Source organism: Oryctolagus cuniculus, chromosome 8 (genome assembly GCF_051225735.1).
Source record: "Oryctolagus cuniculus isolate XC-2025 breed Fujian yellow rabbit chromosome 8, ASM5122573v1, whole genome shotgun sequence".
NCBI classification, from domain to species: domain Eukaryota; kingdom Metazoa; phylum Chordata; class Mammalia; order Lagomorpha; family Leporidae; genus Oryctolagus; species Oryctolagus cuniculus.
Window position 1 is genome coordinate 84602381 of NC_142874.1, and position 111266 is coordinate 84713646.

Consider the following 111266-nt stretch of genomic DNA (forward strand, 5'->3'; position numbering starts at 1 on the left):
TCTGGGAAGTGAAGGCACAGAGCTCCTTGTGCATGAGGCAGCTCCTCCCAGACTGGATAGACTTGAGCTGGGGTCAAGAACAGATGAATGTTACAAAACCCTTAGTCTCTTCGGAGGTTTCCCTGGTGCCACCGTCCCAAGGCAGTGACAGCTGTGCAAATCCGCTGGAGCATGCCTAAAACTCCCTTCCTTTCTCAGCTACACACCAGCCACTTCCAGCCCTTGTTGCCAGGCAGTTCAGGCAGGGTATGCTGTTCAGCAGGCCTTGAAGCTGAGCACAGCAGGCCCCTCTTACGCTTGGGGAGGGACTGCAAGACCTCCAGTGGATGCCTGCAACTGGACAGCACCAAAATCTATATACTATATACATTGTCTTTTTCCTATACATACATACCTGTGATAAAGTTTAATTTATAAATTAGTCAAATAAGAGACTAATAATAGAAATAGAACAATTATAACAATATAATAAAAGTTATATAAATGTGGTCCCTCCCTCTTTCTCTCTCTTTCTCTCTCCCTACCCCACAATATCTTATTGTACAATAGATCTTAACAACCTCAGCATACCATTTTTTTTCTTTTTTAATGTAAATTTTTAAAAAAATTTAATTAGTTTTTAACAGATTCAGTGTGATTTATAGATACAATTCTGAAAACATAGTATTTCCTTCTTCTCTCCTCCTCTCTTTTTTACTTTTTTCTCCCTTTCTCTCTTTTTGTTTAGTTTTTGAGATAACATATTTTAAATTTACATTACAGTAAAAAGGCTTATTATTTCACTGAATAAGAATTTTAACAAGTAAAAAGCAAAAAGACACTAGTTTAGTCTAAGGTCTAGTTTGGTGGAAATACATACAACAGCTATAAACAACAAGTAAATGGAAAAATGACCGTTTCACCCATATACAATAAATTTTAAAGTAATCACAGATCATTAAAATTATGGTAGTGTAATATTCTTAACCATTGATTTTGCAAGGTGTAAAATGAAGTTTTACAAAGCCATATTTGCAGCAATACTGATATACACAAACGTTTCTTTTTTCTTTTATGTTTCTTTTTAAAAATTTAACTCCCACATATAAGGGAGAACATGCAGTATTTGTCTTTCTGGGTCCAGCTCATTTCACTGAATACAATATCCTCCAGTGGTGTCCATTTTGCTGCAAATGGTAGAATTTTATTCTTTTTATAGATGAATAATATTCCATTTTGTATGTATATATACACCACATTTTCTTCATCCATTCATCTGATGGACACCTTGGTTGGTTCCAAATGTTGGCTATTGTGAACAGTACTGCTATAAACATGGTGGTGCACATATCTCTGATTCATTGTGTTCAAGTTTTTTTGCTATATACCAGTAGTGGGATTGCTAGATAATATGGCCATTCTATTTCTAGTTTTTTTTTTTTTAAGAAATCTCCCTAAAATAGTAATTACAAAACATATGAAGTTTATAACTGTAAAGCTGTATAATTCTGCATACATTCCTACAGACTTACTTCTAAGGGTACAGTTTAAAAATGTGACGTGGGATCCCAAATCCCCTTAAGCTGAGTGGTAAAAACAGCATTTTAAGTGTAAAAGTGATCATAAAGATATGATTAAGTGTTAAAGTGACCATATAAATAGGAATAAGTGTTTGATAATAATAATAGAATTAAAAAAGAGCAAATGTTCCACCATAGGAAGCAATCCATACAGCAGGCTTATAGAATGACAATCGCTTTAAGCAGCACTCTGAGCTCAAAATCAGCCATTAAGGCATTCTGGTCTGGCTGAAAGGCCCACAAGAGCATTTCAGGCATGGAAAGCCAACACACTGTAGCAAAAAGTGTCCTACATGAAGGATCTCTGTAGATGAGACCCCAATGGAAAGAATTGGTCATCAAAGAAGGATGTACTTTTCTCTGAAGAGAGGAGAGAACTTCCACTTTGCTTATGGCCTTGTCTAAATACTGAAGGAGCTTGTGGATTCAAAAGGCTTCCATAGCCTAGGCAGCTCATGTCAAGAGCCTCATGTGGTCATTGACATCACACATAAGAGTGTTAGTTGTTAAATTAACAACAGGAGTCACTGTGCACTAACTCCCCATGCAAGATCTCTGTCCTCAAAGAGTTGTATTATGAGAGTTAATATTAAAACTTGTTCTAATAACTTATGAAGCATTATCCTAAAAATTATTTCTGTGGACATTCCCCTCACACAACAAAGATCAAGATTCCGTTTGGAAGTCCTGTGGCACTTTTTAAAAACACATTTAAAAGCACCCCATTTGTGATTTTCATATAGAATCTGAAAGTCTGCCCAAAATCCATTGAGAGGATCAGCTATACCCTCAGATCCTTAATTTGGAAGGCCATGTCCTCCTTGAGATGCAAAAGCTTAGCAATAATATACTGGCTTAAAATCCTCACTTTTAAAAGTGAGTTGAGAGTCCACACTTGACTTAGAACAAAGCAGTAATTTTTCTGTATCGTCTCTGTGCCTTCGTGTCCAGAGCTCACCTACACTTTGAGACCTGGGGGACAGCGTCTCAAATTGGATATAAGTCTCTTTTGATAAATCATCTTCCCAGAAAGAGTCTGATTTACATTGCAGCTTGCAAACTTTGTACAACAAGAAACAAATCAATGGCACAGCAACCACACAGGCAGTACTTGTCACCACAATAAGGAAAGACCACTGAGAATCACCTTCTTCTACAACTCTGTCAGTAGAAAAGGTGATACATTGGTCTCTTTGGGGAGGCACCCCTTTTGGACAGACACATGCCATGTATTGTCTACCGGGCTCCAGACCATCTATGGTTACTTGGTTCTTGCTGGAGTCTGCATTTAACAGGAGCAGGTCCTTGTCCCCATACTTGGAATACAGCACAGTCATTGCAGAGTTATGCATGGTGTTGATGGTGTTCCACTTCAAAGTCACACTCTCTTCCGTCTCACTGACCACCCTGAGGTTTTCTACTGTGGCATTCGTCTCCGTAGGTGTTGCTTGGTCCAGAAATGCCAACTCTTCTTTCTTGCTTGCACTGGCTGGAGGAAGCTTACTTCCACTCATCTCTACCTTTAAATTTCTTCTGCCATCTGCATGGAGCTGAAGCGACTGCCTGCTGGCCATGGTGGGGCGTGCTGAAGCACCAGTGCTTAGAGTTGTGGTTGAAGAAATGATCGAAGAGAAGAAAGGAGACAAAGAGAAAGAAGTAGCAGGAGGTGACAAAGCCGAAGCAGAAACAGAAGTGGAAGAAGCAGGGAAGGACGAAGAGGAGGAAAGCGACTCAGGAGAAGATGATGACGTGGACATGGATGTTGGTCTTCCAAATCCTGGCTGGGCCTCTGGCTCCAGGTGATCTCCAGTTCTTCTTTCAGAAATATCTGATGAGATAGTTGTGGTGACAGTGCCAACCACTGTCACGGTAACCACAGCTTCTGACATCCCAGCCAGATTTTTGGCCTTGCATTTGTAGTCCCCAGCATCCTTGTGAGAAATGCCTGCCAAGCTGATTATGGACCACCTGACTCCTTCCCCTGGAGATTCCTGAATTACTAGAAGGAAACAAAGGTGCACTCTGTGAGCAAAAAAGGGAAAACTAGAGAAACCATGCCAAATGAGAAGGAAACTGCATCTGTTTTCATGTGTCCCCCTCACATAAGCCAAGAGGGAAATGGGCAGTGATGGGTCAGCGGATTGTTCAGGTAAGGCTGGAGGGTCTACCAGGTACCATGAAGTCTATATGAGGAATGATGATTTTCAAAACATAGGGATGGAAAACAAGGAGTTTGGGTTTAGTAAACTTTTGTTCACAAAGTACTATGTGATTTTTAGACAAGACAATTGGTGCCTTTAGTCCTCTGTCTCTGCATTTATAAAGTAAGGGTGTAGGACAAAGTGATCTCGAAGGTCCCTTCTAATTTTAACTGTGATGCTATAAAATGTTTATCATAAGATGCTCCTCTCAGGATAATTTTTGTTGCAATAAAATGCATCTGTCCATACAACCAAGAGGTACAGCAGATCATTTCTGGGCATGGAAGAGTCTTCATCTGTATTCATTTTATATCTAAGTTAGAAAAACTAGCAAATTATATTATTTTGCTTACAAAGCAACATATAGATTTTATAAAAATTGGAATTTTGCTTTCCTAAACACTAAAATTGCAACATATTTCCATCCTATCTTGTATTAGGAAACTGTCTAAAGAATAATTTTTGAGGAAGCATCCCAGGAGCCCAAAGCTTAACTCATTAAACTGTGGCCCATTTTCTACCTGTATGTAGGAATATTAGGATTTAAGGTGTATTAGTCCATCAGGTTTAATTCTTTTCCATCTCAATTTTAATTTAATTTTAAAGAATTTTAAAAAGTATATTCCTTGAAGAGTCAGAATGTCACTATGGAAACTGGAGCCCAAGCCCAGATTTGAAAGGGCTATATCATTGATATTTCTCAAAATTGTACTTTCTGTCTCATAATAAGGTTTCCATATACTTTATTATTTAAATAATCATTAAACATGAGAAATTTGCATAAAAGATCCTTTTTAAAAATTATAATGCTTGAACATTTTGAAGTGAGCTATATCCAAGATGATAGGGCATGCCAAATGCCTTGTCAGCAACCATCCATCCACCGGGTTATTTGATTTTCTACCTAAAGGAAAAAAAGACTAGATTGTCTAACTTTATCTAGGTACAAGTTGAGTATCCCTTATCCACAATGTTTGGGAAATGTTTCAGAATTTGGATATTTTTTAGATTTTGGCATATTGGCATATACATAATGAGACACCTGGGGAATAGAATAAAATCTAAACATGAAACTCATCAATGTTTTATACACACCTGAAGTTAACTTTATGCAATATGTTTAGTGCCCCTGCATTTTGACCGTGACCCATCACATGAGCTCAGCTCATCACATCATGCTCAGAATGTTTTGGATTTTGGAGTATTTCAGATTTCAGATTTTCTAGTTAGGGCTGCTTAACCTATAGTAGGATTACCTGAGGGAAATAACTAAGAAAATGTGCCTTTCAAATTCCTTGCATTCAACAACCTTGGTATACTTCATTAGAATTGATCAGCCAATTTCAAATCATACAAAGATGTGAAATTAGGTTCAGACTTTTGTAAACTCCTTGTTTCATAGGGCTGAATGAAGAAAATACCTGTATAATTCACTGGCAAGCTGTTGGACCTGGTCCACGTGAGCTGTGGGGTGGGGTAACCGGTGGCATCACACCGCAGCAGAACATTACTGCCAGGAGCAGATGTGATTTTGGTGGCTGAGGTCATCACCGATGGTTTCAGACACCGCTCCAACTCAGCTCGCTGAAACAAAACCCCTGTGAGGCGCTCAGGTTCACTGCAAATCATCAGTGGGTCAAGAAGCACAACAGCAGGGTCAGCGAACTTCGACAGCTCGATAATTTTGGAAATACGACAGTCACAGAACCAAGGGTTATCCTGCAGACCTAAAACAGAAGGGAGAAAAAGGTTGATACAGGCTATTCTGATGAATTCAGTTGACAGGTTCTCTTGGGAAAGGAGGTGTCTACACCATCTCCCTAAAAACAGAAGTGCTGTGGGAGATGAAATAGAGTCGCCTCTATTTTCCATTTGCCCTGCAAACCAGCAACCTGAATTAATATGTCATATCTAGATTCCAATGACGCTCCTGGCTTCTGGCTTCAGCCTGGTCCAGCCATTTGGGGGAGTGAACCAGCAAATGTAAGATCTGTGTCTGTGTGTGTGTCTCCCTCTCTCTCTCTAATTCTGACTTTCAAATAAATAAATCTTTTTCAAAAATATGTGCTTCTACTAGTTCAAATCACTAATATTCATAGTCAATATTTGTTGAACATTTACTTTGTGCTAGGTTTTGTTCTAAGCACTTACCTGTATTATGTCTTTTTTTTTTTTTTTTTTTTTTTTTTTGACAGGCAGAGTGGACAGTGAGAGAGAGAGACAGAGAGAAAGGTCTTCCTTTTGCCGTTGGTTCACCCTCCAATGGCCGGCGCGGCCGGCGCGCTGCGGCCGGCGCACCGCGCTGATCCGATGGCAGGAGCCAGGAGCCAGGTGCTTTTCCTGGTCTCCCATGGAGTGCAGGGCCCAAGCACCTGGGCCATCCTCCACTGCACTCCCTGGCCACAGCAGAGGGCTGGCTTGGAAGAGGGACAACCGGGACAGAATCCGGCGCCCCGACCGGGACTAGAACCCGGTGTGCCGGCGCCGCTAGGCGGAGGATTAGCCTAGTGAGCCGCGGCGCCGGCCCTATTATGTCTTTTAATCCCAACAATTCTATGAAAAAGATAGTGTTATTATCCACATTTTAAAGATGAAGAAGCTAAGATATAGAGAGGTCAAATAACTTCCCCAAAGTCACGTAGCAAATGTCAGAGCCAGGATTTGAATCCAAGTACCATAGAATGCCATAAATAAAGTGTCAAAGGTATTTCTAGGGTGTTGTGAAAATACTTGTGGTGATGTAAGTCTTTTTTAATGTGTATTTTTGATTTTTTTTAAGATTTATTTTATTTGAAAGTCAGAGTTACACAGAGGGAGAAGGAGAGGCAGAGAGAGAGGTCTTCCATCTGCTGGTTCACTCCCCAGTTGGCTGCAACTGCTGGAGCTGGGCTGATCTGAAACCAGGAGCCAGGAGCCTCTTCCAGGTCTCTCTTGTGAGTGGAGGGGACCAAAGACCTGGGCCATCTTCAACTGCTTTCCCAGGCCATAACAGAGTGCTGGATCATAAGTGCAGCAGCTGGGATTCGAACTAGTGCCCACATGGGATGCTGGCACTGCAGGTGGCAGTTTTACCTGCTAGACCCAGCGCCAGCCCTGTGATGTAAGTCTTATAAAGTGCTAAGAGGCATCTAACTCAATCAGGACTATGTCAAGGTTTTGGGCTGTTTGAAGACATATTGAGGTAATAAAAGTTTTGTGTAGCAAAAATATAGTGTGAGACACAGGCAATAGCAGGACATGAGACTGAAAAGATTGATATTAGCAGAAACACCACCCATCATGCTTGTCACATGTGGTAGCCATGGAGACACTTGGCTTACATCTGCCTTGAAGAGAGGCTCAGGTGCAAGAAATCCACTTCCTGTTGCAGGTGCCTTCAGAATCTGCCTCTGCTTTCAGAGTCATTAGAATTTGTTTGGGGGCCAGTGCTGTGGTGCAGTAGGTTAATCCTCCACCTGCCGCACCAGCATCCCATATGGGCACTGGTTCAAGTCCCAGATGCTCCTCTTCCCATCCAGCTCTCTGCTATGACCTCAGATGGCAGTAGAAGATGGCCCAACTCCATGGGCCCCTGCACCTGCATGAGAGACCCAGAAGAAGCTCCTGGTTCCTGGTTTCAGATCAGCTCAGCTCCGGCCGTTGAGGCCATCTGAGGAGTGAATCAGCAGATGGAAGACCTCTGTCTGTCTCTGCCTCTCACTGTCTGTAATTCTACCTCTCAAACAAATTAAGTAAAATCTTAAAATAAAAAAAAGAATTTGGCCCTTATAGAGACTTTCAGTGAAAGCTTAAAGTAGGAAAAATGTTACTGGAAACTGAAAGGGGATCCTTGCTGTGGAGTGGCAGAAAGATTAGCCACCCTGTGACCTATGGCAAACATAGAAAATTGAAAACACACTCAATGAGATGGGTGTTCTACCCAAGAATATTTCCACACAGAGTGTTGAAACCTGAACCTGGCATCTGCTTCATGTTTAAATGTAAAGGAGAGACAACAGGGGCTGGCACTGTGGTATCGTGGGCAAGCCATAGGTGCCAACATCCCTTATGGGAGCCCATGAGTCCTGGCTGCTCCACTTCCAATCCAACTCTCTGCTGTGAAAGCAGTGGAGCCTGTGAAAGCAGTGGAGGGTGGCCCTAATACTTGGTCCTCTGCACCCTTGTGGGAGACCCAAAAGAAGTTTTTGGCTTTGGATCAGCCCAGTTCCAGCCATTGCGGACCATTTGGGGAGTGAACCAAAGGATGGAAGATTCTTCTGTCTCTGCCTCTCTCTTTCTCTCTCTCTCTCTCTCTCTCTCTCTCTCTTTCTCTAACTCTGCCTTTCCAATAAGATAAATACATCTTAAAAGGGGGGGGGGCGGGGGAGGAGACAACAGCTAAAGAAGAACTGTAACACTCAAAAGAAGCAAAACTTTATGAGTTCAATTACAAAGTTTTCTCACTCCCAGCCTCAAAATTCTCAAAGAAGGGAGTTCAGGGTAAAAATTCAACCCAATTGGGACTATAAATGTCTGCCAAAATCTCAGAAGGATCTAAGATTGTACTGCCACACTTTATGGCTGAAAACAAGTCCCTCCTAGGGCTTAAGGAGCCCTAGGGCTTTAAGGGCAACATCCCACAACTACTTCAACTAAAGCCCCATGTAGAAAGGGTTTTCTTTCAGAAATGCATAGATACGGATTTTTACTAATGGAGTGAATTGTAAATTGAGAAGAAAAGGCAGAATAACACTTTAAAGAATTCTAACCACGTTGGAAATTTAACCATTCACTCATTCAACAATTCTGTTCATGCGCATTTAATCTTGTACTTTAGAAATTTGTGCAGCAGGTTAAAGCCCTGGCCTGAAGTACGGGCATCCCATATGGGTGCTGGTTCTAATCCCAGCTGCTCCTCTTCCAATCCAGCTCTCTGCTATGGCCTGGAAAGCAGTAGAAGATGGCCCAAGTCCTTGGGCCCCTGCACCTACATGGGAGACCCAGAAGAAGCTCCTGGCTCCTGGCTTCAGATAGGCTCAGCTCCGGCCATTGCAGCCAATTGGGGAGTGAACCAACAGATGGAAGACCTCTCTCTCTACCTCTCTCTGTAACTCTGTCTTTCAAATAAATAAAATCAATCTTTAAAAACAATTTTGCTTTTCATCCATGAGTGGCTAATCTGGAACATTTCCCTCTTACATTTGGTCCTGTGAACCTGTGGCTTGTTCTCTAATTGATATTTGAATTCTGTTCTCTTAAGCGTTGGCTCTTTCACCCAACTTCGTCCCACAAGCAGACTTTCTAGTCCATTTTGCAATGACTAAGTGTGGCCTTTGAACCTAAAATTGGGGCTAAAATCTTGATTCTACCAAGCTCCACCACAGTAGTTAGGTATCTCTCTAAACCTCATCTATAAAATGTATATAATGGCAGCAATTCTTTCATAGAGTTGCATGAAACTTTAATTAAAGAATTCATATAAATTACTGTGGACAATGGCTTAATCATGGTAAAAAGCACTATAAACTTTAAGAGCTAAACATAGCTCTTAAAACTTCTGGTTAATAAAGTCAAAGTTTTAATATATAATAATAACAACATAAGTTAAAAGTTAATGTTTTGTACATGGCAAATACTGTACTTGTCAAGAACAATAAAGGTGCTAAAGGTTTACCTTGACATTAGGGTGACCAAAACATCCCAGTTGGTCTGGAGCATTCCTTCTTGTAGCACCAAAGAAGTATCCTGGAGAAGCTAGTCTGGACTAACTAGCCTAGATGAACTAGCCTGACAAACCACCTGGATAAACAGCAGGAATCAGCCTGCCATAGCAAGTAAGTTGAGATGTTGGTAGAACACCCAAGACTCCTGCTTGGAGTTGAAGGATGGTGTATTACTCATAGCACTGGAAGAAGACATTATCTTTATTACACTGGCTAGTAAGTATGCCAGCACTTTGTCTGGAAGTAGCTATATCTCTTCCTTTCAAACCTGTTCTCTAACAAACATCAAATCTGCTCACAGGACATGCAGAAATTTAAGAAACCATGGACTGCCTGGCTCAATACTCACAAAAGCATAAAGTAGGTAGCACTATTACCATCTTCATTGTAAAGAGAAAACCTGAGGCCCAGGGAGATTAAAAAACCAGCTCAAGGGCACACAACTGGACAGACAGGTTTTGACCTTCAGTGTCCTGATTTTTAATATCTCATTCCTCACTAGGCTATGTTTTACATCATCTTCCAATTTCACACCAAATCAAAGGGCAAAGTGATTACTACCTTGACTTCTAAGTACTTTAGAGTCCTATGTATAAGATTAGTTTTGTCCTCCAAATCTAATACTCTTTCCACCATAACTCATCTCTTTGTGATCTAAAATCTGCAGGTAGAATGCAAGCTCTAAGAGCTGTTGTCTAGAAATAAAACATGTCAAAGCAGCAATATCTGGAACATACACGTCTATATGCAGAAAGACTTGATAGCTATAACATTAACAGTTTCATTCACACTTTGAAATTTTTATAAAAATTGGTGAATGGTGAAGCCATATTAGTTAAAAATTATATGTAAACTAGGAGTAAATATTTTTAAATTCCTCAAAAATAAAACGTCTATTTTTTCCAGGTTTGAAATCACTAAGGTCAAAACACAATTTTTAAAGCCTGAATAAAAACAGTGATCCAAGAACTGAACACCTCCATCAATGTATTTTTATGCCTGGGGACAAAGGTACAAGAACTCTTTCTAAAGTTAAACTGTTACTTGCACTACATTCCTTCAAGGCAACATACCAACTATAATCACAGTAGTCTGCATTCATTAATTTATTTTATGTAACTATTCTTGCATGGGACAAGTGAACTTTGCTTTTGTTTTTATCCCTTTTTTAAATGGTAAAAGTTTCCATATATCAGAGTAGTTAACTTAAATGTTCTTTTTTAATGAAAAATTAACAATAAGTTCTTGCACAAAAGTTATTCTTCAGATTAGAAGCTCTTGAAGGTAGACAAGCATGCTGATTGGGAGGAGGAGGGTTGGCTGGGAAGGAGCAAAAGGAACTCGCTAGGTGAAAGAAATATTCTGCCTCTTGATGAGGGGGAGGGTTTCATGGGAGTACATATTTATCAGAATTTAACAAACTCTACACTAAAGATCCTTTATGTTACTGTAGGTAAATCCTTCGATGTAAGCAAAAGTTTAAAAAAAATGAGAGTGAGGTCTCTGGAAGTGGACTGTGCATCTGAAGCCTGATGCTGCCTCCTTACCAGACGGGAAATGAGGGTGATGACCATCACATCGCCTTGTGGGAATACTGAGGACATACAAGTGAGATCCTCAGAAGAGCACCTGGCAAGGTGACATCGTAACCACGTGGAATGTTCTTCATGCCCAGCAAAAGACAGGCCATATTGACAGAGGACAGTTAGTGTCTGTTGAACTAAATTTAATGTCATCTTAGAAAATTCTGTGTAATTCTGCTACTGTCTTTCAGACAATTTTCTTTCTGAATAAGGAAAGAGCCATGTTTATAACTAAGCAAATTTGAGTATCGGTAAAAAAATAAAAATAAAAATAAACACCCAAAAAGCATTGTATGCTTTTAGAATACAGAAAATGAAAATAGTTCCTTAATCTTGAGACAGAGACCATGGAAATTTACCTGTAATGCAAACCAAAAATCTAATTTCAAAGTTCTTAAATGCTTGCTAGTTTGTATTTTTATGGATACATATAAGGACAGTTTTACTAAGCTGATATTTTTACTAAGGAGAAGAGAATAACCAAAAATCCTCTCCCTGACTTTTTCTCTTTGTTATTAAATAAATGCATGACTTAAAGAGATCATTAAGGTAAAGCAGATGTGAGAAAAATAATGCTGACATTATCATATACATTGTATTATAAAGGAAAGGTGAAGTACATGGGTCCTGGACCCCAGTGGCCGGTATATCCAACCCCCAGATCCTTTATTATGTAGTGAGTGAATCTTATGCTTTGTTTTTTCTTTTATAAAATAGGGAGGAAACGGTGTGGACTACAAGAGGTACTTCAGGTTAAGTCTTTGTCTTGTGCTGTCTCACAGGCTGCACCATGGCTCCCCTCAAAGCTGGAAATTTGCAACTCTCAAGTTCTCCTTGTCTGCTGTGGCAGCTTCAACCCCACCTAAAGCCAGACATTCCACTCTCCACCTTGATAATTACTTTTACACTGATAATGATAGTGAAATAACAGAGTGTGGAACATGCTGTGATGTGGATGACAGCTAACCTCAGCAAAGCCATGTTTGCTGTGTTACAAAGGGGAAAAAAGGGGCTGGCGCTATGGCGTAGCAGGTAAAGCCACTGCCTGCAAAGCTGGCAACCCATATGGGCGCCAGTTCTAGTCCCAGCCACTCTTCCAATCCAGCTCTCTGCTATGGCCTGGGAAAGCAGTAGAAGATGGCCCAAGGGCCCCCTGCACCCGTGTGGGAGACCTGGAAGAAGTCATTGCAGCCATCTGGGGAGTGAATCAGCAGAAGGAAGACTTTCTCTCTCTCTCTCTCTCTCTCTCTCTCTCTCTCTTTCTCTCTCTCTCTCTGCCCCTGCCTCTCTGTAACTCTCTCTCTGACTTTTAAATAAATAAATAAATCTTAATAAAAAAAAAAAAAAAAAAGAGGTGGGTGGGGGGGAGAAATGCTGCCCTCTGAGGTCAGGCCTAAAGGAGAACTTGCTTCATTTTGCTTGTAGACAAGGAGAACCATAGGAAACCAGTCAATTGCTTGCAGTTTGAGGACTGTAACAGCGATAATTTTGTCTTTACAACTGTACCTCTAAACTATAAACCCAGAACAACACCAGTGGAGTTCGAACAAGACAAACAAAAATCTAACTTGAAGTATTTCTAGAAAGAAGACGCCAAAGTCCAAGAGAAAACCCCAAAAGGATGGCTTTAGGGGACAAGCTCTACTAGAGAGATGCAGAAGTTGCACCTGCTGTATCAGTGAAGGAGCTTCAGCAGTCAGCACGGACATGCAGAAGTGTCAACAGAAAAGCACGGAAAACCACGGCAGTAGTGAAACAGAAATGAAGTATCTCCTCAGATCTCTAATCGCAGTGAGGTCAGGGATTATCTAGATGTGAATGGAATCACTGAGGAAGATAGGAAGACGGTTCTCATGGGGCTGATGGGAAACAAACACAGCATCTCCACCTGGACTGCAGCAGAGGAAGATTCTGCTGAAAGGAAGTGACGGCAACAACTCTAACGACACTGAGCCAGATTTTGCAACCAGTGAAGATTCTGCAGATGGTTCTCATCGTGGAGAGAGTGAAGATGATGATGAAGCCTTTTGCTATGAGAAAAAGTAAAGTTAAAAAAAATAAAAAAGAAAGAAGTGAAGGTAAAATCCTCAGTAGAAAGGAAGAAGAAATCAAAATGCAAATATAGTGCTTTGGTGAGTTCAGCGGACTCTGATCCATCTGCGGTCAGATCAGAACCACTGTCCACATCAAGAAAGATTGATCTTAATTTAGAGGCCACTAGGAAATCATTACAAATACACAGTCCTTCAACTCTGAGCAGGAAGCTTCAGTGGGTCCTCCCAGTCAGCTCCCTGGCAGGAGTAACTGTTTTGTCTCCCAATCAGAGTCCAAATCCACCTTGGCTAGTCCAGATTAGCATGAATTATAAACCCTTGCTTCCAAGTGTCATTAATAACTGCGGGTGGTAGCAAAGATCCACCTTGGCTAGTCCAGATTAGCATGAGTTATAAACCCTTGTTTCCAAGTGTCATTAATAACTGCGGGTGGTAGCAAAGAAATGTTTGGTTGCGAGGATCAGTTTTGCAAATATGTTTATGTTTATGTTTGGCTTCTGCTTGTATTTTGTATTTGAGGAGGGCAATGTAATATGCAACATGTCATGTCATCAAAATGGTCTCTACCCATTTCACTTGGTGAATCTGTTCACTCTTCTTGATGACTTCGGTAACTGATTTGTTTGTAAGAATTATCTTCTCACGCCATTTTCCTTTGAAAGGCATGCTCTGTCTTCCTTTGGCATCATAAGTCATTGTCATTGGGTGGTTGTCATTGTGACAGGAAGTCCCTGCCACATGCTATTCAAGCAATGTGGTGTTCTTTTCTGGCTTTGTCAAGTTTATGACACCTTAAGTTTAGAGTTTATCTGGCCACAGGAAACATTCCCGTTGCATTCAGGAGACATTTCTGAAATCATACAAGTTACTTAATATACATTGTCAGTTTTAGTGCAAAGATACTTCATATTTTAGATAAATCATTTTGTAGTAAGAATTCAGAATTATTTTACATGTCAAAATGGTTAGCATATTTTTCTTCTACTTGGAAATAGATGATTACTATATATCAGATAGAATTTAATAACATTTTCTGAAGTCTTCATTGTCAAAACCTTTAACAAAACTGAAAATTTTCTTTTCTTTGATAAAAACAAAAAAGAAACTATCATGATCACCACAGATCATCTCAAAACTATTCTAAAAGATGAAAAGATGCCCCACCACCCAAAAATAAGTTAGCCAGTTAATGTATTTTTCAGTCTCTTTCTTTGCACCTTTTAAATAGCTATGATAATGCTTTATACACAATTACACACCTGCTTTTTAAGTTTAGTATTTTGTCTAACATGTTTTCACATTATACTTTTTTTTTTTTTTTTTTGGACAGGCAGAGTGGATAGTGAGAGAGAGAGACAGAGAGAAAGGTCTTCCTTTGCCGTTGGTTCACCCTCCAATGACCGCCACGGCCGGCGCGCTGCGGCGCACCGCGCTGATCCGATGGCAGGAGCCAGGAGCCAGGTGCTTTTCCTGGTCTCCCATGGGGTGCAGGGCCCAAGCACTTGGGCCATCCTCCACTGCACTCCCTGGCCACAGCAGAGGGCTGGCCTGGAAGAGGGGCAACCGGGACTAGAACCCGGTGTGCCGGCTCCGCTAGGCGGAGGATTAGCCTAGTGAGCCGCGGCGCCGGCCTTCACATTATACTTTTAAAGAACCCAGGTCCTAAAATGCATATGAAGATGCTTGGATAACTCTTCATGGATACTGAAATATAATAGCCCTTTCCACTTGATCTCTAAATTCTCTTCAAGATTTAACTCCCAAAGGAAAATATTGTTATGCAAATTTTTTCTTCATAGTAATGTTAACAACTAATCATTAGACAGATAGTAATAGCAATTTAGTAACTGAGTTTTATATTCTACTTTATATCTTTTCTTTGGGTAATTCTATTAAAGCCAAGAATTACTTTCCAAGAAACTTAGAAATATAATTACTTTCCAAGAAGCAGAGAAATATAATCTCACTGCTTAAATTAAGACAATTTCTAGCTGTTTGCCTTACTTGTAAGGATCAAATAAAGTAAGGAGTGAGCATTTGGCCGAGCAGTTAAATTGCCCATATCCCATATTGGAGTACTGAGGTTCAGTTTCAGTCTCTGGCTTCTGACTCCAGCTTCCTGCCAACGTGGGCCCTGGGAGGCCAGCAGGGATGGCTCAAGTGAATCAGTTACTGTTACTCATATGGAAGACTTGGATTAGGTTCCCAGCTCCTGACTTCACCTGGCCCAGCCCCAGCTGATGTGGGTATTTGAGGCATGAACCAATTGACAGGAACTGTCTCTCTCTCTTCTTGCCTCTCAAGTAAATAAATATTTTCTTTAAAAAAAAAAAAAATACTGCAGTAGGAGTTGACATGGTGTTTACCAGTGTACAGCCTTCTCAAATATCTGTTAAATTATTGTGCTTTTTTTAACCCATCCTGCAATAATTATTTTATTCTCTAATCAAAAAAGTTTGACATTTGCAAGACTACATAAACAGTGGGTAAAACATGAAATGCAAAATAAGAAAAGCTTATGGGGGGGGGGGAGCTATTGTAATCCATAAGCTGTACTTTGGAAATTTATGTTCATTAAATAAAATTTAAAAAAAGAAAAATAAGAAAAGCTTACACGAGTATTCTTCCATCCATTTGGTTCTTTTCACCCTTATTCTCAGTCATAAGCACCAAACACAGTTACATTTCAGCAACAGCAATGCTAAAGTCATGTCAATGCCACCATAGCATTTTCATTTTTACCCCCCAAAACCTCAAATATATCTTTTGTTTAATTTATACTCGGCAACTATTTGAGGATGTGATATGGGTTAGACAGACACAAATGTAACATCTAAGTCACCTCTTGCTCCAAAAGGCTTAAAAGTTGTTTCACTGGCCAAAGACCCAGAAGTTCTTTCACTCTCCTGAAAAATGCAACATCTTCTGTAGCTGTGATGGACACAAGTGGGGAGTCAACAGTACAGCCTTATTAGGAGGAAAGGACGACAAAATTTTAGTACCAAACTGATCAACCAAAGCTTCAGGCTTCTGTGTCATACTGAAGTATAAAAGAAATTCACTGCCCAGAGATATTGGGGTCTCTGTTCATTGCTTTCAGTCAGACATTCATTCACCATGTGAAGAGCACATGCAGAGTACCACAGGTCTCTACAAAAATAAAAAAGAAGGGAGGGACTTACTGGGAAGAGCTGACATTTTAGGAACCTAACAAAAACACACCCGGAAGGGAAACAGAGTCAGGATCAAAATATGCAAAATCAGTTACAGCTAAACCAAGAGCTTGAATCTATGAGAAGACCCATACGGAGCCAGTAAAATAACTGGTGTCTCCTCCATTTTTTCTTAGATTAAGACAATCTGGAACATTTGTTTCCTAACGAATTAAACCACTGCCAGTTCCTAAAGATGCCAATGCCCCCTCCCATTCCTGAAGAACGAGATGACGACTTGAACACTGAACAGAGGAAGTGGACTGTGGCAGGATACAGAGCGATGGTGTACTCACAAGCATCAGGGCGTGCTGGAGGACTCTGTCACTCAGCTGGAGGCCCTCTGTGTGCCATGTGTCTCGTGTCTCAGTGTCTGAGGCTAGTTCTCCCAAGCCCCTCCCCACAAGCACACACACATGTGCACACACAAACATAACTGTTAGATCTTACACAGGGGAAACAGCTAACTTCACATAGGTTAACTGATAAGGTACTCTTCACAAATGTGGGGTTGGCATTTGTGCTACAGGTTAAACTGCTGCCTGCAGTGCCAGCATCCCACATGGGTGCCAGTTTGAGTCCCTACTGCTCCACTTTCAATCCAGCTCCCTGCTAATGTGCCTGGGAAAGCTGTGGAAAATAGCCCATGTGCTAGGGCCCCTGCACCCACATGGGAGACTGGGAAGAAGCTCCTAGCTCCTGTCTTTGGCCTGGCCCAGGCCTGGCTGTTGTAGCCATGTGGGGAGTGAACCAGCAGATGGAAGCTTGCTCTCTGTCTGTCTCTGTAACTCTGTCCTTCAATTAAATAAATCTTAAAAAGAGAAAAAAAAAAAAGATCTCCCCTCTCCCCTTCCCTCTCAAATAAAATGAAAATAAATAATTTTTTTAAATGTGCAAATGCAGAGTAAGAAAACAAATCCAATAGATCTTAAAAGACTGGACAACCGAAGGAAGACATAACAATGTATGACTACATGAAAATCCTAGAGGCTCATGAGTTTACCGAGAATAATTCTTCTTGGTGAAAGGTCTGGATTTTCAGAAGGTGTTGTTACCAAGTGGGACCAACTCTCCAGGAAATCTGGTGGCAACGTGGTTAGTCTGTTGCTTGATAAATCCAAGTAGGCGAGGCTCTTCAGATACTTGACTGCCTCGGTTGGCACACTGGTTATTCTATTGTTGTGCAAATCCAGGGTCCTCAGATGGGGCATATCCAGAAGAGATGTCCAAGGGAAAGAAGCTAAAGAATTTCCATCCAGGCGCAACTCATGCAGTTGCTTGAGGTTGTAAAAGCTCCTTGAGTCTACGCTGGCCACAGAATTGTAAGTCACCCAGAGGTACTGGAGGTCCACCAGGTAGTAGAAGGCCTCGGCAGGGATGCCACGGATGACTGTCTTCTCTATGCGCAGCTTCACAGTGTCCACAGGGAAGTTTGTAGGGACCTCATTCATGTCCAGGTCATTACATAGCACCAACCTGGTGTCACAAGAGCGATGCAAGGAGATGCATTAAAAAGCAAAAACAACAAACAACACCAACAAGAAAAGCCTTGTTTGAAATATATCAATTCTTCACTCACTATTGATTTTCACAAAAAGTGCTTTCAACCTTAGCTACCATGTTTATTAATGACACATCATCTTTGTCTCCATTGTCATCATCATGACAGCCTCTACAATTAGACTGACCCATTTGAAATGGCTATTTATTTTTAGTAAAACATAATCAAATATCAGCAATTTCGTATGGTGCAACCTAATACTTACGGAGTTCTTTACCTACAGGCAATGCAGGGTACAGCCGTTACCTTACTTAATCATCACAACAACTATATGGGGTAGAGATTGGGTCATAGGGAAAAGCACCTGCAGTAGACTATAGTCAGGCTGATCTGGTTTCAAACCTAAGTTGGCCACCTCCTCTCTGGTCATAGAAAACCACTTGACCAGTCCCTAAAGATTCATCCCACATGATATTGCTGTGATGATTAATTAAATATAAAATGTTTACACCTTCCTGACACATAAGCACTTAATAGGCATTTGCTGCTATTATCAACAACCTCGGGTTTACATCTAAAATAACTGAGACCCACCAACATTAGGTAACCTCCCAAGGTCATCCAGCCAGCTGGTTTCAGAGCAACCTTTCAAACCCACCTGTACCCAGTTCCAAAGTGTATCCGTTGAGGAACTGGCCTGTCTTAAAATAACCACCTGTTAACATCATAAATTGAACCTCTTTAATAAGATCATTTTGTTTTAAAAAAGAAAATATTTGCACTAGATATTTAAAGTTGAGCTCTGTTTTTAGCAACATAACTTGTGCATGATTTTCTGCCTCGAGAATAAACCAGAAACTGCAGGTTTATTCCCTTTAACACTCACTAACTTAAGTGACCTTAAGCAAGTCACCTTGTGATCCAGTTTGTTGGCATGTGGAAAACAGGCATAGAAAAACAAGCCTGTCCCATGCATGGGTTTAGAATATGAGGAATCTGGGACAGGCATTTGGCACTGTGGGTAAGATCCTGCTTGGGACATTCCATATCAGAGACCCTAAGTTTCCAGCTCTGTTTTTTATTCCAGCTTCCTCCTAATGCACACCCAGGAAGCAATAGGGATGGCTCACCCATGCGTGAGGCCCAGATTGAGTTTCCATTTCCTGGCTTCAGCCTGGCCAAACCCCAGGCATTTGGGAGTGAATCAATGGGTGGAAGATAGATCTCTCTGTTTCTCCCTCTCTCTCCCTTTCAAATAAATTAGATAGATTTTCATTTAAATTCAAAGATGGAGTGTTGAAAATAAAGTTTTAAAATATGAGAAACTGATAATTTAGATACATTTTAGGCTGAAACAAATATTTTATCTTCTATAATATACTCATCTGAATTGCTGAAAATGAAAAATAAAAAGTTTTGCAAAGTTTAGATAATATATTACACATTTAGTGAATAGTAACAGTAAGATGACTAGTCAATAAAACACATCACATTAATTTTCTAAGATTTATTTATTCATTTATTTGAAAGAGAAAAGTGAGAGAGACAGATAAAGAAATCTTCCATCCTCTGGTTCACTTCTGCAAAAGGCAGGTCTGGATCAGGCCAAACCCAGGAGCCAGGAACTCCATCTAGGTCTCCCACAGGGGTGGCAGGGGCCCAAGCACTTGGGCCATCTTCCAGCACTTTCCCAGGTGCAATAGCAGGGAGCTGGATGGAAAGTTGAGCAGCAGAGACTTGAACGAGAGCCCATATGAGATGTGAGTATCCCAGGCAGCACCTTAACCTGCTGTGTCACAATGCCAACCCTGTATCAGTGATTTTCTAAATTGATTTAATTATTTTGAAAGTCAAAGTGACAGAGAGAGAAAAAGAGAGGTCTTCCATCTGCTGGCTCACTCCTCAGATGACTGAGACAGCCATGACTGGGCTAGGTTGAAACACAGCTTCATCCGGGTCTCTCATGTGGGTCACAGGGGCCCAAGCATTTGCACCATCTTCTGCTGCTTTTCCCAGGCCATTAGCAGGGAGCTGGATCAAAGTGGAGCAGCTGGGACAGGATCTGGTACCCATATGGGATGGCTTTACTGGCTACACCACAATGCTGGCCCAAGGTATCAGTGAATTTTAAAAGCCAGCCCATAATGTAGACAAATGCAAATCACTCACAGCTATCTTGTCCTAATAGCAGCATCTTCTTGCTATAATTTTAGAGTTACCATGGAATCACTGGAATTCTTTAGGGCTGCATGTTATTCTCCATCTTTATTTTGTATCACAAACTCTAGAGCTACTGTGCGCCAGAACAATAGCAGTTACAACTCACCAGGTAAGCATCTCAGGGTGCTGTAACACAAAAGAGCCCAAGTTGGAAGCTGGAAGATCTGGCACGTTGACTACTCAGTCACTGCAGATCACAACTGTGTGACCTGGGCCAAACCATTTAGTCTCTGGAGTTTCTTCATTTGTAAACTGACAAGGGTTCAACCAGATTAATTCTGGAGTTCTTCCCAGGCCTAAAAATCCATCAATCATGGAGCCAATCATGAAGAAAACATTTCTGTGATGGTTTCCTCTAGAGCTCCCAGACCAGATATATCTATTTATTTTAAGATTTATTTTATTTATTTGAAAGACAGAGTCCCAGAGAGAGAGGGGGGGGGAGAGACAGGGATCTTATATCCACCAGTTCACTCCCCAAATGATGCCAGGAGCCAGGAGCTTCATCCAAATTTCCCAGGTGGGTGCAAGTCCCCACGCACTTGGGCCATCTTTCACTGTTTTCCCAGGCCATCAGCAGAGAGCTGGATCGGAAGTGGAGCAGCTAGGAGTCAAACCAGCGGCCACATGGGATGCCGGCACCACAGGCATCTTCTCAGCCTGCTAGGCCACAGCACTGGCCCCCAGGGCTGATCCTTAACTGCTGCACATCCCTGGCCAGTTGGCCTTTCATTTTATAGATGCTCTTGGTGTCTTAAAATTTAGATAACAATAAGATAAACTACTTAGAAATATACTTCAGTTATTATTTCTTGGTCAAAGTTGTAAGGCATGACTTGAGCTATTCTAACAAATCACTTTGTTTAGGAGACTCACTGCTTACTTCAACCAAATTACAAATAATCATATTTTATTATTAAATATGCTCTCCTGCTCTCCAAAAAAAATCAAGGTCTACCATGTATACCTAACTAGAACTCTGTCCTACTCTTCTTATGCCTAAAAGGACTCTTGCACATTATAAGATATAAGATATAAGATAAATGTTGAAGCAACCTGGAGATTAAATAACATCTGTGAGGCCCTACAGGGTCAGCAACAGAAAGTATTTTTCGAGCTTCTTCACTTAGGAAATAGGGTCAGTTTAAAATAAAAATTTCCCTTATGAATCTAATTTCACTCTTGCAATCTTGCGCTCCTCAATTCTGTTAGCAAAGATAAACCTCAAGTGAAATAAAAAATCCAGACAGCAGATGATCTGGACAAGCTCTGACCTTTTCTGCTGTTGTAACCATGAACTGAGCTGGCCAAAAACATTTAAATAGATTAACCTCCCGAAAGGCATATTTTGTGGATATGAGCCTAATGAATATTTATGAAACACAGGATGTCTTTGGGAGTTCCAAATAATTACTGATGCTTAAAAGTTAAGCTACTCAAATGAAAATAAGGCCATGGGCAAGTAGTATTAACCCAATTAAATTGAACCTTATTTAAATTAAACCTCTTCGCCGATTTCTGATAATTAATTTGCTCTCAAAATAAGGCTACCTTGTTTGTGCGCTTTATGCCAGAATAATTAGAACCTTTAGCAGTAGAGTGAGGTGCATACCTTGCTCCCGAGCCGTCATTTCTGCCATGATAATCGCAGGTGCACTGTGAGGGACACGAAGAACTCACACTTTCCAAAAAGCGAAGCACAATGCACAGGCATGCAAAGAAACTCATTGCTCCTTTTAGAGGTTATTTGAACAAAAGGTAAAAACCAAACCCTCGGCATTCAGAAACTGGTGTGCCAGGAATGCAAACAGCCATTTAGTAACAGCAGATTACGTGGGATTAACTGAGATCTGTAGTTACTTAACCTTCAAGTGTATCTTGCAGAGGATCAATCGACTCAGCCTTTGAATATGGGTTCAGCAAAGTAACACATTCTAAGGAAAATGAAAATCAAGCGCATGTCAGGATAATTTCAGTAGCTGCCCATATCTGGATGTGCAAAGAAATGCCTATGAAATTCCTTCTATGAATGTAATTATCACTACACCTTAAAAATATCCTTACTGTTAAAAATAACTCTGCCTTGGTAGATTATTTACATGGCATAGCATTGTAGATTCTACATTTGCATTTTCTTTTTTTCAGCATGTATAACATTCGGTTTTATAAATTTCAGTTTTAAATATAGAAGCACAGGACAAAATTGATTTAGAATAGATTTATCAATGTTACTGCAGACTTGTTATCTCTGAAAGAAAATTAAACCAAGTCCAGGTCATACATTTTGGGGGAAAAGACTCCAGCCCACCACTGTGTGGCAGGGAAGACTCCAGAGGGAGTACACTCTGAGACTCTACTAGATCCTCTCAGTGCATGTAAGGTTTAGCCTAGCATATTTATTTTTTTAAAGATTTATTTATTTATTTGAAAGGCAAAGTTAGAGAGAGGCAGAGGCAGAGAGAAAGAGGTCTTTCATCCGCTGGTTCACTCTCCAATTGGCTGCAACGGCCAGAGCTGTGCCAATCCAAAGCCGGGTCTCCCACATGGGTGCAGGGGCCCAAGGACTTGGGCCATTTTCTTCTGCTTTCCCAGGCCATAGCAGGCAGCTGGATGGGAAGAGGAGCAGCTGGGACTAGAACTGGCACCCATATGGGATTCTGGCTCTGCAAGCATCAGCTTTACCCAAATGTCATAACACTGGCCCCTAGCATATTTATTTTTAAATGCAGACAATTATCTCTATTCAAGAATACATTTTATTTCAAGCCAGCTTCACAAGTTACAGGCAGCAAAACTGTTTTTATATTTATATCTAATAATGCTAGTCTAAAAAAATACTCATACAGAATATCTCTCCCAGGATCAGCACTGTGGCAGAGCAAGCTAAACCAGCATCTGCAACACTGGTATCCTATATGATCACCAGTTTAAGTCCCAACTGCTACTCTTCCAATCCAGCTCCCTGATAACAAGCCTGGGATAGTAGTGGAAAATGATCTAAGTGTTTAGATCCCTACATCCCATGTGGGAGACCCAGATGGAGTTACAGGCTCCTGGCTTTGGCCTGGCCCAGCCCTGGCCATTGTGGCCATTTGGGGAGTGAACTAGTGGATGGAAGACTTCTCTTTCTCTGGCTCTCCCTCTCTCTCAAATAAATAATTTTTAAAAAGAAAAAAGGAAAAAAAGAATAACCCCAAAGAAAAAGGATATTTGTGCCTAACTATTACCGGTGTTTCCTCCATGAAACCAAACATTAGAAAGAACTTAAACGTCCACTATTCAAATAATCATATATAATTCTAAATGGTTATTTAAAATGACAAATACACAATGTTCAACAAATATTCATTGAGTGTCTACTATGTGTTGGAAAAAATGGGTCCATATGCCAAGGGTATATCAAAGAACAAAGATATAAAAATCCCTGCTCTGATTGAATTTAATTTTAGTAGTAAATATGAGAAATACACATACAGAAAAATAATAGTTAAGATTTCAGAAAACATAACAAATTGTACAGAGATTATATTGCTATGTAAAATATATATTGTAATGACTGATGTGATTTAGAAGTGGTAGTATTTAGTGTTATTCAATCATTTTTGTTAAATAAAACATAAGTTAATTGCTATAAAATATAAAAGTTTTGAAAGGCTAAAAATGTTTTCTAGCTGGGAGCATCTAACAACTCATTTAATTAATTATTTATTGAATATAATTAATTATTATTATTATTAATTTATTCCACCATTAAAATAGTGGCCATGTCTAGTCTAATGAAGGATCCCAGAAAATTATAGATCATCAACACAGTGTAATGTATGCCCTGATAGGGACAAAGAAAGAAGACTCGAATCTCACGTTTCTGAATTCATTAAAAGAGTCAAGCAATAAATTTACATACAAAGAAACAGAGAAACATGCACTACAGCAGTCAGTATGCTAGTAGAAGAACGATAAGCTACATCTGAAGAACTAGGAGTCCAGTAAGAAATAACGTATGTCTGCATTTGATCTAAATTAGCTCATATTTAAAACAAAATTAAAGTATTACAAAAAATGTTTTGATTCTGTTTTTCTCTCATTTCAGATTATTCCAGAAGGCAATGGGTTTTGAGACACATCCATTGGCAAAACACTTGTCACAGGCATTGCTTGGTGAGTCTGACATTTGAACATGGCAAACATTGCCCTCCGAAACCTGTGATTTAAAAAAAAAAAAAAAGGAAAAACCTGAAATTATCCTACAATGACTTGGGTTTTTTAGCATTTTTATATATAGCTAAGGTGCCTTTTTGCCAGTTGACATACCCAAATAAATTTCTGCCTCCAACTTTAACAACCCCTGTTGAGAGCCATTATAAATATATAGGGTATATGATACAGTTATTGACCAATTTTACACCATTGATTATAAACATTGAAAACAGTAATGTAATTCAGTCATTAATGCATGTTTTAAATGACACTTCCAGGGGCCAGCACTGTGGCATAGCAGGTAAAGCTGCTGCCTGCAGTGCCAGCATCCCATATGGGCGCCGGTTCAAGTCCCAGCTGCTCCAGTTCCGATCCAGCTCTTTGCTGTGGCCTGGGAAAGCAGTGGAGGATGGCCCAAGTCCTTGGACCCCTGCACCCATGTGGGAGACCTGGAAGAAGCTCATGGCTCCTGGCTTCGGATCGACCCAGCTCCGGCCGTTGTGGCCAATTGGAGAGTGAACTAGCGGATGAAAGACCTCTCTCTCTCTCTGCCTCTCCTTCTCTGTCTGTGTTGCTCTTTCAAATAAAAATAAATAAATAAATAGACACTTCCAATATCAACTGCAATGAGTTATTTGAGCTAAGGATAGGTGTTTCATGCATCTATTCTTCTGAGCAACCACCATTGAAATTAAGGGGCGGGGCTGGCGTTGTGTCCAGGTAAATGGCTACATGTGCTGCCAGCATTTCATATGAGCATCAGGGCATGTCCCAGCCACTCCGCTTCCGATCCAGCTCCCTGTTAATAGCCTAGGAGAAGCAGTGGAAGTGTTTGGGCCCCGCCACCCACATGGGAGACCCGCAGGAAGCTCCTGCTTTGGCCTGGCTGAGATCTGGCTGTAGTACCCGTCTGGGGAGTGAACCAGAGGATGGAAGATTTCTCTGTCTCTCCCTCTCTCTCTGTAACTCTGACTTTTAAAATAAATCAATCTTTAAAGAAAAAAAAAAGAAATTAAAGGGACTTAGAAGGATCTTTTAAAAAGCACTACCAGCAGTTGGAATTAAAACAGTTCTTGGGGTGGGCGTTGTGGAGCAGTGTGTTAAGCCACCATTTGAGACATCCACATCCCATATCAGGGCTGGTTCATGTCCTGGCACCTCTGCTTCCTATCCAGCTTCCTGTTCATGCACATCCTGGGAGGTGCAAGTTCTTGGGTCCCTGCCTCCCACATAAAAGATCCAGATGGAGTGCCCAACTCCTAGCACAGTCTGGCCCAGTCCCATCTGTTGCAGGCATTTGGAGGGTGAACCAGCAGGTGGAAGATTTCTGTATATGTGTTTACTTTGCCTTTCGAGTAGATGAAAATACACATTTTCTAATTTTTTAAAAGATGTGTTCTTTATTCTTCTTGGGTGGGCTTAAAATCTTTCCAGTGCTTCACACAGATATGGTTAAAGCTGTTATCTCAAAAATGGGCATAAATATATAAGCTTCATGGAAGTAGCATGTGCACTCCAGGATCAAATTACCTAACCTCTAGTAAGAGTTTCTAGCCAGAGATTTAAGTACAGTAGGTCTGTTCATTCCATCTCTCTGCAGTACCAGGAAATATAATCATCTAAATTTCACTGAGGAAACAGGAAAGGCATTCTCTGCTGAAAGTCCCAGAGCAGAAGGAATGACTACTTACCTCTTGCAGCTCCACGCTGGAGTGTTCTCCTTGCATGGGAATGACAATGTCATCTTTCTGGTAAGTATAAACTATGTTTTCCACTAAGGGAGCCCAACATTGACTTGGACATTTTCTGGTAGAAGAATCACCCTTTTCTTTGGAATCTACCACTCTCTGTATTTGGGTATTGTAAAATCTCTTCCAGGGGCTTTGCAATTTTTTTATTTGATAGGTAGAGTTATAGACAGTGAGAGAGAGAGACAGAGAGAAAGGTCCTCCTTTCCATTGGTTCACCCCAAAATGGCCGCTATGGCTGGCGCACTGCGCCAATCCGAAGCCAGGAGCCAGGTGCTTCCTCCTGGTCTCCCATGTGGGTGCAGGGCCCAAGCACTTGGGCCATCCTCCACTGCCCTCCCGGGCCACAGCAGAGAGCTGGCCTGGAAGAGGAGCAACTGGGACTAGAACCCAGCGTCCATATGGGATGCCAGTGCCACAGGTGGAGGATTAACCAAGTGAGCCACAGTGCCGGCCCCCGAGGCTTTGCATTTGAAGATGCTTAGTGGGTAGGACTGGGGTCTCGGGTTGCCTATGATTATCTCTAAGTGTTGAAAGTCACAGATGCTGCTCCAGTTACAGGAGCTAAATAATGTTATGCTACATTAAGTGAATTTCTATCAGTTACCCTCTGGAAAGTCTTAGAGCAGAATCCACTGGCTTTCTGTATCCATTTTTTTATTCACCAGTATTTTAGACATTACTTACCTTTTATTAGCAGCCACATAAATACAGGGATTGTAGAATGTAGAAGATTTTGCAAACAGTGGTGCTATGATGGCCATTGCGGGAGGAATCTTCTTTGGATCACCAAATGAAGCCCATAAGCACACGATGGAATAAGGAGACCATGCCACCAAAAACATGAAGATCATTATCACAGACATCTGTTTAAAAAAAAAAAAAAAAGTATCTGCCAAAGTCAAAATCCAAATCTAATCCACTAAAAAATACTGCCATATCTAAAATAGCACAAAAATCTATCAGTATTGGAATCTGAATAAGTCTAGCTGTTGATGACAAGAAGAAAACAGTTGAGCTTTTGTCTTCAATGTTCTTTGTTTAGGGACCTGAACTTATCTATGATAATAAGAGCTGGTGCAGTGGGTGTGTCAGTTAATAAATGACACTGCCTTTGAGAATGTTAACACTCATAAGGAATGCCTCTTTTTTTCTAAGAAACACCACAAAAACTAACTTTGATGAAAGACAGATGAGAACTCACCCCACCCATTCACAGTGATTATGCTATGAATTGCTGGCACTGCTTTTCTCCCCATTCACTGTGATTGTGTGCTAATTAAATATATATATATATTTAATTATTTATAACTTTTGAAACTCAACTTAGAAACCAGTAAATCTTATCTTGAGTTTGATGAATTCCAACACAAACCTTTTGACCTGAATTTATATTACATAGAGGCAGTCTGATCCTGTCTGTATTTAAAATTTTACATTTTTTTCTATGCAGTTCTTTAATGTTAATTTTGATTTTTTTGAAAAGACTTATTTATTTGAAAGGTAGTGTTATAGAGAGAGAGAGGAAAAGAGAGAGACAAAGAGAGACAGAGTTTCCCTTGCGGGTGCAGGGGCCCAATCACTTGGGTCATCTTCCACTGCTTTCGCAGGCACATTAGCAGAGAGCTGGAGCCTCAGAAGTGGAGCAGCTGGGACGTGACCTGGCACAAATATGGGATGCTGGCTTTGCAGACAGAGGCTTAACCTGCTATGCCACAATGCCAGCCTCTAATTTTGATTTTTAAAAATTTCTACACTGGGGCCAGAGCTGTGCTATAGTAGGTTAAGCATCCACCTGCAGTGCTAGCATCCCACATGGGCACAGGTTTGAGTCCTGCCTGCTCCTCTTCCCATCCAGCTCTCTGCTGATAGCCTGGTAAAGCAGTGGAAGATGGCCCAAGTGCTTGGGCCCCTGCACCCGCGTGGGAGACCCGGAAGAAGCTCCTGGCTCCTGGCTTCGGATCGGCTCAGCTCCAGCTGTTGTGACCATTTGAGGAGTGAACCAGAGGATGGAAGACCTTTCTCTCTCTCTCTCTCTCTCTGTAACTATGACTCTCAAATAAATAAACAAATCCCTAAATTTCTTCACTAAACTACTTTTTTTAGTTTAGCTTTGTTTTAATTACTGAGTTTTTAGTGCTTACTTAAATTTTTTGTGTCCAATGCTACGGCTCACTATGGCTCACTATCTATATCTCACTATCTAGTTCTCAGCCTGGATACGACTGGGGAAATCTCCCAGAAATTAGAAACAAAAAGAGACAAACAAATAACAACCACAAAACATGAGACAGGGTGTGGAGCTTTTGGCCTAGCATTAAAACAATGCTTGTACACCTGCAACCCACATTGGAGTGCCTGGGTTTGAGTCCTGGCTCTGCTCCCAATTCCAGCTTCCTGCTAATGCACACCTTGAGAGGCAGCAGGTGATGGCCCAAGTAGCTTGGTCTTCATCACCCACATGCAAGATCTGAATTGAGTTCCAGGCTGCTGGCTTCAGCCTGGCTCAGCCCTGGTTTTTGCAGGCATATGGGGAGTGAAGCAATGGATGAGCTCGCTCTCCCTCACCCTCTCTCCCCCTGCCTTTCAGATAAATTTAAAAATAAGTGTGAGACTTTATAGAAGAGAAAGAAGATAAAGCCAGACAATTAAATATCCACATAAAAGGAAGTTCAGGAAAAGGGAACAGAGAGGCAAGACTCACCAGAGAAACAGGGTAACACACTCTTCCAGAAGGGGAAAACCAGAGGCTCCATGTTCAAAGCGCTCACCAGGCACCTAGCCTGGTTGAATAAAGACCTATCCCAAGGCACATCCTTATGAAATTTCAGAAAACCGGAGACACAGAGAAGTTCCTCTAAGCCTCCAGAGAGAACATACGGGTCACTGCAAAGGCTCACTCACCAGGATGCTGTCAGCCTCTGCTGTGGCAGTGCTGGGAGCGAGGAGACCACAAAGAATCCCTTCACATTTCTTTCAGAATTGCTTTTGTACTCAGAATTCTAAACCAGGCAAATCATCAGTCTGAGATGACAGTAGAATTAAGATATTTTCAGTCATACATAGTCCTAAAAAGCACATCTCCTGGTGGCCTCAGGGATCTACTAAAGAGTGTACTCCGGCCGGCGCTGCGGCTCACTAGGCTAATCCTCCGCCTGTGGCACCGGCACACCAGGTTCTAGTCCTGGTCGGGGCGCCGGATTCTGTCCCAGTTGCCCCTCTTCCAGGCCAGCTCTCTGCTATGGCCCGGGAGGGGAGTGGAGGATGGACCAAGTGCTTGGGGCCTGCACCCATGGGAGACCAGGAGAAGCACCTGGCTCCTGGCTTCAGATCAGCGCGGTGCGCCCAGTCACAGAGTGCCAGCCGTAGCAGCCATTGGGGGGTGAACCAACAGAAAAAGGAAGACCTTTCTTTCTGTCTGTCTGTCTGTCTCTCTCTCTCTCTCACTGTCCAGTCTGCCTTTCAAAAACAAAACAAAAAAACAAACAAACAAAAAAACAACTAAGGACAGAATGTTAACATTACAATGACAGGATGTGCAGAAAGGAAGAAGTGAGGGAGCAGTGGGGCCAGTTGGTGGCATAAGAGAAATAAATTCTCATCAACCACAACAGGGACTCATTGAGAGGTGAGAGCAAACAGAAACATCTAAAAGGGCAGATAAGCACCCCATTCAGAACTGTAGAGGCAAACACCAGAAGACCCTGCTGGGGAGAGACAATCAGGGATTTGGGAGAAGAGACCTTGGTGAGCCAAGGACTCCTTCCAAAACATCTCCCAGGGGTTTTGGCTTCTTACCTTTGTTACATCTACCTGGTCTGACCAGTCTCTGTTGAGGTACTCAGTGCAGTCACTGGCCCTATGTTGTTTAATGGACTGAGTGACGTGGTAATAGCAGTAAAACATCACTGTCAAGGGCACGACAAAATTTATTGCAATAACTGCCATTGTGAAAGATACAAAAGATCTGCAAATAAGAAAAGGCAATCATGACTACTTATTTAAAGTTCTAAATGGGGGGAGGGAAGGGAAAAGATAATTATTAGAAACCACACTAGCAGTCATTATATTGTTAAATAGCTTACACAGCGTATTTGACTTTTAGTTCATGATTTTAATTTTAATGTTTATTTTTTCAGAAGCAGAGCAACAAAGAGACAGAGAGAGAAATATCTCCCATCTGCTGGTCCACTGGTTCACTCCCTAAAAGCCTATAGATAGCATCTGGGGCTGCACCAAGCTGAAGCCAGCAGTCCAGAATGCCATCGGGGTCTCCCACGTGGGTGGCAACAGCTCAACTACTTGAGCCTTTATCTGCTGCCTCCCAGGATGTGCATTAGCAGGAAGCTGGATCAGAGCCAAGTAGCTGAGATTCAAATTAGGCATTTGGATATGGGATGAAGCTTCTCAAGGTTGGGCAAATTCCAGTCTGCCACCTATCATTAAAAATAAAGTTTTAGGGGGGCAGCACTGTGGCACAGTGGGTTAACGCCCTGGCCTGAAGCATCAGCATCCCATGTGGGCGTCAGTTCGAGACCCGGCTGCTCCACTTCTGATCCAGCTCTCTGCTATGGCCTGGGAAAGCAGTAGAAGATGGCCCAAGTCCTTGGGCCCCTGCACCTGTGTGGGAGGCCCAGAAGAAGCTTTAGATCAACGCAGCTCCAGTCATTGCAGCCAATTGGGGAGTGAACCATCAGATGGGAGACCTCTGTCTCTCTCTGCCTCTCCTCTCTCTGTGTAACTCTGACTTTCAAATAAGTAAATAAATCTTTAAAAAAATAAAATTTTAGGGGCTGGTATTGTTGTGTAGTAGGTAAATCTGTAGTCTGTGTCACTGACATCCATATGAGCACCAAAGTCCCAGCTACTCCACTTCTGATCCAGCTCCCTGCTAATATGTCTGGGAAAACAGTGGAAAATGGCCCTAGTATGTGGGCCCCTACATTCACATGGGAGACCAGGAAGAAACTCCTGGATCCTGGCTTTGTTCTGGCCTGGCCCTGGCCATTGCAGCCATCTGGGGAGTGAGCCAGCAGATGAGAAGATTCTCTCTCTCTCTCTCTCTCTCTCTCTCTGTGTGTGTGTGTGTGTGTGTGTGTGTGTGTGTCTCCCTATCTCTCCCTTTTACTATGTAACTCTGACTTTCAGATAAATACATAAATCTTTAAGAAGCAAATGAAGTTTTATTGGAACACAGCCATGCACATTAATTTACCTGCTGTCTATGATGGCTTTCACAGTACAATGCCAAGTTGAAAACAGACTCTGGCTCATGAAGCCTACATTGATTATCCTTGGGCTCTTCACAGAATAAGTTTCAGATTTTAATTTAGTTTGAGACTTAGAAATTTTCTTTTCTATTTCTATTTTCTAAATGAGTCATCTCTTGTTTCCTTTAATGAACTAAACTATCCTCTTTCCCCTGCTAAGTGTAGAGGAGCCTCATGAAGAAGCAAGCAAGTCCTTGCAGTGACTGTATTTTGATGCATGGTCTCAGAATATGTTTGAATGAGAGATTATTTTGAAAGCGTACTACAGAGGTGCCCTGAGTTTCCATGAGAGCTTCATGCTGCCTACCTTCACTGACCCTTCTCCTACTCATGATCCTACCTCTGTGATATGCAAATATTGGAAAGGAGATTGGCACATAAACCCATAGAAGAGAAGAAGGAAAGGACAGAGTACGGGGGAGAAGGAGTCTAGATTATCTTTGCTGGCAAACAAGTATAATTCTCTTTTCTCAATTTCATTTTCTGCTTGAATCACTTCATTAGCAAGGAAGCACTTTGCCACATGCTGTATGAGAAACCTGTAATCTGAGCTTAAATTTGAAAGGATGAGAAAATGTCTACCTTAGAAGCGCTTGGTTATAAAGTGTAAATGTTTCTCTTACGTGTCATTTTTCCGCCAATTGATGGTACAGGTGGCCCCAGTAGGATCTGGGGCATAACTAGCCCACCCTGCGATGGGCATCAAAGCCCAAAACAGGCCGTTGACCCAGGCTCCCAGAATCAAGCCAAGGTAGGTGCGAGTGGTCATTCTTCTCCCTATTAACAAGCATATGAACTATTAACATCATTTGCCAATGATGGACTTGCTTTGTTTTAATTGATGATGCGAAATTATCAAGTAGATCATTAATAGACATTTTTGTTCACTCAAAGCCTAGCCACATGAATTCATATATGGGAAAGAAAATGGCAAGTAAGTTGAAACCCAAATAATAAAAGGACCAGTCAGAGAATGAGCTGGGAGTAGAGCTTTCCAGGCCTAGGAAACCACAGTGTCCAAAGACCCCAAAGTGAGAACATAGAGAGAGTGGCCCTAGCCATCCTGGAAAAGGTTGTCAGTCTCCAGATCTTGCAGCATACTGCAGGTGCCTAGTGAAATCTGGGTTTTACTGTAATAAGAAGCCACTGAAAGTTGTAAACAAGGAATGCCAAAGAAATGTGACCAGCCCTGACTACAAATCATTATGTGTACATTTTAAAGTGAATGTATATTGAGTGGCCATTGGTCAAGAAATGAGAACGCCAAGAAAAATGCTGTACCTACGTCAGGATGACAGATGGTCAAGTATCGATCCATGGCCACGACTGTGAGTAACCCAATACTTGCCATTCCAAAAAAAATATTCAATCCAGCATAAATCTGAAAATGAAAATTGGGATAAATCCACCATTCTAAATACCCTCCCAACTAACATTTAAATTTTTGTCCTGTAGATAGAATATATTTCAAATATATTAAATGTTTTTTATTTTACTATTTCAAAATATACCTTCCACTGTCAAATTACAACTGCCTAACTAAAGGCATTTATGAAAAGGGTTTTCAATAGTTAAATATTTTATAAGACTTAAGATGGAACTTCTATACAACCTACTCAGGTGCAAAATAGATCATTACATGGGGTGCGGTGCATATAAACAATAAAAATTAGTATTCAGAAGATAGGTAGTTCAACAGAGGAAAAAACAAGCTCAGTAAAAAAGTGGCCACATGATGACTGAGCTGTTCACACAGGCTATTTTCATTAACTATGTTCATGGCACAGGAAAATATGTGTAACCAAAGAAAGTATCCAAATAAATATAAATTATAGAATATCTTTTCATACTCACTAAAATGATAAGAATTTAAAAGTCTGACAATCTTAAGTGATGGGAAGAATGTAGAGTAATAGTAGTGCTCATAACAGGAAAAATCATTTTGGAGAGCAATTAGGCCACATACGATAAAGCTGAACAGTCTTTGCAACTCAACTCTAAACATGCCTACAGAAACTCTCATTTATTGCAGCATATATCAGTATATTGTGAAGTAAAAATTAGGAACAAATGTTCAATAATAGTAAAATAGAAAAGTACATTGAGCTATGTTCATAAAATGGTATATCATATTGCAATCAAAATGAATGCCTTACAGTCACATTCATCAACATGAATAAACCTCAGAAACCTATCTAACAATGAAAGTGAATTGTATAAAAATTATATAATTAACACAAAAATTAAAGCATTCAGATATTTTTTGTTGATGTATATGTATACATAATAAAATAGGAAAATATTCATGGGAAGGAAGGGGATAAGGCGAGATGGGATGCAATGGCCTTCAGCAGTGAAATTTTATATCTTTAAAAAGAAAACCTGGGGGCCAGCACTGTGATATAGCAGGCAAAGCTGCTGCCTGCAGTGCCAGCATCCCATATGGGCATCGTTTTGAGTCCCAGCTGCTCCTCTTCCGATCCAGCTCTCTGCGAAGGCCTGGGAAAGCAGTAGAAGGTAACCCAAGTCCTTGGGCCCCTGCACCCATGTGGGAGATCTGGAAGAAGCTCCTGGTTCCTGGCTTTGGAGCTCAGACAGCTCTGGCCATTGCAGCCACCTGAGGAGTGAACTAGCAGATGCAAGACTCCTCTCTCTCTCTCTCTCTCTGCCTCTGGTTTTCTGTAACTCTGCCTTTCAAATAAATAAATAGATCTTTAAAAGAAAATCAAACCAAAACCCATTTTTTCCAACTATCCTAAAGCAAATTAATATTCATTAATTTCCTTGTCAGTAAAAATACAGTAAATATATTTAATAACATATTTACTGCTGTTGCTATTGCCCTCTCATGCAAGGCTTTTTCCAGGAGAAAACAATCAACAGCCTGGTAGCCTAACTATATTTTTTAGCTGGTATGAATAAGTCACTAAGTATTTTATTATTTCAAATGAAAGCAAGGCATTTCTTTTTGAATTTGCAATATGCAAATTTTCATTTGAACACACAAACTTTTTTTCCCTAGTTGAATGCTAGTTGTTTTATTAGTTCGGATTGGAGGAATTTCAGAAATATAATAAGGGTTAATGATTTTGCTTCTCTTGTTAAAGAATATATTCCCAGTTGGTTCTGAATTCCTGGTCACCTTTTTTCTTAGAAAATCACCATTTCTTTTATCTTACAATATTTTCTTTGGTTTAAATTTTTGGAATTTTTAAAGACATTTATAATCTCCTTGACCTACTGTATTTTGCTTTCATTCCACAGTACCTGACAGCCTGCATATCCAAACTTCCAACTTCCATGCAGATCTGAAGCAGCAGACATGGGATAGCCAATGCTGCTGACACCTATGTCCGTAAAAGCCAGATTAATAATAATTGCATTCGTGGGTGTTCGGAGTTCCTTGTACTTAATGAAGATGCCTAGAACTATTAGGTTGCTGAGAATACTTATCATACCTGAGAACATACAAAAATATTATGCATGTTATTTAATTGGAATGTTTAAGAGTAGAATCAAAAATAAATATTTAAGCCAGTTGAAAAACATGGCAAATGTATTTTATTGTATTTTAAAGCTTATTTATTTATTTGAATGGCAGAGAGACAGAGAGACGTGCCATCCTTTGGTTCACTCTCCAAATGGCTGCAACAGCCAGATCAGGGCCAGGCCAAAGCCAGGAGCCAGAAATTTCATCCGGGACTCCCACATGGGTGGCAGAGACCCAAATACTTGAGCCATTCCCAGGAGTCTTAGCAGGAAGCTGGATCAGTAGCAGAGCGGCCTGGATTCTAACGGTGGCACTCGATTATGTAATGCTAGTGTCACCAACAGCACCCCAATGCTGGCTCCAGCGTATCTACTTTAGTCAATTATTTGAACAGTTGGCTTTAAACTGTAACATCTTAATGGCCCTTCAGTAAAGTAGAAATAAAAAAAATTAAAACACCAGGAAGCTTCCAACTGCATAAGCCTGCACTGAAGGTCGGTGTCATCATTTCTGATCACTCTGCCCCTGAAATTCTTCCCTCGACTTTCGTGACCCCTGCACTGCTAATTGCTCGGATGCATGTACTACTGACCACATGCTCTTGTTTGGCAGCTTAATCTCCTCTTCCTCCTTCCTGAGGGCTGAGACTCTTCTTTCTCTTTTCTTCTTTCCTTTCTGAAGCCCCAACCAACATTCTACCCCAACGGCACTTCAGTCAATGTTGCTAACCCTGACACACACTTGTTTCACATTTTCTCCTTTTATTCAAGTAATTGCCATTAAATGCTTACAAGCATCTGCCTGCCATGTGTAGGATCAAATGATTGTTTTAATATTTCTTTAAACTATTTACTCAGTATTTCCAAATATGAATTCTTCGATGCAAACATCCCTATGGAGTCATTATCTAGATAGGAAGTCAAGCAAGTTTTGTAGCCCATGGAAAAACCTCACAGGTGATACCCCCTCATCAAGTTTCTACGATCTGAGATCAGACTCTCTACTTTGTAGATCCGGAAATTCAATGTTGTCGGTGCCCTAGGGGATGACTGGACTCAGGTGTATTGATGACTACTCTTAGTAAGCAGAATGCCAAGGAATTGATTTACAAAGAGAAATGGCATTTAGTGAACTGGATGTCAGTCTGATCAGCATCCCCTAGGCTGCAAAGCAGGTATGTGTTTCTCATAAGCCAGACAAGAGCTGCACTAGATCCCAACAATGTGTGTGAGGGTGAAGGAGGGGAGAGAGGGCTGTGAATAAATTTCAGTTGAGTGGGAAGATTCCTAGGCAGTAGGAGAGGTTTGTGCACCAAGCAGGAATGGAGTTATCTCCCCTGTCCTTCTCCCAAAACCCCCACATCTGGTCATCAATTCTACCTTCTAACTCAAGAGAGTCCACTTCTTCCTGTCTCACTGCCATTACCCTCTCTTCAGAATCACTACCATGGCCTCCCACGTGGTCCATGAGCTGCCCTGAGAGCACATCTGTAAAACGCAGCTCAGATCATGTCATTCCTCTGTTCAGAACCTGTCAATGACTCCCTGTCACCTTTATGGCTAACATGGTTCTTCATCACCTGGCACTCAGCCCTCTTCATCAGCCTGTCTCTCATCCTGCATCTGATTAGAATTCATCCATAATCAATTATTTTAGATCCTTAAATTCACCTGCCCTTCCACCTCCCAGCCTTAACTGGAGTGAGTGATCAAGGATACTCACTCGATCAATGTCTGTTGCACTAGACATTGGTAAACATTTACTGGAGCTAAAATCTACATGAGAGATTAAATCTAAAATGAAAAAATCTAAATATGGTCTTGATAAAATTAATAAGTGAGGAGTCAGAGCTATGGCTCAGCAGGTTAAGCCACAGCCTGTGGCACCAGCATCCCATATGGGCACCATTTCAGTCCTGGCTGCTCCACTTCCAATCTGGCTCCCTGCTAACGTGCCCAGGAAAGCAACAGAAAATGATGCAAGTGCCTGGGCCCCTGCACCATTATGGGAGACAAGGATGAAGCTCCTGGCTCCTGGTTTCAGGCTGGCCCAGCCCCTGCTGTTGCAGCCATTCAGGGAGTGAACCATCAGATGGAAGATCTCTCTCTCCTTTTCTCTCTGTAACTCTATCTTTCAAATAAATTAATCCTTTTTTAAAAATTAGTAGGTAAAATAAATGCTTTCACTGCAGAACAGAAGCATGAGAGGTTAAACATGCTTCCTTTAATACATCTACCAAAAACATAAGCAAGTAAACAACACATACTCATGGCATTCCTTGATAAAACTGACCCTTGGAGTTATGCATGAGGGCTGTAGAACCAAAGTGGCTAGAATCAAATCCTAGTGTAGCTACTCAGTAGATGTACATAGGGAAAATTTCTTAAACTTTTCATCTCTATAAACAGGGAAAATAAAGCTAAAAAGTAATTTACTGAATTAGGATAAATTAATCTATGTATGTAACAGTGCTAAGTACATAACAATTATTCAAAGATAGCATTAGTACTAATAGTTAGATTACTATTATCATCATTATTACAGGCATGAGAACCAGACAGAACCATTTCTTAGAAAAATGCCCCTTTTGTAACCAGATGAAAATCACGGTAGTTTTTCTTGGCATCTACAAAAACTAAGTAAAAAATTTACATACAAAGGATTTCCATATAATTAACAGTGAGGGGCCAGCACTGTGGTGAAGTAGGTTAATCCTATGCCTGTGGCGCCAGCATCCCATATGGGTGCCAGTTCCAGTCCTGGCTGTTCCTCTTCCAATCCAGCTCTCTGCTATAGCCCAGAAAAGCAGTAGAAGATGGCCCAAGCACTTGGGCCCTTGCACCTGTGTGGGAGACTTGAAGGAAGCTCCAGGCTCCTAGCTTCGGACTGGCCCAAGTCTGGCCGTTGCAGCCATTTGGGGAGTGAACCAGCAGATGGAAGACCTTTTTCTCTGTCTCTCCCTCTCAGTCCGTAACTCTACCTCTCAAATAAATAAATAAAATCTTTAAAAAATTGACAGTGAGACTCTCTCATTTTTTGCATCAGCAAAGCAAAGGAGAAAATAGAACTTGATCAGTACTTATCACAGGGAAGTATTCAAATGAATGAGCTAACATGTCACTAAAACTGCAAAAATTAAGGAATTCACAATTTCTTGTACAAGACATAATACTCTAGTTGTGACTTATTTTATAAAGAATAAACTGGTTGCAGAGAAATTGTTACACTTTTTATTTTTGGATGTTTGAAAACTTTCATGAAAGTCAATCTAAAAAATAATGAGCCCAATATAACAGAGTCACTTCTAAAAGTTGATACTGAGAATAAAATCAAAGTTAAGCCCCTGCTCACTGTAAAAATTACACCACAATTAAACCAATACACAGAAAAAAAAAAAAAAGAATTTCTACTCTCTTTCCCCACATTTTTTTTCCCCCTGCAAACAAGCCTGTATCCTAGCCTAATATTTGCACCGATGAGTATGAATACCTGGGGGGAAGAGACAAGTATTTGTCCAACACCGACTGTATATGTGATTTAGGCACATTCATGTTTCAATTTCCTCCTCACAGCAATCATAGATAGCTTGTTTATTCTTATCTCTGTTTTTCAGGCAGGAACGTGGAAGAACAGTAAGGGGAAGAATTTGCTCCCAGTTACAAAGATACTAAAAAATGAAGTCCAAAACTCAAGAGTTTTCCAATATAGCATTCTGGGATGAACTGAATTTTCAAACTCTGACCTCAATGATAGTACCATACCTGACTCTCTTTTGAGGACTTTAATTTTTTTCAATTTAATTTAATTCTTTAGATTAATTAATCAACCAACATTAATTAATTTAAATTCATTCTTTAACTTTCTTTCAATCTGTAGCTGGATTCTACTACCCTGAACAAAATAATGCAAATGATGAATGAGAAAAGTAAAGGATATATAAATATAATTCCTCATGGTACACTCTTTTTTCTCTCCCTTCCCCAAAAACCTAATTTGACAATGTAATAACCAAATATAGGAACAATTTTTATTTAAGAACTATTCATTTTACAAGAAACTTTTCTCAGCCTGCTTCACTGTTTTCACATTATCAAAATTCAAAATGACCTGTGACATTAACCTCCATTATAAATGCTTTCCCTCATTCTTTCATCTCTTGTCTTATCTGATCTTCCCAGGCCAGAAGTATAATACTGTCATCTTCACTTACCACGTGAGGAAGCCAACTCAGACAGGCTAAATGACTTGTCAAGACTGATCCAGAATATGGAACTTGACAACACATCCTCTTTCCATAGAATTATGCTGAAAACAATGACTCTTAATGGAGTAAAAAGTCATACCTGCCAGAATCAAGTAAGTTGCCACAATATTGTGTTCAGTCGGGGAAAAGACAGAGCCATCTTCATGTTTAAAGTCTGAACTGTTGCTTAAGTTATTCCTTAGCATTTCGTAATAAAGACACTGACGCAGTCTTCATAAGAAGCCTTCAATAATTACGAATGATCTTATGAAATGCTGCAGAGTGATTTTTCAGGACCAACTGTTTCGACTTAGAAAACTCCAAGAAAGGCCATTTCATAGAGGCTTTCCCTTAACAAATTTAACTGGACAAAAGAGAAAGGATTTTAATTCCCACAACAAGGGGAAAGCTTATTGGCACAACAAAGAAAGAAACACCAAATTCCACACATTTTTACCAATTTGGGCATTAGTCTTTAGATAAGAAGATTAGCAAGCACACATATACCATTTAAACAATAAGCAAACTCAGATCAGTGCGGCAAATAACTGCTTTCTGCTGGAAATCGCTTCTGAAATCAAGGACCAGCCTTACTCCTACGAAATAGATTAAGGCCTTTGATTTCTACTGACCCTTTGAGTTTTTCCATTTCAGTTTCTTTTTTTCCATAACATCTTAAATAATTAGAGAAAGAAATAATCTCTTTAAAAAGATATATTTGAGACAGAGTGAGCTCTTACTTGCTGGTTCATTTCTCAAAGCCTGCCAGTGGCCCAGAGCCAGGCCAGGCCAAAGCCTGGGGTGCAATTCAGGTCTCCCTTGTAGTGGTGGGAGCCCAACTAATTGAGCCATGACTGCTTCCCTCTGGAAGCCAGAGCCAGGTGTTAACCCCCAGCTTTAATGTGAGATGAGGGCATCCTAACTGGTGCTTACCTGCTAAGCTAAATGCCTACCCTGAATGAAGCAATATTGCCCTGTACTTCAAATATCACTTCCCTAAAGATGTCAGTATTGCTTGGTGTGAATCTTTTATTTACACTTTTCTTTCCTTATATATTCATAGGAGTGTATGTTTTCCCTACTTTCTTCTTCTAAACAAAATGAGATTGTGCTGGGGTGGTCTTCAAAAAGTCCATGAAGGGGCTGGCTTTGTGGTGTAGTGGGTTAAGCTCCTGCCTGCAGTGCCAGCATCCCATATGAGCATCGGTTCCAGTTTCAGCTGCTCTACTTCTGATCCAGCTCTCTGCTAATGTGCCTGGGAATGCAGCAGATGGCCCAAGTTTAAAAGTTTTTTTTTTTTTTTTTTTTTTTTTTTTTCTTTTTTGCAAGGCAGAGTTAGAGAGGGAGAGATCTTCCATCTGCTGGTTCGCTCCCCAAATGGCCACAATGGCTGGAGCTGGGCTGATCTGAAGCTAGGAGCCAGGAGCTTCTCCTGGGTCTCCTATGTGGGTGAAGGGACCCAAGCACTTAGGCTATCTTCTATTGCTTTCCCAGGCCATAGCAGAGATGAATCAGAAGTGGACCAGCTGGAACTCAAACCGGCACCTGTATGGGATGCTGGTACTACAAGCAGTAGCTTTACGTGCTATGCCACATTGCTGGCTCCAAAATTAATCTTGAAGAAAAAAAAAATGTCTGTAGAAATGTGCATTCCTGCAATTAAACAATATATGGTTGAAATATACATATTATGTATGAATATACATAGAGAGGAGAGAGATACTATGCAACTTATTTTCTCTTAAATCCACTTAATGAATTCCAGGTCAATAAACCTTACTTATTAGTATAATATTACTAGCTACACATTTCATAGTATGGATATACCAAGGTCTCTAAGATTTACCTCAATTAACCCCACATGTTGATATATATATAGGAGTGATTATTTGATGATACATTAACAGCAAAGTGTCTGGACTCATTCATCTTGTAAAGTTCCAGGCAATTATACTCTGGACTGTCATATGGTGTACAATGTTAACACTTTATTAAAATGATAGTGTATCATTACTATGCCTTTTTCTGTATTCTTTATACCATGTAACATTAAAATCTGATTCTTCTCAATAAAATCAGTAAAAAATTTCAGAAAAATGCTTATTGCAGGTGTAAGCATAGAAGAGAACCACTAGAGGGCTATATTTACTCATGTACCTTAACATTGTAACTGAGTAGTTTCAGGAAGGACCGAAGATAACTCACCTGTATATAAAGTCAACTTAACAGGCTGATTGATCTGTCACAGATCTTATAGCTGCCAAGTCACATTTTTATAAATGTAAAGTAATACTGATGAGCACCTATACTCGGAAGTGAATCTCATTAGTATTCCAAAATACCAAAATATTCTCAAATGATCCTAATGCACTGAACATAACTCCCAAGGTAATAAACTCTTTAAAAATCTATGGGTTGGGGCCTGTGCTGTGACTCACTTGGTTAATACTCTGCCTGTGGTGCCGGCATCCAATATGGTTCTAGTCCCAGTTGCTCCTCTTCCAGCCCAGCTCTCTGCTGTGGCCCGGGAAGGCAGTGGAAGATGGCCCAAGTGCTTGGGCCCCTAAACCTGCTTGGGACACCAGGAGAAAGCACCTGGCTCCTGGCTTTGGATCGGCGCAGGACGCCAGCCATAGCAGCCATTTGGGGAGTGAACCAGCAGATGGAAGATTTCTATCTGCTTCTGCTTTTCAAATAAATAATTAAATCTTAAAAAAAAAAATTCTGTCTTTTAAAAAAATAAAATAGGAACATTCTGTGAAAGTTTCAATACTGTTTTGAATGAGAAAATTTTCTTCAGAAATGTTTTTTAGTTCTCACTATATTTCACCTTTAGATTTACAATAAAATTTCAAAATCAACTATTAACTGTAATTAATAAAATTGCACTCCTGATTTCTGTACTAAAACCCAAAAGAAAATACAATAATGTTCCTTTCCTTAAAAAAGGGATTTATTTATTTATCTGAATGGCAGAGTTACAGTCAGATTGAGAGTCAGGGAAGGAGAGATCTTCCATCAGTCAGTTCACTCCCCAGATGGCCACAATGGCTGGTGCTGTGCCAGGCTGAATCCATGAGCCTGGAATTCTATCCAGATTTCCAAAGTACTTGGGCCATCTTCTGCTGCTTTCCCACCCACATTAGCAGGGAGCTGGATGGGAAGTGGAGCAGCTGGGACCGGAACCAGTGCTCCTATGGGATGCCAGTGCCACAGGAAGAGTTTTAACCAGCTGTGCTCCAACACCGGCCCCCAGAAATGTTCTTAAATACAAAATAGAAACATTCTGCAAGGTATAGTAGTGTGTAAATAATCTTAAAGTACTGCTCCAGTAAACCTATTTTTAAAAAATACCTGTAATGTATTCAAACAAATCTTCTTTTCCTGTCTATAATACACTGGGTTTAAGGTTTAGTTGTTCCTCTCAACTTCGAAGAGACAGCTTGGCTTAATAAACACACTCTAAACAACTAAAAGGAATAAAATGCTTTATTTTAAAAATTCAATGTTTCAGATGAAAACTCCTGTCCATGTATTAAGCACCCACAGAGTGCCAGGTACTGTACAAAACATTGAAACATTTTTCTTGCTCTTTTAGAGCAAAACTGATTATTCTGTTGCATTCATTTTTGCATGAAGCTGACATCTTAGTTGTAATGTCACAAATGACCATATCTTCAAGACTTGTTCGAAAAACAAGTTTCCAATCCACAGAAGAAGTAGATCATGCAGATTAATGCAGAACTCAACTGGTGAAGTCTGTCCATCAATACATCTAATGTCCTCTTCCTGATTAAGAGAAAATTAAAGTGTTAGGGGTATGGAAAATGATTTTTTAAATAGTCTTGAATCTCAAATTTAAAATCAACATTAGTTCCTATAATGTTTAGTAAACCACTCCATCAAATTTAACTGTCATCCATATCATACAGCTTTATTTTTCAAACTAGCAATATGGAAAAACAAGCTAGACAGGTGAAAAAATTAAAAGGGGAAGGCAACAGAGTGATTAAAATGAAACTATACTAAAGCAAAGAACACCACTGTGTTCTGTATAGTGGATGGCAGAGAACAAACTTAAACAAAAAGATGAAACAGTAGACAATTCTAAACATTCAGCCCTTTAAAGACATTGCTTTCACTCTCACCTCGGAAACCACCGCCCCCTCTTCCTCCTCTGAAGCCCCCACCTCCACCTCCTCTTCCACCTCTAAAGCCACCTGAAAAGGGAAATATTTATTAATTGCAAACTCATATTCTAATAAGCCTACAAAAATCAATAAACTCCTACACTTATAAAGAACATTGATTCACATAGTCTTAGAAAAATTTTTAAAAGATAACAATGGAGAAACTACAGTAATTTACCAACTGGTCAATAGGCTAAAACCTCAGCTTACCACCTTTCATACAGTATTCCATTTTAACAAATTTGAAAAATTCGCTACCCTAAAGTATAATTTAGTACTATGGTTAAATGCATGATTATCTCAACTTCTGTTTAGGGAAAATAGTTTTTGGATTGAATCAAGTACAGTTTGATTAAACTAAGGGCTTTTACCCCAAAAACAAGTCACGGCAGATATGGGATGACTCAAGGTTAACTGAGCTGCGTATAGGCCATAGCTGATGCTCACCTGTGCATGAGCCTTAACACTTTTAAATTACTTATTTTCCTATTAATCTACACATATTTGGCTGCCTATTTTTCAGTTTCCATTTTTGTTTATTTTGGGCACTAACTTCACAAAGAACACTTGGATTATAGGAAGAATTTCAAAATGCTGGTATAAAAATATAAAGTTTAAGAAAATAAACTAGCTATGAAATTTTTTTATTGTTACCCATGAAACTGAACATACAATGAGGGGATCTTTTCTTTAAGGGGGTATTCCCAAAAAATATTGAAGGAAGAAAATTAGAGATATTGTTTCCCACTTATTTACCCAAACAAGCACTTATAGTGAAATTGTTATTAAATTAAGAGATGCAAAGGTAGGTGCAGAGTTCACTTTCTATTAACTCAGTAGCAGAGTTGTCCAAGCCCAGCTGCTCACTCCTATCTTTTTCCACTTTGGAAAGTGTTCCCAGATCTCAGCATACCCAAGACTGCAGCCCTGCTCACCACCTAGCGCTCCATAATGACAAATGCACCAACGCTTTCGGGAAACACATGCATGAAGACTGAAACCACTGCGAAGTTATTGGTAATAACTGTTGACATCAGAAGACAATTTTAACTCTGGGTCTGCCAGCTAACAGAACAGGACAAACTTTACCCCATAAACTTCCATTTTCTCTTCCATAAAATAAGAGTATCATCTATCTTGAAAGGTTTTGTTGAATACTAAGATATATATGGGTATTAAAAGAATATGTGGGCCGGCGCTGCGGCTCACTAGACTAATCCTCCGCCCGTGGCGCCGGCACCCTGGGTTCTAGTCCCAGTCGGAGCGCTGGATTCTGTCCTGGTTGCTCCTCTGCCAGTCCAGCTCTCTGCTGTGGCCCGGGAAGGCAGTGGAGGATGGCCCAAGTGCTTGGGCCCTGCACCCGCGTGGGAAGACCAGGAAGAGGCTTCTGCCTCCTGGCTTCAGATAGGCGCAGTGCCGGCATAGTAGCCATTTGGGGGGTGAATCAACGGAAGGAAGACCTTTCTCTCTGTCTCTCTTTCTCTCACTGTCTTAACTCTATCTGTCAAAAAAAAAAAAAAAAAAAAAAAAAGTGACCAGCCCTTGGCATACAATCGACATTCAATATTAGCCAACTAACTAAAATTCAGTTTAAGATAATCTTATACTTTACTAAAATGCATAAGACATGAATAACCCAAAGAGCTGAAATCCCTCATAAGTGCACTTTATTAGGCTTTTTCTATTTAAGTTATTTGTTCAAACTAAGAATCAATACTATGGGTAATTTGTGAATATTTGAAAATAATTTTACTAAAAAGAACCAGTTGACTAAAAATTAAACTATTACATGTGAATTGGCTGACTCGGAAATCTCAGTAGGCATTTTCCCAGACAAGCAACTTACCGCCTCTGCCACCGCCTCGGCCACCTCCGCCTCTTCCTCCTCCTCGAGCTCCCCTGCCACCACCTCTTGGAGGTCCTTTCTCACCTGGAGGTCGAGGCAAAAACCTCTGCAGTGGCAGTAGCTTATAAGGGTCTATATAAAACTGAAGTATGACAGAAACCATCAGTGTGATGACTTGGGTGACAATTTAATAACCATTTAAAAACCATACACTAGAATCAAAAGTGCTTAGATTCAAATCCCAACCCTATGACTTTTTACTGTGTAGCCTTGGGCAAGAACTTAATTTCTTAATACCTTAGTTTTCCTATCTGTAAGATAAAGATAATACCTTAGTTTTCCTATCTGTAAGATAAAGATAATAAACCATCAACTTCACATGGTTCTATGAAAATCAAAAAAGTAATACATATAAGGCACTTATACTTTGACATACAAGAAGCATAGCAAGTATACATAAAGAAACCAAGACTAATCTCATTTATTTTTAGAATAATGCTCCCTGCACTAACATTTTCACTCAAAAGAATTATCATAGAAAACCAAACTATTAAAAATATGGCATTAAAATACAAAATAAAGTACTGGCATGCCAGCTAATTTGAGACTGGCCATGATACACATTTGGAGAGTGAACCAGCAGATGGAAGATTTCTGTCTCTCCTTCTCTTTCTGTAATTTTGCCTTTCAAATAAATAAATCTTAAAAAAAAAAAAAAGTGAAAACTAAAGTCTAAACTCTTTTCCATGACATAAAGGCTTAAGTAATAATCAGGCCCCTTCCTACCTCACCATATCAGTCTGAATTTACAACCTTCCCACTGATCCTAAATGTTCTGCATCTAAGCTGTAGCTCTTTTTAAAATCCTTCAGGTCACCTGATGTCCCAGTGACTTTGCACATGCTGTCTTCTCTACTTGGAATACATTTCCTCCTCCTCTCTGACTACCCCCGTGGCTCCTGAGAACTTGTCTAATTACATCAAAATTATCCAAAAGCTTTTCTTTTTATATTGAATCCAGGGTCCTTCCTAAGAGCTCCTGGGTCAAATTTGCAGGAATGAGACCTAAAAGGACATCTAAAAGCTCCTTGCAGATACTACTGAGTTGGGAGAATCATGCCTCATCAACTCTCCAGTTTCCGCTTCAAGATCATTTCTTCAAGGGAAGTCTGTAGGCTTAACCTGTTTCTACTATAACGATTCTTACAGCAGCCCATCTTTTTCCCTCACTCCAGAAATCATAAATTGAAATACTTAAGAAATCATTTAGCATCCACATTCTCCCAAATCATGTAAGTTTATAATCTAACAGCTTGCATAGAATGCTTGGTCATACAAACTTTCCTGTAAGACTGTCAGATAAACTAAAAAAATACTGTAACAGTTAAAGATTTTGCTAATATGAGCAAGAAATATTTTCCAAAAGGCTGTATCAATTACTTTTAGAAGTCAGTAATCTCACATTTATAAAACAGAACATCTCAACTGAAGCTTCACATAGGGTATTCTGAGGGAGTTAGGGCCCCCAAGGACTGTCCTAAGGCACAGTGTTACCTTAGAGTAAACCAAGGATTCTACGTATCAGAAGCTTGCCTTACCTTCTGTAGCTTCTTAAAGGAAGATGCCTTCATATTTTCTGACAATTTAACTGAAAAATACTAGTAATTTTATTAAGGAACAAATAGTAAATTACGATAAAAGGAGATTTCAAACCTTCTGAATTCATGTTTTATTTAAAAACAAGGCTAGAATATATGGACACATATAAGAGAGATAAAAAAAGGTTTTCAACAGAAAATGAAATTTATAACAACTCAAACTTCCAATTCTATGATACTATTCCAGTAGACCATCATATCCAAAACAATCAATTCAATCTTACAGCACTTACCCAAATGGACATCATTTCTAGAACTTTCCAAAATATAAGTGAACTTTCTCAGATCTATGAATCCAATATATTTAGATGAATACATTCTCTCTTGATCATCTTTCATTTTCAATCTGTTGCAATAGTGTCTAATTTAATAAAACAAGAAGTCTAATTTATATTTAATTGCCTCAGAAAAAAAATAACTTCTCAAGGAGGTTACCAGGTCTTCCAACAGAAAAGGATACAAAATCTCTAAGTTGTCCAAATATTTCATCCACTTTTCCAATCTGTTCTTTGTTCTCTAAATAAACAGGAGCATTGAAATAAGGCACCTTATTTTCATCTGTGGTACATTTACACACTATGTCATCTTCACAAGGATGCAGGAACTCTCCCAATACTGAAATAAGATGAGAAATTATTTAAAATATGCAATTATTTCAAAGGATATTAACCAACCACTTCTGGAAGCTTGGTTACCTGGGATCTCACCATACCTGCTCTACTATGAAGCACAAGAGCAGTTATTTAAGTATATGGAGGATACGCATTTAACCTACAGTTAAGATGCCAGTCACGATACTATGTCCCATATCAGATTCCAGGCACCAGCTCCTCAACTCCAGCTTTCTACTAATACACACTCTGGGTGCAGCTGTAATGGCTCAAGTAACTGGGTTCCTACCACCCACGTGAGAGACCTGGGCTGTGTTTCTGGTTTCTTTTTTGCCAAGCCAATCCCAACATTGCAGGCATCTCAGAAGTGAACCGGTGAATGGCAGCTCTCTTTCTCTCCACTCAAATAAGTACTATGTTTAAAAAAAAAAAAAAAAAGTAGACTTCCTGGGTTGGAATACCAACTCCACAATACACCAGCCAAGTGAGCTGGGGGAAAATATTCACCTTCTTTTGCTTCAGTGTCCTCATCTTTAATATATGGCTAATAACATAAATAGATATCTATGGTTAATTTATAATAAGTAAGTGGAATAACAAATGTCAAGGGCTCAAGACACTTCCTGGCATATTGAGAACACTCAACCTAAAACAATTATTTTATTGTAATACTGACTAAACACCATGCATCATTCTCTTGGTTCTTCCTTTTCCCCAGCTCCTAAGTGTGAATCAGCCTTTGTTCTTTCTTGACTTTTTCTTCTGTCTTCTTAGAACCTATCCATTCCTACCATGTCTTTACCAATGATTCCAAATCTTTTTTTTTAAAAGGATTTATGTATTTATTTGAAAGAGTTGCAGAGGAGAGAGGGAGGGAGGGAGAGAGGGAAAGAAGGAGGGAAGGAGAATGAATCTTCCATCTGCTGGTTTACTCCCCAAATGTCTTCAATGGGCCAAAGCCAGGAGTCTAGAACTCCATCCAGGTCTCTCACATGGGTAGCAGGGGACCAAGCAGTTGTACCACCTTCTACTGAATTCCCAGGAGCATTAGCAGGGCACCAGATAGGAAGTGGAACAGCCAGGATAAGAACTGGTGCCCTATGGGATGCTAGCATTGCAGGCAATGGTGTTTTCAGTACCCCACAACGCCAGCCTTCTCCAAATCTTTTTAAAGTTAGTTTGGAATCTCAAAGCAACTACCTTTATTTCTAAATGACTGTCACCGTGTCAACATGCCTGCAAAACAAACTGTCCTGCCCTTCCATTGAAGCTCAAAACCTGCAACCCTTTCCAACATTAGCCAAGTTCCACTGATCTTGTTTCCCTTGAAACTTCTTTCCTATCTCCCTTTCCTTTTTCCCTGTCACCTGCAGAAGCCTGTTTTGAGACCACTTACTCTAGCCATTTCTTCCCTTCAATCCACCCCGCATATAGATCTAATCCATTCTTAAGGAGTTCGTCCATCTCCCGTTCAAAGTTGTAGGTTTCGACTGCCAAACCTCTTCCTTACTTTATGTGTCTTCCACCCGACTTCACTGACAATGATTCCAAACTTACTCTAAATAGTTCTTTTTCCTGACTTCCCCTCCTGTAGTTTCCCTCTCAAGCAATTTTTTTCCTTACTTTTGAGTAGAAAAGTAATTGAAAAGTAAGTGGAAGGCAGTTGAAAATATGAGCTTTAGAGTAAACAGACTTAAAAAAAAAAAACCTTTTACTCATTTTTTTTTTTTTTTGAGAGGCAGAGCGATGGGAGAGAAGGGTGGGGAGGGAAAAAGAGAGGGAAAAATTGATTTGCATCAACTGGTTCATTCTCCAAATGCCTACAAACCGACAGTCAGAAACTCCATCCCAATCACCCACACGGACGGCAGGGAGCCAAGTACCCAAGCCTCTCAGGATGTGCATCAGTCAGAAGTTGGATCAGAAGGAGAAGTGAGGTTCAAACCCAGGAACTCCAATATGGGACGGCGGCTTCACAAACTGGACCACAACGTCAGCCTCCTTGTTTTGCGCTTATCACTAACCTTACGATCCTAGCAGAGACTTGGCTTTGAATCACAGTTTCAATGGGGGGAAACAGGGATAAGCACTCAATACTGCTTATAGAACCCCTTTCCGTCCAAGCTCAAACGACACCTGTTGACACAATTTAAATGCAACTCATCTTTCTGATCTCTCTACATGCTACACTCTTTAAGTCAGTTACAGAATTCTCCACACAGACTTGCCTCCGGGACCAAGCTGCAACCTCCCTACGTGAGCTGCGGGCCCCACTTGTCAGCATCTCACTCCCAAATCCGCCAGTGCCACGAACCCACAACCCAGCCCCACACGCGCGATGAGGTTAGTCTTCGAAGCCGACATACTGACTACGCGTTCTGGAGGTCCTTGGTCTTGGCCTTTGTTAAAGCCCCCGCGGCCACCCCCTCGTCCAAATCCTCCTCGGCCGCCGCCTCGGAAATTGCCGCCGCCGCCTCGGAAATGGCTGTTGTTGCTGCTGCCCCCGCGGTTGAAACCGCCACCGCCTCCGCCTCGGTTAAAGCCTCCACGACCTCCTCCTCGAAAAGACATGATCTCTCCTACCTGGTATAAAAGAAAAACGAAAAACAAGGTTCGTGCCTTCTGATCGGTGTGGTCCCCGAGGATACCTCTAACCAATCTGAGACAGTGAAGGGGACAAAACCCATAGCAGCCCTGCCTCCTCGCCCATGACCAGACTGCTAGCGACAACCCGATGGGTGAGGACTATCTCCCCACCGCCCTGAGAGCGCCGACCGACAACACGTTATCCTTGTCGCCCCTGGGTTACCACCTCCCCTACCCAGCAGCAAGGGCTTCAAGCCGCATTGCATTCCCTTCCTTCCTCTCTCCATCCCTCACGCAGCTAAGCTCCAGGTCCAACATTCTCAGATCCTTCAGCTCCTAGGGCCACTCACCGTCTCCACGTGCACCCCTGCTTCCCGAGGTGCGCGCACACCCACCCGCTGGGTACTTCCGCCTCACTCCCAACTCTCGGCCACCGTACCGGCTAGGGCTTTATAAGGGCAGGGAGGGGGCAGAAACTCGAATAACGGGTTTCTCCGCTCACTGACAGATCCTGAGGCACCAGCACTTTCCCAAAACAGCCTTCAGTGCCGAAAAAGTAATAGTAATATCCAATTTCCAGCCTCTCCTTTACGACAGTGAGGTAAATTTGCCGAAAGAACCGCGGCGGAAGTGACGTATAATAGCGGCGCCCTTTGCCCCAGAACATTCCGGAAGTGCAGCAGGGGGCGTGTCTCCGGGAGAAGGTTGGTGTTAGGGCTCCGCCTGTTCTTTCTGTTGGGGTTTACGGTTGTTAGTGTTTGTGGCGCCATGGCTCCAGTAGTCGCGGTCCGCGGGCGGGGCGCTGTTGCTTCTCAGCTCGAAATGGTCCTCAACCTCACCCACCAGTTTATTGCAAACTCCAGAAAGTGTCGCCGCAACCCTTAAATAGCTCTGAGCCGCTCTTTGCCGGTGGTGGATCTAGCTGCATCGGAGCCTATCACGACCAGCGAAAAAGTTGAGCGGCTCCGTTGTAGGCTAAACTGGGCCTGTTCTTTTGTCACATAATTTTTTTAATGAAAGGGAGAAATAGAATATGTGTTTGTGTATTTTCAAAGCCGCTGTTATTGGAAACGAAACTAAGCTCTTTTAATCTTTTTCAGCAGGTCACGCATTCGACAAGTACACTTTGAGCCCCGACAGGCTGTGTACTAGTCTACACGGGAAGTTCCTCTTCTCTTTTCTCCTGAAGCCCTTGGCATCTGCCATCAGCTGCCCCTACATCCTGCAGAACCCTTAAAGGTGGTGACTTCCCATTTTCGGTCAGGTTTCCCCTGCAGTCCTCTAGGATTTTACCTTGATACTTTGAAACAGTTGTCTTTGAAAGAGAGTGGAGATGGGTACCTATTTCAGAAGGTTATTAATGAGATTAAAAAGCATTGAAAACTTTACTATAAAAATACTGGGAATTAATACTAAAATAGGGGGCCAGCGTTGTGGCGTAGGGGGAATAAGCTGCAGCCTACAGTGCCAGCCTGTCATGGGCACTGGGGTGGGTGGGGGATTTGAGTCCTGGCTGCTCCACTCCTAAACCAGCTCCCTGCTAATGAGCCTGGGAAAGCAGCGGAAGATGGTCAAGTCCTTAGGTCCCTGGACCTACGTGGGAGACCTGGAAGAAACTCCTGGCTTTCGGATCAGCCTAACTCTGGCCTTTATGGCCATTTGGGCAGTGAACCAGCTGATGGAAGACCTCTCTATGTCTCTCTCTCTTTTCTCTCTGTAAAAAAAAAAAGGAAAATATAAGCCTATGAAGGGAGCACGTAACAATCAATATGGAATCTGATAGATGTATTTGAACAGTATTTGATGTGTGCTTTAAATTCTGTGCATCAGACAGTGCTGGAATTAGTTATAACTGCCATGCTCTATTTTGCTTTGTGGCATTTAACATTGTATTCAGTATGTCTTTCTCATTATATATTTTGTGTTCCACTGTTACCTCCAACTCAGTGTGACAAAACGATTGATCTCCTAGAGAACTTTCAAAATCCCCTGGTACTTAACCTCTTTACCTTGCAGGTAAGGAAATGACATTCAGACAAGAGCAGTAACTTCCCCAGCTAGTTAGAAGGGCAAGCTAGAACCTTGAGTTCTCACAGCCCTCAGCCCTTCTTTATCCCTGCTTTTACCCTTTTCTTTTTCCAAATTATTCTTTCCAGTACACTATGTCCTAGTGGTAGCATCATATTCTTGGTTCCTAATCCTTACATATTTGAGCACTCTTCTCCGACCCTGTCATCTGTCACCATCCCACCCTAGTCTTTGCTGCTGCCTCTTATGCAAAGTAGTCAGTTTCTGTTCATTCTTTCTAAGGTAGCTTTGTGCTGTCAACTTACTACAGGTCTTCAGTTGTCACCGCCACATGTTACCTTTTGTTAGTCTTATCCTAAATTACCCAGTAAAACCACAAGAAATCATCACAACATGCTGTCCCATTCTGAGTATCCTTGTTGCCTTAAACTAAATGCTTCCAGGCTTCACTTCCTCCTCCCATCTCTACTGCATATGATGCAATATTGAACTTACTAAAACAGCTTCTTCATACCACACCCATCCTTGGGACTGAAAATAATCCTTCATTTCCTTTAGCAACAAGTCAAATAAACTCCATCAATTAAGCTTTCTGTATAATTAATTTTATTATCAAGCTAGCGCCATTGCCTTGCTTCTCTTTCTGCATTTTTTTTAAGATTATTTAGTTGGCTGGTGCCACAGCTCACTAGGCTAATCCTCCGCCTTGCGGTGCCAGCACACCAGGTTCTAGTCCTGGTCGGGGCTCCGGATTCTGTCCCAGTTGCCCCTCTTCCAGGCCAGCTCTCTGCTGTGGCCTGGGAGTGCAGTGGAGGATGGCCCAAGTGCTTGGGCCCTGCACCCCATGGGAGACCAGGATAAGCACCTGACTCCTGCCATCAGATTGGCGCAGTGCGCCGGTCGCAGCGCACCGGCCGTGGCGGCCATTGGAGGGTGAACCAACGGCAAAGGAAGACCTTTCTCTCTGTCTCTCTCTCTCTCACTGTCCACTCTGCCTTAAAAAAAAAAAAAAAAGATTATTTATTTGAAAGTCAGAGTTACACAGAGAGAGGAAAAGACAAAGAGAGAGAGAAAGAGATCTTCCATCCACTGGTTCATCTCCCAAATGACCACAACAACCAGGACTGGGCCAGGCTGAAGCCAGGGGTTTCTTCCAGATCTCCCATGTGGGTGCAGGGGCCCAAGCACTTGGGCCATCTTCTGCCTCTTTCCAAGGCACATTAGCAGGGTGCTGGATCAGAAGTAGAGTATCTGGGTCTCGCACCTGCGCCCAAATGGGATGCTGATGTTGCAGGCAGTGGCTTTACCTGCTATGCCATAATACTGGCCCCTCTTTTTGTACTTTTGTCACACACTCTTGCTTGAAGAAGTCCCATTTCCCATCTACTAGACCAGGGTGGGAATCTTTTCTCTGCCAAGTGCCATTTGGGTATTTATCATATCATTTGCAGGCCATACAAAATAATCAAGTTAAAAATTAGCCCACTGTAGACTTACTGAATTTCAAGGCCCACCTGTGGCTGCCTTGGCAGTGCCAGATCAAATGATTTCATGGGCCATATATGGCCTGTGGATCGAGTGTACTCCACTCCTGCCTAGATCGTATTTGTATTTTGGAGGAATAGTTGAATATAATTTTTAAAAAGATTTATTTATTTTAATTGAAAGGCAGAGTTACCGGGAGAGGAGAGACACAAAGAGAGATCTTCATCTGCTGGTTGACTCTTCAGATGGCTACAACAGCCAGAGCTGGACCAGGCTGGCCAAAGCTGTGAGTCAAGACCTCCATCTCTCCATCTGAGTCTCTCACATGGATGGCAGGGGCCCAAGCAATTGGGCCACCTTCCGTTGCTTTTTCAGATACATTAACAGGGAGTTGCATCAGAACTGGAGCAGCTAGGACTCGAACCAGTACTCATGGGATGCCAACACTGCAGACAGCAGCTTAACCTGCTGAACCACAATGCCAATCCAATTGAAACAATTTTCATGGCTCAGGAATCTAGAATGGTAAACAAGTTATAGACATGGTAATAAAATAATAAATATCATTAGTTTTTAAAACTAGTAAAATATATGTAACATAAATTATCTCTTAAAATAGAGCTATTATCTGCTGATACATTCCCCAAATGCTCATAACTGCTGGGGCTGTGCCAGGCTATAGCTGGGAGCTGGAAACTCAGTGCAGGTCTGTCAGGGACCTAAGTACTTGAGCCATCACCTGTTGCTTGCTGGGATGCACATTAGGAATCTGGATCGGGATTGTAGCCAGGACTTGGACTTGGACATTTCAGTATGAGATGCAGTCATCCTAAGCAGTGACATAACCTAACTACTGCCAACAAAGGCCTGCCTACCCCTCAGTATCAGATGTTGGGAGAAGTGGAAGAACTTTTTGAGTTTTTAACTGTAAACAAAAGATGAAATTTCCTCACCTGCCCTGCTTTAAGTTCTGAACTTCCGGAAGGAAGAATATTCTGCGATTCATAGTAAAGTATTTAAGCATCTTACAGTACTTTCAACTTCTCTGTGGGAGCAAGCTTTTTCTTTTTCTTGTTGATTGAGCAGTAAGAGGGAAAAATAGAGGGGCCAGTGCTTTGGCATACTAGGTTAAGTCTCTGCCTATGACGCCAACATCCCATATGGGTGCTTGTTTGAGTTCCAGCTGCTCCACTTCTGGTCCAGCTGCCTGCTGATGGCCTAGGAAGGCAGTGGAAAATGGTCCAAGGGCACCTTCACCCACGTGGGAGAACCAGAAGAAGCTCCTGGCTCCTGGCTTCGGATCGGCGCAGCTCCCGCCATTGTAGCCATTTTGGGAGCAAACCAGCAGATGGAAGATCTGTTTCTGTCTCAAATAAATATTAAAAAAAAAAAATAGAGCAAGAACAACGACTATTTCCTTTTGGCTGAAAATGAAATCTGTATGTGCCACTTTTAACTTAGAATATTTTTAAAAAAAAACTCTAGGAGACTGACATTGTAGTGTAGCCAGTTGAGCCACTGTCTGCAATGCCAGCATCCCATATCAATCCCTGCTGCTCTACTTCAGAACCACCTCTTTGCTAATGGCCTGGGAATGTAGTAAAGGAAGGCACAAGTGCTTGGGCCCCTGTACCCTCGTGAGAGACCCAGAAGAAGCCCCTGGCTCCTAGCTTCCGCCTGGTACAGCTGTGGCTGTCGCGGCCATCTGGTGAGTGCACCAGCAGGTGGAAGCCCTTTCTCTTTCTCTGTCTCCCCCTCTCTCTGTGATTCTGCCTTTCAAATAAATAAAATAAATATTTGAAAAAAGAAACTAGGAAGTTTTTGAAACAGTACAAAAAGGAACAAAAACCATGTAAATCTGCCATGTGTGTAAATTTTATGGATTTTTGGGGGGTCTGTATTTGATGAGGTTAGCCTTTTTTGTGTAATCATCCAGAATTTCTTTTGTTGCAGCCCCAAAAATGTCTTGATGTCTGTACTTCTCCAGGAAGAGCACAAAGTGCTGTGAGTACATAGGAATCTCCTCTTTTTATGAGAGGTAAAACCTTTCAGGGAGCCAGTCATTGGTGGGATACCATCGATTCATATACCAACACAGTTTCTCCACGGGATACCTTTTGTTTCCAACATGAAGACAGCATTAAATATATCTTGGCCATTGCTTAATTTGGGTAGTACTTATAGCAGAAAAATAATCTTGAATTTTACAATAATTTATAAATCTTAAAAAATGTTACTGTTGCTCATTTCTGATAATTCACAGATCTGGATTAGAAGTTGTTGGGGTTTTTGGCACTGTTCATCATATGTGACATATAGCTAATCGCATCAATTTAACAAACTTTGAAAAGGAAGCATTTTTTCGTTTTTCATGTTACATCAAGTCTTAGCATTTTACTGTCTGTAGTTTTACATGCTGGGGCTAGCATGGCACAGCAGATTAAGCCACTGCCTGCACCCATATGGGCATGGTTCAAATCTCAGCTGCTCTGCTTCTGATCTAGCTTCCTGCAAATGCATGTGGGAAGGCAACAGTAGATGGCCTAAGTACTTGGACCCCTGCCATCCATGTAGGAGATGTGGATGGCCTAGCTCCCAGCCGTGTGGCCATTTGGAGATTAAACCAAGGATTTCTGCTGCTCTTGCCCCTGCTCGGTCGCTCGCTCTGTAACTTTGCCTTTCCAATTTTTTTTTAAAGCAACCAATTTTCTCTCTTTCTCTCTCTCTCTCTTTTAAAGATTTATTTGAAAATCAGACTTACAGAGAAGGAAAGGCAGAGGCACAGAGAGAAAGAAAGAAATCTTCCATCAGCTGGTTCACTCCCTAAATGCCCACAACAGTCTGGGCTGGGCCAGACTGAAGCCAGGAGCCAGGAGCTGATTCTGGGTTTCCCACATGGGTGCAGAGGTCCAAGGACTTAGACCATCTTCCACTGCTTTCCCAGAAACATTAGCAGGGAGTTGGATCAGAAGTGGTGCAGCTGGACTTGAACCAGCACCGATATATGGGATGCCTACACAGTGCTGTTACGTCACAGTACTGACCTCTCAAATCTTTAAGCAATTTTTTTTACAAGGCCAATGTTAGATGTAGCTAGTAAAGCTGCCACCTGCAACACTGGCATCCCACATAGGCTGTGGTTTGAGTCTTAGCTGCTCCACTTCCTGATCCAGCTGCCTGCTAATAGCCTAGGGAAAAACAGCAAGAGGTGGCCTGAGTGCTTTGACCCTATTCATCTATATGGGAAACCTGGGGGAAGCTCCTGGCTCCTGGCTTTGGCCTGGCCCAACGCCAGCTGTTGGGGCCATCGTGGGAGTAAACCAGCAGTTGGAAGATCAGTATGTGTAACTTGGACTTTAAAAGAAATAAGGCCTTTTTTTAAAGATTTATTTATTTATTTGGAAGTTCAAGTTAACAGAGGAGAGGTAAAGAGAGAGAGGTCTTCCATCTACTGGTTCACTCCCCAGTTGGCCACAGTGATTAGAGCTGTGCAGATCCAAAGCCAGGAGCCGGGAGCTTCCTCCAGGTCTCCCACATGGGTGCAGGGGCCCAAGATTGGGCCATCCTCTACTGCTTTCCCAAGCCATAGCAGAGAGCTGGATAGGAAGTGGAGCAACCGGGACTAGAACTGGCAGAGTGGACAGTTAGAGAGAGACAGAGAGAAAGGTCTTCCTTTGCTGTTGGTTCACCCTCCAATGGCCGCCGCGGCCAGCGCGCTGTGGCCGGCGCACCGTGCTGATCCGAAGGCAGGAGCCAAGTGCTTCTCCTGGTCTCCCATGGGGTGCAGGGCCCAAGGACTTGGGCCATCCTCCACTGCCTTCCCAGACCACAGCAGAGGGCTGGCCTGGAAGAGGGGCAACCGGGACAGAATCCGGCGCCCCAACAGGGACTAGAACCCGGTGTGCCGGCGCCGCAAGGCGGAGGATTAGCCTATTGAGCCACGGTGCCGGCCTTCTGTCACTTTCAAGAGTAATTTTTGTGGTAGAATCTTTTTGCTGAAGATATGTCTTTGGATGTCAATTTGGTAGGGTATTTTGCCTTTAGTTCCAATTGGATACTATAGTGTAGTTTCCCTATATTCTTTTCTACTGTAATCAATAGCAACAGCAGTTGAGACATGAGGCCCTCTTTTTAATTCTGGAAGGGATGTATGGGTCACAGTGGAAGTCTGCAAAGTGGAGTTGGGAATGCGGGGGCACTAATCTTCAGTGACTAGGGTCATGTGAATGCTGACCTACAGTCCTAGAGGCTCACTCAAATCCCTGGAGGCAGATGTGTGGCTAAGGTTGCAGTAATGCTAGTACTGAGTCTGATGGAGTGATGCCTGTGGAGCGAGCCTCAGTCTTCTATGCAGTGTCTTGATCCCAACCTACCTAGGCTCACTTTCCTGCCATATTCCACAGTGGCTGGTGCTTTTCTCTACTGTCTGCTGGAGGTTAGAAGAGGAGGTTAGATGCAGTCCCTTGGTTACCTGGCTAAAGAGGTTCCAAAGACTCAGTCAGGACTGGGGAAGGCCATAGGGCCCTATCCAGCAGGCCTGTTTCTGGGTTTCAAGTCTGAGGTCTGGACTTAATTAAATCTCCTTCCCCCAAATGGGAGATGAAACATAGCTGTTGGGAAGAATTGCCAGTACTAGCTTTCTAATTCCAATCTTGCCTCTTCAGTGCACCTTTTCTTATTATACTAAAACTAGACACCGTCTTCCCTTACTAGGCTTCCTTAGCTCTTATAAAGGTGGCTTAGTGTGTGAATAGCTGTTCAGATTGGTGTCTTGGTAGAGAGACGATCATTGGAATACCTTACTCAACTACCATCTTGCTCTGTCTCTTCTTATCTTTTTCTCTTCTGCTTTCTATAATCTCATGTTGTTTGTTCACTATGGTCCCTAAGCATAAAAAAATCCACTGCTAGTGTTGCCAGTACAAGCCTTTATCGAGTGATTGACCTAGAAACAAAATTAAAAAGTCACTAAGGAATACAAAGGTGGAAAATCAGTGACAATTACTGGTTGCCAGTCATGCATGTCCCATTCCACTTTAGTTATGATCTTAAAGAACAAGAACAAAATGACAGGAAATATTAACAAATCTACCTTACTGAAGGCAATGAGACACAAAAATTCAGCAGAGGACCATATCACATATGGAGAAACATCTAATGACCTGTACAGAAAACCAGACTTAGAAGTATATTCATTGGGGCCGGCACCATGGCTCACTTGGTTAATCCTCTGCCTGCGGTGCCGGCATCCCATATGGGCACCAAGTTCTGTTCCCGGTTGCTGCTCTTCCAGTCCAGCTCTCTGCTGTGGCCTGGGAGGGCAATGGAGGATGGCCCAAGTGCTTGGGCCCCTGCACCTGCATGGGAGACCAGGAGGAGGCACCTGGCTCCGGGCTTCGGATCAGCGTAGTTCCGGCCGTCGCAGCCATTGGGGGGAGGGGGTGAATCAACAGAAGGAAGACCTTTCTCTCTGTCTCTCTCTCTCTCTCACAATCTAACTCTATCTGTCAAATAAAAAAAAAAAAAGAAAAAAAAGTACATTCCTCTTGACACTGTAAGAATCATGGCTAAAACAAAAAGCTTGCAGTGTTTCAAGAAAAGCTGGCCATGACTGTGGTGGAATGAGAAGGTGAAAAGGTCATGCAAAGATGGCCACTGAGGTGAGAAGGTCATGCCAAGATGGCCACTGACAACAGAAACTGCCTGGCAACGGGCCGTGATTAGATGGCTTCGGAAACCACATGACAACAGAGTCTGACTGACAGCAGGCTGTGATTGGATGGTTTCAGAAGAGAGGTGGTGCCTGCTGGCCTGAGCTGGGCGCGGGGTCCCCCATATCACTTGACCCCCAGGCCATGTGGCAGCTGCAGAGACTCCCACTCCTGGGCTATACAGCGTGGGTGAATGTGAGTGCTTCTTGGTGTCCAGCATTGCAGTGTTCTTCCTTGGATCCTGTGTGGAGCCCCAGCGCTGGACTTGGAACAAGGAGGTGAATGCCATGATGAGCAACAACTGCAGAAAGGCTGGGCCGCTGGTGTCTGAGGAGTGGTAGTGGATTCACCGGGACCTGACTCAGGTTCATCCATCCTTGCCTGGCTCCAAGCACATCGCGGCAGCTGCTGGAGAGGAGGCATCCAGCCTGTGTACTGCATCATCAGCTGCTCCACGGGCCTGGGCTGAGCTGGACCCAGTGCCCCCATAGCCACATCCGTTATTGTTTTATACCCCACTAGCCCTAGTCAGCCACTTGAATGGCCCACAGCCTGTGTGCGGTCATGCCATCCCTGATTACCACTGTTCCTCATTCCTACCCCTATCTGAGCAAGCAATCCTGTGGTCTCTCGTTTTGAGCGCTGGTTAGTCAATGACGGGTAAGATCCCCTGGGGGACAACCTAAGACAGGCACAGCTGCATATGGAGACCACACGGAAACGGGGTCAACAATGGTATGGCCAAGAATCATGCCTCCCGTTGCTCAAAAATAAACGAAAAGGGGAAATGTGATGGAATGAGAAGGTGAAAAGGTCATGCCAAGATGGCCGCTGGCAACAGGCTGTGATTGGATGGCTTCTGAAACCACATGACAACAGAGCCTGACTGACAGCAGGCCGTGATTGGATGGTTTCAGAACTGCCTGGCAACAAGAGCCTAACTGGCAACAGGCTGTGATTGGATGGCTTTGGAAACTGCCTGGCAACAGGCTGTGATTGGTTAGGGCATAGACTGCCCCTTGACCGGATTGGATGCCTTGGCTATATAAGCAGCTATAGGAACTGAAATAAACGAGTCTGTGGGCTGCTTGCCTCAGGCCTGCTTTCACCCGACTCCTGGGGTCTGTGTGGTGACCCCGTGCCTCTTGCCCCCACCACGCTCCTCCTCTCAGAACAAATCCTCTCAGGAACAAATCAACTTCAACACATGACAATGAAGTTGGATTTACTAATAACCTCTGCATGGTTTCAGCAATTCAAGAATCATTACTCATTACATGATGTCACAGTGAGTAGTGAGTTTGTGTACAGAGGTGTGTGGTAGGCGTTATCTTTCTAAGTTTAGGTAATTTACACTCCAGAATGTTCACACAGCAACAGAATATCCTAAAAAAACATTTCTCAGACTGTATCTCCAATGTTAGGCAGTGCAAGACAATATTTGTGTTTTCCAGAGTGTTATGTTGGATAGTTGTTTGGGTGTCCCCCAGAGGTCCATGTCTTAAGGGCTTTATCCCCAGAGTCTTATGTTAATGGATTAAGAATGGAAGTTAATCCAGTTATGGTGTCTGAAGGTGGGGCCTTGGGAAGTAATTAGAATGTATTAATAAGTTGCTGAGGATAGACCCCATGATTGAATCACGTTAGCTTTATAAGGGGGGGTCCACATGGAAGATTAGAAGTCTCCCTGTCTCTCTCTTTGCTTCCTGGATTGAGATGTGACCCTCTCTCTGCATATATCTGCCATCCAGCAGCCTCTTCACACTAATGAGGTCACTCCATCTTGGACTGTGAACTTCCAAAACATGAGCTGAAATTTTCTTCCTTCATATGTTTCTTAAAGTAATAAAAGCTGACTAAATATACTCATGAAATTCTGATAGTTTTAAGTTGCTTAAAATTTTTCATCCAGATCTTCAGATTCATTTGCTAAGTTTCACGTGGTTTTGTTTGTTTAAATTTTTATTTACTTGCGAGGCAAAGAGAGAGGGAGAACAAGCACACCTCCATCCACTGTTTTATTCCCCAAATCCCCACAATGACCCGGGATGCTCTGGGCCAGAGCTCAGAGTTGGGAACTCAATCTAGGTCTCCCACCTGGATAACAGAAACTCAATTAAATGAGCCTCACTGCTGCCTCCCAGGGTCTGCATTGGGTGAAGTGAGTAGCCAGAGTCAGTATTGAATCCAGTTACTCTGAGGTGGAACACAGGCATTCCAACCAATGTCTTAACAGTAGGCTAAATGCCCACCCCTGCACATGTTTTATCACTTAAACTTCTGGATGATAAACCATCCATGCAATTCTGGCTAATTTTAATAAAATGAAATGAAATTTGTAAGGTAATGTTCAAGAATTGATGGGGTGCTGAGAAACTAGGCTTAAGAACTAAGGATACTCAAGAGGGTCAAAGGAGTTAGAGGGAGTGTCTCAGAAACAGTCTGACCAGGATGATGATGATGATGATGATGATGGCGATTATGATGTTGATGAAAATGGACTGTCGGCAGCAGCAATAAATAATTCCTGACTGTTTCTTCTGTTCTATTACTTAACTCAGTTTTCAGAGAGAAAGAGAGAGAGGCTTTAATCAGATCCTAGACTACAAAAGGGAATGAAAAGAGGCTAAATATAGATTTTTCATCTTCTGTTTTAAAAGTATGTATCTGGAATAACTCTCCAATAAGAAAAACCCACAACAGCGAAAGATGATTCTCTGGAGAAAATTGTAAACCTGTCATGAAGGGTAATGGATTTGAATAGCTCCCTGTAATTGCTCACACTGTATGGTTTTATTTTTTGTTTGTCAAAATAACTCTTTGTTTTATCAACTATAAGACTTTATACTTTAAGATGTTTTTAATATTTCTTATATCTTTATTATTTCCTTTCTATCCCTTTTAATTTTATTGGGGTTTTTACATAATATCCTCACTTGCATGATTAGTTTATTTTTTCCCAGTGTTTTTGTTGTTAACTTTAAAATGTAATTTGGATATATGTATTGAACTGCTTTTCAGTACTTTAAAACAACTGAGAGGAGCTTCTTGGAAAAGAAAAGGTTTATTTCAGCTTACAATTTGGAGGTTACAGTTCAAGATGAGGCATTCTCATAGTCTAATGTCTGGTGGGAGCTCATCTTGATGTGTGCAGAGAAATGATCACTTGGTAACCAGGAAACAGAGAGAAAAGCAGCTAAGCAGACTTGAACTCAAATAACCCTCATGCAAGAACCACCTTCCCATGGCAGTCACCCAGTGACCTAACAACCCCCCCCCCCGCCCCGCCCAGACCATTATTAGTTCAAGTCTCTACCCTTAATCCATTAACCATTAACATTAAGACAACAGAGTTTAAACATCTGCTTGAGTCTGGGGGAGACGAGTCCTATTCAACCCATAACAATACATAAAAGTCTTTTCTTTCTTTCTTTCTTTCTTTTTTTTTTTTTGTTCTTTCTAAACTTGGAAATTCCACTTCTTACCTAAAGTTTAGTATTGTTTCAGTGGAATATATTTTATAGATAAGAACCTTGATTCTAGGTTTAGCAGTGTTATAAATTGTATTTTGAGATTCATTGATTGTTTAGAGCTTGCTCTTGTCTCTACTGTTGAGGAACAGTGATTTTTTTTTTCCTCATACTGTTTGTTGAACTCTTAGTGTAGGATTAATCTTATATGAGTATAAAGTAAACTGAAAATAGATCTTTGTAAAAATTAAGAGTGAGAATAGGAGAGAGAGGAGGAAGAAAGGTGGGAGTGTGGGCAGAGGGAGGTTCCTAAATCTGTATATTTGAAATGCATGATTTGCATACCTTAAACAAAATTAAGAAAAAATAAAAATGTAAATTTCTTAAAAAAAAAAAAAAAGAAAGAATTTGGTTGGGAAAACCGAAATCACTCTAGATATTTTAAGCAGAAAAGAGAAACAGAAACAGTTTTTATTCACGTGGGGTAGGCAGCACTACATTTGAACTTTCTCCCCAAGCCTTCTCTCACACCTTCTGTTTTAATAAAATCTACAGAGGTTGGAATCCTCTAAGCTTTCTGTAAAACATCCCATTATTTTACATTGATGGTATTGCCTTGATCAGAACAGATGAGGCATTTAGTATGCTGAATGCCTTGTGTTTTTGTTTGTTTGTTTTTTAAGATTTATTTATTGGCCGGCCTGGCTCACTATGCTAATCCTCTGCCTGCGGCGCCAGCACCCCGGGTTCTAGTCCCGGTTGGGGCGCCAGATTCTGTCCCGGTTGCTCCTCTTTCAGTCCAGCTCTCTGCTGTGGCCCGGTAAGGCAGTGGAGGGTGGCCCAAGTGCTTGGGCCCCTGCACCCGCATGGGAGACCAGGAGGAAACACCTGGCTCCTGGCTTCGGATCAGCGCAGTGCACCTGCCGTAGCAGCCATTTGGGGGGTGAACCAACGGAGGGAAGACCTTTCTCTCTGTCTCTCTCTCTTACTGTCTAACTCTGCCTGTCAAAAAAGATTTATTTATTTGTTTGAAAGGCAGAGTTAACAGAGAGGCAGAGGTGAGAGAGAGAGAGAGAGAGAGAGATAGATAGATAGATAGATATCTTCCATTTGGTCATTCCCCATATGGCCACAATGGCCGGAGCTGGGCTGATCTGAAGCCAGGAACCAGGAGTTTCTTCTAGGTCTCCCATGTGGGTGCAGGGACCCAAGGAGTTGGACCATCTTCCACTGCTTTCCCAGGTGTATTAGCAGGGAGCTGGATCAGCAGTGGAGCAGCCAGGACTTGAACTGGTGCCCAAATGGGATGCCAGCACTGCAGGCAGCTGTTTTCCTGCTATGCCACAGCACCGGCCCTGAATGTGTTATTAAGACACGTGTGCCAGAGGATGAGCAACATCGTCTGGCTTGTCAATAAAATTTCCAGGAAGTGAGGGCTCAGGAACCTGCCAAACTATCCTCTTCAAAGGAAAAAATGAGTTAGTGCATCTTGTACTTCCTTTTATAAAGAAGGAAACAGAAAACCTGGTGAGACTCTGGACTCTGGGAGTAAATATTCCACACTGAAGCATGTAGATCCAGCTGCCAGAGCAAGAAAAACTTCTGCAGTGACCCAGCAGACTTTATGGTATTGAAGTGTCAATGGCAGGGAAAATGTGTGTTGTTTGAGGGAGATCTAGTGGTAGAACGACAGTAGAAGACCTTGGGGTTGTAGAGCAAGGCTATGCCATCTAAAGCAGAGAACTATACTGCTTTTGAGAAATAACTTGTATATAACTGGTGCCTGATGAATGTTGAATAAAGGAGCATAGGAAACTGTCCCCATGTGGCCAGAACTGCCCATTATTAGCTGAGTCCAACAGACTTATGAAACATAAAATCCAATATGAAATACATGAAATTTGTTCCCTTTTTATAAATAATTAAAATAATTAAAAAGGAACATAAGATCCAACAGGCCTGGCAAAATTGAGATGGAAATCTTACATCCCCAACCACACACAAGTAGGACCAGAAGTCACAAACAAAGAATAAAAATAAGTAAGTAGCCCTAGACAACCCAACATTCCAGTTATACCCATGCCACTCCCTCAGATCATACCATGGCTCTTTGGAGAATCTGATATGACAAGCTAAAGGAAAAGAAAGTTTGCATTTGGTTTACAGATGGATTGGCTGTATGTCACATGTTAACCCATGCCAGAGAACATCCACCAGAGAAAAAGCACTAAGTAACCAACAAAATCGCTCTGCCATTTTGGTATCAGCTGGTCTTCCATTATCAGAGCACAAGAATGAAGTATGAGTGTGCTTTTCCTGCCTAAAGGTCCTCAGCACCATGATCCAAAAGATCAGAGTGCCTAATCTTCCAGATTCCACATAAGCATCCTTCCAGGCGGCAATCCCCACTTTACAGCAAAGGAGATGTCGAAAGGGCCTGTGACCATGTGATCCACTGGTCACAACATACCCCACCATCCAGAAGCTAGTGGCCTGATAGAGAATTAGAATAACCTGATGAATACGGGGCTAAAATGCTAAAGGCAATATTCTGTGAGGATGGGGTTCTGTCGTCTAAGAAGCAACATATGCATTGAACTGAAAACCTCCATATAGCATCACATTCACAATAGGAAGTATACATGAGTTTAAGAACCATGGGACAGAGTTAGGAATGACCACACTTGACATCATTTCCAGTGACCAACTGGGGGCTTTGCTACCTGTCCCCTTAACTATAGATTCTGCAGAGTTAAAGGTCTTGGTCTCCAAAGGACTATATTTTCTTTTTTTTTTTTAAAGATTTTATTTATTTATTTGAGAGGTAGAGTTATAGACAGTGAGAGGGAGAAACAGAGAAAAGTCTTCCGTCTGTTGGTTCACTCCCCAAATGGCTGCAACAGCCGGAGCTGCGCCGATCCAAAGCCAGGAGTCAGGTGCTTCTTCCCGGTCTCCCATATGGATGCAGGGGCTCAAGAACTTGAGCCATCTTCTGCTTTCCCAGGCCACAGTAGAGAGCTGGACTGGAAGAGGAGCAGCCAGGACTAGGACCGGCACCCATATGGGATGCCGGCGCCACAGGTGGAGGATTAACCTACTGCACCATGGTGCTGGCCCTGGGACTATACTTTCAATAGGGGCACAGCAAGAATCCTATTGCATTGTAAGGTAAGGTCTAGGACAAAGGAAAGAAGGGGAGATGCTATCTTTTTTTTTTTTTTTTAAGATTTATTTATTTTAAAGGCAGAGTTACAGAGAGAAAGAGAGAGAGCGAGGTCTTCCACCTGCTGGTTCACTCCCCAAATGGCTGCAACAGCTGGGGCTGGACCAATCCAAAGTTAAGAGCCAGGAGCTTCTGGGTCTCCCATGTGGGTGCAGAGGTGTAAGCACTTGGGCTATGTTTTGTTGCTTTTCCAGGTACATTTACAGGGAGCTGGATTGCAAGTGAAGCAGCTGGGACTCAAACTGGCACCCATACGGGATGCCAGCATTGCAGGCAGTGGCTTAACCCAAACTGTCGCAGTAACCCAGTGTGCCACAGCACTGGCTCCAGGAGTCATTATCTTGACAGGGACAATTTATCCTAATCATTTCAGAGGAATTTGAGCTGCTGTAACTATAGTGGGAGCAGGGAGGAGTTTGTGTGAAACCTACATGATCTTTGAAGGGCCTCTTATGACAGGAAAGGTATAGAAACAGCAACTCTGCATGAGAAGTGAATTATAACCAGGGATTCAGACCACTCCTGGAAGAGGTTGTAGGTAATTCCACCAAGTAAGCCACTGAGAATGATGGAGGTAGAAGCTCAGGGTGAAGGGAATCTAGAATGGATAGGGAAGGAGAGAATCAGTATCACCTACAGCCTCATGATCAACAGCAAGGGCAAAAGCTATAGTCTTTCCCTGCTAACTCCTTCATCCTCTCAGGAAGAGAGACCCAGTGGAATTCCAAAGGAGCCACTCTTGGACTGTAGATGGAAAGTAGATCTAAAAGATGGACCATGGGGCCAGCGCTGTGGCGCAGTGGGTTAACGCCCTGGCCTGAGGTGCCAGCATCCCATATGGGCACTGGTTCGAGACCCAGCTGCTCCACTCCCCATTCAGCTCTCTGCTATGGCCTGGGAAAGCAGAGGAAGATGGCCCAAGTCCTTGGGCCCCTGCACCCTTGTGGGAGACCCGGAGGAAGCTCCTGGCTCCTGGCTTCAGATCAGCGCAGCTCCGGTCGTTGCAGCCAACTGGGGAGTGAACCATCGGATGGAAGACCTCTCTCTCTCTCTCTCTCTCTGCCTTTCCTCTCTCTATGTAACTCTGACTTTCAAATAAATAAATAAATCTTTAAAAGATGGACCAGTAGATTCTGAAAAACACTGAGATGAGTTTGCCAGACTGCCTCCCGCCCCCCACAAGGAAGGCCTTGCTGCATGGCTGTGATGAGTGGTCAGGACACCTTCTCCTGGTAGCAAATAATTGTCAGAGCCTCCAGGGCCTATGCCTCAGCTACACAGCACTGCCTCACTGAAGGATACGCTCCGCCTGGGTAATCCATATCAAGTAACTGAATAATGCATGATGTGGTGGCCCGGCCATATCGACTGGACCCAAGAACACCAGGTCATACTTACTCCAGGGCTCTCCATGGGGAGACCAAAACTTTGTAGAACTTGCATTGCGCTTCAGCTTCTATGCTCAGTCCTGCTTCATCTCTCTTGATGATCCAAAACTCTGCTTCCAGTCTGCTTCTGCAGAACCCAAACTGACAGCAAATCTTTTTTTAAAAAACTTTTATTTAATAAATATAAATTTCCAAAGTACAACTTTTGAATTATAGCAGCTTCCCCCCCATAAGCTCCCTCCCACCCACAACCATCTCATCTCCCACTCCCTCTCCCATCCCATTCTTCATCACGATTCATTTTCAATTATCTTTATATACAGAAGATCAACTTAGTATATACTCAGTAAAGATTTCAACAGTTTGCACCCACAAAGACACACAAAGTATAGAGTACTGTTTAGGTAGTAGTATTACCATTAATTTGCATAGTACAACACATTAAGGACAGAGGTCCTACATGGGGAGCAAGCGCACAGTGACTCCGGTTGTTGATTTAACAATTGACACTCTTATTGATGAAGTCAGTAATCACCTGATGCTCTTGTCATGAGCTGCCAAGGCTATGGAAACCTCTTGAGTTCACCAACTCTGATCTGACAGCAATTCTTATTGTAAATAACAATGAATCCTGAACTATAGTTGGTATTGGGGCGAGAATACTTATTTTAAAAACTTTTCTGTGGGGCCTGTGCTGTACTATAGAGAGTAAAGCTGCTGCCTGTGGTGCCAGCATCTCATACAGGTGCCTGTTTGAGTCCCAGGTGCTCCATTTTTGATCCCACTCCTTGCTAATGTGCCTGGGAAAGCAGTAGAGAATGGCCCTAGTTCTTGGGTCCCTGCATCCACATGGGAGACGCGGAAGAAGCTCCTGACTCCTGGCTTTGGCCTGGTCCAGCCCTGGCCACAGAAGCCATTTGGGCAGTGAACCAGCAGATGGAAGATCTCTATCTCTCCCTCTCCTCCCCTGTATCTCTGACTTTCAAAAAATAAATAAATTTTTTTAAAAAAGTGTTCTCTGCTTAGAGAACGTAATTTGATTATAGCACAACCAATGCATGGTAAAGGAACTGGTTGTTTAGTTTTTCATGTTTAATGTATTTAGTGCAGCCTTCAGTATGATGCATTTTTATTCTTGCTTTTTCCTAGTTTTCAACCTTAAGTGAAAAAAAGTCTTGTATTTTACAAAAAGAATAAGAAATTTGCTTCCAGTATAAGTCCTGTCTTCCCCAGAAAGGCAGAATTGAGGCACTGTTCATTAACCAGACAGGGAAACCAGTCTCTTATGGAGTAGAGGAAACACAGCTCCTAATGGTCACCTCCCTCCATTGTTTACTAGGAAGGCCATTTTTGGTTTCGATTACGGTAAAACATTGGATTTTAGTCAAATTCTTTAAGAGTTCAAAAGTACAGAACTCTTTAGGAGGCTTGCTCTTTCTAAATATTTTCTCAGAGGTTAAAAATTAAATTTCAAAAGTATATGTGGTTGGAAAAACATCTTCGGCAGAGACAGATCCTGAACACCTCCAACATGAAGCTTATTCATGTTCTTCTGTCACTTTTGTGCTTCTACTTAAGTTTTTACAGGGTAAGTAATTTAATCTTTATGCGAACTATTTAAAGATTATAGAATATAGGGAAAATCTTAAAGGTGCAATTTTAACCTAAATGTTACATACTTCAGTTGTCATCCATGCTTTTATACAGTCAATACCAAATATGTTAATATCTTAAAAACAGTCTTTATATCCTTACGTATGTGTTTAGACATTGATCTGAAGAAGAATTTTATAATGCAAGGCTCTAATTTACTCTAATTAATCAATAAATGTTCACTAATTCCTTCTTTGTGAAGTGTCATAAATTGAGGACCATCTACTTTATGATACAAATAGCATATGGCAAAGAACTTTAATGGTCAGACAGATCATTTCATGCTGAGAGGTCAAGAAAAGATTATAGACCAAGTAGGATTTCAGCTGGACCTATAATCCAGAATTAGGTTTGATCAGTGGTGAGACAGAGTCGTGCTTACTAGCCCTTCTAGCCAGGAAAAGCAGCAATGGCTACAGATGGCAGAAGTCAGCAAAGCACCAGGCTCCTTCAGATGAAGGATTAGTGTGAATATCTTGCTAACTACTAAGGAGGAAAAACTGAAATGACACAATGTAGTGAAATTAGAGGGTTGCCTTTTAAGGTTAATAGTGTTAAAGACATTTTAGAATTGATCAGTGATTACCAACTTTTGTAATAGATTCCAAAAATGTTTTGTCTTAATGCCACTACTTAAAAAAATCAGAATTACATCTGTAGTTTCCTGTAACTTCTAAAATATGTATTATTGTTGCAATTTATAATAGAGAACAATGAATAAATGAAACGCTCATTAATTAGAAGTTTACTGAATTATTATAACTCATAAATGAACCATCATGTAGTCATTAAAATGGTATAGTTCTATATTTATTATAATTAAAAATGTCCTACTACAGTCTTATTTTTGTCAAGGAAGAAGAAAACCATGTCTTACATACAATTGCAGATAACACAAGAATGATACTTATAGTTGCTTAAAAAATTCTTGTGTGATATGGGTTGGTAGTTAACAGTTGCAATCTAATGGGATTACTGTGATTTTATTTCTTGTTTTATAAGTTTCTGAATTCCAGAGTTCAGATTTTTTATTATATTCATTCTTTATTAAAATGAATGTGTATTATTACTTTACAATTATTTTGAAAATAATAATTCAGCTCCATTTTTTATTCTTGGAACAAAAACAGAGTTGTCATCTTACTCATTTTGTTATTTTTAACCTTTACCTATAAACAAAGGGGAAAATAATGTTCTCACAGAGTTATTGCTAAAAATCAAATAAATAATACTTGGGAAAGCACACAAAAAAATTTAAGATTCAGTTTAACTGCTAACATGATGATTGTGGTAGACTGTATGCAGCCCTAAATCTTCTATTCTCTTTTCATTCTAGCTCTTTGCAGTCTCTCACTACAGTGTCTTTCTCTAGCAATAACTCTGTGAGAATATTATTTTTATTTCCACATTTTGTAAGAGGATACAGGATAAGAAAAGTATAGTCACATAGCCAAGATCACTCAGCTAGTTAGCAGTTCAAAGAGGGATTTCTAATAATGCCCAAAAGAAGAGGAAGGTGGTAGACTTTTCCTCAATTTGGTCATATTTGATTTTTTCCCCCTGTGTTTATAGGTAAAGGTGAAATATAACAAAATGAATAAGGTGACAACTCTGATATAAAGCAGAGTGGCTGTGTGCTGGGGTTGATAAGGCCTAGGTGACTGTTTTGTTTCTTTTTTTTATTAATTTATTTGAAAGGCAGGGTTACAGAGAAGCAGGGAGAGAGGGAGAGAGGGGTTCTATCCACTGCTTCACACCCCAAATGGTCACAATGGCCAGAGCTAGGCTGGTCTGAAGCCAGAAGCCAGGAGCTTCTGGATCTCCTACACGGGTGCAGGAGCCCAAGGACCTTGGCCATCTTCTACTGCTTTCCCAGGCCATAGCAGAGAGCTGGATCAGATGTGGAGCAGCTAAGTCTCAAACCAACACCCATATAGGATGCTAGCACTGCAGGCAGCGGCTTTACCTGCTATACCATAGCACTGACTCCTCCAATTTGCTTTCTAATGAATGACTATCTATCTAAAATGGTTTTGTTCCACTCCTGCCTAGAGAACAAAGGCAGAGTTCACATAAAAATAATTATTATTATTATTTCATTGCAAACACCACAGACATGACCTAAAAGGAAAAAAAAAAAAAAGGCTATGTACACAAATAAACAGCAGCAACTTAAAGCACTGGAATCATGTTTATAGATGAGGCTGTAGTAATAATGCTAAAAAAATATTTTATGGGGCTGGCATTGTGGTGTAGGTGGTTAAGCCGCTACCTGCAATCCCAGCATCTCATATGGGTGTCAGTTCGTGTCCTGGCTACTCTGCTTCTGATCCAGCTACCTGCTAATGCTCTTGGGAAAGCAGCAGAAATTGTCCCAAGTGTGTGGGGCCCTGCACCCACGTGGGAAACCTGGATGAAGCTCCTGGCTCCTGGTTTCAGCCTGGCCCAGCCCCAGCCTTTGTGGATATTTGAGAAGTGAACCAGAGGATGGAAGACCCCTCTGTCTCTTCCTCTCTCTTTGTACTCTGCCTTCGAGAGAATAAATCTTTAAAAAATTACATTTGTGCATGTGTTCCCGGTATATGTAAATATATTTATGAGTAATAAATGCACTTCTATATAAATAAGTATACCTTTGAAAACAAAATTTAAACATATACATTATATTTTAATAATCATGCTGACCATTGATCTTTCATAGGATAATGCCACTAATATATTTCATTGATTTTGAGATTTTTTTCATTTTACTCTTATGGCATATTAGGGAAAAATACCTCACAAAAGAGCATCATGAGGGGCTGTCACTGCTGTGTAATAGGTTAAGCCTCTGCTTGCAGTGCCGGCATTCCATGTGGGCTGTTCCACTTCTGATCCATCTCCCTGCTAATGACCTGGGAAAGCAGCAGAAGATGGCCCAAGCCCTTGGGCCCCTGCATGCATGAGGGAGACCCAAATGAGTGGCAGACTCTGCCTCTCAAATAAATAAATAAATCTTTAAAAAATAAGTTAAAAAGAGCATCATGAACATAAGTATACAGTGAGAGGTTCGCCATTAATGACATTGGATACAAAACTGTATTCCAGATTGTCTTTTGATACTGCTGACTTAGTGAAATAGCTGATCCAGCATCATTCATTCACTCAGCATCAAAATCTAGGAGCTGGGGCCGGGTGCTGTGGTGTCGTAAAAGCTGCTGCCTTCAGCACCAGCATTCCATATGGATGCCAGTTAGAGTCCCAGCTGCTCCACTTCCGATCTAACTCTCTGCTATGGCCTGGGAAAACTAGACTTTGGCCCCTGTACCCATGTGGGATACTCAGAAGAATTTCCAGGCTCCTGGCTTCAGATCAGTTCAGCTCAGGCCATTGTAGCCATCTGGGGAGTGAACCAGTGGATGGAAGACCTACCCCCCTCTCTCTCTCTCTCTCTCTCTCTCTCTGCCTCTGCCTCTGCCTCTGCCTCTGCCTCTGCCTTTCGGTAGCTCTGCCTCTCAAATAAATAAATAAATCTTTAAAAAAAAAAATAAGACCTACCCTCAACCCCTACATGGATTAAATTGTTGAACCTTATTGCTTTTACTTGTTCAAGTGTCTTTCAAAGCTATTCTTGTTTTTTGTTTTTTGTTTTTTTTTATTTGACAGAGTTAGACTGTGAGAGAGACAGAAAGAAAGGTCTTCCTTCGATTGGTTCACCCCGCAAATGGCCGCTATGGTTGGAGCTACGCCAATCTGAAGGCAGGAGCCAGGTGCTTCTTCCTGGTCTCCCATGTGGGTGCAGGGCCCAAGCACTTGGGCCACCCTCCACTGCCTTCCCGGGCCACAGCAGAGAGCTGGACTGGAAGAGGAGTAACCGGCACTAGAACCCGGCGCCTATATGGGATGCTGGTGCCGCAGGCAGAGGATTAACCAAGTGAGCCACGGCGCCGGCCCTCAAAGCTATTCTTATGCTCTACTCTAGCCCCAACTTCTCCAGTTTTCTGACAGTGATCTCCCCATTTGAAGTACATTCAATGCTGTATACTTGATGTTGAGTTGGCTTATGAAGCCCTAAATATGTTCAACACCATCTCTTCTCTATGTTGCTAGAACCAGCCTTCTGGCAGCTACACCTATTTTTCCTGTTCTTGCTCAACTGCTACTGCCTCCATGAGATTTTATACACCCCCTAAAAAGATTTATCCTCATCTACCCCAGTTCTCTAAAATTACTGCATCCTGTTTGTACCACTGGTGTATCACCAGGCTGTACCCTGTGTACTAGCTATCAAGTATGTTTCTAGTTTATTGCCTTAAAAGTCTTTAATAGATAAAGACTGTGTCATATTTATCTTAGCAAGGTTTTGCATATAGTGGAAATTTAATAAAAGAGTTTGCATTTAAGTTTTATGTTTATGTTTATTTTTCTTTTTTTAAATTTTATTTGTTATACAAATTTTATGTATTTATATGAGCAGATTTATGAACTGAGGAATATAGATACTTTCAACCCTACCCTCTCTCCTGCCCACACTCCCACCCTTCCTCCTCCTCTCTCTTCCCACTCTTAATTTTTACAAAGATCTATATTCAGTTTACTTTATACTCATAAGATTAAGCCTACACAAAGTAAAGAGTTCAACAAATAGTATGAAGAAAAAGAACACTGTTCCTCAACAGTAGATATAAGGGCTGTAAACAATCATTGAATCTCAAAATGTCAGTTTCACTCGTAAACAATTACATTTTAGGTGTTTTGTTAGTTACCACAGACCAGGGAAAACATGATATTTGTCTTTTGGGGACTGGCTTATTTCACTAAGTATAATGGTTTCCAGTTGCATCCATATTGTTGCAAAAGACAGGATTTCATTTTTTTTTAACCACTGAGTTGTATTCCATAGCGCATATATACCGTAATTTCTTTACCTAATCATCAGTTGATGGACATTTTTGTTTTAAAGGGAGAGAGACGGAGTCAGAGAGGGATCATTCATCTGGTTCACTTTGGATCATTCATTTGGTTCACTCCCCAAATGCCTGCCCCAAATGCCAGGTTTTGGTCAAGCTAAAGCTAGGAACCAAGAATTCAATTCTTGTTTCCCACGTGGGTGATAGGGACCCCAAGTAATTGATCCATTACCTGCTGGGTGTGCATAAGCAGGAAGCTGGAATTTGAAGTAGAGCCAGGAATTGTATCCAGGCATTCTGATATGGAATGCAGATGTTCCAAGCAGCATCTTAACTATTACACTGAATGCCTGCCCCTGCACTGAAAAATAATTTTTTTTATTTTGCATAACTGTTTTTTAAAAGGCAGATAGACAATAAACAAGGTAAACATGTTATATCTGTTGCATTAAGTTCCAGTTTCTGAACAGTTTTTTAGTTAATAATCGTCATCCAAATCAGAATCCACTACTTTTCTTCTGTTGAATTTAACTGTTATTTTCTTTTCTGTTTGTTGGCTTAATTTTTCAAGGATTTCTATTAAACCTTGTTCTAATACCTTGCCACTCAGTTGTCCATATCTTGCCATCTGTATAAGGGAATTTTCTACTGCTTTAGTTTTTTCAGGCTTTACAAGTGCCAAGTTACTTAACCTGGCCTGGGCTGACTGATCCAGAACTTGGGCTAAGATACCGTTTCTCATTTCTGCTTCCCTGTGCTTTGCTTCCTATGGCGCTGCATCGTCGGGATCCCCGTGCTTCGCCTGCAGCTCCGCCAGCCTCTGCTTCCTCAGCGCCTCCGCCATGATGTGTCAGTATGAGGCCTCAGATATTCTCCCACTCACGCTGAGGTAGCTCCCACAACCTGTCAGTGTGAGTGTGGCCTTCAGCACTGCACAGGCCTAAAAATAGAATTAACAAATGTCATCCATCAAATCATTACAAAAGACTTTGTCAGCACCAAGTTTGTTATTCTCTAACATGACTGCTGAGATTCTTTGATTTCTTCAAAGGTAGAACTTTATGTTGACCTCAGCATAATACCAGCTCCTATAAATTGCAAGCCTAGTACATGTCAACTGTTACATATTATTTCTCTTTTTTTAAGGCTTATGTTATTTTTTTAAAGCTTTGTTTTATTTATTTGAAAAACAGAGCTACAGAGAGAGGCAGACACAGAGAGGTCAGTCTTCCATCCGATGGTTCACTCCCCAATTGGCTGTAGCAGCCGGAGCTGCGTCGATCCGAAGCCAGGAGCCAGGAGCTTCTTCTGGTCTCCCACACGGCTGCAGGAGCCCAAGGACTTGGGCCATCTTCCACTGCTACCGTAGGCCATAGTAGAGAGCTGGATTGGAAGAGGAGCAGCCGGGACGAGAACCGGTGCCAATATGGGATGCCAGTGCTTCAGGCCAGGGCATTAACCCGCTGCGCCACACTGCTGGCCCCAAGGCTTATGTTATTTAAAAAGCAGAGTTACAGAGAGAGGAAGAAACAGAGATCTTCCATCCACTGATTCACTCCCCAATTGGCTGCAACAGCCAGGGTTGTGCCAGGCTGAAAGCAGGAGAGAGGAGCTTCTTCCATGTCTCCCACATGGGTATAGGGGCCAAGCACTTGGACCATCTCTGGTGCTCTCCCAGGCACATTAGAAGGGAGTTGGACTGGAAGTGGAGCAGCTAGGACTTGAACCATCACCCCTATGGGATGCCAGCATTGTAGGTGGCAGTTCAACCCTTATACCACAATGCTGACCCCCATATACATTATTTCTGATCCTTACAAAAACCTAGCAGGAGATGAGCTATTATATTCCTTTAATAAATAAGAAAATTTATGTTTTATGAGGGTAAGTTGCCCAAGGCCGTAATAACTTTAAGTGCCCAAGCCAAGTCTAGAAACCAGGTTTGTTTCATTCTTAAAACCACCAGATCACATCACCTTCATCTGTACTGTGGGGTAGTTCTGTATTTTTCTTTTGTGTCACTTACCTTCAAAAAGAAGACTGTAGCCTGTTGTCAAGTTAATGTTTTTGTATGTTTGATAGGTCACTTCAACATCAAATGCATCTCCAGAGGATCTTGTGGAGAAGAAATGTTTAATGAAAAAATACACACATCTCTCCTGCAGTAAAGTCTTTTGCCAGCCGTGGCAGAAATGCATTGATGGAACCTGTGTTTGTAAACTCCCCTATCAGTGCCCAAAGAATGGTACCTCAGTGTGTGCAACTAATGGCAAAAGCTACCCATCTTACTGTCACCAAAAGAGTTTTGAATGTCTTCATCCAGGGACAAAGTTTTTAAATAATGGAAAATGCACACCTGAAGGTAGGATAAGCCTAGTTTTCAAGTTATTCTGTGATACTAGCTCAATTGTATAGCACACTTTTCCTGTGAAATCTTATGATGATAACTCAAAATTCTTCTCTAGATCCTTAATAGTAATAGTGGTGAAGCTAAAGAAATCAAGGGTCACCAGAATCCAGCCAGACCTTCCTTGAATCCAGAACACACAGAAAGGAGGCCAGGCCTTCCCCATGAGCGCCTGCTCCACTCTCTGCTGCCTAGTCCTTTAGAACTGTCACCATGACACCATGACTTCTGCTTGGTTAAGGGGATTATTCCCAGGCTCATCAGGTTGGTTCAGATCCCAGTGAAAAGCCCATCTGTGAGATTGATACTGACTTGTAGTCCAGTTGGGCCTCAGGCCTTGCTTTGGACCTCCAGCCCAGTCAGTTTGTTCCATTTTCATCTCCTCAGCCCCCAGCCCTTTCTCTCAGGCCCAACTCCAGTTGCCCTGCTATCCAAGGGGAGCCACTGCAGACCTAGGAAGCTTGGCACATCCGACCAGAGACCTTGTCTCTACTCCATCCAGGGGCCTAATATATTGAGGAGATTGAGATCTTTGTATGCTGACTAATGGAGTGGCTAAAATTTGAGATTTCATTGTGGATCAGATTTAGTACCTCCATACCCGCCTGACCTGTTGTCGGCAAGCTGTGTGACCTCAACCCCAATTCCCTCATCTGTAACATGTGCAGAATAAAAGTTCCTAGTCACAAGACTATGTATTAAATAAAATGAGATATGTAAAGCATTTCACACGGTACTTGGCACATGGGAAGTACTCATTAAATTTTAGCTATGATAGCAAAACTCAGGTTCACTGTCTTCTGATGTCAAGTTACCGTAGACATTTTGTAAATTTACAGAGAGATCCTTAAAATAATCTTTCATTTACCAGTTCACAGAAGCCTGCATATTGTTATGATGTTGAGTTAAGATGTTGAGGTATTATGAAAAGGAGGGGAAAAAAGCTCCTTGTTTGAGGCCATCTGTTATCTGTTGGAGAGCAAAAAGGCCAAAGTGGAGGTTATTTGTCAGTGTTGGATCTTTTTTGCTCTTGTTACATTGTTTGCCTTAAATAAATGAGGATTCTTTCTATATTTTCTTTAATTGCTTGGCCTACTTCTAAGAGTGTGTACTGTAGAATAAAATCAATACAGCAGTTCAATTGCTGGCTCCACTATTTGGGGAAATAACTTCTAGATTTGGATTCCTTATGTGTGAACATTGTAATCAATACAGGCTTGATTTTCTTAGGGTTGGTGTGAGGATTTAATGATCTTTTGTATAACTAAGTAGCATAGCACTAACATGTTATGAACACTCTTAAAATAATCACTTATTATTATTTGTTGAAATATTTATGGTGTTCAAAATTAATTGAAATTCTTTTTTATTATTTTAAAATCTCTTAAGTAAGAGGGTAAAAATAATTACCTAAATATTGCTCATCCTTTTGACTTTTTGTTTTAGGAAAATTCAATGTTTCTTTGAAGTATGGCAATACAGACTCAGAGGGAATTGTTGAAGTGAAACTTGTGGAACAAGATAAGAGTATGTTCATATGTAAGAGAAGCTGGAGCATACGGGAAGCCAATGTAGTCTGCTTTGACCTTGGATTTCAACAGTGAGTGCTTTTGTCAGGGGATTTTTCTGAGCTGATTTCTTGTTCTACCTCTTCTTTCTGTTTCTCAATTTCCTTGTGTGTAACCTGAGATTATTAACTACCTACTTCATAGCATTGTAGGAAGATTAAACGTGTTCATGTTTGCTTAGCACTCAACTATAGTTTTGTGATAGTGCCTGGATATGAATCCTTTGGTGATTCTGTAAGTCCCAAATATGTTACTGTCTATTTATACTCATTGATAATTAATGTCTGTTTCCTCACATCAAGTACTGTTTATGGCTTTTCTTTTTTTCTATTGATCAGCCTTACAGTGACTTACCTACTTGATTAATCTTTCTGATTTTTTAATTTATAAATGGTCTCTTGTTTCTTTATTTTATAGTTCATTAATCTTTGCTTCCCTTCTTTTCACTTTTGTATTTTTTCTAATTCCTTAAGTTGAATGCTTAACTCAACCATCTTCAACTTTTCTTTATTTCCTAATATAAACATTTAAGGTACAAACTCCCAGACTCTAAGTAATACTTCATCTGCATACCATTAGCTTTCATCAATGGCATCTTATTTATTATTCAGTTCAAACCATCTTCTAATTTTCTTTAGTTTCTTCTTTAACCATATGCAATTTAGAAATTTCTTGGGGCCGACATTGTGGTATAGCAGGTAAAGTCATCACCGGCAACACCAACATCCCATATGGGTATTGGTTCAAGTCCTGGCTGCCCCACTTTATGTCCACCTCCCTGCCAATGTGCCTGAGCAAGCAGTGGAAGATGGCCCAAGTATTTGGGCCCCCACCATGCATGTTGGAGACCTGGAAGAAGCTCTTGGCTTCAGCCTGGTTCAGCCCTGGCTGTTGCAGCCATTTGGGGAGTGAACCAGGGGATAGAAAAATCTCTCTCTCTTTTTCTTTCTGTGTGTGTGTGTGTGTGTGTCTCCCTCCCTCTGTAGTTCTGCTTTTCAAATAAATAAAGTCTTTAAAGAAAAAAAGAAATTTCCGTTACTTTCCAAATGTATATACAAAGACATTTCAAAAAGTGTGTGAAGAATGGAATAAAAAATATATTTATTTTGAAGCTCATGCATAATTTTTCTTTTTATTTTTTTTAAATATTCATTTATTTACTTGAAAGTCAGAGTTACATAGAGAGGAGAGGCAGAGAGAGAGAGGTCTTCCATCCACTGGTTCACTCCCCAGATGGCCGCAACGGCCGGAGATGTGCCAATCCGATGCCAGGAGCCAGGAGCTTCCTCTGGGTCTCCCACGTGGGTGGGTGCAGGGGCCCAAGGACTTGGGCCATCTTCTGCTGCTTTCCCAGGCCATAGTAGAGAGCTGGATTAGAAGTGGAGCAGCCAGGTCTCGAACTGGCACCCATATGGGATGCCAGGGCTTCATGCCAGGGCATTAACCCACTGCAGCACAGCGCCAGCCCCGATAATTTTTTCATAATGCACATTTTCCATGAACTCTTCAGATCCCTCATATTAGTTTGCTTTTGGTTAATTTTGGTTATTGATTTCCTATTTAATCACATTATAGTCAAGGAATGTCTCTATATGATGACAGTGTTTTTTAAGGTTTTATGTAGTTATTTGAAGGGCAAAGATACAGAGAGAAAAGGGAAAAAAGAGAGAGAGCAAGAGCTTCTATCTGCTGTTTCACTCCCCAAGTGAGTACAATGGCCAGAGCTGGCCTGATCCAAAGCCAGGAGTCAGGAGCTTCTTCTCACGTTGGTACAGGGACCCAAGCACTTGGGCCATCCTCTGCTGTTTTCCCAGGCACATTAGCAGGGAGCTGGATCAGAAGTGGAACAGCCAGGACTCAATATGGGATACCAACACTGCAGATAGAGGCCTAACCTTCTACACCATAGTGCCTGCTGCTCTGATGACAATTTTTAAAATATTGAGAATTTCTTTGTGGCTGAGTATTGTTAAAATATTCCATGTGCTTCATTCTATTTAATAAATTCATTGTTCATTAGACTATGCAAGGTGTTAACTTTTTTTTTTTTTAAGATTTCTTTATTTACTTGAAAGAGTTATGCAGAGAGAGAGAGAGAGAGAGATCTTCTATCTGCTGGTTAACTCCCCAATTGGATGCAATGGCTGGAGCTACGCGGATCTGAAGCTAGGAGCCAGGAGCTTCTTCTGGGTCTCCCACACAGGTTCAGGGGCCCAAGGACTTGGGCCATCTTCTACTGGTTTCCCAGGCCATAGCAGAGAGCTGGATCGGAAATGGAGCAGCTGGGACTCAAAAGGGCTCCAGTATGGGATGCCGGCACTGCAGGTGGTGGATTTACCTGCTATGCCACAGTACCAGTGCCGTTAACTTCTTTTTCAACTGTTTTTCCATTTCTTAATTTTCAATTTTTCTGGATCTTTATATTGTGGGAGTATCCTTTATAAATAGAATATACCTAGATGCTTTTTGAAAATCCAATATGACAATCACTGTTAACTGAATAGTTTGTCCAGTTTCCTTATTATGATTACTTACACTGTTGACTGTATTTTCCCCATCTTATTTTGAGCTCATTGTTTATCCTGATTTTTCTGTGCTTTGTATCTTTTGTTTTAATGTCCATTAGAGTAATAGTTTCTTTTTTAATCTTCTCTTGTACTTGATTTGGAAATTATCCATTTCATTTCTATTCCTTTAGTGGTTATCTTTGAATTCATATCATAGACCCTTGACTTAGGAAGTCTTCACTTTCTTCAGTAAAAATAGAAAAAAACATCATTACCCCTCAAATTTTCTGGCATTCATTTCTTTTTTTTTTTTTTAAGATTTATTTATTTATTTGAAAGAGTTACACAGAGAGAGGAAAGGCAGAGAGACAGAGAGAGGTCTTCCATCCACTGGTTCACTCCCCAGATGGCCGCAACGGCCGGAGATGTGCCAATCCGATGCCAGGAGCCAGGAGCTCCTTACAGGTCTCCCACGCGGGCACAGGGGCCTAAGTACTTGGGCCATCCTCCACTGCTTTCCCAGGCCATAGCAGAGAGCTGGATCAGAAATGGAGCAGCTGGGACTAGAACCGGCGCCCATATGGAATGCCGGCGCTTCAGGCCAGGGTGTTAACCCGCTGCACCACAGCACCAGCCCCTGGCATTCATTTCTACCCTATTTTATATATCCCTGAAGTCAATCACTATGATTATGTAATAAGCAATTATTATAACTTGCTTAGTCAGTGGTCTTTCAGATTTACTTCGTGTTTACTAACTTTTACTATTTATTTATTTACTAACATTTTCTATTCTTTCTTGCATCTTATTTCTTCACTCTAAATTCAGTATTCCTCTATACCACATCTGCTAGTAGTTCATTAGTGAGAGTCTCTAATTGTTACACTGAGGCTATTTTTGATTTTCAGCTCATGGACAAAATTCTCTGGTTTGAGACAGCAGAGATTTGCTTTACATCCTTAAGAGCTCATTGAGGGAATTCAATGCATTTTATGTAGTACTTTTAGATATTATTAGATTGTGAGATTTTTCAGATTATTTACTGTCAGATCACCCCAATGGCTCTTGTTTGTTCTTATGGAACAGCTTCACAACTACCAAATGAATATATCTTCATATTGATCTGAAAGAATTTTTAAAAGCCTCTCTTGTTCTCTCTTTACCTTTTATTCCAGTTAATCTTATATTTCTTTTACCCTTGCTCTTTTATTTTTATTTCAATTTGTCTGGTGTGTCTTTGCTCAGCATTTTATTTTTATCTTATTTTCCTCGTTTGCTTCTAAAAAAAAAGCAAGGAGCAATTGAATGCCCTGAAAGAATAGTAAATTAAATCTTCATGTCTGGGTCGGCACTGTAACATAGCGGGTAAAGCCGCCACCTACAGTGGTGGCATCCCATATAGGTGCCGGTTCAAGTCCCGGCTGCTCCACTTCCTATCCAGCTCTCTGCCATGGCCTGGGAAACCAGTAGAAGATGGCCCAAGCCCTTGGGCCCCTGCATCCATGTGGGAAGCCTGGAAGAAACTCCTGGTCCTGGCTTCAGATTGGCTCAGCACTGGCCATTGCAGCCATTTGGGGAGTGAACCAGCAGATGGAAGACCTCTCTCTCTCTCTGCCTCTCCCTCTATCTAACTCTGACTTTCAAGTAAAATAAATAAATCTTTTAAAAAAATCTTCATGTCTAGGATATTAGGTAACTGTGGAGTTCTCTTTACGAAAATTCTGAACAGACTGAGAAGTCCTAACAATGGCATATAGATGAGAAAATATCTCCTTTGTACTGTCAAGGCTGAATTGTGGACTGTAGCTTAATATAATAGCAAAATGAATCTGCTAGAACTAAACCAATTTAACCGCCCAAATTTTAAACAGTAGTAGACCAACCAGGTCAGCCTTACAGCATAGGGCAGGTGCAAAGACTCCCAAGAGAAAAATATGAAAATCTCAGTGCACCCTTCTGATTTATATTTCCAAAATCCTCTGATCAAAGTAATCCACTCTTTTATCTGGAAGGAAGAGTGATTCTGGGATACAGAGGCCAGGAATGGCTTATCTGAGGTTGGAAGGAAACATCAGAGGTGAGAAAGATGCACTCCTTAGTAAGAAACCAGGAAGAAGAAACAAACCTGTATTTGCTGAGCGCTTGCCAGGTTTTGAATCCTGGCTGGTTAGTTTAAATTGATTATGTTAGTTAATCTTAACAAACCCAGTCAAGTAGTTAACAGTTACTTTTTATAGGTGAATATGTTGAAGCTCAGAGAATTTAAATATCTTGTCCAATTTGCACCTCATATGTAGAAGATTAGAGAAAATTACTCTAGTCCCTGACCTCCTACAATAAAATTATAAATGTAAATACTAATTAATCTTCCAAAATGCTTCATTTGTTCTATCTGCAGAGGTGCTGTTGATGTTCAAGGAAGATTCCACTTTCCTGAAAATCTCCATATAAATTCCACTGAATGTCTGAATGTGCGTTGTCAAGGATTAGAGACCAGTTTGGCTGAATGTACTTTTACTAAGAGAAGAAATAAGGGTTACCAGAATTTAGCTGGTGTGGTGTGTTTCACACAGAATGCAGGTTGGTGGAGTACTTGCCTGATATTTTCCTTCCTTCAAAGTTGTTTATTTTATACCAGTCCTATAATAAACAAGTGACTGAAATCCAGTCATAGGGTCATATGGACATATGGACAGTCATAGGGTCAATGATATGGACTCCATCATGTTTTGAATTTTAGAGCCTAAGTTGATGCTTTTTGCCTGTTGTAACTTTTTGCCATTCAAATGTTCTATCTAGGTTCCTGTATGGAAAGCAAAGTTGCCTGGGTCCACTTTGCTTTCTTGATACCTGGATTAAAGTTACTGTAACATGCAAAAGTTAATTAAGTATGAAAGGAAAGCTCAGCATCTCCTTTGAAAGTCCTAGCCCCTGTACATCCCTTTGCAGTAACTAAATGACCATATTGGGACCTCAGTGTCCAGGCATGGACACCGGAATATTTTAACTATATGTGTGTTATTAAACACCAAAGCTATACCCTTACTTTTCAGTGCTGAAAAGAAGTGCCATCAAAATGTAAATGGCAGAGCTGGCATTGTAGTATAGTGGGTTTAAGCCACTACCCATTGCACTAACTTCTGATATGAGTGCTGTTTGGAATCCTGGTTGTTCCACTGCAGATCCAGGTCCCTGATAATGTGCCTGGGAAAGCAACAAAAGATGGCCCAAGTGCTTGGGTCCTTGCCACCCATGTGGGAGATCCAGATGGAGTCCTGAGCTCCTAGTTTCAACCTGGTCAAGTGTTGGCTGTTGGCAGCCATTTGGGGAGTGAACCAGCAGATGAAAGATTCTCTCTCTCTCACTCTCATTCTCGCTTTCACTCTCTCACATTGTCTCTGGCTCTCCCTCTCTCTGTAACTCTGCCTTTCAAATAAATAAATGAATGTTTTTTTTAAAAAAAAGGTAGGTGCTATCCATGCCCATGCAGGTCTTGGGAGTAGGGGTGGGAAACAGTGCAGTAGCCTATGAGAGATGGGTGAGAACCAGTGTTTGCCAATGTAGGCAAGTGTTGCTGAGTTCTGAACCCCTCCTCTCCCGTGTAAGCACGTCTGTGCTGCCACAGTAAATACTAAGTTTCAGAGATAATTGAAATGACTTCCATAAGGTATCTTTTTGCATTTTTAAAATTAGTCATATGTACTATGTTGATAGTACTAAAACATTTCACATCATTTTTTGAGGCCTGATTTTATCTTAATGATTCTATTTTTCCTAAAAATGTAATAAGCATATCATGCCACTATTCCATAAGCAGATTTTACAAAGATAATCCTGGGCCAGCACTGTGGTGTAGCAGGTAAAGCTGCTGCCTGCATTGCCAGCATCCCATATGGACGTTGGTTCAAGTCCCAGCTACTCCACTTCTGATCCAGCTCTCTGCTATGGCCTGGGAAACCAGTAGAAGATGGCCTAAGTCCTTGGACCCCTGCACCCACGTGGGAGACCCAAAGAAGCTTTTCGCTTCTGGCTTTGGATGGCATAGCTCTGGCCGTTGCGACCAATTGGGGAGTGAACCATTGGATGGAAGACCTCTCTCTCTCTCTCTCTGCCTCTCCTCTCTCTGTGTAACGCCGACTTTCAAATAAATAAATAAATATTAAAAAAAAAAACATAATCCTTGCTTTGCAGGTTCTCCAAAAAACGAGTCCTTTCAATGTGTGAATGGGAAAAACATTCCTTGGAAAAAGGCCTGTGATGGTGTCAATGATTGTGGAGACCAAAGTGATGAGCTGTGCTGTAAAGGTAGACATAAACCTATCCATTAAGTCCTCCAAATCAATCTTCTGACTAGAAAAGTAGAAGCACCATTACCATTGAATTTAAAATTCCACCTCATTCAGTTTTAAGAAATGGATGAAACCTCTCCTTATGTTTGCACAGGGTGCCAAGGGGAAAGTTTCCTTTGCAAATCGGGTGTTTGTATTCCACGCCAACATATATGCAATGATGAGTTGGACTGCATTACAGGAGAAGATGAAGTTGGCTGTGAAGGTAATTCAAAGTTTCATAGTGACTTTTCCTCATTATGGAATACAGGCATTCTAACACTTTTCTTCAAGTAAATTGTAAGTGAACATAAATGTGGCAGGAATAATATTACTATGTGGGCCTTTGAAGAACTCTAGAATGTTCATCTCTTGATACTTGTTATTTCAGAATTTTTTATAAAAAAGAGTTCTCATATAGATAAAGAAAGATAAAACTATTAGAATAAGCCCCAGGCTGGTGCCGCGGCTCACTAGGCTAATCCTCCACCTTGCGGCGCCGGCACACCGGGTTCTAGTCCCGGTCGGGGCACCGGATTCTGTCCCGGTTGCCCTTTTCCAGGCCAGCTCTCTGCTTTGGCCTGGGAGTGCAGTGGAGGATGGCCCAAGTCCTTGGGCCCTGCACCCCATGGGAGACCAGGATAAGTTCCTGGCTCCTGCCATAGGATCAGCACGGTGCGCTGGCCGCAGCGGCCATTGGAGAGTGAGCCAACGGCAAAAGGAAGACCTTTCTCTCTGTCTCTCTCTCTCTCTCACTGTCCACTCTGCCTGTCAAAAAATAAAAAAATAAAAATAAATAAATAAAGAAAGAAAGAACAAGCCCCTTTGTACCCACCTCCTAGCTGCAGTACTTATTGTTATTTTGCTAATTTTATTCATTTCTCTTCTAGCTTGTTTGTTGGAGTACTTTAAAACAAATTTCAAATAACAGATAATATGTCACTTCTCCAATGTGTTTTTGATAATGATAAAATGTTATAATTGCATATATATAAAACCATCCTCTCCTTAGTAAACCTAAAAATAGTAATTGCCTAACATCATTTAATCAAAGGCATGTTCAGATTTCCCCAACTATGTAAAATATGTCCTTTTTCAAAGTTAATGTGTACAGGGAAATAGAGGCTTGAACCCAGGTACTATCCAGTATAGGATCTGGACGTCCCGAAGAGCTGTCGTAACCTTTAAGTCAAACAACTGAGCCGATCACTTACATTTCTTTTTCTTTTGTGTGTGTGTGTGTGTGTGTGTGTGTATTTTAAGATTATTTGTTTGAAAGACAAAGTTAGGAAGAGATCTTCCATCAACTTGTTCATTCCCCAAATGGCCTCAACAGCTAGTTCTAGGTCAGATTGAAGCAGGAGCCAGGAACTCCATCCAGGTCTCTTACATCAGTGGCAGGGACTCGAGTACTTGAGCCATCTTCCACTGCTTTCTGGGACTCATTAACAGGAGACTGGAGTGAAAGTGGAGCGCTGAAACTGGAAGTGACGCCTTGATATGAGATGCTATTGTTGCAAGCTGTGCCACACTGGCCCCTGTCACTAACATTTCACATCAAGATGCCTTTCCCCACTCAGTGGGAAATAGGCTATGGAAGGGCTAAGAGGAAAGCAGGGACACCAGTTGTGAAGTTACTGTAATAACCCAGGGAAGAGATGATAGTGACTGGGACAAGTTTGGTAGGAATGGAAATTAAGAGAAGCAGTCAGATTCTGGATATGTGTTGATGGTGGAGCAACAGATTTTCCAATAGGTCAAATGAGGGTGTGAGAACAAATGAATATTCAAGGATGATCATAAGGGTTTTGGCCTGAGAATGGACAGGATAGAGTTGCTAGCACCAAGATTGAGGAAGGCTGTAGGAGAAGTAGGCCAGCTCATTTGTGGAACTTGTCAAGTGATTTGCTGGTAAATGTTTAACAAGGAGGTATGGAGAGAGAGAGGAAAGCCCTGATTTATAGCTTTTGCCAATTATTGTGGCCGAAATATCCCCACCATGGGGATATTGCTGAGTTGATGGCATGAAAAATGAGCTGGGAAGTGATGGCTCTTGTGAACTTGTACCAGTCAGTGACAGCACACCATTACTTTTAGTGGTTTATTACAGGGTTTTTTTTTGTTGTTGTTTTTTTGTTTTTGTTTTTGTTTTTTTTGGTATTTAACTCACCTTTTTTTCTCAACAGTAAACACCTTGAAAATAGAAACTACCTAATAATTTTTATGTTCCAAATGTCCTGGGAGAAGCACCTTATACATAAAGTATAAGTAAATACTGAAGATATGTGTGGATTAATGAATTTATTTAATTTTGTTTTGCCATTACTTGGTGTTCCCAGTGTTAGACTTATTGAAAATTTATCTAATCTTCCATTGATACCATTCTTAGGTTGAAGAATGCACTTTAGGATTTCAAATAGTATTTTTTCTTGAGAAGGATGTACAAGCAGTTGAGTTAAAGAACTTTAGTTTTCATTACATTTGATTCAATCCTTAGTAAAGAGGAAGAAAGGAAAATTTTTCGGGGAGGAGGATAGTAAAATATGACTTGTCTAGTGAAGCTCTACAGTTTGATCTCACTTCTTCAATGTAATTTTATATATATATATATATATATATATATATATATATATATATATATATATATCCCCTCTTCCTCCTCAGTTTCCTCTTCTATTCCCTTGCATTTAAAACTCTAAAAAGTTTAGGGCCAGACATTTGGCACAGCATTTAAGATATTTCTTGGGATACATCCTATATATGATATCTCTGGATTTGAGTACCAGCTCTGCTTCTGCTTCCAGATTCCTGCTAATATATACCGTGGGAAGCATTAGTGATGGCTCAAGTAGTTGGGTCCCTGCCTCCCATATTGGAAACCCCGATGGCGCTACTAGCTCCTGTCTTCAGCTTGATCCGGCTGTGACTGTTGCTGGCATTTGGGGAGAAAACTAGCAGGTGGAAGATTCTCTCTCTCTCTTTTCCTCCCACCCTCTCTCTGTCACTGTCTTTAAAAAAGAAATTCTGAAATTTAAAATTAAGGAATATAATTTCTGGTGTATCAGAAAAAATTCAAAGCTTGTGTTTGTATAGATTCCTTGAATCTGTAGCAAAGATAGATTTAGTCAACTACCATTGTTACTTTCGTTTATTAGGATGAGTTCTGCCTTTGTATTTCACTAATAATTCTATTTTTTTTTCTAAGAAAAGGCAAATGGAAAAAAAGATGTAAAATAAAAATACTAATTTATTTATTAACCTCCATTTTAAATGGCCAGATCAGAGTTGCTAAGTCAAGGGAGGTTTGGTTTAGATCTTCATTGCATTTGTATTTTATAAAGTCTCCTTTTATTAGTATGTTAAAAAATAGTTATAAGGGGCCAGCATTGTGGTGCAGCGGGTTAACACACTGGCCTGAAGCGCCGGCATCCCATATGGGTGCCAGTTCGAGACCTGACTGCTTCACTTTTGATCGATGGCCCAAGTCCTTGGGCCCCTGCACCCACGTGGGAGACCCAGAGGAAGCTCCTGGCTCCTGGCTTTGGATCAGCTCAGCTCTGGCTGTTGTGGCCAACTGGGGAGTGAACCATTGGATGGAGGACCTCTCTCTCTGCCTCTCCTCTGTGTAACTCTGACTTTCAAATAAATAAATCTTTAAAAAAAGTTATAAATTATGTATAACTGCAGAGTAAGTTTATTGTTGAGTATATGTTCAAATATACCTAAAATACTAATCTATTTTTAAAATTCAATTTTAAATAATTTCCTTGTTATGCTGAAGTTGATATATATTTAAATGCAAGATGAAAGGCATATTATGGAATATTAAAAATTAAAATATGACAGCATACTATTTGCTTTCCTTTTATCTTTTTGTAGCTATTAATTTGCTAGGCTGTGCCTTTTTTTTTTTTAAGATTATTTATTTACTTGAAAGTCAGAGTTGCAGAGAGGAGAAAGAGGCCTTCCATTCAATGGTTCACTCCCCAAATGGCTGCAATGGCCAGGGCTGGACTTTGCCACAGCACCAGCCCCTAGGTTGTTTCTGAAGTAGCAATTATTTGTGTATATTTTATTCAATGAAATGTTCTTGTTTGTAATGAGTTTTTTTGTTTTCTTTTTAGAAGCTGACCATCGTGCAGTTCAAGGTAAATCTATTTTTGTAAAACAAAATTTATATTACAGATAAAAATAAAATACCTCATTTTGATGAGATATATAGAGAAAATATTGATATGATATTTGTTCCCAATTAAAAATGATCCTTTGCAGTGGTAATTTTTTTTTGTCTTTGTTTTTTTTTTTCAGACTTTTTACCTGTGGCTCAAGGTAGGAATTTTTTTTTTTTTTAAGATTTATTCATTTATTTGAAAGAGTTAACACAGAAAGAGAAAGAGAGGCAGAAAGGGGGTGCTCCATCTGCTGGTTTACTCCCTAGCTGTCCGCAACAGCCAAAGCTGCGCCAATCTGAAGCCAGGAGCCAGGAGCTTATTCTGGATCTCCCACACAGGTGCAGGGGCCCAAGGACTTGGGCCATCTTCTGCTACTTTCCCAGGCCATAGCAGAGAGCTGGATTGAAAGCAGAGCAGGCCAGCGCCGCAGCTCACTTGACTAATCCTCCGCCTGCGGCACCGGCACCCCGGGTTCTAGTCCTGGTTGGGGCCCTGGATTCTGTCCCGGTTGCCCCTCTTCCAGTCCAGCTCTCTGCTGTGGCCCAGGAAGGCAGTGGAAGATGGCCCAGGTGTTTGGGCCCTGCACCCGCATAGGAGACCAGGAGGAGGCACCTGGCTCCTGGCTTCGGATTGGTGCAGCACATTGGCCATAGCAGCCATTTGGGGGGTGAACCAACAGAAGGAAGACCTTTCTCTCTCTCTCTCTCTCTCTCTCTCTCTCTTTCTCTCTCTCTCTAACTCTGCCTGTCAAAAAAAAAAAAAAAAAGAAAAAGAAAAAAGAAAGAAAGTAGAGCAGCCAGGACTTGAAACAGTGCCCATATGGGGTGCCAACACTGCAGGCGGCAGTCTCACCCACTACGCCACTAGAATCTCAGGACATTGAAAAAAACTGAAACAAACTAAAATCCTGTTGTCTTGTTATATGACTAATGTAGCTATTAACTGAGCATGATATGACTGTGTTAGCAAGAGCCCAGCTTTACTAATCAGACACACAGACCTCTTTCAGTTCTCACACTCCTTTCCGATCCACAGCCTGAGAACCAAAAAAACACCCAAAGGGGCTTTTCCCTTCCTGCTTCTCCTTTGCCTAATACATTTCTTCTCTTTTAACTTTTCCTTAAAACCAAGGCAGATCCTGAAGAAATTGCCAGCAAAAAAATGATAACATGTTTTCATGATAGTTATTTTCCTATTATATAAGCCAGATCTCCCCAAAATCTCCAACTCTTGGGGGTCACCTTTTCCTTAAATATTCATATAAATAAACCTGCAGCCCATTTACCACTGGAAGTTCAGGGTTCCCCTTAGGATTTCTTAGGATTTCTGGGCAACCAACTAGTTCAAGACCTCCCTTTCTGTGTAAAATCCTGATTTCAATTATTATTATTATTAATTTTTTTTTGACAGGCAGAATGGACAGTGAGAGAGAGAGACACACAGAGAAAGGTCTTCCTTTTGCCACTGGTTCACCCTCCAATGGCCGCCGCGGCCGGTGCACTGCGGCCGGTGCACCGCGCTGATCCGATGGCAGGAGCCAGGTACTTATCCTGGTCTCCCATGGGGTGCAGGGCCCAAGCACTTGGGCCATACTCCGCTGCACTCCCTGGCCACAGCAGAGAGCTGGCCTGGAAGAGGGGCAACCGGGACAGAATCCGGCGCCCCGACCAGGACTAGAACCTGGTGTGTTGGCGCTGCAAGGCGGAAGATTAGCCTAGTGAGCCGCGGCGCCGGCTTGATTTCAATTATTTTATTGTACTCCCCCTCACTGCATCTTGCCCTCTGAAATTGCTGATGTTTTCCTTTCTGTGTTTTGTTTGCCGTCTTTATTCTTTTCCCCCTTCCCTCTATCCTTTTCCTTCCTTCTCCCTACTTAGTTTTGTACCTCAGGGGCAATGGGGTCAGTTAATGACATTCCTCAATCCATTGTAAATGGGCATCATTGATCCAGGCAAGGTCCCTGTCTTGTTTTACTTACTTCTTTCCCTTTATCCCCATATCTTACCCCTGTTCCCCTCCCACATCAGCAATTGTTGTAATGTCATTTTATAGGTCTTTATTTGTTTATATGCATTCTTCTCCGAAGTATGTATTGTTGTTTTGAGAGCATACATTGTTAATTCATGTAGCATTATGTGCTAGATGTCCTTTTTTTTCCTTTTCATTAAGCTTGTGTTTTTGTTTTTGTTTTTTAAGTTTTTTTTTTTAAATTTATTTGGAAGGCAGAGTTACAGAAAGAGAGGGAGAGAGCGAGAGACAGAGAGGTCTTCCATCTGTTGGTTCACTCCCCAAATGGCCACAACAGTAAGAGCTGGGCTGGTCTGAAACCAGGAGTCAAGAGCTTCTTCCATGTCTCCCACTTAGGTGCAGGGGCCCAAGCACTTGGGCCATCCTCCATTGCTTTCCCAAGCACATTAGCAGAGCTTGATTGGAAGTGGAGCACCCTGGACTCCAACCAGTGCCCTTATGTGATGCCAGTGTTGCAGGTGGCTTAACCTGGTATACTACACCACTGGCCCCAAGATTGTGTTTTAAAGATCTATCCATTTGGCTATGTATTCATCTATCTGTTGCTTCTAACTGACACATAAAACACCCCACTGGGGGCCAGTGCTGTGGCACAGCAGGTTAAAGCCCTGGCCTGAAGCGCCAGCATCCCATTTGGGCACCGGTTCATGTCATGGCTGCTCCTCTTCCGTCTGCACCCAACTGGGAGACTTGGAAAAAGCTCCTGGCTCCTGGCTTCAGATCAGCGCAGCTCCAGCCATTGCGGCCATCTGGGGAGTGAACCAGCAGATGGAAGACCTCTCTCTGTCTCTACCTTTCTCTGTAACTCTTTCAAATAAATAAATCTTAAAAAAAAAAAAAAAAAAAACACTCCACTGTGTCCATCTTTCACAATTACTCTCTACTTTCTCATTAATGGATCCTTAGTCCACACTCATGCTATGATGAATATTGTCTCTTCCAGGATATTTGGGAGGGTATTTTTTGAGACATCTGGCTGGGCAAAGGATTATTGAGTCTTGGGGTGCATCTTTTGAATTTAGTTACCAGTGCCTGGATGTGTTTGGCAGAGCCTTTATATACCAGTTCTCACTTCCACCAGAAACACCCAAGGGTTTCTCTCATCCCCACCAAAATCAAGTGTTATCTAGTTATTTGATTTTGCTAATCTCATACTGTCAAAAGATAGCATTGTCTATTAACTTGAATTTTTGTAATAATCAATTATTTTTTTATTTTCTTCTTCCTTTCCTTCCCTCTTTCCTTTCACTAATCCCCATCCTTTGTTTGACTTCATCATTCTCTCTTTGAAAACATCCTTATTGATTTACAGGTTTTTTTTTTTTTAATATTCCAGATATCAATACATTGTCAGTTTAGATGTGGCAAATACTTTCTTCTGTCACAAATCTGTTAACTCCATCTGTGGTGGTGAGATTTGTTGAATAGAAATCCTTAATATCAAAGTTATCAATTCTTTATGCTTATTTACTTACGGATTTTTAACTGAAACATGAAAACTGTACATATTTATAGGGTACCATGTGATGTTTTGATGTATGTATACCTGTGTAGTGTTAAGTCATGATAAACATATCCATCTCAAATATCTATCATTTCTTTTTTCCCCCCAGAGTAGCCCTCCAAATATTCTTATTTCTTGCAATCTTTTTTTCTTTACCTTAAAATTGAATTTTAGGGTTGTATCAGCATTTCTTTATAATGAAAACCTTCAAAATATTTTCTTCTAGCTTTAAGTATAAATATATATATTTATATATTCATAGGATATTATCATTATCTAATCACCTTACTGTGCAAAAGAATACCAGAAATCTTTTCTGCTATCTAATTATCACATAACACCCATTAATCAAAATTCCTCCATCCTCCTCCTTTCCTCTTACTCTCCCCAGTCTCTGGTAACCACCATCCTGCTTTCAACTTCTATGAGATCAATTTTTAGATTCTACATATGTCTGAGATCAAGTAGTACTTGTCCTTCTGTGCCTGGCCTAACTAAATGACCTTAGTTAAATGTATGTTGCTGCAAATAATAAGATTTAATCATTTTTATGGCTAAATAGTTTCCATGATGTATATAGAAAGCTTCCATTTCTTGGCTATTCTGAATAGTGCTGCAATATGGTTTGTGTTTTTGAAGTCTTCTGCTAATCTTCTAATATTCAGCACATTTAAGCTACACTGGAGTTTCCTCTTCTTTTGTTGAACATTAACGTGTATATTCGAGTCTTCTCTAATTCATGAGAGTGCTTTTGTGAATGCTTCTGAGCAGAGCTTTTCTGCTGCAGAAAACAACTTGGCTGCATGGCATGACAGATACACATATGCCTGTCCCAAAGAGAACTTGGGAAACCCAGAGACAAGACATAGGACTTCCACCACGAAGCAACTTTGACTTTTTTTTTTTTAAGGTTTATTTATTTATTTGAGAGGCAGAGTTACAGAGAGAAAGGTCTTCCATCTGCAGGTTCACTCCTCAAATGGCCACAATGGCCGGAACTGGGCCAATCTGAAGCCAGGATTCAGGGAGCTGAATTGGAAAAGGAGCATCCAGAACTCGAACTGGCACCCATGTGGGATGTTGGTGCTGCAGGCAGAGGCTTAACTGACTATACTACAATGCCAGCCCCATAACTTTTACTTTCTTTTTTTTTTTTTTTAACTTTTACTTTCTAGGCTTTGCCAATGCCAGCTACATCAGTATTCATGGCAGAGCACTTGTGAACAGAAATCCATCTTCTGATCTCCAAGCCAGAGAAATTACCATTCTGTACTTTGAAATGCTTTGGGGTGGGGGTGGCGGGGGAGAGCTGGCACTGTGGCATAGCGGGTAAAGCCAATGCCTGCAGTGCTAGCATCCAATATGGGTGCCGGTTTGAGTCCTGGCTATTCCACTTCTGATCCAGCTCTCTGCTATGGCCTGGGAAAGCAGTGGAAGATGGCCCAAGTCCTTGGACCCCTGCACCAATGTAGGACACCTGAAGTAAAGAAGCTCCTGGCTTCGGATGGACAACTCAGCTCCAGCTGTTGTGACCATTTGGGGAGTGAACCAGCGGATGGAAAACCTCTCTCTCTGCCTCTGCCTCTCTGTAACTCTGCCTTCCAAATAAATAAATAAATCTTAAAAAAAAAAAATTCTTTGGGGTGGCAAGGGAAGATGGAATCAAACATCCTATATAACTTCAAGCAAAAGTCAGAGGAAGAAAAGAGAGTCTTTTTTCCTTTTGACTTCTGCGTCTCAAATGCCTAATGCTAAATAGCATTAGCTAAATGCTAATGTAATCCTAAAACCAATGCAGGATCTGTGTACCAGTAAGAGGTGCCTTTTTAATGTTAACTCAGAACTTTGTTCATCAGTGTCATGACTGTTCCTTACCTTATGAAAAGGCCTTATGAATATAGAGGATTGAAAGAGATGCTTTCTGCCGGCGCCGCGGCTCACTAGGCTAATCCTCCACCTTGCGGCGCCGGCACACCGGGTTCTAGTCCCGGTCGGGGCGCCGGATTCTGTCCCAGTTGCCCTCTTCCAGGCCAGCTCTCTGCTGTGGCCCGGGAGTGCAGTGGAGTATGGCCCAAGTGCTTGGGCCCTGCACCCCATGAGAGACCAGGATAAGTACCTGGCTCCTGCCATCGGATCAGTGCGGTGTGCCGGCCGCAGCGCACCAGCCGTGGCGGCCATTGGAGGGTGAACCAACAGCAAAGGAAGACCTTTCTCTCTGTCTCTCTCTCTCACTGTCCACTCTGCCTGTCAAAAAAAAAAAAAAAAAGAAAGAAAGAGATGCTTTCTATCTCTGTCCCATACATTCTGCCTACTCTAAATACAAAAAAGAAAAAAGAAATGAACTTGTGACACTTTCAAGTCACACCACTCACTCATATCAGCAGATCGTGCTAGCAAGAATATCTGTGTAACTCATCTTGAGCCTTTACAATTTCCTAGCTATTGAACAGAAGTAAAATATCATGCTTTGGGGAGCTCAGGGCTTGTTTTTGTTTCGTTTTGTTTTTTAAGATTTATTTATTTATTTGAAAGAGTTACAGAGAGGTAGAGGCAGAGAGAGAGAGAGAGAGAGGTCTTCCACTCGCTGGGTCACTCCCCAAATGGCCACAACGGCTGGAGCTGTGCTGATTCAAAGCCAGGAGCTAGGAGATAACTCCAGGTCTCTCACGTGGGTGCAGTGGCCCAAGGACTTGGGCCATCTTCTACTGCTTTCCTAGGCCATAGCAGAGAGCTGGATCGGAAGTGGAGCAGCCGGGACTAGAACCAGCGCCCATATGAGATGCCAGCACTATAGGCAGCAGCCTTACCCGCTATACCACAGTGCCAGCCCCAGCCCAAGTTAAAACAGAAAATTTTTACAAAAGTTTTAATGATTTTTAATGATTGAATTTTCACTGTAAACCCACCTTTAATCTTGAAACTTTTGTTTTACAATAGAAACAACAAAAATTTTGGCTGTTGATATGGATGCAGGTAAGTTAATGTTATATTTTTTTACTGCTGATTCGCTGATTTAAGCTTGCATTTTTTTGGTTTGGCTTTTTTTTTCTTATTGTAAGCTTGCATTTAATGTCATTTGTGTCTATGCATTTATGTATATATAATTGATTGAAGCAGCAATTAACCTTGTTATCAATTTAAATTGAAAATATATAGCGGCCGGCCTCGCAGCTCACTAGGCTAATCCTCCGCCTTGCGGCGCCAGCACACCGGGTTCTAGTCCCAGTGGGGCCACCAGATTCTGTCCCGGTTGCCCCTCTTCCAGGCCAGCTCTCTGCTGTGGCCAGAGAGTGCAGTGGAGGATGGCCCAAGTACTTGGGCCCTGCACCCCATGGGAGACCAGGATAAAACACCTGGCTCCTGCCTTTGGATAGGCGCGGTGCGCCGGCTGCGGCGGCCATTGGAGGGTGAACCAAGGCAATGGAAAACCTTTCTCTTTGTCTCTCTCTCTCACTGTCCACTCTGCCTGTCAAAAAAAAGAAAAGAAAAGAAAATATATAGCATTTTTCTTCCTGCCCTGTATGAAAATAACTTTGAAGAAAAGCATAAATGATTCTTAAGCATTAGTTTTAAAACTGGGTTAATTCATATGACTAGTTTTGAAGTATAGTCTGACATAGTTTTTATTTGATAAAAACTTTGGGAGGCCAGTTTTGTCAAAAAGATCTCAGCCAGATTTCAGTCATTATTCATGACATACATTCTGAAATAGAAAAATAATAGGTGTCAATTAAATTAAACTTCTTTTTACAGTGTTTTTAAATCACCGAGGGCTTTGCAGAGTTATTTCCTGGCCAGTTGACAATAAGAACCACATTAAATTAAATTACTAAGTTCCTGAGAAGATAGTCACCAATTAGAGCATCTGGGTCAGACAGATTTGTATTAAACCCTGATTCAGTTATTTATTAACTGTGTAGCCTTAGGTGAGTAAGTTAACCTCAAATACAAATTAGGAATAAAATAGCTCCCCGTTGTTATATGGAAAGTTTAAGCTGAATTTCATTCGTGTAAGCCTCCCTTCTAATTGCCGGCCACAAAATTAATGAACATTTTTAAAAAACCAGACAATAAGTGAAAGATTTAGATTTTGAAACTTCAGATAACAAACAAAAGGGTTTTTTTTTTTAGCACAGGCCCTTCATTTCCTACTCAAGATGCCTAAGCTGGTTTCATAGTCCTCCATAGACTTTCCTCAATGGTCCCAGCAGAAGTTTAAGACATCTCACTCTTCTTCTAACCCTTAGAATGAATAGGAACAAACAAATGAACAAAAGAAAACAATTCTATCCACATTCACTCATAATTTCTCTCCCTAGAAGCTTACCTCCTTTTGGTATGTCCAAAATGAGTAACAGTGATATTGATTTTCCTTTCTCATGTAGGGATAAGAGGCAGAATTTATAGAAATTTTTATAACACAATAAAATAGAGAATAAAAAGAGCTTCTTGTACTTTTCTTTTTCCTTTTTCTTGAAGTGTCTTGCAGATTCACGTCTTTTTTTTTTTTTTTTTTTTTGGAGAGCACATAGAATGGCATTGGAGTGGCTGGGGCCAGGACACAGCGACACCCCCCGCCCCGCCACCGCCGCCCTTGACCTGCAGGGGGCACATAGTCCCCACCCTTGGGGTTCCCCTGCTTGGGTTCCCCTGCTTTTCCTCCTCTGGCAGCCCTGTGCTGGCCATGTACACTTTTGTTTTTTTTGTTTTTTGTTTTTTGTTTTGACAGGCAGAGTTAGACAGTGAGAGAGAGAGACAGAAAGGTTTTCCTTCTGTTGGTTCACCCCCCAAAAGGCCTCTATGGCTGATCCGAAGCCAGGAGCCAGGTGCTTCCTTCTGGTCTTCCATATGGGTGCAGGGCCCAAGCACTTGGGCCTTCCTCCACTGCCTTCCCGTGCCACAGCAGAGAGCTGGACTGGAAGAGGAGCAACCGGGACAGAATCCGGTGCTCCAACCAGGACTAGAACCTGGGGTGCTGGCGCCACAGGCAGAGGATTAGCCTAGTGAGCCATGACACTGGCCAAGCAGATTCATGTCTTAAGTCTTGATCTACCATGTTTTCTCAGTGACAAATTCTCTGTGCACATAAAGGAAGGAAATGTTACCACATGTCAAATGACTACAAACAAATAAGTAAAAACCTATCGCACTGATCTGCTTGACCAAGAGGGTCCCTGGCATATTACAAATCAGGGTTAAATGAGATGAATGATAACAGAGTCCTCAGTATAGGAACTGACAAACACAAAATACTCTCATTGATATTACTAGTGTTAATATTAATTTTTATTAGAGTTCCATATAAACAGCCTCTGTAAGGGAAAAACTAAAAGAGTAAGAAGATACAGTTTTCTGTGTCATTAGCTTATTCTGATAGTTTTAGAATGTGACCCACCCGTCCTGAGCTGTCACTGCACTGATGCCTGGCATCTGGCATCTGCCAGAAGCTGGTGAATATTTAGCTCTTGGCCAGCCTCTTTCTTCCACTAGTCCACATTACAGCATTACCTCAGTGAATCAAGCCAATGTTAATATTAATTCAGAATTTTTAAGCAAGGTCAATAATTTAGCATCCAAATTAATTTACTAATGAATCCAGACTGGTTGGTATTAGCTGTGACTCTGCTCTTTTTGTGGCATATAAAATCAAGAGATGTCTTCCCACAAAGTAGTGGATCCAAAATAGTACTGATACAATTTCTTCCTTTCTTAAAGAAAGAAGACGGATAAAATCATTATTACCTAAACTCTCCTGTGGAGTTAGAAAAAACTTGCAAACTCGAAGGAAACGAATCGTGGGAGGAAAGCCAGCTCAAGTGGTAAGCCTGCATGAAAGTCACAGAGCTGCTTCCTGGAAGTAGCCTAAATTGGGGAATACTAGGGGGGATGAAGTGATTCCAAGAGATGGGTATCTTACAATGGACATCCTTGGGACTGCCTGCTGGTGTCACCTGGTAGAAAGGAAATGACCACAGGAATGTCTTTTACAGGGGCAATTTCCATGGCAAGTGGCAATTAAGCATGACAATAGAATCAACTGTGGGGGAATTTACATTGGTGGCTGTTGGGTTCTGACTGCTGCACATTGTGTCAGGTAAAAAAAATATCTTCAGTACATTTTGGATTTCCTGAAACAGTGAAAATGGATAATAGAAATTGTGGTAGATATTAAATGAATGGGTGTGTCTGAGAAGTCATTGACAGTTCCATTCTGTGAACTGCTACATACCTGCTGATGTTCATGGCTGAGACTCCTGAGGCCAGCCCCCCGGAACCTAGAGTATTCTGCACAGACTGAATTGCTGATTCTACTGGCAAGGGCAAATCAAAACCATAGGTACAAAATTACTTCACTTGGCTCATTTGCATGGTAGGAAAGTGAGTAGTTACTACTTACATTTCATAGAGCTAGGATCAAAATGTTTGGAAGAGTGTGTGACTGAGAGTTTACAAAGGAAAATACTAAACCATGCATTTTCTCTGGTCCTGTTCTCAACAGAGATGTTAGTTAGACATCTTTTAAACATTTTTCGTAATTACCTGTGAATGGTAAATACAAGTTTGATGCAAGTCCAATAAGGCAAGTTATAAGTGGCTGTATTAGTTTGGTTAGGCTGCCATAATAAAATACTACAGCCTGGGGGACTAAATTACGGACATCTCCATTCGCAAAGTTTTGGAAGCTGGAAGGGCAAGATCAAGGTGCCAGCTGGGATGGTTTCTCCTGAGGTCTCTCTCTCTTTGACTTGAAGGTGGCCACCTTCTCCCTGTGTCCACTTAACAGCCTTTCCTTTGCACACATACTTCCATGGTGTCTCTGTCTCGCTCTCTCTCTCTTTTGAAGGACAACAGTTCTACTGGTTTAAGGTCCCACTTTTATGACCTCATTTAACCTTGATTACCCTGTTAAAAGTCCTGTCTCCAAATTTGGTCACTCTGGGGCTTAGGGTTTTAACATATACGGCAGACACAATTCAGTCTACAACAATGGCTGAATTACAGTACCCAGAAGGTATTGGTTAATAAATCAAACTCAATTTATAGAAGGGCAGAGCTCAAGATTATTAGTTTAATGATCTTTAGAATGAACGGAATGTCATTTATTAAGCACTTCTTGCAGACTAGATACTTTGACATATGCTATCTTGTTTAGTATTCTCAACAGTCCTAAAAAGGAAATGCTGTTCTTCCCTTTTTGTGGACTAGCAGACTGGGATTGAGAAGTCAGATGACTTGGCTAAAGCTGCACAGGCAATCTGTAATAGTAGATAAAATTAAGTTACGCATTTTTGACAGTAGCTTAGATAAAGACCTGTCATATATACAGTGGTCCAACATTGGGAGGGATAACAACTATGTCTAATGATTAAGTATGTTGAAGTACACCTATAAAAATCCTCATATATTAGAGAAATGAGCCAAATCTAATGTATTTCCTTTTTTAATTTTTTAAATTTATTTGCTTGAGAGCCAGAGAGAGAGAGCTCCCACCCACTGGTTCGCTTTCCAGATGCTTACCACAGCCCCAATTGGAACTGAAGCTGGGAGCCAGGAACTCAGTCCAGGTGTCCCCTGTGAGTAGCAGGAACTCAAATACTTGGGTCATCATTGCTGCCTCCCAGGGTCTACATTAGCAGGGAGCTTAATTCAGGAGTACAACTTAACTCAGGAGTACAACAGGCTATTGAACCCAGGAACTCGGATTTGGAACTTGAGGTTCTTTGCTGGAAGACAAAACATTGTCCCAGCTTCTGCCTTCTTAATGATCCTTTTCTCGTGGCTCCTGTGACACAACATTCTCAAAGTTTTCTGTTTCTTTCTCTGACCATACCTCTTCGCCCTTTATGCGTTTTCCTCCTTCCGTGTTTCAGCATTACTATTCAACTGAAACACTGGGGTTCCTCAATATTTAGCCTAACTTCATCTCTTCTTACTTCTTTTTCCTAAAGTTATCTGTAGCATAAATACTGTCCTGGGCCTTTTCTTCAACTACTGACCCTGTGGTCAACTTCCTATCAATGCTTCTTGGCTATATCAAAATTATATCTGGGAGCAGGCTTTTAGCCTAGAGGTGAAACTGTATCCAATATCAAAGTACCTAACTTCAATTCCCAGGTCCAGCTCTTGACTGCAGCTTTCTGCTAATACAGACACTAGAAGGCAGCAGTGATAGCTCAAGTAGTTGGCCACCTGCCACCCGCTTGGGAGACCTGGATTGTGTTCCCAGCTCCCTGCTTTGGCCTGAGCCTAATGTTAGGGACATTTAGGGAGTGGATCAGCAGATGGGAGATGTCTCTCTCTCCCTCTCCTTTTCAAGTAGTACTTTTTTATATTACATCAAATTCAAAATGTCTCAAGACTAAAGTTCATGATATTATTTTTCCCTTAAATATGGTTCTGTTGCAGTGTATCTTATCTCAGTAAATGATAACACCATTTGTCTAGTTACACAAGGCAGAAATGTAAGAATCACAGTATTTCACTCCCTCAGCTATCCCCTAGCCCAGCCAGTATTTCAGCAACTTAAGATGACTTTAAAAGAAAAAAGATTGGCCAGCGCCACGGCTCACTAGGCTAATCATCCGCCTTGCGGCGCCGGCACACTGGGTTCTAGTCCCGGTTGGGGCACCAGATTCTGTCCCGGCTGCCCCTCTTCCAGGCCAGCTCTCTGCTGTGGCCAGGGAGAGCAGTGGAGGATGGCCCAAATCCTTGGGCCCTGCACCCCACGGGAGACCAGGATAAGTACCTGGCTCCTGACATCAGATCAGCGCGGCGCGCCGGCCGCGGCGGCCATTGGAGGGTGAACCAATGGCAAAGGAGGACCTTTCTCTCTGTCTCTCTCTCTCACTGTCCACTCTGCCTGTCAAAATAAATAAATAAATAAAAAAGAAAAAAGATTTTATATATTTGAAAAGCAGAGTTACAAAGACAGAGAGAGAAAAAGAGAAAAGTCTTCTATCTGCTGGTTCACTCTCCAAATGGCTACAATAGTCAAGCCTGGGTAAAGCTGAAGCCAGGAGCCAGGAGCTTCTTATTGGTCTCCTACAAGGGTGCAGGAGCCCAAGCACTTGACCCGTCCTTTTCCAGGCACATTAGCAGGGAGCTGGATTGAAAGTGGACTATGGGGCCGGCGCTGTGGCACAGAAGGTTAATCTTCCACCTGTGGCGCAGGCATCCCATATGGGCACCAATTCTAGTCCCAGCTGCTCCTCTTCCACTCCAGCTCTCTGCTATGGCCTGGGAAAGCAGTAGAAGATGGCCCAAGCACTTGGGCCCTTGCACCTGTGTGGAAGACCTGAAGGAAATAAGGAAAGAAAGAAAGTGGAGCAGCCAGGACTCAAACTGGCTGTATGTACACCTGTACAGAGTGCCGAGTCTACAGGCGGTGGCTTAACCTGCTGCGCCACAACGCTGGCCCCCAGATGGCATACTTGTTTCATTCTCAAAACTTCTCTCCATCCACATTGCCCTGCTTTCACTTTTCATGTGGATTATGCCAGTGGCCTCTTAATTGGTTCAGCTGTTGATTCTCTACCCACTGCAATGATGAACACTCACTCGAGAGGCAGCAAAATCATGCTTCTTCTGGGTACTCCAGTTGCTGCTCAATTCTTTGTGTTACTAATATTGAGCAGTTCGATGGATTATTCTTTTCCTCATTTACCACTGACTTAGTTCTGCTTTAAATAAATGCAATCTCAGTGTTACAAAACAGCAAGGATTAAAAAATAAATGGGAAAATTAAAATGGTCCTTGAAAAGGGAGAATATTGGAATTCCATATTTGTACATTTTTCTCAATATATTTTATTTTCCTTTTCCTTTCTGTTATAGCGCCCATAAAGCTCACCAGTACCAAATATGGACAGGATTGCTAAATTGGATAATACCGAACTCTGAGCTAATAGTTGAATTAGTGAATAAAATTATTATCCATGAAAACTACAATGGAGCCACCTACCAAAATGACATAGCTTTGATTGAAATGAAAAAACGTCCAAACCAAAAACAGTGTGATCTCCCTAATTCCGTACCTGCCTGCCTCCCCTGGTCTCCATATCTATTTCAGCCTAATGAGAGATGCATCATTTCTGGCTGGGGTCGAGATAAAGGTATATGTTTTATAATTTGTTAATTAAAATCTAGGGTTTGGAAATGAATGGGAATAGAAATGCATGAGAGATAATCTTGAGATTATTTAAGAGAAACATAACATCCAACCCTGAAAAGTGAGTATTGACCATAGCCAGCTTCAGGGGCCACCGTGCAGTTGCCCAGAACTTCATGCTCAAGACGGCTCCAGGCTTGATTTACTTGCTGTGCTATGACCAGCCTCAAGTTAGTTTGCTCTTTTTTTTAAAGCTTTATTTTAAAGGGCCAGCATTGTGTTACTGTAGTTTAAACTGCTGCCTTTGATGCCAACATCCCACATGAGTGCTGGTTTGAGTCCCAACTTCTCCACTTCTAGCTTCTTGCTGATACGCCTGGGAATGCAGCTGAAGATGGCCCGAGCATTTAGGCCCCCGCCACCGACATAGGAGACCTGGGTGAAGCTCCTGGCTTCTGGCTTTAGCCTGGCCCAATCTTAGCCATTGTGGCCATTTGGGGTGTGAAACAGTGGATGAATGATCTCTCTGTCTCTCTGTAACTCTGCCTTTCAAATAAATAAAATTTAAAGATTTATTTATTTATTTGAAAGGCAGAATTACAGGGGCAGGGGTTAGGAGACAGAGAAAGAGATCATCCATCTACTAGTTCACCTCCCAAACAGCAACAAAGGCAGGAGTTGAGCCAGGCCAAAGCCGGGAACCAGGGGGAGCCAAGAATTTTGTCCTGGTCTTGCATGTGGACTCAACACTTGGGCTATCTTCTGCTGCCTTCTTGGATTAGCAAGGAACTGGATTGAAAGCAGAGCAGCCAAGACTTGAACCAGCACTCTGATATGAAATGCCAACATTTCAAAGGACATATAAAGTTTCTCTGTGATCCTGATGCAAACTCAAGTCATAACCATTCTTCAGGAAAAAAAATATATAGACAGGGAGACAGACTTACAGCATGGACTTTATGAATTTGTTGGAGAGTTGTGAATGGAAGATTTAAAAGATATGCAAAAAGATAGCCTTAGTATATGTTGAATCTCTGATCACAAAAACCCTCCTCCCTCCTCTGTCCCCTAGTTTGTCTTCCACCTCTCCAGAAAGAGAAAGAAAACAAAAGGACTTTATTCTTTGAATTTCTTTTTTAAATTTATTTTTAAAAAGTTTTTTTCTTAGAAAGCAGAGAGACAGAAAGATATTCCATCTGTTGGTTCTCTCCCCAGATGCCTGCCTTAGCCAGGGCTGGGTCTAGCCAAAGCCAGGATCTTGAAGTCAGTACAGGTCTCCCATATGGGTGAAAGAAACCCAAGTACTTAAACCATCACCTGCTGCATCCCAGGATGCAAATTAGCAGGAAACTAGATCAGAAGTGGAAGCTAGGATTTGAACCCAGGCATTCCAATATTGGATAAGGGTATCCCAAGTGGCATCTTAACCAAATGCCCACCCGTCTTTGAGCTTCTAGGAAGACTCGTGGTGAACAGTTCCTTTGAATAAGAGTTGTTTAAAAAAAAAAAAAAGAAGAAGAAGAAGAAGAAAGAAGAAGAGTTGTAAACAGAGATGAATTATTAGAAAGAACTTCTGAAATAAAGATTTTTTTTTTTTGACAGGCAGAGTGGACAGTGAGAGAGAGAGAGAGAAAGGTCCTCCTTTTGCCGTTGGTTCACCCTCCAATGGCCACCGCGGCCGGCGCGCTGCAGCCGGTGCACCGCGCTGATCCGAAGGCAGGAGCCAGGTGCTTATCCTGGTCTCCCATGATGTGCAGGGCCCAAGGACTTGGGCCATCCTCCACTGCTCTCCCTGGCCACAGCAGAGAGCTGGCCTGGAAGAGGGGCAACCAGGACAGAATCTGGCGCCCCGAGTGGGACTAGAACCTGGTGTGCCGGTGCCGCAAGGTGGAGGATTAGCCTATTGAGCCACGGCGCCGGCCTGAAATAAAGATTTGATTAGAATTAACTAACCAACACTTTTCCCTTCATCTTGAAAATTTAGCTTTGAAATTTAGCTTCCCTCTGATCACTTAACTCTTTGTTAACAGAAACTCTAAGTAACTTCATCACAGTGGTTTGCAGAATTATATGGCAACACACTTGTTATAGTTATATTAAAAGGTACAAAATATATGTATAAACAAATCTGAATTTATGATATGTATGAATACCCAAGACTTATAAAATACTTAATTTCATTAGGAATTCATCTAGAAGGCATCATATCCTTATATTTACTGCTTTTTTTCCAATAACACATTATGTACATTTACAGATACGCATATACACAAAAGTAGAAAGGAAAATACAATAAATCCTTACATATTCATTAGCTGCTTTCCACAGTTGTCAACATTTGGCCATTTTTGTTGTATCTCCCTGTATCAATCAGGTCTCAATAGGATAATTATGAAGGTATATTTATAAGAGGGTTAATTACCCAGATGTACATGAAAGTTGGGGAACCACAAGGGCTATAGTGAGATCCAGGCCTAGTAGTACCTGAGCTTTGGCCACTCTAGAACTGAAGGTATAAGAGAAGTTATCAGATGGAGAGTCTCAGGTACGGCAGGCTGCCTTGAGAAAAGCATTGACCCTAAGTTGAAGGTTGTAATCAGCCCCAGGCTCACCATCCTCCTTTTTCTCCTAACCCACTGCTGAGGTCCTTTTCATCTGAAACTAGCTGGAACTCAAAAGCCAAGGAACTCCTCTTGAGGCAAGGGACAGAGCATTAAAGAGTGGAGAGCAGGTTTAGGGATAATCAGGAGTTAACTTGGCATATTTCGCCCTGTGTTTTTCCTAGAGTATATTAAATCTCAGATGACATTTCATGTCATCCATGAACACTCTACTATATGGCTTTAGAGATAAGGACACAACACCATTTTCATACCCAACAAAGTGAAAGTGATTCCTTTCTTTTTTTTTTTTTTTTTAAGATGTATTTATTTTGCTTGAAAGTCAGAGTTACACAGAGAGAGGACAGGCAGAGAGAGAGAGAGAGAGAGACAGGTCTTCCATCCGATGGTTCACTTCCCAATTGGCTGCAACGGCCGGAATTGTGCCGATCCAAAGCCAGGAGCCAGGCGCTTCTTCTGGGTCTCCCACCTGGCTGCAGGGGCCCAAGGACTTGGGCCATCTTCTGCTGCCTTCCCAGGCCATAGCAGAGAGCTGGATCGGAAGTGGAGCAGCTGGGACACGAACCAGCGCCCATATAGAATGCCGGCGCGTCAGGCCAGGGTGTTAACCCGCTGTGCCACAGCGCTAGCCCTTAATGATATAATATGATATAATATCCCATCTCTGTTTAATACTACTCACTTACCTACAAAAATATTTTTACAATCTGATTACTTGAATCAGGATCCAAAAAATAAAATAAAAATAAATAAAAATCTACCCACTGCATGGCTACTTTTCTTAAATATCTTTTAATCTAGTAGAGTTACTCCTTCCTTCCATCTAAGATGTATTTATTAAAATAACTGGAGACTTCTCACTTTAGAATTTCCATACCTTGAATTTGGCTGATTATATTGCTGATCTGGCATTTAAAATGTTCTTCTATTCCATGTATGTCCTATAAACTGGTAGTTACATATGTTATTAAAAGTTTGATTTTATATGCATTAACACATTTAATGTGGGTTAGCATATTTCTTGAGCATTTATGAGGGTACTTCAAAAGTCTGGAGGAGCAGGCATAGTGGCCCTGTGGGTTAAGTCACCACTTGGAATACCCACGTCTATGTTGGAGTACCCCAGGAGGCAGCAGATGATGGCTCAAGTACCTGGGTGCTTGCAGCCTACTTGGGAGACCGAGCTTGAGGCTCTGACTTTGGCTAGCTCAGCCCTGGCTGCTGCAAGCATTTGAGAAATGAACCAGAGGATCGAAGCTAACTTACTGTCTCCCCCTGTCTCTCTCTCTCACCCTGTCATTCTGTCTTTTAAGTAAGTAAATAAGTAAGTAAGTAAATAAATAAATAAAATAAAAGTTTGTGGGAAATGTTACAACATAATACTTGTAATACACACTTTCCATGAACTTTTTGAAGACTCTTCATCTATTTCAAATAATGTTTTGCCCCAAAATAAACTTACCTTTTAAGTCTGTTTTTCCATTAACTTTTCAAAGTACCCTCAGACTGTGGTTGCAGGATAGTAATGCTGAAGTGTCAGGATTCTACGGACGAAAATGTGGACCCTATCAACAAACAAGAGGCGAACCTGACCCTAAAGTGACAGACGAAGGCTAGCTCTGAAGGGGCTTACTATACAGAGGAACCATCAAATATGAATGCCACCATCATATAGCAGAATGCAACAGGTGCCTTAGGAAGTGTACACAACAAGACTACATATGAGCCATGAAAAATTGCTCACAATTTGAAAAGGCTTTTGCTGAGCTAGGGAAATAATAAATTACTAATTTTAAAAATCTCTTATCTTATCCAGGGCTGGCGCCGTGGCTCAATAGGCTAATACTCCACCTAGCGGCGCTGGCACACCGGGTTCTAGTCCCAGTCGGGGCGCCAGATTCTGTTCTGGTTGCCCCTCTTCCAGGCCAGCTCTCTGCTGTGGCCAGGGAGAGCAGTGGAGGATGGCCCAAGTCCTTGGGCCCTGCACCCCATGGGAGATCAGGATAAGCACCTGGCTCCTGGCTTCGGATCAGCGCGGTGCGCCGGCTGCAACACACTGGCCAGGGCGGCCATTGGAGGGTGAACCAATGGCAAAGAAAGACCTTTCTCTTTGTCTCTCTCTCTCACTGTCCACTCTGCCTGTTTAAAAAAAAAAAAAAATCTCATATCTCGAGGAAGGCAGCCATCTTGACACTAACCTAATGTAAGAATTGAATAAAATGAAATTCCTGCCTAATTTCCATGTACGTTGGTGGATTTTCATGTCCTTCTGCTTTCTAAAAGGTTTGTGTTAGTTCTACAATTAATACCATGTCTCAAAAAAAAAAAAATACCATGTCTCACTGCAGTGCTAGGGTATCATGGGAGTATCCTTACAGGATAAACTAGAGAGGTGTCTGTCTCCAGGGAGTTTATAGATAAATGGAGGGGAGAATGATTTGCCATAAGACATTAGTATATAGCTGAATTACTGTGAGCTCAGGTTCATTCATTACATAAATATTCATGAAGCAACTTCTTTGGGTTCACATAATTGCATGTTGGCGCAGAATGAGACAGACCTACCTCCTACTCTCCCGGAGCTTTGAGTGAAGAAGCTTACACTGAATGAGAAACTACAGCATAAAAATTGCTGTGAACTGGGGGAAAAAAAAGAGTCTCTCTTTACCCCTGAAGCATCTTACAATATTTTTTATATTTTCTTATCTTCTTGTTCCATCAGTCAGAAGTACCTGGCCTTTATCTTTCCTTGAATCATAGATATTCAAGCCCCCAAACTGTCACTTAACTAGAACCTTTCTTACATGGTTTCTTTTTTAAGATTTATTTTATTTGTTTGAAAGGCAGGGAAACAGGGAGAAAAAGAGATCTTCACTCTGCTGGTTCACTCCCCAAATGGGTGCAATAGCCAGGGCTGGGCCAAACTGAAGCCAAGAGCCAGGGACTTCATCCTGGCCTCCCACATGGGTGGCAGGGTCCAAATACTTGGGCCGTCTTCCATTGATTTCCCAGGCACGATCATTTAAAATTACTTAGAAGACAGATTTCCTCATAGACACATAAAAACAGACCCATTTATAACTAGGTATATGTGTTCTTTATTCTAACGAGCACTTCCAAGGAATGAGGGACTATAAGGAGATAGGAGGTGTTTCTATGAGAAGACTCCATCACTGATTCCTGTCCAACTCCCTCACTGAACTCAGCAACCATAGGGGAAGGATTTGATCTTTCACTTCAAGGTACTGGCTGTTTATTAAATGAGTATGAATACAGACATATATTCAATAATTCCCTTTGACCATCTGTCTAAATTTTAGTAAATTATACTAACTAAGGATATGAGGAAAATATAATTAAATATGCTCAGGAGATGTGGGCATTTGGCCTAGAGTTCCCATATACATCAGAGTCACGGGTTCACATGCAGGCTGTGCTCCTGACTTCAGCTTCCTGCTAATGCACACCCTGGGAGGCAGCAGGTAATGGCTCAAGTGCTTGGATCCCTGGTACCCACAGGGAAGACCTGGATTAAGCTCCTGGCTCATGGGTTTGGCCTAGTACAGCCTCAGCTAATGCAGGCATTTGGGGAGTGTATCAGCAGATGGGAACTCTGTCTTTCTCTGTCTCTCTCAAATAAAATAAGTTAAAGTTTTTTTTAATACTAAGGAATTTTCCTCAAAATTTATATATGTATTAAAGAATATACATGTGTAAATTCTTTTACATTCATAATGGTTTACCAAACAAGAGTATTGATTTACATTTCTCATATGTGACTTTCGACTTTCTGTTTTCTCACTTTGTTTAGATAATCAAAAAGTCTACTCACTTAGTTGGGGTGAAGTTAACCTTTTAAGCAACTGCTCTAAGTTTTATGCAAATCGCTTCTATGAAAAAGAAATGGAATGTGCAGGTAAGTACTAAGTGGTTTATCTGAGAGATATGTTTGCCACCTACCAAAATCTCTCCTCCTCCCCCTAGTACCCACTCCCCTAATCCGGGCCTTGAACCTTTCCATGTGTTCTGTCTGTTGCATTGCCAAACTCCTTCAGCCGCTCCCCCGTAGCTCAAGTTCCCTCATTCTAATACTAAGAGAAAAAAATCTTCCTTAAGCTGGTAGATAGCAGTTTAGCTCTTAGTCTATGACTGAGCACAGTCTGGAACCAGACTGCCTGAATTCATAAACCAGTTTTTACCAGTTTGTTGTCATGTAACCTTGAGCAAGATTCCTCATTTGCAAATTGAGGCTCTTTATAGATAAGGCAAATGAGATGTAGAGCAGTTAAATGATTTTCCCAAAGTCCTACAGACAAAAAGTGGTACAAGCAGGATCAAAACTAAAAATACTAAATAAAATTTAAAGTTACCTGATCTCAGGTGCCTCCAGATAGAAATGAATTCTCCCTTCTTGGAAATCACAGTGCACTTCTTATATAACACTCACCTTTGCTATCGTAATTATGCCAGTTCTCTTATCTAGCAGAACTGCAGCTCCTAATCCTGGAGGTGATACAAAGCCAGAGTCCCAGCCAATGTAACGCATTTAGTATACCTTATTGAAATTATTTTGTTATATATATCTATAATATACTATTATATATAAATAGTGTATTACTGAAAAGGCGGAGTTAATAATATTCTATTGAATTATTAGATACAATGTTTTAAAAATCTTAGAAAGTCATAAGAGTAAGAAGAAAGTGCCAGGGCCAGCCTGTGATGTAGGGGTTAAGCCACCAACTCAGCACTGGCATCTGATATGGGTGCTGGTTGGTTGGAGTCCCCGCTGCTCTACTTCCACCTCCCTGCTAACGTGCCTGAGAAAGCAGTGAAGGATGGCCTAAGTGCTTAGACCCTTCACCCATGCAGCAGGACCCGGAAGAGGTTCCTGGCTTCAGCTTGGCCCAGCTCTGGCTGTTGTGGACATCTGGGGGATGAACCAGCAGATGGAAGACCTCTCTTTCTCTCCCTCTCTTTCTGTAACTCTGCCTTTCAAATAAATAAAATAAATATTTAAAATAAATAAATAAATTAAAACAGTGAATGATACATGTAAACACTTAATAAACACCAAGTATTCCTGTTATTTTCCCAGTTAGCTTTAGAATGCTGTGTTCAGGCTGCAGTCTCATCCCAGCATACTCACACAGCAAAAATATGCTAAACTGAAGGAATGAATAGAATACTTACAGAGTATTTCCTAATCTTTCCAACCCTGCAAGTGCAGAAGGGGCCTGTAAGAAGGGACCACCTCACTCATGTTATTTCCTCTCAGGAAAGTGTAAGAAAGAAAGTCATTGCCTGCACCAGTGGCGTAAGCAGGCAGTCACTGTGGTGGCCTTGGAAAAGGGAAGGAAATATGTGATTTTCTCTTTCCCTTTTTTTTCAGGTACAAATGATGGTTCCATTGATGCCTGTAAAGGAGACTCTGGAGGCCCCTTAGTCTGTAAGGATATCAACAATGTGACCTACGTTTGGGGCATTGTGAGTTGGGGTGAAAACTGTGGAAAACCAGAGTTCCCAGGTGTTTACACCAAAGTGGCTAATTATTTTGACTGGATTAGTTATCATGTGGGAAGGTCTCTTATTGCTAGGTATAATATATAAAATTGTGATCTTCCTTTTTTTGCCCCTTTATCTCTCAGGAGTTCCATTTTAATTGAAAGTAAGCTGTATAATCAGTGCTTCTGTAGGGGAAAAATTGAAGCAAATCTTATTGGATATTTTTAAATATATTTACAGTGTTCATGCTGTGTTGGAGTTTTACTGTACAGTTCTCAAATAAATATTTTGATCAAGCATATGTTTGATTTATCAGGAAATTTGATTTCTCTCTTTATGTAAGAATGGTGTATTGACTGTATAAAACATTCAGTTAGTTGAATGGCATTGAATTTACCTAACCCTGGGTTTAAACCACAACTCTACCACCCCCTTAGCTTGACCCAGTGAAAACTGGAAATGCGTGAAAAAGAAATCGTGTACCTATATAAAATGGTTGTTATAGTGCCTGTCACACAGTAATAACTGGCCTCACAGCCTGTTTTTTTTTTTTTTTTTGGGGGGGGGGTCTGTTTTTTTAAGATTTATTTATTGGGGCTGGCACTGTAGCATAGCAGATAAAGCCACCTCCTACAGTGCCGGCATCCCATATGGGCGCCGGTTCAAGTCCTGGCTGTTCCACTTCCAATCAAGCTCTCTTCTATGGCCTGGGAAAGCAGTAGAAGATGGCCCAAGTCCTTGGGCCCCTGCAACCACTTGGGAGACCTGGAAGAAGCTCCTGGCTCCTGGCTTTGGATTGGC

The 111266-nt window shown here is 41.5% G+C and overlaps 4 protein-coding genes and 2 pseudogenes across 29 annotated transcripts; 2 read left to right on the plus strand and 4 right to left on the minus strand.

The window, feature by feature from the left end:
* Positions 1–572: 572 nt before the first annotated feature.
* Positions 573–21851, minus strand: LRIT3 (leucine rich repeat, Ig-like and transmembrane domains 3). Its single transcript, XM_002717185.6, has 4 exons — positions 21645–21851; positions 17315–17787; positions 5182–5487; positions 573–3558 (listed from the first exon to the last, which is right to left on the minus strand). Exons 1-4 carry the CDS (start codon positions 21758–21760, stop codon positions 2396–2398), a joined length of 2058 nt encoding a protein of 685 aa, XP_002717231.4. The 5' UTR covers positions 21761–21851; the 3' UTR covers positions 573–2395.
* On the plus strand, positions 11020–13132 carry LOC103350804 (RAD51-associated protein 1 pseudogene; annotated as a pseudogene).
* A 1393-nt stretch (positions 21852–23244) lies between the features above and the next one.
* On the minus strand, positions 23245–39895 carry RRH (retinal pigment epithelium-derived rhodopsin homolog). Of its 5 annotated transcripts, XM_002717186.5 has the most exons (8): positions 39721–39895; positions 39081–39344; positions 34515–34705; positions 32529–32628; positions 31871–32024; positions 29776–29944; positions 26665–26843; positions 23253–24233 (listed from the first exon to the last, which is right to left on the minus strand). In XM_002717186.5, exons 2-8 carry the CDS (start codon positions 39184–39186, stop codon positions 24119–24121), a joined length of 1014 nt encoding a protein of 337 aa, XP_002717232.3. In that variant the 5' UTR covers positions 39187–39344; positions 39721–39895; the 3' UTR covers positions 23253–24118. The 5 variants fall into 5 exon arrangements, with proteins under 5 accessions (XP_089159081.1, XP_089159080.1, XP_002717232.3 ...); XM_089302952.1 differs by lacking the exons at positions 39081–39344; positions 39721–39895 and adding an exon at positions 37390–37586; XM_089302953.1 differs by lacking the exons at positions 39081–39344; positions 39721–39895 and adding an exon at positions 35330–35503.
* A 2556-nt stretch (positions 39896–42451) lies between these two features.
* GAR1 (GAR1 ribonucleoprotein) lies at positions 42452–49856 on the minus strand. 2 transcript variants are annotated; one of them, XM_051819521.3, is made up of 6 exons: positions 49652–49856; positions 47135–47289; positions 46615–46674; positions 45017–45100; positions 43129–43200; positions 42452–42769 (listed from the first exon to the last, which is right to left on the minus strand). In XM_051819521.3, the coding sequence occupies exons 1-6, from the start codon at positions 49854–49856 to the stop codon at positions 42590–42592; spliced, it is 756 nt and encodes a 251-aa protein (XP_051675481.3). In that variant the 3' UTR covers positions 42452–42589. The 2 variants fall into 2 exon arrangements, with proteins under 2 accessions (XP_051675481.3, XP_002717233.1); XM_002717187.6 differs by having other exon boundaries at positions 45017–45158.
* A 579-nt stretch (positions 49857–50435) lies between these two features.
* CFI (complement factor I) lies at positions 50436–110766 on the plus strand. 21 transcript variants are annotated; one of them, XM_089302944.1, is made up of 17 exons: positions 50441–50575; positions 50975–51110; positions 53568–53670; positions 55338–55388; positions 75801–76080; positions 77572–77725; positions 82599–82780; positions 84392–84505; positions 84644–84754; positions 88653–88676; positions 88837–88857; positions 95170–95205; positions 97948–98051; positions 98223–98326; positions 102066–102343; positions 108772–108876; positions 110353–110766. In XM_089302944.1, the coding sequence occupies exons 5-17, from the start codon at positions 75855–75857 to the stop codon at positions 110568–110570; spliced, it is 1677 nt and encodes a 558-aa protein (XP_089159070.1). In that variant the 5' UTR covers positions 50441–50575; positions 50975–51110; positions 53568–53670; positions 55338–55388; positions 75801–75854; the 3' UTR covers positions 110571–110766. The 21 variants fall into 21 exon arrangements, 15 of the variants coding, with proteins under 15 accessions (XP_089159074.1, XP_089159069.1, XP_089159072.1 ...); XM_089302948.1 differs by lacking the exons at positions 53568–53670; positions 88837–88857 and adding an exon at positions 51819–51887 and having other exon boundaries at positions 50436–50575; positions 50972–51110; XM_089302943.1 differs by lacking the exon at positions 53568–53670 and having other exon boundaries at positions 50436–50575; positions 50972–51110.
* Positions 74083–74562, minus strand: LOC138843513 (programmed cell death protein 5 pseudogene; annotated as a pseudogene).
* Positions 110767–111266: the final 500 nt, after the last annotated feature.

Bases quoted from the DNA above. Each gene is read 5' to 3' on its own strand.
- GAR1 (XM_051819521.3), bottom strand. From the start codon at position 49,856: ATGTCTTTTCGAGGAGGAGGTCGTGGAGGCTTTAACCGAGGCGGAGGC. The intron at 47,290-49,651 runs GTATGTCGGCTT...ATCTTATTTCAG, and splicing joins ACCTCCAGAACGCGTAGTCA to TATTGGGAGAGTTCCTGCAT. The intron at 46,675-47,134 runs GTATCCTTTTCT...TAAAATTACTAG, and splicing joins TTGGACAACTTAGAGATTTT to TATTTTTCAGTTAAATTGTC.
- CFI (XM_002717131.6), top strand. From the start codon at position 68,708: ATGAAGCTTATTCATGTTCTTCTGTCACTTTTGTGCTTCTACTTAAGT. The intron at 95,206-97,947 runs GTAAGTTAATGT...CCTTTCTTAAAG, and splicing joins GGCTGTTGATATGGATGCAG to AAAGAAGACGGATAAAATCA. The intron at 98,327-102,065 runs GTAAAAAAAATA...TTTCTGTTATAG, and splicing joins ACTGCTGCACATTGTGTCAG to CGCCCATAAAGCTCACCAGT.
- LRIT3 (XM_002717185.6), bottom strand. From the start codon at position 21,760: ATGAGTTTCTTTGCATGCCTGTGCATTGTGCTTCGCTTTTTGGAAAGT. The intron at 5,488-17,314 runs GTAAACTCATGA...CTTCTGTTTTAG, and splicing joins ACCAAGAAGAATTATTCTCG to GTCTGCAGGATAACCCTTGG. The intron at 3,559-5,181 runs GTATTTTCTTCA...GTTTCCTTCTAG, and splicing joins CTTGCCAGTGAATTATACAG to TAATTCAGGAATCTCCAGGG.
- RRH (XM_002717186.5), bottom strand. From the start codon at position 39,186: ATGCTAAGGAATAACTTAAGCAACAGTTCAGACTTTAAACATGAAGAT. The intron at 32,629-34,514 runs GTACTGTGGAAT...TTTCATTTTCAG, and splicing joins TTGGATATGCAGGCTGTCAG to ATTTATGCTGGATTGAATAT. The intron at 29,945-31,870 runs GTAAGAGAAACA...TCTTATTTGCAG, and splicing joins AATTGGCGGAAAAATGACAC to ATCTTTTGTATCTTTCACAA.